At 40.3% G+C, this 121,896-nt stretch overlaps 1 protein-coding gene across 4 annotated transcripts; it reads right to left on the bottom strand.

Moving 5' to 3' along the window:
* Positions 1-336: 336 nt before the first annotated feature.
* Positions 337-70,018, bottom strand: PCGF5 (polycomb group ring finger 5). Of its 4 annotated transcripts, none has more exons than XM_061348942.1 (10): positions 69,603-70,018; positions 28,362-28,671; positions 17,267-17,363; positions 12,570-12,625; positions 12,387-12,446; positions 8,404-8,552; positions 7,064-7,162; positions 5,371-5,460; positions 3,363-3,422; positions 337-1,203 (listed from the first exon to the last, which is right to left on the bottom strand). In XM_061348942.1, the coding sequence occupies exons 2-10, from the start codon at positions 28,471-28,473 to the stop codon at positions 1,156-1,158; spliced, it is 771 nt and encodes a 256-aa protein (XP_061204926.1). In that variant the 5' UTR covers positions 28,474-28,671; positions 69,603-70,018; the 3' UTR covers positions 337-1,155. The 4 variants fall into 4 exon arrangements, with proteins under 4 accessions (XP_061204926.1, XP_061204927.1, XP_061204928.1 ...); XM_061348943.1 differs by lacking the exon at positions 69,603-70,018 and adding an exon at positions 29,087-29,203; XM_061348944.1 differs by lacking the exon at positions 69,603-70,018 and adding an exon at positions 29,057-29,174.
* Positions 70,019-121,896: the final 51,878 nt, after the last annotated feature.

Genomic DNA, 121,896 nt, shown 5'->3' with positions numbered 1-121,896 from the left:
TTATCCAGCACTAACAGGTCTTAGAAAAAGAATGACCTGAACAATTATTTTGGTCAGACTGCTTATCTTCAGTATTGCATTACCTCTAATTTCATGGAAATATTTTATGATGTGACTTTAACTAATGAAAAATTCTGTAATGAATTCTAATCTCCAGGTAGTCACAAAAGATATATAATGTAATTAAAGCTATATGTTATTCCTGTCTTATACACCTCCAACTAATCTTAAAAGGAACTGCTTACTATGAAAGGCAATAATTATGTAAAATTTTGCCTTTGTTGTGGTCTTCTAGTGAACTTTATTTGTTTCGTAGACATCTACATTATTTTTAACTTCATTTTTTAGGGAGGGTTTATTAGAAGAAATGTAATCTGACCAGAAGATATTTTCCTAAATTAGCTAGTATCCCAAATTCCAGTCTTTAGGGAAACCATAGAAAAGTGCAATCACAAAGGCTGCGATGCTTTTAAGCAAAATTAGCAGAATCTACTTAGAAGATTTTAAATTACCATTTTGAATCACCATGTTCTACATCTCTTGTTAAGGTAATCAATCTTCATTCACTGCAAAAGGACTGTTGCACACTCATGAGTGAGCTATACCTGGACCCATGAGAAACTTACCGAGAAAAAAGTAGTGGCCCAATCACCACTTTTCTAAATATATTTTCTATACAAAATATTTTCAAGGTATAATCCTTAGTTATTTGTACAGTACTCTATGGTTTAAACAACAATATCCAGTAAAATAGTTAAGTGTGTGAAACTGCAACACCACATGGAATGAGCACTCTGCCATTTTGCTAGTGTAATCAATATTAGGACCAGAAAAATTTTCTAACACGCAAGCAAAAAATATGTCATAGTTTTTGAATCTCGACTGTACACTTCATGATTTTGGCTATGATCTGCAGCACACTCGTAAGATACACAAATATCTTATGCACATTTCAGTAGCAGAATGGCACTTGGCTTGCTCTAATAAAAACAACAGAGATGCAACTGACAATTTTAAGAAAGACAATGTCCTTATTTGCATGCTGAAAATCTGGTTGTGTCCCCCCCTAATCCAGGCACATCCATTCATTGTGCAATCTGTCGATGGGTAAACAAATAGTGCAGGATTCATCTCAGTGGGATCTGGCCCTTTGGTCTAACCGAAGTCAATTCTAGGTCGATACTGAAGTACCATAGGATAAGACTGAAAACAAAAGCAAGAGAAAAACAACAACACACACAGACAAGAAAAAATGAAGACATAATTCATAAAAAATAGTAAAATGCAGTTAAAGATTGCCTTAAGAATAGCCAGAGATTACCACTGTGTATGACAATCAGTTTTATTTATATAAACTAACTGTATATATTTCAACAGTTAAATTCCTACCCATAGTTCATAATCCATAATCCATAATCAATCTCTAAGTCGGTTAGTTGTAGTTATTTGTCATTAATATAAAACTCCTGTATATGCTTTTATATATTTCATGATTATGCTTTTATATATTTCGTGATTATGTTTTGACACACGTACTTAGAGGGCTCAAACAACTGCTCTTCTTTCTGTGTTGCTGTGTTTGAGAAAAAGCAATCTTGAAATTTTATACTTTCTAAACCAAAGTCTATTAACAGATGATGTACCTGGTTTGATTTTTATAGATACACAGATTCATTGCTATACTAGTAGTCAGCACTAGTTAACCTGAGCCAGTATTAAAAAGAAAGATAAGAAAAGAAAGGTCAAATAGCCGTCAGCTGATTTTCTGAGAGCTGAGGCTAACTTCTCCCACAATCCAAATCCTCAACTTCAGATCTATTGATATATTTTTATTAGTTCTTACCAGAAAAAAAAGAAAACAAATGGGGGGGGGGGGCAAATAAACTGCTTGGATCCCTGAACTGGACAAAACTGTTGTAGAAGGGGAGGCAAGAATAGGTGGGCTTCCAGAAAATGCTCTGGGCAGTTGTTGCTGCAAAGTCCTTTACTAAATGTCTTATTTTTTCAGTCTGCTAGCATTTTACATAAATCTGCTGTTTTCCTATTAACTTCATTAGGACACTGAATGTTTTCTATAGCATAAACCCCAGGAAAATCTTACTGTCTCAGCCACGAGGCAGAGGAACATAGCTGTTTGCTTGCTGGGGATTTACAAAATGGAGTGTAGAGAAATCACAACATAAATCCAGAGGTATTCATAATAGCAGGAGCATTTAGGAGAGAAGACAGGGAGCACCACGTGCATTTGCAGTTAACAAACATATGATACTACAAATGTAGTATCATACTACATACAAATACTACGTATCATACTACATACAAATGTAGTATCATAAACTACTTGATCTCTGTTCTTATGGCATTGAATGTGAAAACCACATCACTTAAATGCTATTTCACATGTTTTTCATTGTGGTTATATAAAGTCTAAAAAGTACTAAATATATATATGAAGTCTCTAAAAGTACTCACATTAACTGGAAGTGCACACAGGCACAGTCACCTCAGTGAAATTGCCATGCAAACCAGTGAGGCTCAGTGGTTTTGCACACAAAATTACAAAGCAACTATACAAATAAAATGCTCCATGCTGGACAATTCTACTCATTGAAGCATGCATGACTGCAGCAGGTCATTCCCACCCATAGTGGGAAGTGACTCTCCATCATTAACTTCAGCTTTTGGCTCAAGCAAAAATATTATTTCAAACTTCCAAAGTAACTTTTAGAAATTAGTTCAAATCAAAATTCTCAATGAGGAAACTGAAATATTCTTTCATGTGGGTATGAACCAGACTGATCAATGAAATTTAGAAATCAACGTCAGTTTGCAAGTTCTGAAGGTTTTGGTTTTGTTACGTTCTAGAGATAAGGCGTTATTCATTTCTAATTTTAAAAGATGCGAAAGGAATACAGTATTAGAAAAATATAACATTTCTTCACTCTATTAAAAAGAACATATGAATTGCCATAAAGAGATGAAATCAGCGTAGTCTCTTTCAACCCACACTCTTTAGTTTGTCCCTTGTCAGTGCTGCCCAATGCTACTGGTAAGAAGGATGAAATAGAAGAGGTAGATAAACCTTCCAGGCTGATGGGGATACCGGTCTACAGAATGACATCTCTCTAATAAACAGATAAACAGCATTATGTAAAGTAAAAGAAATCCCTAAACCTTCTGAATGGGTTCTATTTATTAATTCAATAAAGCTTTCTCTGAAGGAACAAAAATGCTCAGGCCTTGTTCACAGAGTTTTAGCACTTTCTAGTAAGGAATTATAAAAACTCCACAACTTGGATTACAATTGAAGTGCTGACAGGACCTTAATGACTGTAGTATGTACAGTCGTGAGTGCCTCTTACCTGATAAAAAGTGCCATCCTGTGAGCAGACTTGCGAAGATGAGCAGTTCTGACACCGAAACTGCGAAGGAGATGATTTTCTGATCAGATAAGAGGCATCCACAGCTGGACATACACATTCACCATTTAATGCTTTTTCTTTTTTTAAGTTTGCAAATGTAAAGCTTGAAATTAATTTACTCATTTAAAAAAGGAAAGACCTCTCTAATGTATATGTGGATATTCTCCCTTTGCTACGCCTCCTCATGTAAAGTCCACAGGTACATCTCATGGTGCAAGCTCATGGTGAATAGTACCAAAGATGGATATAATGGATTTACTTGATCTTCAGCCAAAAGAAAAGATTGTTAATCAATTTACAACTTCTGTTTTGTAACAAGACCCAACACCGTTAAGGAAAACAAAATCACAGAAGCCCAGATGTTACTGGATTTATTACCAGTACAATGTAATTTGTACAGGTTTTATTCTGTCTTCTCTTGATTTCAGGGGAGTGACTTAATGCTGAAAGGAAAAGGTGTACACATAACCTGGCTATACTATGTGTATGTAAACACATCTTATGAATTTTATCAAGAGTTGTCAACTTTTATATTCAAATTCTGTTAGAAACGATAATTCTGAGAATTTTTAAATAATTAACTAGCACGAATAACATCCTTTTTGTCAAAATGATAGTTACAGTTGCTTCCAAACCCATGCAACTGTCTGAAGTCCATTTGTAGGCAGAGGTGGCAGTATTACATGTCATGAAAGAATTCCATGATCACTAAAGTTGTTGCGTCAACACTTCCCAACAGTACAGCCAATGCTAGCTAAAATATAAGAGGGCAAGCCAAACAAATACCCACTGGTTTCAAGGCAGCACTGGAAAAAAATACTACTTCAAGCTCATCATTGGTACAGTACTGGGGTTTCAGCAATCATCAAATTTCAGTGCAGTATTCCTTTCAGATTTAATGAATACTTGCCTATATATATTAACTCCCCTAATTCCTATCAAAATCTATCTGTCCTCCTCCAGATTAAAGTAAAACTTTAAGAAACTTGTGAATTGTTAACTCTACAATGTGCTCAGTCCTCTGTCTTTTCTGTCTGTGCCCCAATGCTTTTTATTCTGAGTACTAGGAAGCTTAAAAAAAAATAAATCCAGAAAGTCTGGAATTTTCTACAGATATATATGTTAAGTGCTCAACTGAAGCTGCACTCCAATACAACCTCCACGGTAGAGATAGACAACAAATGTGCATCTACTTCAAAGCAATAAACACAAACAAATGTATAAAACAAAGAAAACAAATGGGGATATGACTTCTAAAAAAAAAAAAAAAAAATTTACAAGGCATTATAAGGGCCACTAAATCACATGGAATATCAGACCTGAAAGAAATGTCTCTTACTAAAGGAAATATTCTAAAATATACACATGGAGCAAGGAAAACCCATTCAGCTGTGTTATCTGTATGTTAGTGTTACACAGCGTATCTAAAAAAATGAGTATTAACAGAAATAGTAGCAAAAATTAGATTTCACCAATAACATTTCAGTGTCATTTTCAGTTTACTGGCTGAATAAAAGAGATTCTTAATAAAGAACTGCTGGATACAGATTCCCCAACTACTGGGGATTAGTATTCCCCAACCTCAAAAGGTCACTAAAAGCAAATTCAAATGCAGAAAAAGAACAAGTGCTTGAGTTTTCAGACACCTGACCTAAAACTCTGAGCATAACTTCCATGTAAACCTGATCCCTTGTATAGTGTATAGAGTATATATAGTATATATCCCATGTATAGTGCTATTTTTAAGTTTCAGAATCCACACAATATATGTGCTGCAGGGTTCACTTGTAGGGTTTAACACAAGAAATCCAGAAAACATGCAAAACGCATTTTTAAATAAGGATTTTTTGAAGGATGACAGAATATATTTTGGAACAAGCTGTGAAAGCATGTATACTTTCTATAATAAATATACCAAAACATCATTTAATAATGTAACAGCATTTACGTTTTCGCCTCTTAGTCTCCATCTTGTCATGTAGATGAATTCCATAGTATGATCCTTTCCCATGATTTCTCCATTGCATAGTACATCCAGCTTAAAATACAACAGAACAAACAGTAAGACACAGGGACACAAAATGTTAATGCCTAAATGAACTCCTAAGTGAGCATCATTATACAATAATTCCATCAAAAATGCACATCAACCCTGGAGAACTACAACATACTGACAATATGCTACTTTGTACACTAGTATTCCATTTTATTTTCACTTCTAAGTTTTCAATTATAGTGTCAATAGAAGAAAGTCTGCTAAACTACATAGTAAATCAGTAGTAGATAAAACACTCCCTATATTTAGCAATACTACACAGTATCTGTTTGTAGAGAAAGCCTTGTGCTGTATTTTGAAGGCCTTCTTGATATGTCAACACTTTCATAACCAAAGATCTACAGAATTACTGTAATTTTCATTTAAGAAAAGGCAATTTAAAGAAGTAATTTAAAAATAACTATAAATGACAAAGAAAATACACTTCTGAGTATACAAACATTACTCTTCATTAACTGAAGGCAAAAGGAAAATAAAAGTAGGGATCTTACTGTGGAAAATAAGTTTGACCTGTATTATAACATCTTACTTTTACCCTCCACTGAAAATATTTTACAGTTCTTTCATTACTGCAGCCATAATGCTTTTCTGTTTTTTAGAGGGGAAAAAAAAAAAAAGGGTCAAAATGTTGAAGTAAGCAGATACTACATAACACCATAGCCATTAAGGTGCCAAAGGTGGATTAAATTAATATAATTAACAAAACCAAATAACAGCAAAATGGCTGATCAGCATGTCATGAATCTGACGGACTCCTGCATATAGCCCTCCAATAACCTGTGCACCTGACCCAACTCAGCCCTACCTCTGACCAAAGCTGGGAGGCTGCCATTTGTGCTAAAGGCAGCCTGCAGTTTCTACAGTCGTTGTCTCCTGTAAAAGAACTGGCTGAAGAAATTGTGCTGAGGTCAAAATTCCTGTATCCCTGCAGAGGCAGGAGTCACACACTTCCCAGCTTCACCATGCATTACACCTTCAACCATGTTAAGACATCCCCACAGGGAACAGCCTTGGCCAAAATCAAATCACTCATGCAGCAAAGTGCACGATTCTCTCCTCATCAAATTCCAGTTACTTCCAGAGAAGGTGCAAAAAAGTATCTGCATTTAGAAAAATTCAAATGCTGTTATTCCTCATTTCTTTGTAATTGTTGGATAGTTTCTTATACCTAAAGATAAACTGCAGAGTAGTTTGGTGCATGTCTTAATTGAGCTCTCCTTTACCCCAACAGCTACTAGCCCAAAGCTGTATTAAATGACTTTTTCATTACCCACATGGAAAGAGAAGGCATTTATTTTTTGCAGAAAAATATCAAAACCTAATGTATGTGTCCCTTACAGGTAAGCAACAAACTGAATTTACGAGAACTGTATGAGTTCACTAACTAGAAACTTCAGTCACTGTGATAAAATGATTACTTCTCATTTAAGGGCAGAAAATGTAACTTGGAATATTGAACAGTACTTAGTGATTGGGCTAAAATAAATATTTCTCAATATACTCAAGTTCAAATATGATAAAGTTTCATAAAACCTTAATACTTTGCAGGGAAATAAAAATACAAGCATCATTCTTTCAAATGTACCTCATAAGAACTTGGAAGTTTTAATTTTAAGCTGAGAAACTTTTTGATAGTTCCCACAGTCACTCGAGTGGAACAGCGGATAAATTTCTTCATTAAACCCTAAAGCAACAGCAATGAAACAGAAAAACATGTTAGAATTTGTACTGCAAGAACAGCTGTAATTGATATTTTCTTCAACCAGTAACCAATTTTACTGCACTCTCCTCTAATTCATATTGGCACCAGAGGTTCATTTTTTTCACTTTTTAGCAAAATGGACAAGATGACAAGTTCATTTGACCCATCCAAAAAATACAGAAGGGAGGAAAAAAAACCCAACAAACCACCCCACCAAAACCACCAAAAGGAAGAATTTAAATAATCTGTTTGTGTTAGTAACACTGGGGGTCAAACAGATGTGACATTTCTTAGAATTTCTTCAGTCCTTGAGAGAAAAAGGAAGTAAAAACATCCTCAAATAATCTAGGTGAAATACAAAGAAGCTACAATTCTGCCAGAGCCTAGCAGTTTTGATTCAACAGGAGAGCTGGAAACCTGAGAGTCCTACATGGCAATGGAGATACAGATTTCTTACTATTTAGAATAAACACGGTGATAACATATATGTATATTTTCTTGCTGAATCAAAACTTTCTTACTAAGAACTTTCGAAATTACACATGTAACACGGCACACAGAAAATGTAAGTAGTGCTTTATTAGACAAATTTTAAATATCTTTTATAATTCTTGCCTTTGTAATTTAATAATATTAAATCAAAATCTAAGAGGATTTCTGAACACTTTCTTGTAGATTTGATAGCATTAGGTAATCTTCCCTTCATGAATAGAGACCAAATACCCCTAATTCTTAAAACAGCAGTTAGCAGGTATTACTTTACACATTTTACAGATGGAAGTGACCTGCCCAAGGGCACAAAAGATCCAGATCCCAGTCATTCAGGACACAACATATATGAAAAGCAGCTTCACGCTGGCATGGGAAGAGAGCAGTCCTGAAAGTGTGAGGCAGCTCCTCTACAGCTAGCTTTTTAAGTACACCTGTGGTATGCTGTAATCAGTTGTGCAATGCAGTTATATACCATCAAGGCTGTAGAATACAAAACTATACTTCATATAAAGACAAAATAATCCATGGTCACCAATGGATTTCTGTATGGAACTGTATTTTTTGCAAAATTCCAAGATGCACTGAAATGCTTCAAACAAAAGAACTAAATAAGTGAGGAGGTGGAGACAGATCACCACATTAAGGTGTCTTATTAAAGGTTATAAAATTATTTGGTTCCTGCAAGATGCTATTCTGCAACAACAGCAGCACATATTATCTTTACCACTCACTTTGACAACATTATCTCCTGATTGCCCATTGTTTCGTAAACAGTCAAGGCAGATAGCAATCTGTGGGTCACTCCTGTGGTAGTCTTTATCTTCTTCATTTTCATCACACTCCTCATCTACTTTGGGTTTATCAGCTTTTGGGCTTTCATCTGTAAAATATTAAGATCATATTATTTAAGTGTAAGACAATGAAAAGTGACAGTAGCAATAAACATATTTAAAGCGATACTTCATTTTCAAGTGCATATTTTTTTCTTCAAATTAACTCCATACAATTTTAATTCAGTGCATTCTTAAATCTACCAATTCACAGATATCTGAAAACAGTTTTAGTATTGGAATTAATAGAATATGAAACAACAGATTTCTATGTGACAGAAAATTATTAGGCTCACGGACCACTAATGGTTATGGCTGTCTACTTCTGTTTGTGTTCAGTGATTAAAATCCCACAACTGAGCATGCATCAAGATCATTCAACCTACTTTATGGCAAAGCAGTTCACTGCCAAAAAATAATGCTTTTAAATATATAGCGGAATAACTAATCCTGACTCTTATATATCAAAATAACATGGGCAATCAATTCATATTTACTGTCTGCCACAATAACCCAGCAGAGACTGAAATGTTAAGTAAGCTAAAGAAGACAAAACTTAAATTTCATCCACTTTTGATCCCATCTAGGTAATGTCTTTGTAAGAACTCCAAGTGTCCCTCTCCAGAAGGGTTTTATAACTAAATAGCCATACACATACTTATTCCCCTTTATAAACAAAAATAAGAGGAATGGTCTCCATGTTTTTCAGCAGGGCACACACAGCCTATATAATCACATATATATACCATGTTATCTCTTCACTGATGCTGTTATGTTCTCTATTGATTCCTGGTTTAGAAATTTAACTCTTTAGTAAAATGTAATCTCCTATGGTTTTCAAAGGTTTAGCACAGTTGAACACCTGAATGCTGAGACTAGGTCATACAGCTAGATAAGGCTTCAATGTATGTTAAGTAATAACCATAAAATTAGCCATAAAATGGAGTAATTTTTACAATTTGGAATTCAGCATACAATAACCCTATTTAATACATTTGTGGTTTTCTGTATCCCCAACTTATTTATCTTGATTTAATACAGAAGCTGCTCTCCGTTGGAATAAAACATTATCACAAGTAACTTGAATAAGCTACTTTTGCATTCCCTGAAAACCTTCCAGATCAAATTCTGCTGGGTTTTTTTACATTTACCATAAACTTTTAAAGTTATTTAGAAGAGTTAGAATGAGAAGATAGAATGAAAACTTTAACAAATACCAAGCCATGGCTAAGTTCCTAGACACAGCAATTAGTTCATTTTGTTCAGTTTACATATTCAAGATGAGATTTAAGCTACGTTTATTACTTTCCTTGCATACAATTTTGAAGTATTTTATAATTAGAAAAGATTTGTTCACATGTCCCTACTAGCTATTGACAGATGAATATGTATCATACAGATATTTTGTTCCTATCATCTTGTTATGAACAGAATTTACAGTATCGAACTATAGACACATTCTTTTTTCTTTTTGTGAGAGTCCAGAAACTTTTAATCAAGCAGGCAGTCTACCTGCCACAAGCAGCATTTGTCTTGGGAGTCTGCCTATGATTCACAGATCCTTCGGCAATGCAAACACATCCACAACTTTAAATAGTTATCATTGCTGAGTAACAGAGGAAGATTTAGTTACGCACTTTAAAATGTCTTAAAAGGCAAAGCAACTACAGAAAGTTGTAGAAAAAGCAGAAAACTAGGGAAATTAGCAAATATTCGACTACAAAATCATTCCAGACACAGGCATGCTCACAAAAAAGATCTCATCTTTCAAAGTATTCTAACAGAAAGTCAAATGCTCTTCCAAGTAAATGGCACCAGCCTATTTACTAAAAAAATCCTTGTAGATATTAGAATGAATGATGTTTGTACAGGCAGCCTCCAGGAATCAATGTGATGGTCTTTCAGAGGCATGTTATTAGAATTCAATATGATTTAAAAGAAAAAAACACAAACAAACAAACAAACACCAAGAAAATGAGAAGTTTGGATCTCACCAAAATGGACTTGGTGATTTCCAAGTCAAAAACATCAAGCCAAGAACAGAAGGCAGAACAAAACAAACACCCACCCCCTCTTTCTGTAAGGAGTAAACTGGTGTCTCATTTTTTAATCTCACCTTTCTTGCAAACCTTGGAAATTGTCTATTTTCTGTTCTTTTCCTCAAAATTGAATATAAAACTGATTGCCAGAGAGTGACTCAATGTAAAGCTGTTTGCCCTCTTCCTTTTCCAGTTCAGACTGGAGAGGCCCAATAGAGATTTTTCTTCTCTGAATCACAGTATGTTTCCTGTCATCACCCATCAATTCTCTCTGGTAACCAATACCCTAGTGGAGTCACCAATGCCTGAGATATGCTGTTGTCTGAGGGTTTTTTTCTTTTGAGATGTGAAAATTCTATGCTCTGCAATTTTTTTACAGATCCTGGATGCTAAGGTTGGGAACTGTGTTGTGACCTGCAGATTCTTTTGAATTAACTGACCATATGATTGCAGTATTCAGTATTGATAAATGAAACAGTCCCGTCTTACTGAAATTATTCTCTCCAAATAATCTATTCTCAGGCAAGATTCTAAATGCTTGATTATGGCAGAAAATAGTTTAAATGCTCATAATTTGTCTCATGACTTTTGAATGGTTTGCAGAGTCAAATTTCCATAGCCCAAGGATACAGTCACTAACAGAGCTGGATACATCTGTAGCTATTTAAAAGTGTATTCTCAGAGTTAGAGCCGCCTTCTGATTCACCAAGGAATCCAATCACACATTACACTTAGTAACTGATTTCCATTAGGTTTGCCATTAAATTATGGGAGAAAGTTAACAACAAGAAGAATAAAGAAGTCACATTCTACAAATTTGAAAATTATGTATTTTTCTATTTATATATATAGCAGAAACACTTTTATAAACAGTCAAAAATGTCTATTTTATAAAAATATTTTCTAAGTATTAAAAAAAAATGAATAGCTATACACTATATGCTATGTAAACTAAAAAGATATCATATAAACTGTCCTGAAGTTCTTCATTTAATTATGAAACAGAGAAAAGAACCTTGTCCCTTATAATGGATGCCAAATGCAAATCAACAGAACTAGTGAGAAAGAAAATTAAAAGTTATTAAGTTGAAAAGAAGGTAGTATAAACAATTGAGTGCAGAAGAGTACTGCAAGACATTTACTTGACAGTGATCCTTTACTAAAAATAACTATTTCTTTAGCTTAGCAGAGCCTTTCAAAAGTTCTTTAAAACGTCTAAACCAAACAGACTATGGTTTCAAAATCCTAATGTCAAATTAAACAGGCATAAAACCAGTTAAGTGTAGTCCTCACTTAGCACCTTGATAATCAGCTCCGAAAGTGCATAGGTGAACTACCCAAAAAAATAAGAAAACATAAAAAAAAAGGAAAAAAAGATTTAAAAAAACCCCACAACATTTTGGAATCTATATAAAACAATTGTTTAGCATGTGTGGAAAGCTGTTTTGCTACTTGTCATAACTAATTCTTGACAACCTCCTACTTAACAGCTGGTCAAAGTCAGTAACAGAAAATAATCTGTAAAAACCTCAAGTAGTTCTCCATCTTGATGCATTAAGAAAATTAAGAATTCAAGTGGAAAATCTTATGAGTGTGGAAAGTGAGATCTTAGGGAAATGCAATTAAAATTATGGTAAAACAGGTAATGTTTGTAAAACAAGGGGTTAATAGCTAAGCAGCAGTACATGAAGGCCCAAGCTACATTTATGCAGATTTGTTACAAGTTTCTGTAGTTACCTTTTGAATTTAGTAAAAACAATGCACATGTGTAACTATTTAAAGAAAAAGGGCTTAATCATCAATGTCACTTAACACACAGATGAGAGAGAAAAAAAAAATCATCACCTTGTCCATTTTCTTGAGGTTTATTTTTCTTCCAAAATTCGATCTCCCGCTGCAGTTCCTCTAGTTAACATCAGAGAACAGTCATGTGAATTTTTAAATCAATACTACAGGTATATCACTAGAATCGACCATATGTCCTCCATCAACCCAAACAGGTCGCCCAAAACCAAACGAAAAACTTACGTTCCCGAAGTCCAGGCACCAGCTTAAATATAATTTCCTCTAAGGTGTTATCCAGCCTTTCAAAGGGAAAAAATACATGTCACATTAAGTAGAAACTAGCATTTTATATATTTTCAGCCGTTAAATAACAAAAACTTTTGAATAATAAAAGAGATTGCATATTTCTTATGAATAACGTATCCTGAAAAAATCAGCTGATTTTAGCTTGAGAGACAACATCTCAACCACTTATCTCAGCCACATCCTGAATGGATTTGTTTTAGAATTAACCAAGGAATTTATTTTTTCATGTATAAAGACAAAAAAAACAACCCTCCCCCAAAACATTATACTCTAAAGTTTTCATTATTTTAATTTTTGTTACATGCAAACAATTGTGTTACTAAAAGGAACAAACTTGGAAAAAAGTATGTAATTTTAAGGTCCAGATCATGAGTAATAAGCATGAAACCTGTAAACTCCATGATCATACTAAGTGTTCAAGTGCTTTGGTAGTAAGGCTGTTATGAAAAACTGAACAGACTATTTCCTACTCATTACGACACAGACAAACCAGCCTTGGCAGGAGAAAGAAGACCACAGAGCATCCATGCTGCTCTGGCTAGACAGTTCTCAGTGCCCAACATAATTAATTTAAACTATTTAAATCTGCCATGAATTTGTCTACCAGACGACAGTACGCAGCACAGGCATGTCCTCTGTTACCCTGATATTAGTGCCAGAAACAGCTATTACAGTCCCTTCCAGAGGACATGGTGCATTTTCTTTTGCTGCTGAAGCTAAAATATTTTGCTTCCCTTTTCTCTGAATTTTACCTAGTTTCCTATCCTTTTATCACCCGCTTTCTAGTTCCACTTCCTTTCCTTGCCTCACTTATCATCTGGTTTCCTCTGTCTTACTCTTTTTCATTTCTCTCCTCTGCCCTCTTGTGAACAGTAACTCCCACTGTCCACAGCCTAAACAAAAACCCAGGACAAAACCAAGTACTAAGCAATATGGCCAGAGAAATTAAGTATTCTGACACACAGTCAGAAGCTACAATACAATAATTGACTTTGTTATATTTGATTCCCTTAACTTTTAATCTCAGCAATGAGATACCTATGCACATGTTTGCACATAAACAGATATGTATGTGTACATGTTATTAATAATATACTATTTGCCTGTTAAAAAACCTATGACTGTTCTCTAGCTTTTGTTCACTGGCAGTGGCAAAATAGGAAGACTGAATGATTTTATTGTTGAGGAATGCCTAAAAGCCATTTTAGTAGACAACAGTTCTCTTCTTAATACCAAATATACAAGCAGTCCAGGTTCTCCTTCTTTACAGAATTTCCTTTTGTAATTGAAAATTTACAATCAGACCTATTGCCCAGTTACCTTGTTCTGAGAGTAGTTTCCTGTGTTATCTGTTAGTTCATAAAGACAGTCATACCATAAGAATATTAATGCTTAAGCTACAAACACAATGCATTTCTAATTGCTTCTTCTTATAAATACCCCCAAAATAAAAAGAATCTTTGGCAAGTGAAACAGGCCTCCCCTAAAACAAAGAAGCATAGAGAGTAATTTCTCACAGGTAAGAAGGGAACTAAAACCATGGGATGTCTGCGCACTCAGTTTCTGCTAGACAACAATATAGGTCTAGCTTTCCAAATGGTATGTTATCTCTTCTAGAACCTTTTATCAATATCATAGAATCACAGAATAGTTAGGGTTGGAAAGGACTTTAAGATCATCTAGTTCCAATCCCCCTGCCATGGGCAGGGACACCTCACACTAAACCATGTCACCCAAGGCTCTGTCCAACCTGGCCTTGAACACCGCCATGGATAGAGCATTTACCACTTCCCTGGGCAACCCATTCCAGTGCCTCACCACCCTAATAGTAAAGGATTTCCTCCTTATATCCAATCTAAACTTCCCCTGTTTAACTTTGAACCCAACCCATTACCCCTTGTCCTATCACTACAGTCCCTAGCGAAGAGTCTCTCTTCAGCATGTAATGCAACTAGAGGGTTCTGCTTTCTATGAAGTTCCTGCAGTAGAGCACTGGGAACCTGGGAACCTGTCTTGGAAATGGGATTGATTTCACACTGTAAGAAAGCTCTAATCTTCATTACTTACTCATTAAGAGAAAAGAAATAAGAAGGGAACAACACTAATTTAATTAAAAATCCCACTAACTATTCCTCAAGATGGAATAATACATGCTGGGTTTTCTACATTTATTTTTAAAATTCCCTTTTAGCACTTCCTAATTTGTCTTCAATGGCCCAAACCAAAAGTCTCTAGTAATGCTAACATAGCAAGAAAACCACTATACTTAACAAATCTACAATGCTAGCAGCAAGAACTAGCTTGATGTGCCATAGTCAATAACTTCATTTTCTTTCAAAAATAAACAAAAATAGCTATTTATCCTTATGAGACAATACTACTAATCGATACTTTAAAAACTTAGGAAAAAACCCCACTTATCTGATTTTTAAGTACAGGAAAACTCAAAGGATAAGGGAAAATAATAGGAAATTATAAAAAGATTCTTAATTTTATATACATCTTACAGTGTTCCTATTATCCACTCCTATAAGGACTCTAAACAAAAGATTCATATTTCTGTGACTTGCATTAAACCCATTCCAAAATGAAACTACTTGACATAACTCCAAACACGGTCTCAGTCATTTAGTATGATACTTCCTGTTAATGCCGAAACAGGAGCATTATCAGTTTAGACATGCTTCTTTGCACACTCACATCTTCCAACCTCTAAACCTCTCTTATTCACCCCTTCTATAATACTGAATGAGTTATAACATCAAAGCCATTCCCTGATAACTGTTAATTATCTGAAGTGAAGCAAATGAAGACTATCACTCAAGAGAACTTGCTTTCCAAGAAGCATGCTATCGAGAAAAAAAGCAGCCTACCTTCATGGCAGACCACTGCAGACCCTAGTGAATATTCATGATTCAGAATTCTGCTAAATCAGGAAGGGGAATTCTAGAATTCAGCACTCTTCCTAGACTTTTATTTTGGAGCTCAATTTTGGATTTTAGAGTTTGGCTTATTGCTTCAACTGTCCTAATTGCTGCCAACTGAAAGATACATTTAAAAACCTCACATAGTTATGAAGTTATTCAGAACTGAGTTTATAAAGTGGTTTATACAGTTTATCTGAAAGATCTCAGTTAAAAATACTATCTAGAGTGTTCAACGCCATTTCTCAGAAAATGACTGCATTCTTGAGCAATGATGGGCTGGCCTCTACAGTCAGAGGGTAAGACATATTAAGTTAGGCAGGCAACATCCAAAAAAGATAATTCCATTACACTGTTCATGTGCTTTTCTGATTATTACTTTAGCAAATGTTGAAAACAGTTTCATTAAATACAACCAAACTCCTTGCTATATGCAGTTTGTTGGCAAATAAACACGGTGACTCTAAAAGGAGTTTCAGGAAATAACTGCAGAGAAAATAGCTCTTCCCACATTTCTGGCTTGTGGTCTCAACTTTTCTCACCCTTCTATCATTTCCTGCTTCGAGCGTAGTATTAATTTAGTAAACATCTATTAGAGGCTTCAGAAAATGCATTTTTTAGATCCTATGAAATGGTCCTATCAGAATAAAAGAAATATTTCTAAAATGCTTTTGTTTTCAGCACTCTATGCAGAATCTTCTATTACAACTGACCCAGCACCTCAGACACTGACAGATCAGAATAATACTTAGGGTAAACATCTACCCTTTTAGCCCTGCCCTTTAAAAAAAAACATTCAGATGATAAAGACGTATGGGAACTGCCATGCACACATGCATCAGTCAAAAAGCAAAATATGATAATTTGTAGCAAACACAGTATGTAAATATTTATTGCGACACTGATGTAAGAATATTTCTTCCTAAGCTCCCAACAGTATTACAAACTAATAAAATTGGGGAAGGGGGAGGGACTGTTGGGACTGAGGGCAGGGAGAGGCTTCATCATTTTAGGAAAACATCTAGTTCTTCCACTTATTATGACATTTCTCAGTTTCTCTGTACTATACTTGTAGCAAGGTTATCACCTTTGTTTCAATATAAAATGGCAAAAAGAGAATACAGAATTTCAAGAAAAATAATTGTTTAAAAAATGTGTATTATTGTGACATAAAAAATGCAAACTCTCAAGAAAAGGTACTTTTGGTGTCAGAATTTTCTTTCACGAGTGTCTTTTCATTTATCTGACAGCAGATTTCAATTCAGATTGGTAGGTCTACACCCTGGAAAGCATTCAGTTATTTCTATGATTCATTTTCTATATTGTTCTATGAATTACAAAAAGCTGCACACAGTTTGGAATGCCCTAAAGTACTTGAAAAAGAAATTCTAGAACTTGATTTCATGTAAAGAATAAAAGGTATCTGGTTTATTTGCTTGAGGCATTAAATAATTCAATAATAAAATAAAATTAAACTTGTACAGTCTTTCTGCATTATTCCATTATCTTTCCTCCTTTTATTATATCTGAAAAGTTGATTTACCTTTTACTGGGAGATAAGAAATTGATAGTTTCAATGGCCAAGAACAGTTGATTTATGTATTATACAAAGAACCAAAAAAAAAAATAATTATTTCCTTTCAGGATAAAAATATTAAGATTAATTTTTTGTTCTTCCATTTCAGCAAATGCTGTCCAATGTCATCTTACCTTAACATTTCTAGTGGATTAGTCTCGTGCACTTGGTTGCCACACCTGGGGCAGTCATTGCTGTCTTCAAAGTGTTGAACAATGCAAGTCTTACAAACTGAGAGACGGAAGAAAAAAAAAGGCAAAACCAACTTAGTCTAAGATCTGAATAATATTGCTTGAGCACGACCTAATGATACCAGCTAACTACTTCATGCATCAGAGTATTATTTTAAAGCAAATAAGGAATGTATTCTATCTACTTCTTCCTCAAAGCTGTAGCTACTTCTGCTTGGCCAACACACTGAGTTCAGCAGCACAGATTAAACAAGTGCTGCTTCAAAGTATGCAAGATTTTTACTACTTAAAATTCTCCCAGCATCATAAAATGCAAACCCCATACCATACAGAACATGTAAAAGAGCAGGTTCTGAGAAAGTGCATGCTGGGTTGCTCTAGCCCAGCAAGGCCAACCATCACTTCAGATGATTTCAGAATGACTTACGCACATTATTTTCTTTCCAGCAGTGTTGCTGGCAGCTAAAAATACTGTTGTAAATACTCACTGTAAGATAAAGGTTGACGGAAATTGTACACAGGTTCAATGTAGCTATGTTTCCCTTTTGACATAGTGCCTTCAAAAGCTCTGACAGAACTTACAGGGAACACTTAATAATTGAATCTTGCAATGAAAAATCAGGATCATAACCATGGCGGGTATAAACAAACCCAAAACAACAACAGTGTGAATTTAAAATCCAATAAACTGGAATTAAACCAAACAAGGTGCTACAATTCTGTTGTTTCTAAATGATTAACTGCAGACTGACGACTTTACTGCCATTAATAAGAAAATAGAAGCCAAGCTGATGACAACAAATATGCCTGCTATTATTATTGCATTACAACATTCTGCATGGAGATAAACTCCGTCCTCTGTTTATTATTACTTCACCTAAACTGAAATGAGAACTGCAAATTCATCAGTAAATGGACTGAAAAAATAAATGGACTGCTGCAATTACAATATGCTTTCTGCTGAAACACTGTAATTTCTTTCATCAATTACCTAATGAACTAAGAGTACCTCTAAACAAGCTGGTAAATCCTGATTATATGAAAATCTTTAAGGAATCTTGAAATTCCTTTAACAAATGTCACCTAAGAAGCAAAGTGTGCATTTATCTTTTCTCAGAAGAGCTACTGCAACTCAGCTGACACTGATAATACACATACATTAAACCTGTGCAGATGTTTTTTCCAACTGCTTTAGAACATGAACTTAAGGATGTTAACTTCATAGGTTTGGCTGAAATCACATGAACTTTTCCCTTTAAGTTAGACAGACAGATTTCAGAGCTCTCTGGCTGGCTCTTGGCACCTTCCCCAACCTAAATGGTTCTAGTAGAGCTAGATGCACGGCAGATTTCCGATGATCTGGTAAAACAAGCTCAGGAAGCTCCTGAGTCCTGCCAAATAATCCCAGTAAGTGGGGCGCACTGTGGTCCTCTGCACATAGGGCCTCCAGAACAGCTGAAGATGCTGATGCTGTGAGAGTGCTATTCAACCCTCAGGACAAGAGTTAATTTTTTTCTTAACCTAAAGTTGTGAGGTATTTAGCACTGTCACACAGATGCAAGAACCTGTAATTACAAAACTCTTCTTATGTCACAGATCTTTTATAATTTGTTAAAATACTAGACTTAACTGATTTTTGCACATGCATTCCCTAACACTTCCACAGGGTAAGAAGCAAATATGATGTTCCGCACCTACACAATTTCTTCCTTTTTCCATATACTTTTTATAACTAATACTCCTAAAACTGAATTTTGCTACTACACTTACAGAACATAAAGAACTTCATCACCCATAGAGAAGCCCTCATGCCAACCCAAAGAAGCACTTCAGAACATGCTTAAATTAAAGCACAAGTCCAAATAACTTAAAAAAAATGTAGTAAAGATTTCTATAATCTCTCCTCACTAATATGATCGTGAGTTTCCTCTATAACTGAAAATAATGTAAGTTATCCTTGAAATTGAAAATATATGAAGATTCTCAGCTCAGAGTTTTCCTGAAGATGTAGCATTTGCACATGTTTAACCCAGGGGCAAACATCACAAGGAGGAATTATTTAGCTGATCAGTAGCTCCTCAGCCGTCCCAGCTCCCGTAACTATCTGAACTATCTTTCCTTCTTTCACCTACTTGAAATACAAAGAAGCATAGGGAGCAACTGAAGGCATAGCTCAGTCCCGTGACTGATCAAACACCAGCCACACACATGCAATGATAAAGCCAACCGTATCCTGGGCTGCATCAAAAGGACCGTGACCAGCAGGTCGAAGGATGAGATCCTGTTCCTTTGCTTTCATGAGACCTCACTTGGAGTGTTGTGTGCAGTTCTGGTGTCCTCAACATAAAAAGGACATGGAACTGTTGGAACAAGTCCAGAAGAGGGCCACGAGGATGATCAGGGGACTGGAGCACCTCCCATATGAAGATAGGCTGAGAAAGTTGCGGCTGTTCAGCCTGGAGAAAAGAAGGCTGCGTGGGGACCTCATAGCAGCCTTCCAGTATCTGAAGGGGGCCTATAGGGGTGCTGGGGAGGGACTCTTCATTAGGGACTGTAGTGATAGGACAAGGGGTAACAGGTTAAAACTTAAACAGGGGAAGTTTAGATTGGATATAAGGAAGAAGTTCTTTCCTGTGAGGGTGGTGAGGCACTGGAATGGGTTGCTCAAGGAACTTGTGAATGCTCCATCCGTGGTGGTGTTCAAGGAAGGAGTTGTTCTTTAATTTTTTTCTGTTGTTGTAAACATCTTGTCTGGTATAAACAGCAGCATCTTTATTAGGTCAGTCTTTCTAATCTGACACCAATTTTAATAGAATTATAAAAATAAAAGAAATGGAAAAATGGCATAAATGCAATTGGCATTGGTCAATATAAATTTTGGAACTGATAAGCCTAACTACTAATCTTAGTTGGGAAATTTTTAGCAATGGAGACTCTGAGACGATTAGCACAAAATTTGTTCAAAAGGATTACCAGTAGCTTCATATCAGTACCAGAGAGGTTTCCTTCTGTAGGCAATCAGTACTAGCCGCCTTCCAAAAGCACCTCCCTGTGTTTTAAGGAAGCTATGCCTAAAATTCTTGGAAGAGAATTTAATTCCCTTTACTTGCTCTTGGGATCTCTGTTCCATACACAGAAGTTCTCGCAGACTGTGATAATGAGATGACACTGATCAGACTGCTTTGAAAAGGACTAAATTGCATGGTACACGTATTTAAAATTTGGCTTTGCTAGGCTTTTTGTTTTTCAAAGTAAAGACAAAGAGGACCTTACTGAGCTATGGCTTTAATTTACTGTATGAAATTTGAAACTGTTACTATTCAGAAGAACCCTACGCCACAGGACAGATAACAGACACACTTATTTGAAGTCAGATGACTGACTCCCCAGAACCTCCCAAATACTAATTGCTGCCAAACATAAAGCCTGCTAAAATCCATTGTAATGTTACCTGAAGAAATATTTCTAACTACTATTTCTAATTAATATTTCTAATATTAAATAAATTCTACTATAAACCAATCTATGGAAATAAACTGAATTCCTCAGTCTGAATACATTTACATGCTCTCCTTATAACTCTTTTTGAAAAAAGATGGCACCCTTGGAAGCCATGCATGGTTTAAGAAAGTGACTAATAATTAATGAAGAGCTTAACCTCTAGTTAAGAGAGGTCTTTAAGTAGAATATATACAGACAAAACATCATAAGGAAGCTAGAGTCCTCAGCCAGTCCTACATGGATATATTCCCTACCCGGCAAACTTACAGATAGGTAACAAGTCTTCGTGCAGCCAGCTCAAAGGATTAGATCATCTTATACAGTGAAAAAACCTTGAAACTGTTAGATCAGTAACGCAGCAATCTAAAACAACTGTTGCTTTTTCTCATGTAAAGCGATGGTGCTATGACGATTTGCCTGTCAAAACTAAATGTGATTTACTGATAGCAATGTGAAAGTAAAAAATACACAAAAATTCTAGCACCCAAGAATAATGAACTGATACATAATACTCCTAGTAGGAGTATGATCATCAATCAGTATTTTCAGATATGATAGGTATAATCATCCTCTGTCATTCTCAATATAAAATACTGAACATTTTTCAAAGCCTTACCACTGAAGTTTCAGAGAATGGGATGAGGTCCAAGTATTGGGTGAAAAGGGTAGGGAAAAAGGGAGTCTTTAAATACAATTTAACTACAGATACTTTTAATTCACCACCTATGGGGGAAAAAAACCCCAACAACAACAACAAAGCGATCCAAACCCCAAACAAACAACAAAATAAACCAAACAAAACCCAAACAAACAAACAAACCAACAGAAACACACTTCTGGTGAAGGTTAACAAAATGACATGGTTTCACTTGCTTTACAGTAGGTCATGCTGTGGTAGCAAATAGGCAAAAGAACCAAAATGTACACAGTTTGCAGAATGTTGAGGTATGTGCTACACATGCCAGTGAAATAAGGACCTGGATTTCATGGTTGCACTATGACACTTCAGATGAGTCACAATAAAAGTTAAACTCACATATAAGGTGATTTACTACAGCTGATAAGAGTACTTGCATGACATATGCTAATTGGCTGGCAACCATAGCATAGTTCACAATACTGCTTTTGCCAGTACATAGATACCTGGCTCACACAATCTTTTAGACCTTTTTAATCAGCTGTGCTATCTGTCATCTCGTGCAAACAAAAAAAAAAAAAACAACCTATCTTATGTCCATTTACACACATATTGCTCAATGAGAAAAACTTCATATTACACTTCATTCATAAAAATTCCTATTGCATTTTTAAACCAAAATATTTTACATGAGAAAGTTTAATTAGTTAATTGTGGCACAAATTCTTTGTTAGAATTCATCCTTTGATTTCTTTCAAGGATCCCGTCTCTCAAAGTCACTCTTTAATCCAGTGAGCAGAGGGGCACAGGATACGCACAGGTACTGGAACATCAAACCCATCTCAGTGATGGAACACATATTTTCTATGTTTAATGAAGTATTTAATTAGCTACTTTAACTGCTTAAAAGCACTTGCTTTTAGGGAAAGAGTCTGCACCAAAACAGGACAGAAAACTTTTAATATACTTAACCACCCTTTTCAGAAAATATACATGTGCGACTACTCACTCCTCTATTAATTACAATTACCAGAGAAAGTCAGACTGGATTCCCTTCTGTTAAAAAGGAGAGATAATTTCAGTACGTGGTGATCAAAAAACACTTTCTGGGTTGAAATTTTCAGTTTCAGAATGAGACATATCTGCTAACCTTTAAGATCGGTAACAAGCCATTGACTGAAGCTTCTGCAGGGGGAGGAGTATGAAAGCAGATCAGTTTGCCTGTCTGAGGGTGGGAAGTTTTGCTGCACTATATCTCTTTTGAGATCTTTTGGTGAGAGCGTAAGTTTTTTTAGCAAAACCTGAAAAAATTCTGTTTGTTTGATTATTGGTTTGATATTGAAGATTACACCTCTGGTAATTTTCCTGCATGGAATGACATTTCTCAAAGTTCCTAGACTGCATCAGTTGATGATTTCTTAAGGCAAATACCAGAGAAACTAACTAGGAGTAATGTAACACTTGATCTGCTCTTCATAAACAGGGAAAAACTGGTGATGAATACAGCTGCAGATGGCAGCTTGCCTTTCAGTGACAGGAAGTTCTGACAAAATGTGGGTCTGGTAATGAATGAGGGGAAAAACTTAGGAATAGGTTATATAGGAAGGTGGATGTATTCATACTATAAGCCAGGTAGGATTTACTAAGCTGAAAGTTTATCACGGTAATTATGATGATCATAGGAGGTGTCTGATGACCGGAAAAGGGTAGTGTGTTAGGCACACCTTTAAGAAAGATGGGAAGGATGACCAGATAACTATAGCTAAACAGTCTCCCCTAGCTCCCTGGAAAGATGACCGATCACATGATGTCCCTTGGAATCAATTTCCAATCACATGAGAGACAAAAACGTAATCAGGAATAGGCAAGATCAATTTATCAAAAGCAAACCGTGGTTGAGGCTAGTAGGTAAACTAACCACAACTTATACCACTTGAACAGCAGTCACAGAAGTGACAGAGCCCAGCTCTCCTTGGTAGTGGCAAATAGTACCACAAGGAGCAACGGTGACAAGTTGTTTGGTAGGACATTCAGAACTTCTCCACTGGGTAAACAGTGTAGCACTGGAAATGGTTGCTGAGAGAGGCTGCGAAGTCTCCACATTTGGAAACTGACAGCTATACAGAGCCATGGCTTTACCTGGCACAGTGTTGTGTAGTGTTGGCAACTAACCTGCCTCATGCATGAAGCTGGCGCAGACAACCTCCAGATGTCCCTTCCAACCAACACTTCTAAGACTGTGTAAACAGTCTGATATTTTTTAGGACACTAAAGAACATTCCTGAGGAAAGTTTATTTTCCAAGTAAGTGCACACTGCCCTAAACAATGGAGTGACTCAGGAGACAGGATGGGACATACCCTTTAGCTCACATCTAGCCTGCTTCAACCAGTAGTTCTTCAACATCCTTGACAACTGTGTAACAGACTAGGAAGAAAGGTCTTGGGCCTTAAGACAAAGCCATTCTGTTGCAAATGGGAAACAAGAAACAAACTGCTGAATTTGCAGAATAATTAATTATTTTGCTGTAATACAAGCACTTCCTTCATAACAGAGACAGGAAAATTTGTAATGGTGATTCCCAGGTTGCGCTTATTCTCCCCAGTAAATAAATGGTGGACTTGTCTGTCCAACATTTCCAAAAAAGCCAACAGAAACATCTCTTATTAAAAAGGAACATATTCCTCAGAGCAGAACTTCGCTACTTAACATTTTTCAGCAAAACATATTATGTGAATTAATCACTGATTTAGTTACTACTGATCATACTAGTTCCTGTACAGCTGCTGGACAACATCTAGGTCAATACTTCAAGGCTTTTCATCTTGTCAAGAGAAATATGTTGTACTCACAATATCGAATGAATTCATGCTGCTTCTTAAACTGTTAATATCTGCAGATTTTGGTCATCTGTGCAACACTGTTTTTTGAATTACCACAATTAGCAGTACAAGACAAATACCAAAGGACTGTTAAAATCATTGCACTTTTTGGTACCTATCTGGATATGACTGAAGGACCATACCTGTACATAAAAAAACCCCAACCAACCAACCAACCAACCAACCAACCAACCAACCAACCAAAAAAACCTCCAACCAACCAAAAAAGCTTAAATACTTTCTACAAGCCAAAGTGTAAAGTAATTTGTCAAAGTATCTTCCTGAATACTGCCACATACAGATCACCTTTTACTCTACAAACTAAGACTTCCGTATCACCACTTTAAGTTTTTCATTTTCCTTTCCATCTTTGTAAGCTTTGTATTTTGGTAACTTAACTTTGCTTTAAAGAAACTTCACCTCCTTTCCTGTAGTTCTACTTAATGACCAAAACATGTAGCATCTTTTCTGTGAGGAGACCTGTGCAACTATATGGCAGCTCTGTAAAATTCGCATGTGCTAATCTGGGGAGTAGGCAGTAGCAGAGCTGTTTCAGTGAAGAGCTCACGATCTACAAGTGAACAAAAGAAACAGATGCTGCTGACAAAAAAAAAAAAGCTCCTCCTGACACTGTTTTATAATGGCAGCCAAAGTAAATACACATATAAATTATCTAAACAGAAAGATACCATAATAAAACCTATTTTTTACTAAGTGTGAGCTAATTTCTAATGCAGCTCTTTTCGTCTCACCCCAACCTTTTAAAAGTTACTACTGTTCCAACCATAGAAAAATAGCAAGTGCTCGAATTTTTCCATTTTCTTTAAAGGGAAAGATAATTCAATAATAGGTAATATACCTCTCTCCCTCCTGTTTTATTTCAAGTTCTTATAAAGACACTTTGCTTAACTTCTCCAGAACTTTTTTTTTTTTTTTTTTACCAAGTAACTCAAAACAGAAGAATAATACTATGAAACATAGTAATACTTAGCTATACTATTTGTGATAAGGGCCAGGATGCTGTTGGCCCTTCTTGGCCACCTGGGCACACTGCCGGCTCATATTCAGCTGGCTGACAACCAGCACCTGGCAGGACCTGGCACTGAGCCCACATAGAATTAGCCTCAGACCATTGATCCAGCCTGTCCAGATCCTTCTGTAGAACTTTCTTACCTTCCAGCAGAACAACACTCCTGGCTCAACCTGGTGTCACATGCTAACTTTCTGAGGATGCACTTGGTGCCCTCATCCAGATCATTGATAAAGATACTAAACAGAACTGGCCTCAATACAGAGCCCTAGGGAACATCACTTGAGACCTGGAACCAATTGGATGCAGGTCCACCACTCTTTGGACTTGGCAATCCAGACAGTTTTTTACCCAGTGAAGAGTACACCCATCCAAGCCATGAGCACACAGTTTCTCCAAGAGAATGCTGTGGGAAATGTTGCCAAAGACTTTACCAAAATCTAGTTAGAAAACATGCACAGCCTTTCCCTCATCCACTAAGGAGGCCACCTTAGTCCCAGAAGGAAATCAGCTTGGTCAGGCAGGACCTGCCTTTCATAAACCCATGTTGACCGGGCCTGATCACTTGGTTGTCCTATAATGTGCCATGTGATGGCACTCAAGATGATCTGCCCCACAACCTCCCCTGGCACCAAGGTCAGACTGATAGGCCTGCAGTTCTCCAGATCCTCCTTTCAACTGTTCTTGTAGATGGGCATCACATTTGCTAACTTCAGTCAGCTGGGACCTCCCCAGTTAGCCAAGGCTGCTGATAAATGGAAATGGAACGGTAAGCACTTCTGCCAGCTCCCTCAGTACCCTTGGGTGGATACGATCCAGCCTCATGGACATGTGTGTGTCTAAAAGGTGTAGCAGGTCACTCACCTTTTCCCCTTGGATTATGGAGGTTTCATTCTGCTCCCCATTCCTGTCTGCCAGCTCAGGGGCTGGCTACCTGAAGAACAACTGGTCTTACTGTTAAAGATTGAGGCAAAGAAAGCATTAAGCACCTCAGCCTTTTCCTCACCCTTTGTTGCATGCTTCCCACTGCAGCAAATAAAGAACGGAGATTGTCCTTAGCCCTCCTTTTGTTGCCATTGTATTTATAGATACATTTTTTGTCTTTTACAGAGGTAGCCAAATTAAATTCTAGTTGGGTGGGGCCTTCTAATTTGCAACCTGAATAACCTCACAACATCCTCACTGTTGTCCTGACTTGCCTGCCCCTTCTTCCAAAGGTCATAAACTCTCCTTTTTTTCCTGAGTTCCAGGCAAAGCTCTCTGTTCAGCCAGCCCAGTCTTCTTCCCCACCAGTTTGACTTATGGCACATGGGGACAGCCTTCTCCTGTGTCTTTAAGATTTCCTTCTTGAAGAATGTCCAGGAAGCCTTCCCAGACTCCTTTCCCCTTCAGGTCTGCTTCTCAAAGGACTCTGTCAACCAGGCTCCTAAACAGGCCAAAGTCCGCCTGCTGGAAGTCAAAATTAGCAGTTGTGCTACCTTGACATTCTAAGAATCGAAAACTCTATCGTGATTGCTATGCCCAAGATGACCTCCAACCACTACATCACCCACAAGTCTTCTTCCGTTCACAAAGAGGTCCAGTGGATGCCTTCCCTAGCTGGCTCACGCACCAGCTGGGTCAGGAAGTTATCTTCCACACCCTTCAGGAACCTCCTAGACTGTTTACTCTCTGCTGTACTGCATTTCCAATAGACATCTGCAAAGCTGAAGTCCTTCATGAGACCAAGAGACAGCTATTGTGAGACTTCTCCCAACTTCACTGAGAATATTTCATCTGCCTCTTCATCCAGGTTGGGTGACCTATAACAGGCTCTCACCACGATATCTGCCTTGTTGGACTTCTCCCTGATTCTTACCCCTAAACACTCAACCCTATTGTCACCATCATTAAGCTCTCGACAATCAAAATGCTCCCTAACACACAGGCTTCCCCACCTCTCTTCCTTTCCTATCTCTTCTGAAGAGTTTATAGCCATCCATTGCAGCACCCCAGTTGTGCAAGTCATCCCACCATGTTTCCAGGATGGCACCTATGTCATTTTCCTGCTGCACAATGGCTTTGACAGTTTTAATTTTCTAGCACTTGACATACTAAGGACAGGACACCATAATGTAAAATTTAACAGTGAAGACAGTAACAACTGCAAGAACAACACTGCACAGGACAGGAAATGCTAACACAAGGCTTTCAACTGGTATTTATTGAAGGCTTAAGAATGGGAAAGCTACCAGAAAACATATAGCACCCCTTATTCTTCTTTTAGAATAATTTAAATTTTATTTGGAAAGATGACAAATTCTCAAGAGGTCCAAGCAAACTATCTTCTATTCGAGAATGAATGTTAAAAAAAAAACCAGTAAAATGATTTAGCTTGCATAAGACTGTCATAGAGCATTCATGTTTAATATGTCATACACATCAATGTTTTAGAAGTACGAGGAACGTAAGACAACCTATTTTTTCCCAAGTCAGTTTCACTCAAAGAGATCTACTCCCTAAATAAACATTTTGCCAACTTTCAAGTATTTCTATGCATTGTGCCATGAACACACTACAGAGAGATGTGAGCCAGTACTGACTGAACTGGTGTATCCATCATGCACACTGCCAACAGACACATAGCTCTAGTTTCAAAAGCCTAGTTACATTATCAAAATACCACACCTAACCTAATGATCTTACTTGGGATAAGCCAGGCCACAACGATACGTATTTCCTTCTAGAGCCACCATAATCACCACTAGCTTGGGGGAAAGAAAAGGGGTGTTCTTATTCTGCAAGGTGTTAAGCAGAGTTGACATACCCTCAAGATGACCCAGATGGCAGATCAGCATCTGGAAAGGATGATCTGGAAACCCAATCAGAAACTACATGGCATTTCATGCAACGCTTCAGAAGGAAACAAAAACGGGCATAGAGAGCATATTAAACGCTTCAAGGAAGCATCACTTATGAAGGAGGGAATGTTTTGCAAAGTACTACTTACAGGTATGGAGGCACTCGGTTACTGTAGTTGGCTTGATGAGATAGCCTTTACAGATATAGCAGGTGATATGAGGATTGAAATCTTTCACCAAGTGCTTCCTCTGGGTAGCCATTCGTGGAGCAGGAAATGCTGGCAGAGCGCTCGGGACCAGAGGAGCAAGTCTGAGAGATGACGATGCCCACGGTTCACAAGAGCTGTGGTGCTGCTCTGTGCAACTGGACTTCTCCAGGCATTTGCTCTTAATTCTGGACGTCTCACAGGGACATGGCTCATAACTCCTGCTCCTGTGCCAGGCGAGTCATCTTCCTACCTGTAACACACGTGGAAATACAGAGGTGCGTGAACCCGGCAGCACAGCGACGATGCCCCAGAGGACACGAGTCACCATGAACTTGGCAGGGGCACGCAGCCCGGCTGTTATTTACATAACAGCAGCGGGGTGCCCGGCAGCCGAGCTCCCGGCAGCGCCCTACCCGCACCAGGCTCCGGCCAGCGGCGGGACAAGCAGCCTCGCTGACAGGTGCAGGAGCCACGGGCCAGCTCCGCCGGGCCCCGCCGAGCTCCGCAGGCCTCGAAGGGCCCCGGTGGGGCGGGGCCCTCACCCCCCACACCCCGCCCCAGCGCCGCGGGAGCCCGCCGGCAGCAAACGGCGGCGGCCGTGCTCTGCCTCGGCTCCTGTCCCCCGCTCCCCGTACCTGCGGCGCCTCCCGTCCCCCCCCCAGTACCTGGCGCAGCCCCGCGGCCGCCCAGCGAAAGAGAAAGGGAAACGGCGTGCACCTCCCGCCCCCTCCGAGCCCTCCCTCCTGCCCTCCCCGCTAGGCTGCCGCGGCCGGTCCCAGGGCGGGACGGGCGCGCAGGCGCTGCTCCCCGGCCGAGCCCTGCTGCGCCACGGCCCGCAGCGCCGCTCCGGGGCAAGAGCCACCGGCAGCCCCTCAGCGGCACCTGGGCGGGCGGAGGGGTTGGGTGCGAGGGGAGAGCAGGCAGAAGCGGGAGTGGAGCTGCGGCCGGTCATAGGTAAAGCGGCGGAGCGGCCGCCGCGCAGCCCTCGCCTGGCCACACATCACCGCTTGAAGATAACTTCAGCTCCTGCCCCTAAAGGGTGAAACTTACACCCATTTCCATCCCTCCAGAGGAAATACCAAACCCCTGGACTAAGTTAGGCCTAAATCCTGTAAACAGTTACACACGTTACATATGTGCTTCCCTCTAGCCGGGACCGCCTAACCAGAGAGTTATGAAGCACGAGTTGATGCTGCCTCCGTAGTTCAGCGCATCTGCTACTTGCTCCCCTGTTATCAGAAATGCACCATATTACCGGGAAATTATCCGTAAAACTAAAGCTGCCTTAATGATATTTTTCAATTGCACTATTTCTAGAAAATTTCTTCTACACTCATTTTAATAATAAGAACATAAGGACGCATTTCCTGTATTGGCTGCAGTACCCTCACATTACCTGTGACTGTGTTAGGTCTTTGCTTTTCCATTCTGCATTTGAAACAAATACTCATTTTGCCTTAGCCCTCCAGTACAGTCTCCCTTTCATCCTCGGGTATGTGCTGCAACACCAGAAGGCTTTTGTAACTTAGGCCTGCTCCAGCATCCATTCCTACTTCTGGCATATTTACCCTCCAGTAGATCTCCAGTTACATCAGGTCAACTGCAGGGCTGAGTCGTGCATTATAAACTGACAATTAAAGATACCGTGCAGTGGTGAATGCGTGATAAACCTGACATAGAGTAACTCAACAGAACATGCATAATATTACCTGATAGAATGTTCAGCTTGGATGAGATTATTTCTCCACAACAGCAACAGAAGTCTATAAAGTTCTTTCAAAGTCACATTAGGGACTGTAGTGATAGGACAAGAGGTAATGGGTTAAAACTTAAACAGGGGAAGTTTAGATTGGATATAAGGAGGAAATGCTTTCCTGTTAGGGTAGTGAGGCACTAGAATAGGTTGTCCAGGGAGGTTGTGAATGCTTCATCCCTGGCAGTGTTCAAGGATAGGTTGGACGAGGCCTTGGGTAATACAGTTTAGAGCGAGGTGTCCCTGCCCATGGCAGGGGCGTTGGAACTTGATCTTAAAGTCCTTTCCAACCCTAACTATTCTATGATTCTATGTGATACAGTTTGACAGAAACTTGTGTTTTGAGGGTTTTGGTCTGCTGTTATTAACCATTATTTGCATTATTATACCATAAAGCACACACTGCTGACTCAAAGGTTAGAGAACACTAACAGAAAGTAGACATCACAGACTATACGTATCTCTCTTGGGCATATTTTAATTAGCAGTCATATTCTGTCAGTTTAGCAGAAGTTGACATTTTTCAGAAGGAGCATGAAAGCAGCCCCGCTTGAATGTAGACCAAGCATGACACAGTGTTATTATTTAAAACAAGCAACTGCTGATGCTCTCCTGGCTGTTTCAGAATGACTGTGTATGGTAAGATTTGTTTTAAAAATAAACTGGGTGCTAAGTGAGATTTCAAAGCAGAGTTTATCAAGTGTCCATACTGGGGAAAAAAAATATCTCTAAACAAATTTATCAGCTAGCTCATGTTTACACAGTAATGGATACACAATGTTCTATTCAAGCACATTAAAAATGCAGAGTTACAACATTTATTATGCTGTGTAGTCCATACAGTAATAGCTGCACAGCAGTTGTGACACTTCAGACATACACCACTGGTACAGATTCCCAAAAGCCATACTGAAGTCCTTCTTTTAAGGACTACTACTAAGTAACAGGTTACGTGACAAATTCATGCCTCATCTCTTCACAGTGTCAGAGCTTAGTCCTGCTGGCATCAAGCTGTATTTATAAGATGCTGAGTGCCCTTCACTCTCACTGAACATGATGAAAGTTAAGGCATTTGGCACTTCTCAAGAACACAACACAGAGAACAAACAAGAAGCCGTACAGAAGCTCTCAATTCATTATCAGAGGAAAATAGTGGAATAAACTTTCTTAAATAAAATACTTGCTCCTAACTTTATATCATAAGGAAGTATATTATGTTAATAGACATGAATTATTATTTCAGAGGTAGTTAACTCCTAGCATACGATAGTGTTGTTCAGGGTTTAATATAGGACTGTTAAGTGATGTGATTATTTTGATCTACTTGCAGCAGTTAAAAGGTACAGAGGAATAGTGTTTGAATCAAACAAGGCAGTGATTTTCATATTATGAGAGAAACAGAATTAGCATAATAAACTGAGCTAGTCAGAATAAATATATATAACGTATAAGAGACAGCAAACATGGTATGACAGGGTGATTGCCTTGACTTGACTCAGTGATGAAAATACAGCTGCTCCTATTTCTCCGTATTTCTTAAACTTCGACTTTCCTACAGACTGACTTGTACTCAGCAGTTCTCTGTGTCCTTACTTGCACAGTACTTACTTTTCCAAAAAACTAAGTCCTTTTGTACATACATGAGCTCACCTAACACATAGCAACTAAAGACTGCTTTCTAAGCATTATCAAAGAAAAGTAGTTTCTTGCAATCCCCCAAGAACTACTGGATCATCCTAATGTGAAACAGAGTAATTATTTACATTTAATAGGAATAAAATGTTTCTTTTTAAAGGAACAGCCAGAACACGTAAGAACGTCTCAACTCCAGGCATTTCACTAATTTTACTCATTAATGCAGCTCCAACCTTTTTGAAAATACCAATGTTTTATGTCAGTTCTCAAGTAAATTCCAGAGAGAAGATAACCATTGATCAATACAGCCAAGTTCTCAGTAACATTTGAAATACGTAATTCTAATTCTGCAAGTAGATCCACAAGTAGAACCTTACATCCCTAGAGAACTACACCAGAGTCTGTTCATACGCAAGTCTCCAACTACCTTCCAGTCCTCCAAAGAGTTACTTGTATTTTGTAGATGGAAAAATTACTAGGACACATATGGATTGGGAAAATAATGGAAAAAAAAAAAACCAAACAAACCAACAACAACAAAACCACCCAACCAAGAAACCAGGCATCAAAACAAACCAACAAACAACAAAACAATCACTAGTTTTCTTAATAGGCATTATGAAGCAATCTGGATGATATTTAGTGGGAAGCCATAGCATTCACCTTTACTGAATACTGAGTATCTACACATCTGATGGAAATGCCATTTTGTGACTTCTAAAATCTTGAAAACTTCACAGAATTGCTTAGGTTGGAAGAGACCCCTGGAGACCATCTAAACCAACCCCTCTGCTCAAGCAGGGTCAGCTAGAGCAGGTTGTCCAGGACTGTGTCCAGCTGAGTTTAGCATATGTCAACAGATGGGGACTGCACCACTTCTCAGGACAACCCGTTCCAGTTTTGACCACCTTCATAATAAAAAAAAAAGTCTTCTTGTGATCAGGTGGGATTTCATGTGTTTCAATTCACAGCCATTAGCCCTTGTCCTGCAGTAGGCACTACTAAGAACAGTCTGACTTCACCTTCATTCTCTCCCGTCAAGAATTTACATGCTGGTTAAGATTCCTCTGAGCCTTCTTTTCTCCAGCTGAGCAGTCCCCCCACTCTCAGTCTCTTCTCAAATGAAGGATGCTCTAGCCCCTTAATCTTCTCTGCAGCCCTGTCCTGGACTTTCTTTCTCATACGGAGAAGTCCAGAACTGGACACAGCACTCCAGATGTGACCTTATCCATGCTGAACAGAGAGGAGGATAACTCCCTCAAACTGCTGTCAACTTACCTGAAATTACTGCATATTTATTCAGGTATGAAAAATAGACCAAATATAATCTTTGAATTCCACTGTTAAATTCCCTATACACTAGAACAGTATCTGGGCTAGAACCATATACTAATTGGGTCAGAGAGACATTTGGACACCATCTGGTCCAATGCCCCTTCCCAAAGCAGGTCTAACATTAAGGTTAAATCAGATTGTTTAGGGCTTTACCCAAATAAAGTCTGTATATATCCAAGGATGGCAGTTCTACAGCCCCTCTGGACAATCTGTCTCAACCTTTGGCAATACTCATTGTGGATTTTTTCCCTGAGGTCTAGTTGGAATTTTCCTTGCTGACTCTTGTGTACTTGCCCATATATGTGAATAATTTACCAGCAGCAAGTAAACTTAACTGTTGCTGTCATTATCACTGTCTTTGGCATTATCTTGGGATCATGCATCATATTTCTTTGCTTTTTAGGAAGAGCAGTAACATTTTTTATCATATAAACAATATTACTATGCTCAGTGTGAAGACTGTATTTCATTTTATAGGAAATGATAGGAATTAGGTTATTCTTATCCCCATCTCCTGTTTGTAAAAATGACATTTTGCGTTTCTGTTATGAGGGCTTTTCTTCATCCCTGCTGAGCTCTATATAAGATGCTGTATATTAGCACATAATAGTTCTTCTGGGATATACACAGCATTTCTTTCTTTATGCTTACTCTTTTTTTATATCCTAAAGTAAATTAGCAAGGCAGGTAGCAAAATGCTAACATCTGTGTAATTACACCACTGACAAATAAGTAAAAAAGACAAATGCACGCAAGACACATTTCAAGAGTAAGTTAAAACTGTTTCACAAAGTGTTCCAAATTTGTTGAACTAATTCCAAGCAAATTTTAAAAAGTAAGAGAAATTGTAAAATAAGCTCCTACAAGTTTTCTAGTAATTGGTTGCTCGAAAAAGAGAGGAAATTAAACCATTGACTCTTTCCCTCTACCAAGGGAAAGATAAGCAGATCTGTATTGTTAAACATTTCCCTGGCACACTGAAATACTGATTAGGCATAGCACAGATTGTCTCTTTCCAGCTTAGAGAAAGACAGAAAACAAGTAACGGACAAGGCCGTAGCAGTGGGAAAGGGAGATTGCTATCCCAGGGAGGTCTGTCAAGTTGGTCACAAGATGCTTCCTTAGCACATTTAACGGCCAACTAATAATATGGTCTATACTTTTTTTCACTTCAACCTCTGTATTTAAGTGGATGAAGTTAAGACTGCCTCCTTCATGCTTGTGACATTTTCTACTCAATTTTATTTCAGAGTTGTGATGTTGATTTTTTTTCTTGCAGTGGCAATCTCCCTCTTCCACTACTCTCGTGCTGTCCTTCTGTTGTCTTGATCACTATTCTGTATTTTTCTTTGGAAGAACACTTTTAATATTTTGCATCTATTCTGCATCAGACACAAAAATCTACACATCTACAGAAACTTCCCAGAGAAAGTGAGATAAACTTCTCAAATACACATAGAATCATATAATAGGGTTGGAAAGGACCTTAAGATCATCTACTTCCAACCCCCCTGCCATGGGCAGGGACACCTCACACTAAACCATCTCACCCAAAACCCTGTCCAACCTGGCCTTGAACACTGCCACAGATGGAGCATTCAGAACTTCCCTGGGCAACCCATTCCAGTGCCTCACCACCCTCACAGGAAAGAACTTCCTCCTTATATCCAATCTAAACTTCCCCTGTTTAAGTTTTAACCCATTACCCCTTGTCCTATCACTACAGTCCCTAATGAAGAGTCCCTCCCCAGCATCCCTATAGGCCCCCTTCAGATACTGGAAGGCTGCTATGAGGTCTCCACGCAGCCTTCTCTTCTCCAGGCTGAACAGCCCCAACTTTCTCAGCCTATCTTCATATGGGAGGTGCTCCAGTCCCCTGATCATCCTTGTGGCCCTCCTCTGGACTTGTTCCAACAGATCCATGTCCTTTTTATGTTGAGGACACCAGAACTGCACACAATACTCCAAGTGAGGTCTCATGAGAGCAGAGTAGAGGGGCAGGATCACCTCCTTTGACCTGCTGGTCACGCTCCTTTTGATGCAGCCCAGGATACGGTTGGCTTTCTGGGCTGCGAGCGCAAACTGAAGCTGGCTCGTGTTCATTTTCTCATCGACCAACACCCCCAAGTCCTTCTCTGCAGGGCTGCTCTGAATCTCTTCTCTGCCCAGCCTGTAGCTGTGCCTGGGATTGCTCTGACCCTGGTATAGGACCTTGCACTGGGCATGGTTAAACTTCATGAGGTTGGCATCAGCCCACCTCACAAGCGTGCCAAGGTCTCTCTGGATGGCATTCCTTCCCTCCAGTGTATCAACCGAACCACACAGCTTGGTGTCATCGGCAAACTTGCTGAGGGCGCACTCAATCCCACTGTCTGTGTCAGTGACAAAGATGTTGAACAAGACTGGTCCCAACATCGATCCCTGAGGGACATCACTCATTACTGGTCTCCAGCTGGACACTGAGTCATTGACCACAACTCTTTGTGTGCGGCCATCCAGCCAGTTCTTTATCCACCGAGTGGTCCATTCATCAAATTGATGCCTCTCCAATTTAGAGACAAGGAGGTCATGGGGGACAGTACTGAATGCTTTGCACAAGTCCAGGCAGATGACATCAACTGCTCTACCCCTGTCCATCAGTTCCATAGCCCCATCATAGGAGTTCACCAAACTGGTCAGGCAGGATTTCCCCTTAGTGAAGCCATGCTGGCTGTCACCAAGCACCTTGTTGTTTTTCATGTGCCTTAGCATGCCTCCCAGAAGAATCTGCTCCAGGATTTTGCCAGGCACAGAGGTGAGACTGACTGGTCTGTAATTCCCTGGGTCATCCATTTTCCCCTTCTTGAAAATGGGGGTTATATTTCCCTTTTTCCAGTCATTGGAAACTTCACCTGACTGCTATGATTTTTCAAATATGACGGACAGTGGCTTAGCAACTTCATCTGCCAGCTCCTTCAGGACCTGCAGATGGATTTCATCAGATCCCACGGACTTGTGTACATTCAGGTTCTTGAGATGGTCTCGAACGAGATCCTCTCCTACAGTGGGCCTAGGGTCTTCGTTCTCACAGTCCCTGCATCTGCCTTCCAAGACTTGGGTGGTGCGGTCAAAGCCTTTGCCAGTGAAGACCCAAGGGAAAAAAGTCATTCAGAACCTCAGCCTTCTCCAAATCTAGGGTAGCCAGTTCTCCTGATAGCTTCTGGAGAGGGCCAGTATTGTTCCTACTCTGTCTTTTATTTGCTATGTACCTATAGAATCCCTTCCTGTTATCCTTAACATCCCTACCCAACTTTAATTCTAACTGGGCCTCAGCTTTCCTAACCTGGTCTCTAGCTTCCCGGACAACATTCCTGTATTCTTCCCAGGCCACCTGTCCTTGCTTTCACTTTTTATAAGCCTCTTTTTTCCCTTCAGTTTCCTCAGCAGCTCCTTATCCATCCAAGGAGCTATCCTGGCTCTCCTGCTGCACTTCCTTCTAATTGGGATGCAACACTCCTGAGCTTTTAGTAGGTGATCCTTGAATATCAACCAGCAGTCTTGGGCCCCCTGCCCTTTAGTACTAAGCAGGTTCCTGAAGAGGCCAGAGTCTGCTCTCTAGAAGTCCAGGGCAGTGAGCTTGCTGCACGCTCTTCTCACTGCTCTGATGATCTCAAATTCGACCATCTCGTGATCGCTGCACCCAAGGCTGCCCTGGAGCGTCACATTTCCAACCAGCCCTTCCCTGCTGGTGAGCACGAGATCAAGCATGACACCTCTCCTTGCCAGCTCCTCTATTACTTGCAGAAGGAAGTTGAGGAACCTCCTGGATTGCTTGTGCTGGGCCGTACCGTCGCTCCAACAGATATCAGGGTGGTTGAAGTCCCACATGAGAACAAGTGCCTGCAAGCGTGAGGCTTTTCCTATCTGTCTATAGAGTGCTTTATCCACAGAGTCCTCTTGATCAGGTGGTCTGTAACAGATCCCCACAGTAATGTCTCCCATCGCTGTTCTTTAACCCTGATCCACAAATTCTCTGTTAACTGCTCAGCTGTCCCCAGACACAGTTCCATACTCTCCAGCCTATCCCTAACATAAACAGGAAGTCCCCCTCCCTGCCTTCCAGGCCTGTCTTTTCTGAAGAGCCTGTAACCTTCCATTCCAACACTCCAGTCATAGGAGCCATCCCGCCATGTTTCTGCAATGTCTATTATATCATACCCCCGCAGATGTGCACACATCTCTAATTCCTCTTGTTTGTTCCCCATTCTGCAGGCATTTGTACAGAGGCATCTGAACCGAGCTCCAAATGAAGCCAGCTCATTGGCTGGAGCAGCCGGAATATCTCTGCATTGCTCCGAGCATTTATTATAGGTGCTGGCAACTGACTGGGAGTGATGGGATGGAATGATGCCCCCCTCCCCCAACACATTTAAAGCTTTCTTGACCAGCCTGGCAAGCCTTCTACCAAAACTGCTCTTCCCCTTCGTTGTCAGACCAGCTCCATCAGCCCCCAGTAGACCTGACCTCCTAAACTGAGTCCCGTGTTCCAGACACCTAAGCCCCTGACTATGGCACCACCCTTCTAATTGTTTATTAACCTGGCCAATCCTCCTATCCTTTTTTGGGTCCTCCCCTGTATCCTGGAGAATTGATGAAAAGACTTATTTGGGCTCCAGAGCCCCTAACCATCTCTCCCAGGGTGCTGTAGTCCTTCTTTATGTTTCCCGGGCTACTTCTATCTATATCACTAGCACCCACATGGATCACCAGAAGTGGGTAATAGTCAGTGGGACTTACTAGAGCAGGCAGCCTCTCTGCAACATCCCTGATCCGTGCCCCCAGCAGGCAACACACCTCCCTTGAGACTGGGTCAGGCCAACAGATGGGTGCCTCTGTTCCTTTCAAAGTAGAATCCCCTACTACTATGACCCACTGCTTTTTCCTTGCAGCACCAGTAGTGATCTTCTTTACCAGTGTGTCAGCCGGTTGTTCCATGGTGTTTCTTCGTTAGTCCCCTGCAGGACATCAGATTTAGGAGGAAGCTCCTTACTTTTAATTGTCCTCTTCCTCCTTTTTTGTTGTTATTTTTCTGTTACTATTTCCCAGCTTCCTGGGTTAACGGCCTCTTTCTTTCCTCCATGAACTACAATGGACGCTTGAGGCCCCTGCACAGTGTGGGCCTGGAGCAAGTATTCCTGCTTCCTCTCAGCTTCCCTGACATCTTTCAGCCTATTGACAGCATCCCGCAGCTCAGCCCCTGCTGCAGGAGGACGTCCACCAGGAAGCACCGAGTGCAGCCCTGCGCATTGCGCACCCTCCCCTCACCAGACCAGTGCAGGCACTCTCTACACTCCGAGCTCTGCACTGCAGCCTCCCCTCTCATCGGCTCTGGGTGCCTACGTCGGCCAGCACCGGGGCAGCCAGAGCAGAGCTCCCAGAGCGGGCCATGGTCCTCAGGGAAGTGCTCACCATCCCGCTCTCCTGCCCGCGCAAACCGCCTCGTCGCGCTCCCTGGGACCGGTTTTTACCCAGTCAGGGCTGGTGCCGTCCCTCCTGGCTCCGCTCCCTGTGAGTCCCTGCTCGCGTCAGCTGAGCTGCCGGCTCTGGCTAAGTCTTCTCGAGGACTTGAGGCTCCCTCAGTGGCTCTCGCCGCTCTGACTTGAGGCTCCTGGACGCTGAGCTTCCCCCCGCTCGGGTGTTGAAGGCGTCCGTTCTTGAGCTACTCACCTCGGCTATTCATTAGTAGCAAAATTCTCTCTTCAGTGATTCTAGAGTTTGTTTGGGGGTTTTTGTTTGCTTATATTTGGGGTGGTTTTTTTTTTTTTTTTTTTTTTTTTTGCACAGTAAGGGTATAGTACAAGCTGCTGTGTAGGCAAGCTGATTCTTCATGTGAGAATGACCTAAGTGACATTATTTTGGCTTCAAAGGCAGAAGCTCTCCCTTGTGGTATAGCAGTTGTGCCACAACAATTGTTTTTCTTTTCTTCATATGTAATTAATTTTGGTGACATGGTGAAGAGGGGTTTGCCTGTGAACCATCAGAAATTGCTCACAGGGAGTGATGCAACAGCAGGAAGTACAGAAGATGTGCAATCAAGAGGCTTCTGTGCCCCTGTTCGCCTGTGTACTTGGTTTCAAAACAATGATCTGCACTGAAGTTAGGATCTGTAGGGAACTAAAATGCTGGTGGTATCCCCAGTCTCTCCTGGTTTTGACTTAATGGCACACTGTAGTTTCCATGTGCATTGGTCTCCTGTACTATATTGCCTTTAGTTTTTCATAGGGTATTTTAAAAAATGTTTTGTGGTTCGTGGTATGTTCTGTAGGCTGAAATGGAGTAGGCATTATTTCACAGTTGCCTGCAATTGTGGAGAACCACAGAGAATGACCAAAGTAGTTGTTTACAGTCCTACATTTTATACAAATTTACAGCCATTCTGTGTAAGTACTTAGAGCAGGTAATGGTCACACATTTTGGTAACAGCTTAAAGAAGATGCATAATTTGAAACAACCCACTTTGGTTCTAAATTAGCTGCTATCCATGTACCACAAAGCTCTTGCATCTTCAGAATTACTCTTTTGTCTCTGGCCTGTTATTTCACTTCCACTGCATAGGTTGTTACACTTTCTCTGAACTCATGGAAATCACACCTGTGTTGCCATTTCTTTTATTATATAATCTCTAACCCTTCTTAACTACTTCACCTGTATTGCTATCTCATCATATGCTTCTGCCACTTCAGTTTCCTTTTACTCTGCTCTCTACAATAGTATTACCTTCTTATTCTGTGGCTTTTCCAGAGAGAATCTACTCAGGAATTAATGCTACCTCAAGTCTTCCTGCTACTGCAGAATGGGGATAGAAAAAAATAAATAAAATCAATCAGGAACAATCAGAGCCACATTATCAGAAAACTTCCACATACACAGGCCAGCCTGAATACAGCTGTTGTCTGCATGGCAAAGGCTATGTCTTCTTCACATACTTCCAGGATCTGTTGGTCATGGGGCAAACACTTTGCTAACTCTATGTGTGTATCCTTCCAGGAAAAAGTACCTCTATACCACTGTAATCATAGGTTTCAAGTATTCTGATCAGGTCTCAATGAAGTCTCTGCTTTTCCACAAGACACCTTAATGGATATTTGCTATAGTTCAGTGACCCTTTTTTTTTCTTTTAACCCTTGCCTCTGTCAGCATTCTATTGCTTCCTGCATTCTACAGTGCATTTTATATATATTAAAATGCGTATTTTACATATTGTGTTTTTTTCATTATTCTTCCCTGAAAATATCAAAGCCACTTATATCAACATACACTGCTCGGCTAAACAATAGTGTGAAGTGTTCAAACAGTTTTATAAGAGTGCCATCTTTCCATTTCCGGGAAATGGAAAACAAACTGGAAGAAGCCTCCAATGACTCCCACTAAAATTGTTACTAACAGATTTTGTTTCTTACAGTTGAAAACTGGCACAAATGCAAATCAAATTGTATCACACATGTCAAACAGCTTCACAATTACGCAATCAACTTGCACTGCAAATTAAAAACAAGACTTGCTACTAGATCTTAAGTCAAAACAAATTTAAAACTCCAATAAGCTCAGCAAAAGCAATCCTCGAGAAACCTACTCATGCCCATTATGATGGCAGAACCAGCAAATAAAGAGGCTTGAAAGGAAATAGAAAAGTAGCAACCAAATTGCCTCATCTTTTACAAGACAAATTAATGCCATTCACAATGTCTTAGGGAGTTAACTACCCTACTTCAATCAATTTTCAAAAGCAGTTCTGCTTCCAGCTTTCTCAAGAATAAAACCTTTAATTTAATAACACAATGTTGGATGGACTCCATTTCATTTGAACTGCATGGGAAGACCTTCATTCATTGGAACCATCATTTTGCTAATTAACAGTAGGCTTCATTGGAGAGTATCTTGTGAAGGTACTCAAGAATTTCATTTTTAACTTTTACCTTCACATCCTCATCATTTTTTGATGGCAACTTAGCATATAAAGAGTCAAACTCTGTGCAACAAATGTGTTCCATGTGATCCAGCCCATCCAATCATATGACCACAGTTACAGCTGAATTTGGCTTCATGAGTTAGATACATGATCTCTGCCTTTCCCTAAGAATAAGCAAATAAAGTTCTTCATGTAACTTGGACATTGTAACAGTTCACACTAACAAATAACATTCTACTGAGAGCATTATCTCAAAATACTAATAATTTTTATCCAGTATCATAATGGAAAAAGCTTAAGCAAAACTGATACTTTCAATTAATTCTTCATGTGAATAATACACTATTTTTAGGGAGAGATAAGCTCAGGATTCTAGCTAGAAGCTATTCTCAAGTGAACAATCACTCCTCAGCCCCTAACTTGGCATCACATGCCAGTTCTGCAGTCACATTAGCCTAGGAGGTTGACACTGCTGGTTTCCCAACTGCAGTCCTATGACTTCAGTAAATCAGAAAAGTTTGTATAAATGGTGCCTCTGTCTGACATTAGCACCACAGAGTCTTCTAAAGGAAAGATGTATAAAATAATTCTCAAGTATGCAAAAGAAAGTTTGAATTTCTTTTGTAATTACAAAATTATTGCCTTCAGACTCTGCATGCAAACAGCATATTCTGGGTTGATGTGCACTTAATCAGATTAAGCACAAAATCAACCAAAACCTGTGCGACTCTATTTACCATCCCTGCATCTTGAGCTTCTGTTTTGTAATGCCTGGAAATCTGGGTTCAGCACCCTGCTAATGAGATCACGTGGCTTTTAGCCAAGTAGGTTATGTCAGTTTGGACTCTCTTTGGGCTCTGGACAGAGCAGGGCTGAGTCTCTCCCAGAATACAAACAATATACAGAATCCTGCTTTTAAAAACCTGTATTGTCTGCAGAATTTCATTCTCACATTACTAACTTGTCCAGTCTCATCAGCTAGACAGGATCATGAACTACTTTTGGTATAAAATTCTGCAGGAAGAAAACAATGCTAAGAAATGCAGGTAACACATCAGGAGATCACATGCACTTGAGTCTAAGAAATCAGTTTTTAAGCACACTAGTACAGGGAAACCCCTTCTACAGATACAGTTGTTTGAATATAACAAAGTGATGTCTGGTTTGGTCCTTAAATATCTAATGGCATTTACTGAAAAAGTCTGACAAATTTGTAAATTAGATCATTCTATTAAGATTCTTGCTTTATATTTAGAAAAAACATTCCCTCCTTAAAAATCTGTCACTTACCAAGAATCACATTCTTGCTGAATTCACTACATTCTCTTGCAGGTATATCTATACCTAAACGGCAGATGAATTCTGTTTATATTTCATACTCAGGTCCTGATTCTATAAACACTACTATTTATGCTTCACTATGCATGCCTATAATCCATGCAAGTCTACTATCCAGCTCATTAAAGTGAGTGACTACTTACTTGCATCAAGCTTAGTACCTAAGTCCATGCAGCAGTGTACCTACATATTTAACAGTCATCTCCTTATATTTTATAAAGGCGTATAAAATTAGCAGAGAGCATGCATCATTCTTTACTATTGTTTCATACCCCACTGCTATTTCTGATCTCTACTGCAAGAGTTCCAAATCCTACAGTCACTGACAAACACTACAAGATTCTAAGAAATGCGATTCATCTAAGATATAATACCTCAGCTTCAGGTTGCCAGCTGCATTATTTTATTTACAGTATCAACACATTAAAAACAAACAAACAAAAAAAAACAAAACCTAAACCCCAAAATAAAACAAGCCCAAAACTTTTTCACTTTCAAAAATTTTCACAATTGGTAATGAACTGAGCTGCCTCTTAAATACATTTCAAGATTGTTTTTATAAGGTAAAATATAACCTATGCTAAAGATTTCATACAGTACCTGGCCATTCTATACTATTACAACATCTATACATTTTGCCAAAGTTTTTTAGAAGTGACTGTTTTCTTCAGTGCTGTGATACATTTAGGTTCCAGAGGCTTAGAGCTATAAGGCAGCACCTACCAATTTACATGGCAAATCTTACTCCATTCCCTAATCTAATACCCTTGGTAGGGTTTAAAGAATAAAAGGCAAAATACTCTTAAAATTATTTCCTTTTATCACAAATCCATAGATGGGAATATGAATTTCTGACAAGGTATTTGGTTTACGAGAACCTGTTGATACATATAACACATAGCCTGCTCCTGTCATCATCATGCTATTTAATAATTCACATTTAAATACAAAACCTTAAGTTGCCACAGCTCAGGAGGAATAAAATTAAGGAGATTTACATTTTCCTGCTGAGAAATCTGGAATGCTGTCTAGTGTTTTATTCTTGTCTCCTAAACTTGTCAGAAACACTGGTGCCATCATAACCCTCCATCAGTCAGGGACTAAAATATGTATTTCAGAGCTATGTCTTCCACTAAGCAGCAACTTACCGAAATCATGAGAGAAACCGCTGTTACAAAATACATCAAAAAGAGATACTTTCAGACACAAACTGCCAATTTACACTTTTATCCTCTGTATTTTAAGTCTGTAGTACAAATTTCTTCACTGCATTAGTTGGTCTCTGCATTTCTACCAGTGAAGCAATTCCCCCCTCCTTTAATAAAAAGAGGGTAGTGTAAAATATGCAGGAACACCTGAAAACCCTCAAGGTGAGGTATTGAAACTGCTTCCTAATAGTCCTATTTTATGTTAGTGTCCCTCATTCAATAAGAACAAGCTAATGAATTTTAGCACAGAGAGATTCAATAATATTCCTGAAAACAACAATTTTTGGTACAATTATTGTGGTGTTAACAAAACCACATAACAAATAGTTTTATAAAGAAGAGTACACTGGCAAATATACTGGATTGCTGTAGATGGATTGCAGAGGGTCACCTTTCTGATGAAGGAAAAAGTAGCCCTTAAGTTTGTCTGGAGTCTAAGACCACCTATCTGACTCTTTAGAAACATACATTTTACTTACTCGTAAGATCAGTATTATTAATTTTAGGGCAAACATCCTCACTATGAATGTGACCTCTCAATAAAGTTATTGTCCAAACCACTGGCACTGGTAAACAGGAGCCAACTTAAATGGTACTTAATGACCAAAAAATAATAAGCTTGTAACCACTTACAAGAATACTGTAAATAATTTATTTAGCATAGACAAAAGATTATGAAGATCCCTACTTCTTTAATTAATGTCTCTTCTTAAAGCCACAGTAATATTAATCAGACAAGATGCAAATACTGACAATAGTGAAAGGTAACTGCTACTCTACCACATTATTTTCTCCCTCAGTTTACAATTTTATCACACAAAGTGCTTGAAGGTTATGATCAGCAACAAAGTCCAGCTGGAGGTCAGTCACTATTGGAGTACCCCAAGGGTACTGATAGCAGGGCTTAACATTATTATTAGTGACCTGGTGATGGGGCAGAATGCATACTTAGCAATTTTTCAGATGATGCAAAACTGAGAGGAGTAGTTAATATACCAGATGGTTATGTCACAACTCAGAGAGACCACAAAAGGCTTGAGAAATCGGCTTACAGGAGTCTTACAAAGTTCAACAAAGGGAAATGCAAAGTCTCGTACTTGCAAGGAATAGCTTCCACAAGAGTACATGCTGGGGACAGGCTTGAAAGCAGGTCTGCAGAAGAGGACTTATGTGTTCTGGTGTGTATGAAGAAACATGAGCCAGCAATGCACCCCTGCAAAGAAAGCAAACAGTCACCTCAGCTGCATTTTGAGGAGTATTACCAGCAGGTCAAGAGAGGTGGCGTGACACATCTGGAATGCTGTTTCCAGTTGTCGATTCTCAGTAAAAGAGACATGGACATACTGGAATGACTTTAGTGAAGAGCCACAGAGATCGCTGGGGAGACTGATGTCTAACACATGAGGACTATAAATTCCTGATGGAGGATGCAGGGAAGAGTAAAGAACACTGGACAAGAGTCTTCTCACTGGTGCTCAGAAAAGGACAAGAGACACTGAACACATACTGAAACACAGGAAATGTTTTACTGGTTTTACTGGGAGGTTGGCTGAACACCAGAATTGTTTGCCCAGAGAAACTGAGGAGTCTCCATCCTTGGTGATTTTCAAAGGTTCTGAGTGTCCTGCTCTAGCTGAGCCTGTTTTAAGCAGAGGCAGTGGAATAGATGACATCCAGAGATCCTCAGTCATTCTGGGATTCTGTGAAATACTAACCATAATAGGTTTTGAATACGCTCACTACATGCAGTTCTAGGCTACTTGTGAATGGAAAGTGCTAGTAATTCCAGTTGATTCTGAGCTGTATCAGAGATATATGCTATGGTAAATGCTGGGGTCTTGTCTCAGAGATCAGTCCCTCGTGAGTGTGTAGCATGCATACTAGGGGTACACCCAAGCATGCATTTGCTCTGCCAACTCCATATCTTCATTATCCTATGGGATCCACTGTGGTGAGCACCATAATGTAAACTAAACAAAAGCTACAGTGTTTTCCTAAAAATCATTACAGATCAGTATCACTATAATGCACAGCAGCTCAGTGTCCATTCCCATTTTCTCCATGACATGTTTAAAAACTTTAAATTATGAAGAAGCTACTGTACAGGCTGAATAATGTAAAGACAGATTTATCATTATAGTCATCTTCATGGAATAGTGCATAACAGCAAAATACAGTCTTGTTAAACCAAGTTAATAGCTGCTTCACATGTCCCAGCTTCCCTCTTCTTTCCCTTCATTCAGGCTTTTCCATTTCTCTTGTCCCTTCTACATTCCTCTGCTTCTATGGGTTGCTACATTTCTTAGAGACACCAAATTTTAACTCAAAATCTGATGACCAAATTGACCTGTTAGCTTCCAGAAAAATAACTGCTTTCAAATATTATAGCTTTGGGGTAGATGTGTTACTCCATGTTACGTATGTAACAGGAGCCTGTATCCTTCCTGAAGACGTAAACTCAACAATCTCAATCTGTAGAATATGTCCTTCCACAGTACACAACTCCATTCAAGTTTTATATTCAGTGCACTATCTGGCCTTCGAACACTTACAGCCTGCTTGTCATAGAGGAGAATGTAATTTCAGAAGTGGGTAACTCGTGCAGGAAATGGGCTCTTTGTTAGAGGTGGTTGAGGATAAAAATAAGAACAACTACGTTTAGAGCCTGGGCTATGTATTACTACTACCTAGCTGTGGAGAAAGTTGTACAAATCTGTATTTACTCAAGCTTTAATCATGTTTATTTCTTGCTTTTCTTAAAGCACCAAGGAAATCATACTTCTTGGGAATTCTGGGGAAACCAGTATTCCCCAGCAAAACAGCTTTGCTGAACAAAGCAGCCACAGAGGCATGCCTTCTAGTCTTCTGTGGGTAAGAAAAGAACCTGTATTATGAAGCAAAGGGGGCCTCATAATTCCTCCATTCCTCCTCCAGGAAGATGGAGGATGGGAAAAGCTTGCTTCTACAGCAGAATAAATCAGAAAAAAATCTAAAGGTTGACTGCAGAATTTAGTAAAGAAGTAAACTAAAAGCTGATAAAAAAACAGTTCTTTTCACAGGGAAAAGCAGATATACTCTTTAATTTAGCTAACTCCAGTAATTATGGAAGTGAACATACAGAATGTACATCAGCATAACCTAGCCACACAAGAGTCTAGGGCAAGCTGGGTCGCATTTACTGAAAGACCTTGATGTAGAGTAAGAATTGAGTTGACCATGTTGATAACAGTGTCTAGCTGATTAGCAACATCACTCAGAAGAACAAGACTTTGTATAACCAATACATTCCTTACTATCTCAATCTTGGAGGAACAGCTAAAGGACTGATAAAAGAAGAACATTTGCACCACAACGTGCTGAAGACAAAATAAGTAATAGAAAAACAAGTAGTCAACAAGAAACAGCAGTAACTGAGTGAAAGGTAAAGGTGTCAGGGGCAGATCATGACAGCTGACTCAATTCAGGATCGAAAAAGCCTGCCCCCCTCCACAACTGTCAAAGAGCATGTGCACTGATCTACGTGGCAAGCGAGGACAATTCCCCTAACAGAAGATGGAGTACTAATTAATCATACATTTGGTAACTTTTGACCAATGAAAAGTAATTTCTTCATTCTCTGAAAGTTATGTAAACTGATGTACAAAAAAACTAAGGCATACTAGCTTTGTGGAGCTTCCATCTAGCTCCCTATTTTGTAAAACAGCTGAAAATAAAATACCTTAATTGGCGTTCTGCACACAGGGTAATGATCCCACTTTTGTGACAACAACCTCACACTATTTTTATTGCTATTTAACAAAGATGACTAGATTACACTTAGTGCAAATACATCCATTCAGCTAATACACCTTCAGCTGCAGTGGAAACATACCCTTTTGAGAGACCATCTGGTCTAAGAAGTCCCCAGTCTAAACTTTGTGAAGAAATGGATGCATTACTAAGCCTATTTTTCACAGAGTAAAATATTTCTAAGCTGGTTTCCTAATAAATTTCTAATGTCAGCCAAACAGATAGATATGACTGCCTAGGCATTAAAGTTCCAACTCCCAAATTCCAATAGAATGTGTTAATCACAGCACTGTTTTTCATCTGAATGTTCATTTGACATACATTTAAACCAGACACCTAGTCTTTGAGGTGAGAAAAGTTATTTTGAAAAAAAAAATAATAAAAAAAGTAGCCATATTGAGCACTTAACCTACATGTTGTCTCATGTTGCTATCGATCCTAGATCCTGAAAATAAGATAATCTGCAGTTTGTCTTAGAACAGGACTGGTAGGGAATTAAATGCTAAGTTTCAAATTTTCAGCATATGGAGGCAAGTATAACATTTTGCAAGCTAAAATATTTGAAGATAAAAAGCTGGATTCTTCACAATTTCATCCCTTATATAATGTGTCTGTGCATTTATAGATATACAATTTCACCCACTTGCAGAATGGGAGTGAAACAGAACATTGTGTTTTAATTGCATTTTTGCATTCAGTTTTCAGCAAGAGTAAACATTCACTTAAGATGACAAAGAATCAGACCCATCAACCCATCTTTCTTTTTCATGTTAACAAACAACTCATGAATGTGAACATCGGTGTTTACACAGCCTAATCCCCTACAATACCTTTGTGATTTCCTGAAACAAGTTCTTTTTATGTCTCTATGATGTAATGAAATATACTTTTACTTCTGTGATGTGATGAAGAGGTTGTTGGTTAATACACATCTAGTATAGTGTTTTACAGCTACACATCCATTATTAAAAAGGAAATAAAAATGCACAGTTGCATTCATTTCCAAAGCAGCAGTTAATATTAACAATTGCTGAAACAGAAATACCGTCTCATTTTATATCTGTAATTAACTAAAGGTATTTTCAGTTGCAAGTAAAAAGAATGTTATTACCAATTCAAGCATACACATATATTGTACTCTGCAGCAAGGTTTAAAGATAGTATCTCCTTCATGGCACCCATTGCAGCATGGTTAGAAACAAACTACTCTTGGCTACATCTAACTCATGGTTTAGATTAAACTACTCTTATTCGACACATGCGCAAGTACCACAATCTCCCCATAACTAGGAGAGAAGATGTCAAATAAAGAATACCACTGTGGTCCACAGTGTGTTAATAACTCTGGGAGAACACAGTGTCACTCCTAACTCCTATAAGCATTTCTATGTGAGAAAATTCCAGCACTACATTACCTATTAAGAAACACGCTGGAAGCACGTGGACGCTATTTAGAAGTGTTCATCTGAGCAATATTACACCTCTTAGTCCTGAAGTCACAAAGTTTGCTTTATAATCCCACAGATGTTTTGTTATTTTTGGTTAGGTTGTGAGGACCACTGCACAGGCAGAAACTGCTCATATGAGAATGTCAAATTTCCATTCTTTTTTCTAGCCTTTTCCTCACACCTCCCAAACCCAGGATGATTATATACTCTAACAACCTTCTACTCTGTCTAAAGTACTCCCATATTTCATAAGCATTCAAGTGAACTCTTTTACTTTCGCAGTACAGTACAGTGACTCATTTCACTAATGATGTCAGCAGAGATAAGGAAAGAGTAAGGTTTTCACGTAATATTCAAATGTTGTTACAGAATGAAAACTGCTCACATGAGGAAAGCTAGACTGCTTACATCCCTACAGACTCCATGTCAACAAAAATAACAACAACCTTTTTGCTCTATTCCCAAAACATCAATGCCAGCTAGTAAACCTGCAAAACTCTCAGTAGACTAATGCCAAATATGATCTTTCAGATCTCATTTCTCTATAAAAGGAATATATTATGTTAGACAGGAGTAGGTGGAAACATAAGACATTTAGGCAAAACATCCAAAAGACTCCTGCACAGGAAAATAAACACTCTAGTTTGAGAAAGTTGAGCATTATGCAATGCACACAACTGTGTAAGTAGCCTGTTTTCTGCAGTAAAAGGAATGAAACAGAACACTTACTGACCTAAGTACAAATTTATTTTCAAGACAAACCTAAATTCCAAGTTTGCCAATTCATTCAAGTCCTAGGCAACTTCAGTGCGACACACTTCTTAAACATGTACCTTGAATATCACTGTGGTGTGGATTTCCTTCTCAGTCTGAGTTAGAAACACTCATTATCTCCTCCATCATAAGAACTCTAAAATCTATTCAGAAGCACTAAGGATATATAGAAAAGACTCTCTTCTTCCTTCCTGGCAAATATTTTGTTATTCTGGTGCTACTTAAAGGTTTTTATAGTTTAAGTCTTAAACATTTCCTAGGTTATCCTTCTAAATAACTGGGCCTGGCTAGGATAGAGTTAACTTTCTTCATAGTGGCTCATACGGTGCTGTGCTTTAGATTTGTGACCAAAACAAGGCTGAAAACACAGTAATGTTCTAGCTATTGCTGAACATTGTTTGCACAGCATCAAGGCCTACTCCCTTTCTCACTAGTCACCACAATGAAGACTGTGAAGTGTGCAATAGGCTGAGACGACACAAACAGGCAGATGACCAGAACTAACCAAAGAGATATTCCAGGCCACATAACACTATGTTAGAATCACAGAATAGAACAGGGTTGGAAAGGGCCTTAAGATCATCCAGTTCCAACCCCCCTGCCATGGGCAGGGACACCTCACACTAAACCATCTCACCCAAAACCCTGTCCAACCTGGCCTTGAACACTGCCACAGATGGAGCATTCAGAACTTCCCTGGGCAACCCATTCCAGTGCCTCACCACCCTTAAAGAACTTTCACCTTATATCCAGTCTAAACTTCCCCTGTTTAAGTTTTAACCCATTACCCCCTGTACTATCACTACAGTCCCTAAAGAAGAGTCCCTTCCCAGCATCCTTATAAGCCCCCTTCAGATACTGGAAGGCTGCTATGAGGTCTCCACGCAGCCTTCTCTTCTCCAGGCTGAACAGCCTGAACTTGCTCAGCCTGTCTTCATATGGGAGGTGCTCCAGTCCCCTGATCATCCTTGCGGCCCTCCTCTGGACTTGTTCCAACAGTTCCATGTCCTTTTTATGTTGAGGACACCAAAACTGCACACAATACTCAGGTGAGGTCTCACGAGAGCAGAGGGGCAGGATCACCTCCTTCGACCTGCTGGTCACACTCCTTTGATGCAGCCCAGGATACGGTTGGCTTTCTGGGCTGCAAGCGGAAACTGAAGCTGGCTCATGCTCATTTTCTCAACGACCAACACTCCCAAGTCCTTCTCTGCAGGGCTGCTCTGAATCTCTTCTCTGCCCAACCTGTACCTGTGCCTGGGATTGCTCCGACCCAGGTGTAGGACCTTGCACTGGGCATGGTTAAACTTCATAAGGTTGGCATCAGCCCACCTCACAAGCGTGCCAAGGTCTCTCTGGATGCCATTCCTTCCCTCCGGCGTATCAACCTGCCCTGGGTTCAGCAGTAGCAGTCATTTTTCTCCTTCTTAGTAGCTGATGCAGTGCTGTGTTTTTGACTTTCAGCCTGGGAACAGCGCTGATAACACCGATGGTTTTAGTTGCTGCTCAGTTGTTTACTCTGACCAAGGACTTTCTGAGTCTCAAGCTCTGCCAGGCAGTAGGGGAACCCAGGAGGAAGCAAAGACAGGACACCTGACCCAAACTAGCCAAAGAGGTATTCCATACCACAGCACATCATGCCCACTATATAGGCTGGGGGCAGTTACCCAGCAGGGTGAGCTCACTGCTACTGTACGGCTGGGTATCGGTCAGCAGGTGGTGAGCAGCTGTATTCTCTTCCCTTGTTATTTCCCTTATCATTGTTATTATTGGTGGCAGCAGTAGCGGTTTTGTGTTATACCTTAGTTACTGGAGTGTTCTTATCTCAACCCATGGGAGTTACATTCTTTTGATTCTCCTTCCCATCCCTCTGGGAGTATGGGGGGAGGAAGTGAGAGAGCAGCTGCGTGGTTCTGAGTTACTGGCTGGGCTTAAACCATGACACAACCGAACCACACAGCTTGGTGTCATTGGTAAACTTGCTGAGGGCACAATCAATCCCACTGTCCATGTCACCAACAAAGATGTTGAACAAGACCAGTCCCAACACTGACTCCTGAGGGACACCTCTCGTTACTCATTAATGTTTAGCCATAAAAAGGGAAAAGAGGGGCATTTAGGGAGGTTAGCTGTCTTTTGTTTGGGAGCTAGCTGGTCATCTTGTCTTCCACTTATTAAACAAGTTATTTCTTTTTTCTTTTTTTTTTTTTTTGTAACTCAGCTGACAAGTTTTCTTGCTTTTAACTCTTCCTTTATTCTCTCCCATCCTATTGGGGGTCAAGGGTGAGTGAGCAAGCAGCTTGTAGTGCTTAGATACCTACCAGGGTCAACCCACATTATCAATCAATTAGTAGCATCCAACCTTTTTCTTGTGCTGTTCGGTGATGTGTGAGTAGGTATTGAGGATTTATGCACACTTGTGACATGACTAAGCCTGTATCTGTGTTACAACCAGATGTGTGCTGTCCCAGTTTCTCCATAGCCAGATACAGATGTGCATTGTAGGACACACCCAGCACCTCTGAGCAATGGAAAGAAAGTGGAAGTGGGCTGGGTGCCAGGCAGTACCCAGCTCAGTCTGCACTTTGCCTATACATCAGTTACCTATAGGCAACTGTCCTGTAAGTAGAGAAGGTCAGTTCTTTACATATGAACTTTGTAGAGCTTAAAGAGAATAATTTTGTGTAACACTATACATTCATTATGTGTTGCTAACATAAATGCTTTCAACATACTTGCCCCCAAATAAACAAAAAAGTCCTCCAAAATATGGCCAACTACTGTACATGCTTCTCTCCTTGGGGAGAGGATGAGTTAGTTAAAAGCATGTGGCAGATGCTAGGCCCACTGTTTAGTACACTGCTGGAAAATGTTTCATTTTTGTGGCAATAAGAAGCCATACAGACTAATGACATCTCATAACAGGTAGATATTTATATCAAGATATTGACCTTTTTATGTTTTAGAATGGGAATACACTAGATAAAATTGATAGTACTTTTGGGTGCCCCCTCAGTAATACTTGTTGCTTTTACTGCATTCATAGTAAAGCACCATTTGTATCACTTAACTTCCTCTCACTGAGCAAAAAATGCTATATTACATCAAAAATTAAAAACCCCTTAGCAGTAGATTTTCATACAGAAATTTTATGGGTAAAATAAAAATCAAAATTTAGAAGATGTTGCAAGCAATGTTCCCTATTCACTTTAGGGGTATCTGAACCTGTGGCTTCAGTTTCTGGCTTCTGACTCTAAAAATAAACCCTGAATCACTGTTTCACGTATGAAAAATGCTGTGAACATTTAAGTGTCTGCAGAACTAGTGTAATCTACTTGTTACAGTAAACTGAGTATCTCTTAGACAGGTTTAAAGATTACAGTACATCTGAGACAAAGCTCTTTCTTGCACATCGCTGGAATACAGTACAGTACAGATTACTTAAAGAAGTTATTAAAAAGGCTGGTTATCAGTTATAACAAAATATTTATTTACCAGCAGTGGTACGAAAAAAAATTGCCAAGAAGAAGAGAATAAGCCTGAAAGATAGGAATCCTGACTTCTTAGGGTATGTAAGCATCTTTTAGTTCTATTCACTCAACAGCCACTCTTGTGTTACCTTAGGGAAGCAAAGGCATACACTTCCACAGAATATTTATTTTCTCTAACCTTATTATTTGCGAAATAAATATGAGACATTCACTCAAGTCTGGCTTTCTTCTTTGTGAAAGAACTCGTCTGGAATGCTGATCTTGGTACATTCTGCACCTTAGCTAGTTTGCTTTTATCAGTTATTAAAACTACACATCATTTTCATGTTTATTTTTAAGGAACATAAAAATATAAATGGAGAAGTATTTAATACAGAACAAATAGGAAACAGTATTTTTGCAGAAAAACAGATGGCCAAGCGAAAAAATCTAACCTACTTTGAGACCAACATGTTATGCAAATACAGGATATAGCTCTCCCTTGTATGCAAGGGCTATCTTTTACAGGGCTAGCTGCTGCTTTACTTTCCATATACTTTTTGAATACTACAAAATACTAATCATGTATTTTACAAAGGACCCTGCCATGCCTTTATGAAGTGCTGAAAAAACACACTAGATATTCTGTTCTTCAAAACATCTCATCTAATAGCATCCTACTGCCTTCTCAAAATATATATCCTTCTACTCTGCTTTTATTGATTTAGCAATCTGAAATCTGAAGAATTTCAGCTAATTGAATGCAGAATATTTTCTGCCAGGGCTGTGTATAATTAAACACCCAAATGCTACAGTAAAGACTGACTGCACCACCTTTACTATAATACATATTTTGTAAAAAAAAAAAAAAAAAGTCAGTGTGATCATCTCGTCTGATCTGCATTTAATAAAAACCACCAACCACAGGACTTGTATCAATTCCCGCCTGAAGTTTAACAGATTACTTTGACTAAATCATCCTTCTTATTTTCAGATTACCAGCACTGAGGAATCTACCTGAATCATTAGTAGTTCCAAACAGTAACATAAAAAATGCTTAACTGTAGTCTGAATTAGTCTGAATTTATTACCAGATTTGCTAAACTACAGTAATTTGGTTTTCTTTTAATCTGCAAGACTGAACAATCTGGTTTTGGATATCAGTTACTTTATATCAGATGTTTCCATTTAGTTTACCAAATATAATGTTAAGGGATAGCTTGATTAATGGCTGGAAGTGCCATCATTGCTTTACTTTTACTAAGCTGTGTCCCAGTCTTTCACGATAATGCATGTGTCCCAAGTCCCATATCATTCTTTAAGCCTCCTATATACCCTTTTCAGTTTTTCTGCATCCTCCTTGAAGTGCGATTGCCACATCCAAGTTCAGGGTTTGAGTAGTGATCACAGCATTAACAACCACAGAAGCAATGTAATTCGACAACTGCTTGATATTCCCCTTGCCCATTCATCCAAGACTACATTCTTTTGTCTCCCCTTGACACTGGAAGCTGATTATACCATGACCCTTCAAAACTCTTTCAGAAGTCTGTGCTTTGTGAGCGAAGAATAAGGCACTCAGTAAATAGAACCTACAAATAGTTTTTACATAGTGATTTCTCTTTTGCTGCATATCCTATTCTTCTATTTTATTACCTCAGACCTTAGAGAGATCTGGAATATGCCTGTGGAAGTGAATGAGACTTCTATTCGAACTCATCTAATGTTAGGCAGATTAACTACATTTATATAGAATATACTGATTTTAGAATTTACCACCATGGGGTTTTTTTCTGCTGTTTTCCTCATGAACACCTAAACACTGTATACTTATTTCTGTGGTTTCAAGGGAGGACAGTGGATATGAATGCCTAGCCCTTCTATATTCATTCTTTGGCTTCTATCTCCTCTGCGATGCCTTTTTGATTTGCAGTTAAACAGTATTCTAGTCTAACATTTTAATCAAATGTCTGTTGTAGGGAAATCACAATTGTATTACCTTAAGAATATTGCCAGATTATATCTACATTTAATTTCTGCTGAGGCACTAGTCCGTACTCAAGGTTTTGTGTCATCTAGTTAAAATACTTTTGTAATGAGTTTCTCCTCTGCTCCCTGACCTTTTTTCTGGTAGCCCTGACAATAGAAATAACAAACTTCTAGCTGCAGCATTCTACACCAGTTGAAGTCAGTACTCAGCAACAGTGAGATCAGAACTTGAATTTTAGTTCAACATACAATAAATTGATGGTTTTTAGATAACAGCACCTAGGATATTGGCCTAGAAAACATATGGCAACCTTCCAGTCTTCTGTCTTGCACTTACAAAGAGAAAGCTTTTGAAATTGTATCAGTAAGTCCATCTACATTAGAATAAAAATAATCAAGCCATTTCTCTAGGATTAGGTGACTGATTTCCACCAGTCAACTTGTAATGCCAGTATACCTGGTTTTAGCCTGACAAGCTTCTACATAGCCAAATTCTGGAAATAATTACTAGTTTAAACAAAATGCAAATATAATGCTACAGAAGTAGAAATGGAGCAATTAAGGTATTCTAAATTTAAATAAGCTTTCTTGGGTTTTAAACAATCTGATTTCAAGGGAAAAACCTTTTCTTTCTTGCTTCACACAAATTCACAGATTCTAATTCAGAATTTCCACAATAAATATAAACAATTTGGCCCCTTAAATTAGCAGCTTGCCAGTGCCTTCAGTGGAAATATGGAGTCAGAAATAGATCAAGGTATTCTCCAGGTGAATACTGATACAGCATTACTGAAACGCATGAAAGATTTCAACATCTTCAGTATTAAGATAATAAATTGCCTTTTGACTTCATATTGTGGAGATGGAAGACTACCTGTCAAGTATTTACATATGATTTTCCTTCTGATATCTTAAGGAGAAAAAGAATCACACTCAAAACGTTTCTAACAGTGGCAAAAAAAAAAAATAAATCTAGTACTAGAAACATGTCCTGACTGTGGTTAGTTTTCATGTAACCAAATTTTCTTACATATTAGACACTTCAACATTTGGATAAAGCATGAAAAATATCTGAGTGGCCACCATATACAACAGAGTAGGAACTATGATAGTCTGAACCCATTTAAACATAGTTTTTCTGGTAAGAAGTAATCTTTGTCTGTCCAGCACAGACTTAGTGGAACTATTTTACATGCTATACTCCATGCTAAGTGAAGTTTGTCAACCAGAGCAGACAGTGACCTGAATTCCAAGGAAAATATTTAGAATTTCATACCAGAACTTGTAGTCTAGATTCTTTTCCACAGCCCTTCTGTGATTTCTTTTCAGTGTACACAAGTTCCTTCTTATTCTGAAATGAGTATGAAACCTTGCTAACTCAGAAACAGAAGTGCTGCAGAGAAAAGTGAAAGTGTAAGACCTAAAACCCAAAAGCCCCTAAACATATGTTTACATAGACACCAACTCCAGCCCCACAAACTGAAAATATTTAGCACCTTACTTGCTCACAGGAAAGCAACTCTCTTAGCAGCTAAACCCAGCAGGATCTTGGGCACAGATACAGGTAATAGACACACATTACAGGTAATTGCAATGCAATTTGCTCCTGCAGGGACCTCCTAAGTACTTCAGACTGGTATTCCCCACCGAGCTGATCTACTGCCTTTCCTCTAGAGAAGGAAAACAGCCCAAGTATCTCCCGCATCTGTGCACGATGAAAACAAAATAAACACAAACAAACACCCTCAAAACAAACAAGAACACAAAAAACAAACAAAACCAAACAACAACAAAAAAAAAAAAAACACACCACCACCCCCAAAAAGTACAAACAGGAACAGGTAATGCAACTATTCTGTCATGGAGTTTTCTTTCTAGGTTAGTAGTAGCGCTCAAAAAAAGTTATAGAGCTCCTGCTCTATGCTCTGTTTCTGAGTAAAATACACTGATTGATTTTGGTACATAGTGAGACAAAGGCAGCATCTGCATAGTCAGCAGTTGCATCTTCTTCATTTAGCTATATAGCTTATACGGAATCACTGCTTTCCTGTGTTTGGTATAGGTCCAGGGGTTGATGAATGCAGAGCTAGTGACTTCCAAGTGGATGTTGCTTATGGCAACATGATAAAATGCGCAACGGTGGCTTATCAGGTTTTTCAGCCACTATTTAAAACCTGTGCAACCCACAGGATTCACAGAAATGAGTGGTTAAAAATGAAAGTTACTACAGTTTAGCACATACATTAACACATGGGACACAATGTACCACTTCATGTAACACTCCACTCAGATATCTGATGGAATAGTCACAATCATTAATGCCAGCATTTTACTACTCACTTTTACAGCAACAGCACACTAATTTGTCTGATTTATTTTGACAAAGACCTCAGGTGGCACAACTCCTGAGACATCAATACAGGATGATCAGCAACATTTATGCTTTTCTTATTGGTAGGAAAGTACATGAATCCAAATTCAATTGTCAGTCACCACTTTCAAAGAATGTTTAGGTTTATGGCTGTGACCAAGGTAAATCTCACCCATTCCAATAAGCAGGATCAATAACATCTCACTCTATGAGGTATAAAAGAAGAAAAGGTTTTGCATTATCCATGTTTAAGTATCGTGGGCTTCTTTCTATAACTTTCTGTTACTCTGCACTAGTTCTTTCCTAAACTCTGCATGTCTTCTCCCACAAACGCATATTCAGAACTTATCCATAAGATCACTGTCACAGCTTCCTAAAAACCAGTTTTGGTTGTTGTGGGGGTTTTTCTTAATAGAATATTTTTCATTATATTTCTTATGTTAATGACAATAAAAGTTGCAAACTGTGTCTACTAGCAGTGAGATATGTCTGTATTGCAGACTGACTAGAAACTGTATTCTGGTGTTACCATGGCACTGAGCAACAGGTAATATTCTCTGTCTCGACATTACACTAACCATAGGCAGGTATCTTCCCAGTTTCTTCAAGCTCAGGCAGCAGGAGCTTCCATCTGCTAAAAAACACACAGAGGTGCCCCAATCCATATTTAAGGATTGATTAATGGCTGGACACCGCCCCTGTACCTCCAAGCAACACACCCAAGTATGTTATGGGGAACTATACCTGACTAGTGCCTTTCACTGAACACAAATTGTTTATTACATTCCCTTGTCTAAATATACAACCTTTGGGCAAAACCAACCTCTTATATACCTCCATGACATGTAACTCAACAGAACTCTGTATCTAGATAGAATCATAGAATAGTTAGGGTTGGAAAGGACCTTAAGATCATCAAGTTCCAACCCCCCTGCCATGGGCAGGGACACCTCACACTAAACCATGTCACCCAAGGCCTCGTCCAACCTGGTCTTGAACACCTCCAGGGATGGAGCATTCACAACCTCCCTGGGCAACCTATTCCAGTGCCTCACCACCCTAACAGGAAAGAATTTCTTCATTTCCAATCTAAACTTCCCCTGTTTGAGTTTGAACCCATTACCCCTTGTCCTATCACTACAGTCCCTAATGAAGAGTTCCTCCCCAGCATCCCTCTAGGCCCCAATGAGGACTTCCAAGATTAGTGTAACTTCAGCAAAATTTAGACTCCAAAAAAGTTGAAGAAAAAAATCTGTGCCTTTGCATACATGAACTGTAGCAGTAAGTTTTCAGGTTCAATTTTTCACGACCCTCAGGACTGTTAACAGCTGAGTTTCACACGATTTTAGCTGTATTGGTGATGTCAGAACACTGGCAAATTTTGATATGTGTGTCCTACAAATGTTTAAAATGTTAAAAAATGAATGGCCATCTGTGAACCCCTGTGACCTATATTACCTACTCAGGATAAACCAGTCATTTAGATTGGATACAAGGAGGAAATTGTTTCCTGTTAGGGTGGTGAGGCACTGGAACGGGTTGCCCAGGGAGGTTGTGAATGCTCCATCCCTGGCAGTGTTCAGTACCAGGTTGGACGAGGCCTTGGGTGATATGGTTTAGTGTGAGGTGTCCCTGCCCATGGCAGGGGGGCTGGAACTTGCTGATCTTAAGGTCCTTTCCAACCCTAACTATTCTATGATTCTGTGATTTGGCATCCAAGATGGGCAGAAACTAGTCCTCCAAAGCAGCATGCAACTTCCCTAGGCTGAGACCATTCTTCATCTTTCTGCATTCCTCTGCACCCATTCTACACTACTGCAGGCAACTCCTACTGATAAATCCCTAAACACTCTACAACTGTGAAGTGAATAAGGGGGTACTGGGGAGAAAACTCTTTCAGAACAGAACTGGAGAGCATTACAGTGAGTAAACTATGGTCACACCAACAGCTTAAGAAATGTCCTGACAGTTTAGACCTTTAGCCTTAAAACATCTATATTAGAACACTCTAATTTTTATACTTAACCATGCCAAAAATACAGGAGTCCTATTGCAGAGTCAGTATGACTCCATGCAGTGAAGTTGTCAGCAGTCTGACTCCTGCACCCGCCTAACAGACCTCACATGTATGATTAAACAGAATCAATACCAAACCAGCAAGCACTGAAGGGAAAATAATGTTCTTCGCCTGTTGTTCTCTCTGCTACTTGCTGACAGCAGAGGAAAGAAAAGGTTTAGGAAGCATGCTCTCTACTTGTTTTAGAATGAGCATTGTCTCCTGAGCGGGTGACCCTTCCAGATCACTCTATGTCCATTGCCACATTTCCCTAGACTCTCCTAATGGTTTTGTAACTTCTTTACCCTTTGACACTTGCAAACAGAAGCCACTTGCAATTGTCACTCCTCTGCAAAGCAGTCACCTCTTCTTTCCCCTTCATGATGTCCCTGCCTCTAACAGCCTAAGCAGTGCTAGTCTCCTTTTTAATACTTCCAACTGGAGTCCACACTGGGATTGAGGGAGGAACAATGGCAAGGAAAGTTCCACTCAACTACTTGGCTGCAGATCCTGTCTTTGGAAAACGCAGCTGGCAAACTTTGATCAGACTCTTCTAAGAATATATATAAACTTAGATTTTTTTTTCAAAGGCTTATACTTAGATCAAACACGGTTCAAGAACATGAAAAAACACATTCACAATACAAGGACAATAATTAAGCCATATCTGAGGTCCTGGTTTAATGAAAACGTTACAAAAATTTGTTTAAATGGGAAAAATGACAACTTTCCCCTAATCTTGTTCTTGGAATTATTTAATAACTGACAATTTTATAATTCAAAGCAAGGTCTATGGTAACTTTATGGCAAGTACAAGAAGTACTTGTGTTAGGCTTTCCTCTATCTACAGGCATGTTCAATACTGGCATAAAGTCAAATGGATGAACTGAAGTTTAAGTTACAGCAGATTTAATCAGCTAGACTAAATTTCTAAATTATCTGTATTTTTACGGATTCTACCCTGGATTCATGAGACTCAAGACACTGCCTTTGAAAATATGCAGTAAAAATAACATGGTAATTGCCTCCCCAAAAAGATGAAAACTATAAATCCAAAGGCCAAATGTTCAGCAAATCTTTGCAAATATTCTTTATATATTAGAGGTGTTTGAGAAATCTAGGTATAGGACAGCTAGATGGGGGAAGCGGGGAGGGTTTTCCACTGTCGAGAAAGAAGTCAGAGTTTGCACCTAGTAGTCCCAAAACACTGAACTTCCTCCAATAACTCTTGTCCATGTGACCCAAACCCACTTCTAGTGCAAAAGCCTAGCAAGTATCCAAAAAAGCAAGACCAGCAATTACCTTAAATATTAAAGAGCTGTTTTCTTAATGCACACTGTTCTATTAAAGCTGTTCTTCTGTCAGTGTAATTACACACATATTAGTAGACCTCTAGGTGCCAGAATGAATTCCATTAGAACACTTTTCATTAGAAAATTCCATCTCCCACTTCTCAATCCTAATCACCAAGTCAAGGCTGGAAACAAAAATTCACAGATCTTCTAGCATCAAAAATTATACGACTTACTGGAAATACTGCCTCTACCGCACAACCATATTCCAGCTAAAACCTTCAGTGTTCTGGTGGTAATGACCCATTTTCTTCCTGCCCATGATGGAGCACTATCTCACAACTTTTCCCTATGCTAATATCCCCTTTGTTTTACAGATGATAACCATACTTTTCCTTCAAATTAGCTACTTGATTGCTGTAATTAAAACAAACTCAACAAATTCCCAACTTGCCCTCGATCCACAGTTAACAGCAGACCTGACCTAGTGGACCAGTTGTACCGAAACAGAGAAGCACCACTCTGGAGCTTGTTAATCCATCTGCAAGTCCATTTAACACACTAGCACGTAAGAAAATTTGAGCTTATTAGTTCCTCGCTGGGTTAAACTTTTGGGGGTTCAGTGACTGCCAAGGCTCAGACAGAGTAAGAGATGGCAGCAGCTCTTCCCTCATTCAATAGGAGTGCCTATAGATGTCTTCTAAAACTGTACGCTTAGCTCAAACTTTGCTGCAATTGTTTTGAAACCTGAAGAAGGGCTTGTGTGCCCAACAGTTTGCATGGATTTCCCTGTTGTATTAGTTAATGTAATAAGAGCTATTATATCTTGAGAAGTCAGATGTCACAGAAAAGCTCCTCTGTTACAGACTGGTTACAGGTTTCATCCAGCTTCACACTGAATTCACCAGAAAAGCTTCTCTGCAATTAATAGAAATTTTGAGTTGCAGACCAATCCCCTGTAAATTTACATTCTAAATTTTCAGCAATTAATAAATAAGAGTTATGCATAAATAGCAGATTTTAAACACTTCACTGTGTGAGACACCAACTGCCCCTGAGTACATTATTTCAAATAAATCCATTTGAATCCTTTGATTACTGTCCGTACAAATACTTGCAAATTTTGGTAAATATGTATTTGGAATGAAAGTATGAAAGTTTACATTATCTATGATGTATCAAAAGAGTTAAGATGGAAAGCTGAAAAATATTGATTAAGCAGCTCTTCAAAATCAGTTTGTATGCAGAGAATTTCTACAGCCAGAATCAACCAAGAGTACTTACTCAAAATATCATTTATAGCATATAAAGGATCTTCTGCCTCTGCAGCTAGTACTGATGATTCTTCAAAAAAGTAAATAACAGTTTTACAAAACCATGAAAGAAAGAAACATCTTTAACTTCATTCAGTCCACACACTGGCTACTTAAGACCTGATCTTCCATCTGAAGCAAGAACTGTGTTTTCATTATAAAATTAATCAAGAGCCTGGTGTCTTACACATTCCATTCTTCTTGAGGGAGGAAATAAATGTAATTGTGCTTGCTTTAATAAGTGGTGATGCTTCTTTAAGAATCACTGAAGACTTTTATCTCAAGATCAGTTAACTTCTTTGTGGCAGAGAGAATTTATCTGTCTGTCAGAGCTGATGAGTAGTAACTAGCACTGAAATTTATCCTCAGAATATTTAAGTTTTGGATTCTTTTATTTGAATGTGCTTTTTTAGTACACAAACACTCTAAGAGATGCAACGCGATACATAATATGATCTTAAAAATTCTAGGAAAGTCAGATAGACTCACAGAATCATAAAGTAGCTTCAGCGGGAAGGGACCTTCAAAGGTCATCTAGTCCAAACCCTCTGCAATGAGCAGGGACATCTCAGAACTACATCCAGCCTGCCCTTGAATGTGATCAGGAATGGTGGATCCATCACCTCTCTGGGCAATCTGTGTCAGTATTTTACCACATAATTCTTTCCTCACATCCAGCCTGAATCTCTCCTCTTTCAGTTTAAAACCAGAACCCCTTGTCCTGTCACAACAGGCCCTGCTAATAAGTCTTTCAAACAGATAAACACAGCACATTTTACATCCCAAAGAAAAGTGATAATTTCTCTTTCCAATCCAAATTAATTTAAAAAGGTGACAATATTTTACCAGTACTGTTAAAAAGAAGAACCAGAACTAGGAAGTACAATGTGAAGACTTCTGCTACTGAAAGGAACTCCAGTGCTTTTCCTTTCTTCTACGTAGAGCTTCAGATTCAGGAAATTAATTTCGTGTTATAGGTCATGTCATCAGTTTTACATTGTATTATTATGTCAGCAACTGCTAAAGAGACTCAGTGTTAAGTTTTGGAGAGCTGCTTTTATCAGTCAAGCCCTGCTACTGATCAAGGCCTGCAAGCACTATCACTGTACTGACAAAGCTAAAATAGGAATTATGGCCATACAAGTAATTTCAATCTGCAGGTACTTCCTTTCTGCATCATAAATTCACAGACTATGAAAAATGCAGCAATTAGGAGAATGCCAAGACTGGAAACTGAGACTGTTCTTTAATAGGAACCTTTTCATGGGTTAGGATGCTCAGTGAGAGCACAATACATGCTACAGCCTATGCTCTTGTCTTACACTTGGGGGGATGGGGTGTCTTAAGCTCTTATTTACATAAATTATCCTCATTTTAAAATGATTGAAAACAAAAAAGAAACTTCTATACGTGGTAAAAATGTAAGAATTAATCCAAGTGCACTTTCATACATCTACACTATCTGTATGAGTATGTATTAAAATACTTCGACTTCTTACATGATGGTAGAAAATCTTAAAAAATGTAAATGTTAATGCATATTGAAATGTTTCATTTTCTAGTTTTAAAGAGAAATCTCATATATTCTACTTCTGCAAATTACTTAGCTGCAACCACTAAGAAATATCTGTTACTGTCTCATTAAGTCATAAAACCATATATATGATCACACAACTACTAATTCACAGTTGTTGTAAACTTAGTTTTGTTTAGTGAAATGGAATTCACTAGTACTGACTGAAACTGCTACAGAAAAATTATACTAGTCCTGAAAAAGTAATCCATGAACATGAGTAATTTTAAAGACCACTACAAAGAGAAAGTAGTGTAAATGTATCGAGTAATGCTACATTGAAAATCCATATATTTCCTATACTCTTGATATGTGCCAATGTGAAATCACCCTTGTAATTACAAGGTGAAGATAAAGCACCTCTCTGTCATTAAGCTGTAACCACAGCATTTGGTTCCTCATGGAAGAAGTCAGTTGTAGCAATTTCATCTGTCTATAATCAGTGTAAGCAATCTCTAACTCCACATCTCTGCGAAGTGAACCGGGACAGCTCAGGTACCAAAAGAACGATGCGATTCCAAGCCCACAACAGAATAAACCTCTATTATGGGTACCACAGGGTGTTTTGGCTAGGCAAGAAAATCACAAATAGATTGGGGTTTGGGTTTGGGTTTTTTGTTGGTGGTGGTTTTTGATTGTTTAGTTGTTTTTTTAAGAAGGACCAGAAGACACTATGAAAATTACAACCAATCTGCCCCTTACAGAAGTTCATCACATTTGAGAATTCCTGTGAGATTTTTCCTGCTGAACTATGTTAAAACAAAACTTAAGTCTTATTTTTCTTAGGGCTTAATTTTGCTCTTGGTAGTATTCATTGTCTATTCATGGTCTCCCTCACTGGAACATCACATGAGTCACAAAAATGTGAATTTAGATTTGTTGTTCTCTTTCATTCATACTGATGTATATTTGGAGTCATATTTTACTTACAGTGTTGATCTTTGGACAAATCTTCTATAAAAAGTGCAGAAGAATTGTTTTGTTTTTATTTGCACTGAGATAGAAGCACAGTAAAGACATCTAAAATGAAAGCTATTATTTATTACCTATTTCCATAGAGACCGGAAGCCAAATCAGCCAGGATACTAAAGTGCTGCAGAATTTACAAACACAGAATGAATGACAAAGTGTTCCCTACAAGCTCCTAATACAAAACCTAAGCTGTAACAGGTGAACTAAACAAGTATTCAGGGTGGAGTCTGGAAGATGGAAACAATAAACTGGATGAAAGCAATTTTACAGCAATTACAAACTATGACCCTCCCTGCTGGTATCAGATGGTACTCACTGATTCAGCTGTCTGCTATCCATAATCACAAAGCCATAGATCTTCTGAGGAAGCAAAAAAATGTCATAAAGTTGCCAGAAACAATATATCTTTGTCAGAAAATAATTTTGTAATGCTGCCATCAATAATATGCATAGAATGAATCATACCCATGAATCAGGAAAAAAAACACAGCTTCACCATTTAGGTCCCAACACTATTTCTCAGTACATCTCCACTAGTCATTTAGTGTGTAGGCATAGGCTTTTTTTGACAAGAATTTGCTTTGAGCAGGAGTGATATGACTACAAAGTGGCCTTCCTCCAAAGAACCAATATTGACACTGTGCACAGTGGGTCACCGAAGGCACCCCATCTGCAGCGTGGATCACCTGGTTCTTCAGCAGTCAATGCTCAATGGAGAGTGATACAATCTCCAAAACAGCTAGCACAAACTCAACTGTCAGTGGAGAGTCAATGCTGGAAAGCAGTTCCTGAACCATCACAGAATCTAGAGACATGAAGCCTAGTGCCTACCTCTTTGCAATGTATCAGTTGGTAATAGAACAGTATCTTAAGTAAAGATCCTCCCAGTAACTTTTAGTCTCATCTTTAGCCTATTCTGAGAAAGTAAGTCTTCTCAGTTTTTCCTACTTAGGTCTTTTATAAAAATAGGACTATAGTAGCAAATTATCAAGCTATTTTTTCATTTCAGCCAAACCTCAAAACACATATAAAACAATGACAAAGGAAGAAAATTATTCCGTAACATAAAAAAATGACCAATACACAGTAGCAAATAAACAGTTTAGACAGATGTTAGGAAAACTGCTGAGACATGCATGAATTCAACTATTAATAATGGGATATATGGTTTCGGTTTTATGTAACCAGTCGAAGTTATTTGTTTCACATGTAAAAAGTAATAGTGGCAGCTGTTGAGACTGTTGTGCTCAAGTAACACTATATATCTTTCATTCCAGAATTGTCCTACGCTTGGCGGTGAACAATCTTTATTTTATAAGCAATAATTAAGATAGAGATGGTAACACTGCTATTTCCCATTTGCACACATACAGCTAGATAGACACAGTCTGGTCAGAGCATGGTGGAGCTTGCTGCCAGTGCTATACCTCCTCTGTTCATTACGGATTTCAGTCTCAAAGTTTGTCAAGCTGTTACTTTTCACAGCAGTACATTTACTGGAAATCACCTTGGTATAGTACCCACTTTTTGTAACTTCTTAAAAAAAAAAATTAGACTAGTAATAGAAATTAACTTCCTCACAGGCAACTGCAGTAAATGTTTTTAACTGAGGATCTGGGGAGCAAATGGCTCCCAGGCGAATGTGCACTTAGCACAAAGTTTACAATAGTTATAGAAAAGATTCTCTTTTTCAGCACCAGCATTGTGCCTTTCTACAGGAATAGTACACAACTTTGCCTGGGACTGCTGCATCTCTCTAGAATGGGTCTTTAAAGCAAAAACTGCAAAAAACAATCTTGCTTTCCTTTTCCTTTCTTTCCCCCCTTCCATTGGAATGTTAACTTTCAGTTGAGATAGCTGGGAGGCCATATGAAGGTGCTGTCAGCACTAGTCCTTCAGAGCACAGAATCTCCAAAGTAGGTGATAACTTGAACTATTTTTTTTGTCAAAGTAATATTTATTCCAAATGAAGATTATAACTTATTATACAATCATAGAATGGTCTGGGTTGGAAGGAACCTTAAAGATCATCTAATTCCAGGCCCCCTGTCATAGGCAGGTACACCTCCCAGTAGACCATGTTATTGAAAGCCCCATCCAACCTGGCTAAAACTGCTCAACATCATCTCTTCTTGTGGGTTTTTGGGGGAGGGTTGGTTTTGGTGGTGTTTTTTTTTTTTGTTTGTTTTGGTTTTGGTTTGGTTTTTATGTATATATATATATGAAAGGCAGTGTAAGTTTTTATATATATTCATGAATGTATCATGCTAAGAACAAAACCTATGTATCCCAACATAGCAAAATCCAAGATACAAAGTTCAGACACTCCACTTTTATCTGCATTGCCCTCTTCCGTTCTCAAAGTTCTGCTCTGAATCCTACAGTAACCTGCTTAACAGTCCTAAAAATGGTTGCACAGAAGCAACCTTAAACCAGTCAATTTTATCTCACTTTATTTTGCACATTCTGCAGGCTTAAAAGTGAAACCTAGAATTTTTCACTGCTACTTTGAAGCCTAGAGTGCATATAGAGCAGGAGGAAACAGCTGGAGCAGAGTGGTGAGTCCACTTTGCAGTATTACTTGCTGTACTGCTTTCAGCTGAGATATGGCCACATAGAATGCCATACACACTATAAGTTTCTATCTTCTTGTAGGGAAATTAATGAATGCTATTTGACCGTTGATTTAAATGCACAAATACAACAGTATTTTTCCTGTTATCCTGACCACCCAATATACCTAACTTACGAGGATCTCTATTACAGTGTGTTGACAGTCATGTGCAGTCTTTAATTGGTTATCTTTAGAATCTTCTGGTAGTGAGGTGTTAAAAGGCACACAATGAACCTTAAGTACTACAGTTTTCACACACTTAGGTGCTCCATTCCTGTAATTATGCTATAAAATTGTTTCTGAAGTGGCAGCTAACTCAAACAAAACTAGTCAAACAAAAACTAGTCAAACACAAACGCTAACACACCCTTTTCCCCCCAGTAGTAACAAATACCCACACCAAGCCCTTCCATGACCAAGGCATCCATCCATTCCTGTTTGGAGAACGACTTGAGATACATAACACAGCGAGATAAAGGATACCCAATGCCAAAGGAGACACAACGGTTTACCAGCAAGTCATACAAAGCTGTTCAGATACTTTTATACTGTAAAACCAAGTGCTGGTATTTGTAAAGCAGTACCTCACTAATAAAGCAACTTTATTTCTGGACAGTGGCAGGTATGCCGAGAAAAAAACAGGAATTAATCTTGTAAAATTCATAATTCTGTCCCTGTACAGAGAGAGGCAGACATGTCAAGAAAACATGAAAGATGGAAATTCCACTTTAGAACCAAGTTGAAATTGAAGGAAAAATTCTATATAGGTCCCAGCCTCAATCCCATTTAAGACAGCAACAGGCAAGAGGATCAGGTACGGAAGCCTACCTAGGTACAACTCCAACGTGTTTATTAAATAAAGTGGCTTGTTTTCCAAATATGAATTTATAAATTTTCAATCTAACAGAAACAAACTATTTTTGCTTAACAAAACTAAGCAAAACAAAACCCAGTTTAAAAGCATCTGGGATCTGCCTCTGGCTTCAGGGTACGGACATAGTGCGGTAACATTTGGGGGGGTGGTGGTGTTTAAATTTTATTTAAGAAACAAATACACTCTGAATAACATAGTTACTTTAATCTGACCATTAGCATCTCCCGTTTTGAGAATTTAAGCTAAAATAAAGGGCAGCAAGCAGATACAGAAAGAGGTTACTATTCAACCACGGAGCCAGGAAAACTGCAATGGAGTGTTGCAAAACTTTCACAGTTCACAGACTAGCCCTGGGAATCCTGCTGGGTTTCTGAGCAGTCTATACTTCTTACAACCCACCACTTATCAGAAACTGACACTAACCTTTCCCTGTCTACAGTAACAACTATGTTCCCTCGCAATTGTGTGTATGAGAGATGATTCACTTGCTTCTATTCCATGGAACTGATGATTCATTCAATCGTCTCCACATCATGTTAACATATTAATCATAATGGCAGCAGAAATCAAGTTCTTAAACTTTGTTATGCTCAAATGTTTATTTTTTTTGAGAGAGCGCAGAAGAAACCCAACATGCGGAGAGGAACCAGGACAGGTTATGTTTCAACTCCAAGACAAGGTTTGGGAAACACACCCAACCCACGTGTAAAACGAGCTTGCCGTATTCCACCGGCGGGCTGCGAGGTTCGCTCCGTTCCTCTCCCTGCCCGGGCCGCGCCGCCCGCCCCGGGACAGGGCTGTTCCCTCTGCCCCGGTACCTGCTGCGGGATGGCGCGGCGGACCGGGGTGTACCGCGTGTCCCCCCCGCCACGCAGAGGGCTTGTGCCTCTCCTCCTCCGGTGACAGCTTATATAATAAGCCAAGCTAATCACGACGGAAGCGAGCCAAACTGCCACGGAGCATTAGGCAGGGATAATTACCCACAGGAACAGATGCTTTGGACCAGAACCTACTCCTCGCTAACTAGCCGCCCAGGCGCCTTGCTAGAAAAATCCTCGCAGGGGTGGATCGGCTCCCGCCGCAGCCAGCCGCGGAGCGCTCGTCACCCTCATCACCCAACCGCGCTGCGCGCCGTCCCCTCAGGAACACACGAGCATCGCGATCGGCACCAGCCTCCCGCGGGCGCGCTCCGCGGTCCCCGCCGGCCGGCGCCCTGCACCGCCGCCCTGCCCGCGCAGCTGCTAGCTCCCTCCTCGGCGGCGAATTGGAGGAGAAAGTTACTCGTCGGCCCCTGCCGCAGCGCGGTTCAAGAGCAATGTCACGTTCAACAACTTGTTATGACACATGATCCCCCCCCACACGCATCCACACCCCGCCGCTGCCCTCCTGCCCGGCGGCCCCCACCCGCCCCTGCCGCCGGCCGCCTTACCTTCCCCCTCGAGAGGCCGCGGGCACCCGCGGGCGTGTGCGGGAGTGGGGTGCGTGTGGCAGCGCGGGCGGCGCCGGCTGGGCGGGGGGAGGGGAGGGCGGTTGAGGCGGTTGGGCGGCGGGAACGCGCGCCTCGCCGGACTTGTTGGCGGGCGGCGGGGGAGGCTGCGGGGCGGCGCGGGGAGCGTACGCGGAGGGGAAGAGCGGGGGGCGGAGGAGTTTCCCGGGGCTTGTTTACGCATTGCCGCCCCGCTCGGTGCACGCACTTCACTCTCTGATTGGACACAAACTGGGGCACAGCCTGGCTCGGGCCCTGCCGGCACGGCAGCGCGGCGGCCCTCGGCGCCACTCGGCCGCCGCTGGAGCCCATGCTGGGGAGCGCCACGGCGAGGCACGGGAAGCTTCACTGCCCGCCCGCTGCCCCACGAGCTCCACCAGCACCCGCCACCGGCAGTCAACCCTCCTCAGCCGCTGCGCGGCCGCCGGCACTGCGCATGCTCCGCTCGCCGGCGGGGGGTGCAGAAAGCGCATGCGCCCTAGTGTCTGCGCATGCCCATTGAGCCGGGGAGGTCGGTGCCGAGCCGCTGCCCAGTCTGTGCCCTCAGCTCCCGGGAGGGACTGGTGGAGGGGGCTGTGGGAATAGAGCGGATCAGCTGTGCGGGGGGGCTGGGGCTGCGACGGCGTTGTTCGCCTTCTCTGAGGCGGGAAACTGGTGACTGAGCGGGGGCCGGTGGAGCTGTCAGCTCCCGTGTAGGCGTTATGTAACCCGCGTCCCTCTGAGGGCCCGGGCCGGCCAACGGCTGGGGGTAACCGCTTCAGCTTTGCTCGAGCTGCGGCGGAGAGGGCCGCCTTCGGTAGTGCCACCGCTTCTGCCGGCGGTAATGTCTGGGAAGGGGCTTCCCCTCGGGGCTGCTCTGCATGTTTATGTGAGTACGTTTCCCTACCGGGGACGTGGATATGCTCTCTCATGCTCCAGCCGGAGGAGCTGCCCCCCGTGTAGCGGGAGCGGCCGGGGAACGCCGCTGCCGTCTTCCTGTTGCTACGCTGCAGGTGCGTCCCGCCCCGGCGGCGCAGTTACTGACAGGAGCACACCATTGCCAACGGGATAGGAAAAGGACTCCTCCTCGTTCCCTTAGCGCATAGGATCAGGAAAACTTCACACGGCGGTACGCGGGCGCAGCGGGCGTCTGCAGGCAGCAGGGTTTACCGTTATGTGAGCAACCTCCGCGCCAGGAACACCGTATTGTTACGTTTGTGGAGGCAAAAGGCCATTGCACCAAAGGGTATTTTCTCCTTAGTTGATTTCTGCTGTGTTCATTGTGACTCATATCTCATCCATGGTAATTTCCAGCGAAAGAAATAATTTAAACCAAGGAATTAATGAGAACATAACTCGATTGAATTACATGACTCATGTATTCATTAATTCTAATTAAGTAACCCTTTACCGTCCCTTTTACTCCCACCCTACAGTTAACAATGGCAATAAATATAATATCAAAAAGTATGCCATGAGAGCCCTTTGCAATAGGAATCCCCAGTTTGCACACTCAGTATGCACCACAGGAATTTCCCTGACTCATTTGCTGATGAGTAAGCTGCTCACTCAAGTTTTCCTGAGATTTAACAGTAAAGCATTCAACTTCCTCATGCTGGTAAAAGAATCAGTATTCCCTGTAACCTCTGTCACGTCTCTTGCATGAAGTTTGGGATAAGACTACTTGCTAGAACCACTTTCCTGCAAGCCAGCAGAGCAGTTGGCCAGCTGTGGCATTCACCTGCAAGTTAGTACCTTTCATGAGTTCAACTTTCATTCTTAGATGGAAAGTCAAAGAACAGTTTTGAGGGGTTCGCTTTAATCTGTGATACCTACCAAGTGCCACTGCATTAAAAAAAAACAAACTACCTAGAGTTTTCTTGCACCTACTTTTTTCCTCTTAGCCACCTCAAGCCTTCCTGAGAGCACTTACCAGGACATCTAAGATGCTTCAGCAACATCTGACCAGGTTGCAGTATCACATGTATTTAGACATCAATGTGCGCTGTCAGGAAGTGGGTATTCTGAGACTTTGCTGGTCAGGCTAGTACTGATAATGACTGTCAGGTCATCTGCTGGTTATAATTGGGTTTGTGATAATCACTCAGATTTGTGGTATCAGTGCATTCAGCGCTTTTGAGTTTATACTCAATGGGGGTCACACTGTGCACAGAGTATATTTAGAGATTTAAAGAAACTTCACTGAAAATAAATTGGACTATCTATACTAGCTGTTGGATCAGGTTCATTGAAAACTCTGGCATATCTGAATAGTTTTACCTGGGTCCTATCCTTAAAGGCTTGGGGTGGGTTATTTAGTTTTGTTTTGCGAGGCTTGTGTGAGGCTGCGGTAACTAAAACTTCTGACTATAGTCAGAAGCTTTCATTTGGAGAAAGTAAACAGAGAAATTTATTTTATTTGTTTAGAAATTTATTTAGAGAGTAAATAGAGAAATTCTGGATCATGAAAGAACAGTTTCCAAGAGAGACAGTAGTTCCTCTTGTGGTCTTTGCTCATCTGAAAAAGGGTGGAAACAGAAAAAAATCCCTTCCTAGTCCTTCTTGTATATGAAGATTCTTGAGCATTGAGTGATTTTAGTGGAAAATCTATCTAGTCTGGGTCTGCCATCTTTCATCATAAAACCATTCCCCCTTGTCCTGTCACTACTTGCTCTTGTAAAAAGTCCTGCTCCAGCTGCCCTATAGGCCCTCTTTACATACCGGAAGGATGCTCTAAGGTCTCCCTGGAGCCTTCTCTTCTTCAGGCTGAACAATCCCAGCCCTCTCAGCCTGTCCTTATAGGAGAGGTGCTCCAGCCCTCTGATCATCTTCGTCTCCCTCCTTTGTACTTTCCTCAACAGCTCCACATCCTTCCTATGTTGCGGTCCCTAGAGCTGAATGTAGTACTGCAGGTAGGGTCTCATGACAGCAGAGTAGAGAGGCAGAATCACTTCCTTTGATGCCACCTTGGTGCAGCCCAGCATACAGTTGGCTTTCTGGGCTGCAAGTGCACACTGCTTGGTCATGTTGAGCTTTTCATTGACCAACATCTTTAAGTTCTCTTCAATGCATTCTCTGCCCAGCCTGTGTTTGTGCTTGGGATTGCAGTAACCCATATGCACTTGGCCGTATTGAACTTCGTGAGATTTGCATGGGCCCACCTCTCAAGCCTATCAAGATCCTTCTGGACGGCATCCCTTACCTCCAGCATGTTGACTGCACCATACAGCTTTGTGTCATCAGCAAACTTGCTGAGAGTGCACTTGATCCCACTGTCCATGTTGCTGACAAAGATGTTAAACAGTGCTGGTCCCAGTACCCAATGCAAAACATGATTTAGTACTAAGACATCTCACCAAATGTTTTCTGTCTACCTAAATAATGGATGTGGGTTTCCCCTTTAAAGATTTTTGTTCAAAGCCAAGAGGGCCACATATTTAAACATAAGTCCATACATATAATTTGTAAATTTAGATTAAAGTTTATCTTCTCACATATTTTCTCATCTCCTAGGAGACACCAAATAGCAAGAGACTAATAATCAAAGCACAAGAGTTGGCACCACTCACTCATATTTGTTGCAATGTAAGACATAAAGTTCTAAATCCATTAAGTGGCTGTGAAAACCTCAACTGCAGATTCCAGTTTTGTTTTGTATCTTAGATGATACTGAATTCTTAGTGTAAACAGCTTTTATAGCTTCACAGAAGAAGAGGGTTTGTCTGGTTCAAGACTCAGTTTTCTAACTATATTTCTTCCACTTCCTCTGTTGATTTTATTTCTACTACAGTGGGGAGACTTAAACCACTCCCTCTGTCTTTCTTTTTGATCTCAACTTTTTAACATGTACGTGTTTCCTCAAGATGATGGCTTTTAAAAATTCAGTTAATTGTGATTAGAGCAACAGCCACATCTGGATCTCCTCTTATGATGATCGAACTTGGGAGAACTGGTATGAATGTAGTTCTAAACCATAACACATGTGGTTGGGAAATACTTTTCTTTCTAACTAAAAATAAGCAAAATCAAAGTGTTTAAGTTGGTTCTCAGCCTTTGCTACATTTAGGGTTGTAAGATAACTTCCAAGTCATTAGCAAATCTCTAACAAGCCCATATAATTTCCACTGAAGGACAAGCCATAACTTTTTGGTATCTGTTTATCTTTCAGATCTCTGGCTGTCAATTTCTGACTTAATATATGTAATTATCAGTGAGTGCCCTTCTTACCTCTTCAGGAATATTGCCAGGGTGCCTTTTTCCTTTTCCAAAGCTTACACAGGAATTATGGCTTTAAAACTTCTAGCAGTTAATTAGGCAGCTTTCTTATGAGCTAGGACTTCTTGCCAGCTCTCTCCCTTTCATCCAGAATATGACTACTAAGCTGTCTTGTTTAGCAGAGTACTAGGGCACTCCATGACTACTTCCATTTGAAAAGAGAGCATCACAACTCCTATATTTAGAACCACTCTGCTGTTTTAATTACTATTTTACCCTATGATTTTTCATTTCAGGCATTTCAGTTTCATTCATTGTATACGTTACCATGTCATATGCAGTTGGCTCTCCAAGCCAAGTTACCAGTTGTTTACTGGTCAGCTATAGACACCCTTGGGTTTTAGTTTTACTGAGCACAGCTTAGTAGTACTTTTGATTCTAGAGTATCTCATACCAATGGAGAGATTAAATTGTGAATTCTGCTTTTTGGTGGATATTTTCAACTTGAGCATTGTTTTATTTCTATTGTATTAAGTGCCAAAACATACTGACATATTAGTTACACATTGGAAAATAAGTGCTCTCTGGCCTTTCAACTAGACTGAGTTTTGACTCAGTTGCAAAGGAGAAGGAAAAGGTGCTTAGCATGGCTTCAGTTCCAGCAGGAGGAGGAGTTGCCAGATGATCTCTCTATCTTCTGTCAGCTAGAATAACTGCCTAATTGCAAAGCTGCTACAGAGCCTACCACAAGATAGTATCAGTTTCGTTTCTGCCCAGGACAAAGCTGTTGAGATCAGCAGGTGAAAAGCATGTAACCTATTGTCACATTGTAAATATGTAAATAAATGACAAACATCTTTGAGCTACCAGCCAGAATCTGGTATTAAAGACAAACAAACATCTCCAGTGTTGGAGCAGATCATTAAGCTCAGCTACACCCACAACAAGGCTAGACTCTCAGCAGGCACTCTACACTCCTGCAAAGGCAGCAGGAGTCTCCACAGACCTCCTCTAGTGCTTTGAGGCAACTGGATCTCATGTCTAGCTGCAGTACTGCAGAAGCTGTCTACTTCCTTACATTTCACTAATGTTTGGGGGTTTTTTGTTTTTTGGTGGTGGGTTTTTTGCTTGTTTTTTTTTAAGCTCAACCATGTTCTGTAGCTTAGTATTGTGAAGCATTTCAGTTTTAATGTCAGAGAAAGGTGTTTTTCAGCAGTAGTTTGAATTTCATCATTTTACACAATATGAACTAAGGTATAATTACATTATATAAGAGGCTATTATAACATGTCACTTTGTAGGCAGGATAAAATGCTTGTGAATGACTATGGGCAATCTCCCTCTTGGAAAAGGGTATACAGACAGGTTGTCTCCTAGTATTGGGCTGTATTGTTTCACACTGGGGAGTTCTGCTCATAGAGAACTCAGAGAGGATTTTGATAGACTAAACTATTAATGTTCTGTTTGAGGGGGTTGGCAGGACAAGGCTAATACCTGTGCTCAGTAATGACAGCAGCTGCTTCTGAGGAAGTCTCCCTCCTGTCAGTAAGATAATCCTTTATCAAGAGATTCAGAGTATAATTACTGAATAGAGTCAATCCTTGAGCAGCCCAGAGATGATGCCAGGCAGTCACTTTTACTCTGCCAAGCAGAATGAATGAAGGAAAGCAGGATGGCAGAGCAAAATCTCCAGGAACACTTTTCCTCTTCATTTACGGACAGGGACATAACTGATCTCGTACGCTTCCCTTCTGTAGCTTGTGGTGTGCAAAACAGCTCACAAATCAATCGAGAGAAGTAGCTGCTCAGGAGGAGGAGGTGAAGCTACATGTCTCGATTCAGATGATGTGCATACCCTACCATGTAAACATTTTTGGACTAGCCTAAAGAAAAATATATCCTGCATTGAGTCTTGTTTGTTTGTTAGCTTTTTATAATGTTGATCTGAGCCAATGTTGAATTAAAAGAAAGTAGGACTAGGGTATTTATAGATATATGTATATATGATACCCAGAAATCAGTTTTTTTAAAATTTATAGAGTTTCTACTAGAACACCTCCAGTGGGTCTTACTGGCAACACAAACAGTAAGATAAATTACAACCAGTCAAATTCATGTATCACACCAATTTCTAGATTAGCATTCAAAATCCTTACAATCATAAATGTTTCATCTGGTATGTTTTGTGTCAGTCCTTGCTGGAGCATCTGAACATGTTAGTGCTAAAAGGGCAAATATATTTTTGAGTCTTATTTGTATGTCAGCCAAAATGTTGGAATAAAGATTTTTAAAGGTAGAGAGAAAAAGTTCTACTTACACAGTATTTATTTTCAGTCTAGCCTGTGGACCTTGTTGAAAACAAGCAAGTTGTAAGGGGTTTATAAATTTAGGGTGGAGTAATGGAGGTCTCCATGTAGACAACTAGAGCTGTAGATACTGGAGATTTCCTTTACAGTGGGATACACCAGTACAAGGAGAAAAGGAAAAAGAAAGAGGTGTGTGGCAAATCCATCCCACAGATCAGAGATCTTCCCTGAGTTTCTTTAAAAAGAAGCAGTCGCTAAGAGCACTTCCCACAGGATAGAGCACAGATGGATTGAAAAGTTCCTTTATGAAAAGGAGCTTTTCTAATTATTAAAGCTCCACCTGTTCCCTAGTGAATACTTAGGATGACACAGCAAGCACAATACTGTGTTAAAAAATATGTTTTCTAGCACATACTAAAATGTGCAGTACAAAACTGCATTTTTTCTGCCTCATAGCATGAACATATTTTATACATGCTTTAAACCCCTCTGCATGTGCCTGATGGCATCATCACTTGGAACACAGTAACATTCCTTATAGACTTCCTCCCAGGCAGCAGGGATCCTGTAGTTTTTAATCCAGATTCATTGTCAAAACTGTTAGAAAAACATATGTGAGTAGCCCAAACAATTACTATTGAACACTTAAATTATTATTAGGCAATATATGTATTTTGAAAGTGAGTCAGTGAAATATTTACTTACCAAGCAGTAGCATGCTACTGTATTTTCTTGGCAAACATAGAAAAGTTTTTAAATGAATAGATGAGGAAGGAGAATTTGACAGACTGCTCTTTATACTTCTAATCAGAATAGTTACCAAGATATTTTGGTTCATTAAATGCATAAAAACTCTCCCACTATGTGAAAATTTTCACTCATTAAAACATAAAGGGTTTATAGCTGCAAATCCATGCAGAAAAAATACAGTGCTTTCATAATTTGTCATATTCAAAACTAAGTACTGCGTAGTTCCTTAATGGTCTACTGAGCATTATTTATTTTCATCTCATTTTATTTAATGAGGTGTACGGTTTCTTTATGTTTGAGTTCTGCTGTTTATGGATGAATTTATAGCAATCTGAAAATGTTTCAGCTACATGTCCAATGGTTATTTCTCCTGAATTCACTCTGCTAGGCAGAGCTACCCACATCTTGGCAGCGGGACTGCAGCTTCATGGTAGGCAATGAAGGTTGTCACAGGTGACTTTTATTTGTTCAAGGCAGACATGTCAGCACCTTGGACTGTTACATAGAATAGTTCACAGAAGACCTTAAATATCCTGTTATTTCAATTAATATTTAACCTTGCACACGAAAAGCTGGCATAAGCATGACTGCTGGGGAACACGGGGACACCCTAACGTTCCTCAGAAAACTGCTCACAGGCAATTGCTTGTAGGGTACTCAGAGAGACCACAGAATTGCAGAAACACTCTGTCCATCAGATTAATGAAGTTTCTTGCCAGAGGAGCACGCCTGAAACAACCATCTCTCAGGTCTGGATAATTAGTCAGGAAAGACTAAGAGAGGAAGGCCACGTAAAAGTACATCTCTCATCACATACCCTCTTCCTCCTACCGCGTTCAGCTCTGGGGCTCCCAACATAAAAAGAACATGGGTCTGTTCGAGCAAGGCCAGAGGAGGGCCATGAAGATAATCAGAGGGCTGGAGCACCTCTTCTATGAAGACAGGCTGAGAAAGTTGGGGTTGTTCATCCTGGAGAAGAGAAGTTTCCAGGGAGACTATAACAGTGTTCCAGTACCTAAAGGGGGCCTAGAAGAAATCTGGACAGGGACTTTTTAGAAAAGCAAGTAGCGATAGGACTAGGGGGAATGGCTTTAAAATTAAAGAGGGGAGATTTTCCCACTTTTCCCAGTGCTCCCAGATGCTCATTTCCCCCTCAAGCCACAGCACCCAAAGCATCACCCACTGCCCCTCTGCATCCCTTACAGCCCTCCTTGGAGCTAAACATATCAGGGACTAGCTGGACTAGCTGCTGTTAATTGGAGTGGCATTAATCAGGGTTGTACTCTGACTAGTTGCTGGTTGTGGTTTAACCCCAGCTGTTAACTGAGTACCACACAGCCACTTGCTGTGGGGAGGAGAGTTGGGAAAAGAAAGGTAAAACTTGTGAGTCAAGAGCAGTTTAAGAATTGAAATAAAGTAATAGTAATGAAAAGGGGAGGAAAGAGAAATAAAACTCAAGGAAAAAACCTAAGTAAGTGATGCACAATACAATTGCTCACCACCCACTGACCGATGCCTAGCCCAACCCAAGCAGCGATTTGCCCCTCCCAGCCAACTCCCCTCCCCGTTTCTATGCCAAGCATGACATGCTGTGGTATGGAATACCCCTTTGGATAGTTTGAGTCAGGTGTCTGCTGCCTCCCAGCTTCGTGTGCCCCTCCTCACTTGCAGAGCATGGGAAACTGAAAATAACTTGATTTGGGTAAGCAACATCAGTGTGTTACCACCATTATTCTCAGACTAAAGCCAAAACATAGCACTGCACCAGCTACTGAGAATGAAAAAAAACCAAAAAACAACAAAAACACAAAAAAAAACCCACAAAAAACAAACAAGCAAAAAACCAGCCAAACAAACAAACAAAAAACAAAACACCCAAAACCCCCACTATCCCAGCTGAAACCAGGACACTGTTTTTCATGAAGCTTTCAGGAGCCTTGTGTTCTCAGTGTCTTTCTGTCTGTAAAATATAGCTGGAACTTGTCAGTAAATTCAAACATCTTTAGGGAAGGGAAGCCAACAGATGGACAAACTGTAGGACTGTAGGTCTTATTTTCTTCAAACACCCAGCTGATCTCCAGTTAGAGCTAGCTTTCAGAAGTCCTCTTAATAGTAACCAAACAATTTTCTATAATGCTGGTTAAAAGCCCAAATTATGTTTTCAGTAACCTTATGGTATGCATATTGGTGTTTTTAATTGAAATTCAGATTTTTGAGAAAGCTTTAAGTAATCAGATTTACAGACACTCTTAGTGGTAAACCAATGGAAACAAGTAGACATCTAAAATTAATATTGAATCTATTTTCACACAGCCAAATCTGTAAATAGGAAGAATCTATAAGATGAATTGGTGAAACTGAAATACTTCATGCCCCCAAATTTTGTGCAATGGAACCTTCAAGATCTCATCTAAATTACTGCTGAATTCAGGATCCATATGCACTGCTATGGAATTAATTTGAATTCTGAATTTAAGGTGTTACTTCTTCACTGGTATATAGCATGTTCTATAAAGACAGATTCATAGTTGGAGAGACGAAATGAGAAAGAGCAGCAGAGCGTGAGGAAACAAAGACGAGAGTAGAGAAGAAAGAGGATGCATGCCAGGTGCCTGTATAATTTAAGTTCTGAGCCCTCTGCCCATTGGAGAGCTAGCTGGAGGTACAGTGGCAGCAGCAGGCTTTTTCATGCTGTTAGGGGAAAGAAAATCAGTGCTACTTTTTTCATCTGATTGCCCACAAAATCATGTGAATGAAATATGCCAGTGATGCTGAACGGCTCGCCAGGCTGGCTGACTAATTACTGCAATTTCCTTCTTCCTCCCTCAGTGTTTAGCTTGTATTTTTTCTGCTACATTCTGTCCAGCCCCACATATCCTTAGTTACTGATAGGAGTCACTAATGTTAAACATACTAATTAAAGTACATTATAGTACATACATCATGTAGACCAACCAGAGGGAAAGAGAAGCCTTTATAATTACTTAGATATAGACATTGGTGGAAGAGTAAATAAAAACAGGGATGCACAGGCCATCTGGTGAGCTGCACGGGTAGGTTCTGCCTAAGCTTCAGGTAGTTTTACTAATATTTTAAGATTTGCTTTGACATATGGAGATGAGTAAATTTAATTTTGCTGTGACTGTAGCACTTTAGACTTCAGGTCTCAAAAGCCCAAACATAACTAGCTGGATTCTCATGGAAAATCCTGCATGATACAGTCAAATTTTAGTTTCTATTTAAATTAATTCTTTTAGTTGCTGAATAAGGACAACTGAAACACCACAGCAAGGGACTAGGAAAGTCTGGAAGACTTTGAATGTAAAATACACCTTCTTTCTTATAAAAAACAATTAACGATCTTCTGTTTGCTTTGACTCAGGAGGGACTGCAAAACCGCTTAAGAGTGGCAACTGGAGCTAGGTGTGTCCTTTCTGCAGTATCACAGCTGCCTTGCTCAGTGAGGTGGAGAAAGGCATATTGATGTGACAGGATACACTTACACTGGCATTAGCTATGCTAAGCCTGTCTGATACATAGAAGACTTCTGTCTCCAGAACAGATTTTATGCACGTTTCATCAGCCCAAGTTTAATCCCTCCTGACAGCATGCCTACTTTAATACCATCTTTCTTTTCGGAAAATTTCACCCATTTTCCCTCAACAGCTTTTACCACAGAGTTCCTAGGTAAGTAGGCCTCGGGGCATGAAGGGTGCTGGCTTGTTAGCAAGAGAGGTCAGATTCCTTTATCCAATAGATTTGATGCAAGTCCCACAGGACATTCAGCTAAAGGAGGGGCTTCATGACTATTGTGATTAGATGATGCAGTTCATACATGCTTCATGCTTAGCCAGACTCTTGAGGCTGATAGAAACTTCCTGTAGCCATTACTGATATTTTATCTTATGAGAACATCCATCAGGCTTTTCCCAGTTGCAAGAGAGACACCAAATGATGATTGTTTTTTCCTTCCTATTACCAGTATAGTCCACATAGCTGACAGCTTAGAGTTGGGTTTTTTTTATGGCTTACATAATAGCTCTGGCAATTTCAGTAAGCTCCAGCATCTTGCTTCCTTCTCCCACAGTCTCCGGTAAGCATCACTACAGCACACACTGCTGGTAGCCCACACCTCTCCTATTCAGTCTCTGCAGCAGCTTCTGATTTGTTCATCTTTACTCTCTGCAGGGAAAGTACCTTAGCTGCCTTGCATTCATTCTTCGCTCAGCAAAATGTGGAACAAATGTTCAGTGACAGCCTGTTGCACACCAGTTTAATAGTGCATAAACCAGAAAGGCTAATGATAGCAGCTTTTGGAAATTCAGCATTTTGTATTTAAATCTGTTCATCTTTACAGTAATGCGATGGTTCATTCTGCAGCTAGATTTCCAGAGACGTGTGGCTTTATGTAAAGCAGTACTACTGCATTTTTAGACACTTTTGGATTTCCAGTAGAGTCCTTTATAAACTCCTAAAAAGTTTGTTCCAGATATTACAGTAGGAGGGGTTAATAATGCAAATGTCCCACTAAGCGCAACAAAGTACTTCTGCTCCATGTTCTCCAAGAAATCACTAAGATATTTTTGAAGATGCAAAAAACTCCACATCAATTTAAATCAATAATAATAATACATTTATCTGGCGGATATGTGTTACCACCTAATAGAAAATTGTAAATGATGTTTAAGTATTTCATTACCAGACCATATATATTCTGACTACTAGTGAAACTGTGTTGCTGCATTAAGAAAAGAGGTGTTTGTGTTAGGGGGCTAAACCACAACCAGTTTTTCAGACTTCAAGTGCAGACTTGGAGATATGTTGTCCCAGATTTCCTTCTGTCTTCCCAGCCTTTCCCTCAGCTCCCTGTTCAATTTCCTTTTTAGGACTCTAATCGGCCCCATTTTTATTTTTTTTTTCAGATTTCTCTCTCCTCAACACAGGTTTTATTTCACTGTCAGTTACTTCCTCTGTATTTCTGTTGTCCTGCCATACCTTGGAGGGGTTATATGTTTTCCTTCTATAGCACCCATAGTGGCCACATGGAGGAAATCCTTCCATCTCTTCCTGTGTGACTGCTGAGTAGCTCAGTGTGTGATGAAGAGCAGTCGAATCTCCTTTCCTATGAGGGTGTTTGGTGTCCCCATGCCTGAGTTTGTGCCCTGGCTGCTGTAAACAGGCTGTGGGGTACCCCACATAGCCACATGTTCTGCCTGCTACGTTAAAGACCTCCATGTGTTGCTGTGTTTGAAGACAGCCTATCAGTTTCTCTTGAAATGCCTTCATAAATATTTTGGCTTGGGGTTTTTTTCCCCTATCACAGGATAGCTGCTTTCCCAGCAGACTGTGCTGAAGGCTGCAGAATACAGGCCATTCTCCCTGCTTAAGAAGCATCCTTGGAATTGCAAGAGAACAAATTGGATCTTTCCAGTTGTTCTCCCTCCAGTTGCACTAATATTCCCATTGACAGCCAGCTGTTCTGAGCCCAGTCAGGAAAAATTCCTGTAAACAGAACAGAAGGTAAAGAGCTACAAAAGCCAAGAGCATCCTTTTACACATAGTACTTAGTTTTATAAGAGCATTTGGGAGTTAGGCATCATTCCCTGCCTGTATCCAATTCCTGAGAAAGTTTTTAAGCATATTTGAAGACAGCTCTTAGCAGAGCCTTCCTTTTCAAACTGTACATTAAACATAAGAGATAACATTTAAAGAAATACTTTCTATGCATGGTTAGCCTCTGATCTTCTAAGAATAAGCCAATCAGATGCAAATCTATTTCCCAACAGCATATGTCATCTTAATAGAGACATCTTTCTAGGCAGTGTGGTTTCCCTAATAGCAAAAAATAGAAAACTGCCCTCATGGAGAGGGGTGGAAATAATGCAACATTGAGGAAGTAACCCTATTGCAAGACAGTCAAGAAGTCTTAAGACTGTAACTTGCCACTGAATCCTGATTGTCACCTGCAGCTGGCAGCAAAGCTAATAGTACTTATCTCTGAAAAGTGGCCTGCTTCGTTGGCTCATCTCTGTTTACCTCTGGTGCACTGTGGGTTGTAAGTTTTGACATTTGCAGACCTTTGTGAACACAAAGTAACTATACACAGAACAAAATCCAGTCTCAGCTAAACTTTCATCCATGCCCAGAGACTGAGGTGAAGCAAGAGACAGGAGACAGATCGTTAAAGAGACACCACTTGATGAAGTAAAACAGAAGAACCTAAGTGACAGCTAGCTCAGTGTTCTTACCATCCATCAGTAGTGTAACTGGGAGGTGAGCAACATGAAAGGAAAATGTTTTCTGTGTGCAAGCTTTCTTTCAGTGGCAGGTGAGAAGATCAGTTTTGTTTCAGGTATAAAAAATGGTAAGTATAGAAGTATGTTCTCTGTTTTCCCCTTTAAGACTTTCCCTCAACAAGGAAGTAATACTAGAAACACTAGTTTTGTCTATAGAAAGTAATAGGAAAACTTCACAATAATTAGCTAACACTAAGACATTAAACAATGTTATATGAGAAATACCATCTTTTGCCTTGATTTGTCATGAACATATATTTAACATATCTGGAAAATAAAACCCAGTAGCTCAACAAAAGATATCTGATGGATCACTGTGGCTGGTTTTCTTCACAACTATTGGAGTGCTGAACAACAGAATGAGAATTCAAACAGCAAGAACGTGCCAAAAGGATGATTTCATTCACAGTTCCATTTATGCAAAAGTGAAACAACAAATGACCCCCATCAAGAGAAAACCCATGCATGGAGTGTAGGAAGGAGTCTGTATTTCTGCCTTTGCTCATGCAAGGGAAGGTTTGTAAAGTGCATTCTGGTCTGTCAGAAGCACTTACTTAAAAACATTTGAATCACCACAATGCTTGAGACCTGGAACCCTTATTATGCTGATTAAACTTCATCAAAGATGAAAAAGCTGCACAGTGTTGCAAGGGAGGGGAGATGGAGGCACTAACAGGCCACTTCCCAAACAGATTTCACAGAAACAGAGCAGCTAATAAAGGGCCGTAGAAATGGTTTTTTGTTCGCTCCCATTTGCTGTGTCACGAAGTGTCAACTAAAAGCTTAATGAATCATGAAATGCAGCATTTTTATGATTATTTCTTCACGTCTAAGCCAGATATGTCTAAATACACTGTGCAATAATAATGTACAGCAGCATTTGGATCTAGCTTCCCCTTGACCAAGGTCACATATACAAAACAAATGGTTCTGTGAGCAGAGGAGTTAACAGAGCCTGTTTCCTAGGGAGCTGAGTTCACTGGTAGCAGATGGGTGTGAATTTTAAGTTTTTCCTGAATTTAGGATATTCATAACATATCTCCTCTTGTGCTGAATCTCTGGTGTCCTACACAAACCGAGTCCTCAGGAGGAAGGCTTTCCCTTGTGAGGGGCACTCTTACAGTGCCTTTCTCTCCCCTGTGTAACTGGCTCTTGATTGTCATAAATTTGTGAGAATACAAATTGCACGGAGACTGCTGCTTCTCTCTAATTTGGTTAAAATTTGTTAGTGGGTTATAAAGCTGCCACAGCAGGTCAGCTGTCCAAATCACATGGTCGCAAAAGCCTTGTTTCCTTAGAAAACCAGACCAATAATTCCCAGACCTGCAAAAAGGAAATTGAAGAGAAAGGAAAGAGCAATTTAAAGAATATATTGACAACAGCTAAAAAGGACCTCCTCTTTCTATCCACAGCAGATCTGCACAGATGAAAGAAAGTTCTTGAGGCAGATACTGTTCCCAGATTATAAATATCTTAATGGCTTTCATCTACCACAATAGTTTTACTTTTTCATCCAGCAAACACAGCTGAGCTTCACTAAACTACCAAAGGACATGCTTCATTACCACAATATCAATAAGGCAATATATTGAATTAAAGGAATTTTATCTAGTGAATGACATTTCTTATTGCAGAAGCAAAAAAACATCAATACATGTCTATCATAATGTCTATGGGAAGGAACTATGTCAGAAAAAAGTACTTCTCTTCAGATTAATAGGAGAATAAGGATTCAGTCTCTTTAAAGACTTTTTTTTTTTTTGTTATGTTGTAAGCCATACATGGTTTTCTTTTAAATAGCATTTTTCACTAGAAGCAGGGTCAAAGTAAACTTCCAGAAAACACCTCCTCGGTCCTGCAGAAGTTCTGCTTTGGAAAATATCTCCTTTGATTCTCTTACTTCTCCCTCCCTGTGGCTATTTTCAGAACTTCCAATAAGTTGCTAGCCATAACAAGTTACTGAACCTGCAGGGTATATATTTCTACAATGAAGCAGAAACAAATCATGAGGTTCTCTCCAGATAACCTCATCATATGAATGACATGGGAATCATACCACCCTGGGTATACTGGTGCATATTTTGAACCAATAATTTGTCCACATTTTTAAACAAATACATATTTCTGATGAAAACTCTAAATGGGTCTCTCCTCCACAAGAGAAATTGGCTCTATTCTAGGAACATTTACACGCGTGATAGAGGACAGGGTTATATGGCCCCAGGAAAGCATGTCTGCCCTAAATTAAGATCTGTAATGCTAATTATAGCATGACAGCAAAACTTGTACTCCTCTCCCAGTTTTACACACATCTCCCATCCTTTTTGTCTTTCCTCATAGCTGTAGTTCTTGCTTGGGCTTCCCCCCTGCCCCTTTTTTTTCCCTCTTTCTCAGCCACTATTGTGGAGTAGAGTGATAACGCAGACACTAGCAGCGAGCATTCAGATTGCCCAGCAACTGGTGCAGATGCTCTGTCATCCCCACACTGGAACAGCAGCGCTGCGCAGCGTAGCGTGATCTGAACTACTGTGTATCTGCAGAAAGAGTGACATGTATCTGCAGAAAGAGTGACACTCGACATTTGCGTATGTGCCAGGATTTTTCATAGACTGAAAAAAGCTCACTGTTGTTTCCACTGGAGTGAGCTTAGGTGGGTAATGCTCAAGGTAAAACAGCCTTGAGCTGTGGAGCCCATCCCAACCAGCTTTTACAGCCTTTTCCACTGCAGCTGCTGACATGAATGTCTGCACTGCACAAGCATCGTTCACCTCGGTGCAGCACTACTTGAGGGGCTCAGTTTAGGGTGGCTATGCTAAGCACTGGTGCATCTGAAGAAGGCAGTGCATTTGTGAATACTGAGGATAGTAGGTAGATTAGATCTGATACTGGGAGAAGAGACTCTAAAACCCAAAGGTTAAGACTGCCTGTATTGTCACTCAAAGGAGCAAATTACATTATTATTTCCTTGCTTCCAAATTAGCTGCAATCTCATTATTAATACCAGGTTGGAAGGGACCTCAAAGATCATCTGGTTCAACCTTTCTTGGCAAAAGCACTGTCTAGATAAGATGTCTGAGCACCCTCTTCAGCTGAATCTTTAAAGTATCCAGCACTGGGGAATCCACTGCTTTCCTGAGGAGATTATTCCAATGGGTGATTGTTTTCATTGTGAAAAACTTTCCTCTTTTGTCTAATCAGAATCTCCCCGGAATTAACTTATATCCATTAGCCCTCATCTTTTCCATGTGACTCCTTGTAGAAATGGAGCTCTATCTTCTTGGTAGCTTCTTGGTAGCCACCTTGGCTTCTTGGTAGCCAGCCTTTACATACTGGAACATGGTGATAAGGGCTCCTTGAAACTTTTTTTCCCTCAAGTCAGAACAAAATGAGTTCTTTTATAGGGCAGACTTCCCAGTTCTTTGATTATGTTTTGTGGTCTTTCTCTGGACGCTGTACAGCCTGTCATGTTGTTTTGGTATACCAGGGACCTAAACTGAACACAGTATTCCAGTTGTGGCCTGACAAGTGCTGAGTAGTGGGATAATGACATCTGTATCTCTGCTGGTAATGTCCTTGTTGAGGTACCCCCAAAACTTGTTGCCTGTTTTTGCCACAGCAGCACACTGTTCACTCATATTGGGCTTGTTGTGCACCAGGACCCCCAGGTACCTTTCCACAGAGCTGCTCCCAGCCAGGTAGATCCCAGCCTGTGCTGCACTCCAGGATTATATTTTCCCAGGTGCAAGACCTTGCACTTGTTGAACTTCATGAGGTTTTTGCTAAACCACTCTTCCAGCCTAACCGCATCTTCCTGCAGGGTGGCTCGTCTTTTCAGTGTCCATTTCCCCACTCAGTTTGGTACCAGCAGCAAACTTGGTCAGGATACACCTGATCTGCATCCAGATCACTTACAAAGACATTGAAAGCATTAATCCCAAATAAACAATATCGATCCATGAGGGATCCCAGCAGTGACAGGTCACCAGCTGAAAAAGGAGCTATTTACCACCACCCTCTGGGTGCAGCTGGTCAGCCAGCTCCCCACCCTCCGCACAGACCACTTGTCTGGTCCATAATGTATTGGTTTCTGCAGAAGGAGGTGATGTGAAACCATATTGAAAACCTGGGAGAAATCCAGATAGACAATGTCCACTGCTCGCCCCACATCAACTAAGCAGATTATGTTGTCATAGAAGACACCAGGTTTGTCAGGTGTAATTTGCCCTTGATGAATCTGTGCTGGCTTTTCCCAGTCACATGATTCATTTGACTTGTGATAGCCCCCAGGAGGATTCATTCCATAATTCTCCTGGGGACTGGGAAAAGTTTCTCTTAAAGTTCTCGTAAGGTTCGCTCCTTGCAATATATGCTGGTTAAATTCAAGTCATGTCACTGGGTTTTTAGGTTGTTTTTTTTGTCTGCTTGATAGAACACTGTTTGCCTTACAAGCAATACAGACATCCTCTAACAAACATATCTGGATTCTTGTTTTTTCCAACGGGGGACAGTACAGCAAAGTTTTTCTTACCAACTGTCCAGGTGTGTATTAATAGTCCATTGTGAGGTTTGTGTGTTCAGAGGAGAGCTAATGGAGTGCCAGGTTCCAGGACTAACGTAACTGCTCATTATAGAGGTAACATTTCTCACAACAATCATGCTTTGTCTGTTTAGCAGATGGGCTGTACTATCTGCTACGGGTTTGTTTTTCTGATGGCCTCCTCTCCCTGGGAAACAAAATCCCCAGCAAGCAGCTGTGACTGCTGTAATTGCTGAGAGCAGAAATAAACGCACACCGAGGACTGATCTACCAATAACCTTTACCCTCCTTGCTCCCAGCCCAGCCCATTATCTGTGTTTTGCACCACTTACATGGAAGCCTAAAACTAACCAGACAATTCTGAAACTGGAGCAGCAGAAACTGCTGCAGTCCCTCCCCACAAACCAGGAGCTTGAGCTGTCTCTGGCAATTACAGTACTGATAAAACCCAAACTTTGTCATTCAACTGAACATGTACATTTTTCAGAATACACACACTGGGCTTGGAGTAACCGAGAAGTAGCAAGGTATTAATGCAGACAAGAATTTCGCTGCTCTCACATGCAGGGCGTTTGTAACTTTCTTACCACATTTGAATTATTATTTTCTCATCTCTAAATGGCAGTCTGCCAGTTGATTGTCTCTTGAACTGCTCCTTTGTATGCTAGATCCAATACAAGCATCAGCATACATTAATATTTCTATTTTTGCACAGAACGCCAGCTTGTAAAATGACAAATATGATAGCACAAACACAGAATTTAATAGAGGTTGCTGATGATAAGAATCATATTTTTTTTTCTGGTTAAAAGCGAAAAGATTTTGGTGAGATCTAAATGAAGTCAAGTTTTTTGTCATGTGCAGCTTTGGGGATTCAGATGAGCACTGACTGGAATTTGCCCCTTTTTAATTTCCTTAATATTAAATATCTCTGCTCAGGACTCATCTTGTTTTCTTGCTAGAAGAGTAAATGCTCTCGAGAGACTTGGTACATTCCAACCTCCCTGTCCTCCCACTTGTGGTTTTATCTCAAGTTCACATACAAACAATTGTCTACCATTATTCTACAATGAAACAATATTTGGCACTTGGGTCTCGTTCAAGATGGGAGGATACAAATCCACATATTTTAAAAATAGAAAAAGCCTCTGTAATTTATAGTTTGAACACTTCCTAGTGCAAAGGGCTTATTTCTAACTCAAGATCCTACCCTGGAAAAATTTTTTCCCTGCACAACATTTTTCTGTTTCCATTCAGCCACAAGAAGCTAGGATTCAAATCCTTCCTTTATCCATTTTTCTTCCTTGATTTTACAGCAGCAGAGCTCACAGTATAATCTGCGTCAAGTGTTCCTCTTGTTTCTGCCTTCATAAAGAGGCCTTTTAAGAGATGTGGAAGAAAATATAGTTTATACTGCCTACTGTAATGGAGCTAAGAGGATGATAGGCAAGGGAAGCTGCAACCATACAAAGCACTGCATCCTCTATTTCATTCTTGGGGGTCGCTGGCATATCGTCGAAACTGGTCAGGTATGCAATTGCATTTTGAGACAGCTAAGCCTAACTTCTAATCATAAGAAGTTAATGTTTCAGCCATTTATTTTAAACCAGCATCAGAACAGCTAAGATGTCAATATTAATTCCTGCTGCTGTCACTAAAAGCTGAGATTGTCACACAGGACTGACGAGCTCTTTAATTAACAGTGGCATTAGCTCTCTTTGGAAAGATCCACCCAGTGAACAAACTCAAACCTAAAAAGGCATGTCCAATTTAACTCCCAAATGTAGCCCCAGAAGTTATACAGTTATATACTTAAATATTAAGATTAAAAATACATATATAAAGACATACACATATAAAAGGATAGTTAAAACAGCCTTGCGCTTCTCCATGTCCTTATTTAGCTGTCCTTATCAAAAATACTGTGAGAAAGGAGCTGGTATTTAGCATATGTACAGCACAACTTTGGATAGCCTGTGTTTGTCTTTAGTCTAGATTTCAGTGTCCCAAATACCTTGCTCAGATTTGGTTCTTGCTGCTTCTCACCTTTCAGACAGCCTTTGCCCATATCAGAGTTCCTACTTTTCCTTTTGGAGGTGACTTCAGGAAGGCAGTTTCTTGGCTGGTGTTAGGCAGGCAGTCATACGATCTGCTGTAAGTCCTAAAGCAGAACTCCAAGAAAATATTTCTTACTACAGCAAGAGCTGTAACTTCACCACTTTTCAGACAGCAAACAGCATCACTTTTGGAGGTGTCCCATGTCAAGACATGTACCACTGCCACCTGCAGGAATACCAAGGTGTGATTCAGCTACCATGTCAACTTTCTCTGTAAGTACAAAGACACGGTCACACTGTTTCTCCTTACTAAGATTTCATGTGGCCCTGATTTCAAGGTAATGCCAGAAAATTTTGTTACCACTCAAGAACTGCAGCCACAATTACACTAGAAAGAAGAGTCAGTTTTAAGAGTCAGTGTTCATAAGGCCATTTACTTGCCATGTATCTCGGATAATTTTCTGCTCAGTAAGGAAATACCCTCTCTGTGAAGCGAGGATAACCAAATCACTGCAGAAATCATTTGTTGACATCATACGAGAAGTCTGCTACCAAAGCAACTTTTCTGATTCCCAGAGAGTTCCTTTATTCCTCAGTAAGACCATTCTCCTTTCTTTTCCATTACAACTGGTCAATCTGGTGAGTTTGGTTTATGGTCAGTTCATAACCTGAAGCTCCTGCTGACTTCAGTGGGAGTTAGGCCAATATTGATGCTTTCCAAAACTGATGTCTGAAAAGCACCTCAAATTTTTATTTGTTTTTTTAAAAAAGGAAGTTTTCAAAGTAAGGCAAATGAGAACACAACCGTATCAGTTTCTATTAGAAGGCTCAAACAGAGCCTTGAAGCATACTTCAGTTATGATTTGGCTTGTTTTGTAGTCTTTAGCTTACTGAATGAGTCCTCTCTTCACTTAATAGTTCCAAATCTGAGATCTGTACGGAATCTTATGCTCACTTCAGGATTTTAGTTGCCTTCTTATAATCTGATATTGGGTTGAGGAAGGAACCCAGACTGACCTTTGAAATTTTGGGGGGGGAACCAGAAAGTGCTGAACTTGCTGATCAATATTGTTTAAAAAGCTTTTCACTGTTGTCATAATGAGTAGAAACAAACTTTCACTGAGACTTAACAGAGTGGAAGTAAAACTCCAAGTAAGTTGAGGAGAAAGACAGTCAACTCAGGTAATCCTTCTTCAGGTTCGAAAGAGAAGAGACTGAAAAAGGCTTTGACTCACCTGTCATTTATGCTACCCTCATATACATGGGCTACAGAACTCCTTCTGAGAGCAGACTCAGATAAAGAGGAATTCTCAAAGCTCATTATACGGTACTTGCAAATGAGTTGAAGTGCCAAGTCTTTGATTTCTGGAGTTGCCAAACACTGGCTCAAGTCCCGACCCCCTAGCACACAGCCTGCATAAGTAGGACGTACTCTGAGGAGATCAACAGGAGAAATTTATTTTTCTCCTTAAGAGTTCAGAGCAATAACAGAACCACTTCACACTTAACTTTTCACACTTAACCATTCAGTAACTGCATCTCTTAATAAATCTCAGACATACCTTTTCTGCACTGCAATAGCAAGCATGGTTGTGTATTGTCATCTGAACATGGAAAATTAAATCCTCTGCTAACATAGACTGACATGAATCAATTGCCTTAAAGCATTGTAGCTGCATTAGATTTGGCCCAGAGCTTCTTCAGTCTTCTTTTGGTCATTAGATAATGTATCATTAGTTACTTTTGGCATTACTGGGACTCCTTCATTTCATTCCCAGGAGGCAAAAACTGATAGTTACATGACTGAATAGGCATCCTCCATGTGATTTACTTTGTGATCACGGACCACTTGGTGTATGAGCTCTGTCTTTTTGTTTTCTTTGTCAGATTGAGCTGCCATAAAACTCAATAGCTGAGTCAGATTTTATAGCTAGAAACTGAAATGCAGAGGGAAACCTTCCACAGTCTCAACAGGAAAGAGTCTAAGGTAATAGCTTTGGTATTTTCCTTAAAAACTCAACTACACAGTTCTACTCGGGTTCAATTGTTTTTCTTCCGATCACTAAGCTGAGAGCATAGTAGATGGAAAAAGGTTTGTGCATCTCAAAATACCCCAGAGGAAGTGGCAATTTACAGCCCAGGGGGGCAGAAATCATCCTTTTAGTAAAGCTCTGCAGTGGATTCTGTAGACACTACATAGGATATCCGTTACCAAAGGGTTTCCAAGAGGAGAGAGAAGGAGAGTACGAGCACCAGCAAGCATATTGTCAGTACAGTTTAAAAAAGTACTTTCTCCTGCTTTGTGGAGGAATAATGGTCTAGATTCCCTGTGATCCTTTCTGTCTTAGTTGTTTGGGGTGTTTTTTAGGATAAGAGATAATTTATTCCTTTAATCCACAGCTGAGGAGCTACAGGCTCCCTAAAGGTAAATCGCAGTTCATTCTGTGGCCATTTTCTGGATTAGTAATTACATGTGGAAGAAAAAATACAAGTCTCTCATGAATTATACATAGTTACTGGTTTGATTTCAAAGCTCTTGACATTGAGGGTATAAGTAATCTAATTAGTCTTTTGTCCAACAAACCTTTTCTTTCTTCTAGCGAGGATAGTGCATATTAATTATTATTGTGTTACCAAACCAGGCCACAAATTTAAGTAAAACTTGATGCAGTTGGTTGGTAACATTAACGTGGTATTTCCATTTAGCGTTAACACATTAACTGTTGAGTTTGGGGAACAAGTTCTGCATGCTCTTTTACAATTTCTGCCTCCTCTTCCACAGCCAGAGCTATGAAGAGAAGTGCCTTTCTGTTAAGCAGGGCAGGAACCATCCAGGGGACCTCATGTACTTACAGGATGTCTTTACAAGCTTTTCTTCAAAGGACCTTACTTCTGTAGTACCCTAGAGGGAAAATAATGGTGACGTATCAGGCTGATCTTCGTGATTCTAGTCATCTGTCTTTCCTGCCTGTGAAGAAGGATATATACCACCAGATAGCATTGTAGTCACAAAGAGAAGCTGGTAACATCTCACTGACCCTTAACTATAGTTCTTGCATTCTTTTGTTAGTAATTTACTATACCAGTTGGTTGCTAGGTTTTTCCTCCTTTAAATATACAGTGGAACAACAAAAAAAAACACCTTCCCCTTTTCTTTACAGTTAATACTTTTGGGGAATCTCTTATTTTAATTGAGGTATAACTTATTAATAGTCTAAAAATACACATTTTATTTCTCCTGCCTACATCAGAGAATGCATCTTGTGTCATCCTCAGCCTTGTAACTCCCTTGTGTCCCACCAAGTACAGAGCAACTTCAGTTTTGCTCCTACTACTAAGTAGAATGGAAAATAAATTGGTTCGCAATCATTTATAACAGAACTTTCTCATAAGAGGAGTCCAGGGACTATTATTTAATACAATTAGGAAGCTGTGAAGATAAGGGCTGAACTAGCAAGAGACAAGATTTGTACCATGGGTTTACAACTCTTAACTACAGGTTTCAAAGCCTCTTGCTGAGTCCTGAATTTTAAAAGACCTTAAGCAGTTTGGCACAGTCCAGAGTGCTTGGGAAAACTTGCACTTCAGGTGCTTTCAACCTAAATGAACAAAGGAGAGGGGGTCAAACTGAAGGAAGAAGCTATGTTTGAGGTTTGGTGGATCAGGAAGACGCTGGAGGCAGAAGCAAAGCAGGCAGAGGAGATCACAGCTTTGCATACAGCTGGATATTTTGTGAATGGGTAGCAGGTAACCTAAGGACAGAGCTGATGATGTAATCATAGTTTAAGTTACCCAGAACAGTGAATTTATGTTCTTTGACTGTGCATGCTGCTTTGCAGCAGTTCCGTATGGCAGCTTAGCATTCACCCTCCCTTTAACATCAATTGTAAGCTGCTGCTGATGGCCTTTCACATAACACTGAGTACATTTTAGAACTTCAAAAGATCAATCTAAACAAACAGGAAATCCTCATGCAAAGTTTTTCATTTTGGGCTTTATAGAACAGAAGATCTGTTCAAAAGTTGCATCTTTCTTCTTTACCATTTTTTTTAAGTGCTAAAATATTCTGATGTGATAATTCATAGTATTCCTGACTAAAATTCTGCGTCAGCCCAACTTGTGATGTTTAACCTTCCTCCTGAACAGGCAAGTCTAAGAATTAAGCGTTTTAATTAATCTATTCAGTCAAATATTCCACATCTACAATTCAATATTGAAAGAAGTCTGTCGTTTTCTCGCATTATCTTGTTTCACAGTAATTATCAGAACAGAAGAAGAATTATTGAATCACTCAGTTTACAAATTTGGCAGCCACACCAATGAATGCATAAAGCCTTGTCGCTAAATAGAAGTTAGCACTGATTAAAGCAAACAACCCTTTTCACCACTGAAAACTACATATGCATGAACTGTTACACACACTTCCCTGTTGTCCTAAAAGCACTGTGAGAAGAACGCTTTAGGAAGCACATAGCAAGAGAGGTGGGCCTTCTTTAAGGTTTGCACAGATGTGCAAGCTGGGAACTAAGGCTGTGTACTTCCATGAGATATCAAACACTACTGTGTATACCGCTGTATAAAACTGCAATAAACTACAGCTTGGATTCCCATGCACAAGAACTTTAAGGAAACAACACTTGACCTGAATGCAGTACCTGGGCGACATCTCTGGCCAGAATCAGAATAGGGCTTAATATGCATGATCCTCCTACTCCCCAGATCCAAAATGGGTGCCCATACAAACCACAAAGAAATCAGGTTTATTTGATTAGTGTCTCTGTGGGCAGTCATCCTAACACACTGGCAGAAAGAAGATGTTTGAATTTCTGACCTCTCCCATCTTCCAGGGCCCCACAGACATTGGAAAGCTGGTTCTGCACCACAGTCAGCACCAATGCTGCACACAACTGTTTGTGAGTTTATTTTTCCCCATCTAACCAGCTCTTGTTCAGCTTTCCTACACAACAGAATGGCTTGATCTGCTAACAGCAATAGGCATAAAGGTTGCAAAGAGAACAGGGAGATGTGCTGTCCTGCCCTTAGCAGAATAGCACAGTCAGCCTCCACTGCCCACTGGAAGTTTCAAACAGGCATTTCTATCTTTGCCATTCTGCCCTGCAGGCTTGAGGGGAGATGGTTTTGCCAGTGTATACAGAGAGCTCCTCATCCCCCTTTGAATCCTCTCTTCAAGCCCTTCTCTTGCTTTAGCACCAACACAAAGCTGACAGTTGTTTGGCACCTGGATGTCACTGCCAATGCTCCCCATGCTGTGGTTGCTGCCCTGGCTTCTTATATTTCTCACCATTACCTATATGCATACCTGGAGAGGTAATTCCACCTCCCTGCTGCAGCAGGGACCAGCTTTATCCTCTGGACCTGGGTAGCACCTGGTGCAACAGGACCCTAGGCAGCAACACTAGCTATGGGAACAGTAATGTCAGCCCCATCTGAGGGAAATCAGAGCCTCTCATGGACCAGGCTATTAATGTACAGAAAAAGAGCCATCTAAATGTTTAATCAAGCAGGTCACTGGAGGTTGTTTGAATTCATCTTCCTGTGGACAAAGATTTCAATGCCCAACCTGTTCAAAGGCCACAAAACCTACTTCTGACAGGAGTTCTGCAACTGCAGTTATAAGCACACTTCAGAAAATATTTTGTTGAAAAATTCCTCCTTTGGGAAGAGGAAGTAGGTAGAGAATGCTTTCATGAATTCAGTTCAGATTTAGCATGTAATGGTAACCAAAGAGGAAAAAAGGAAAAAGCTATATACTTTGACATTTAGCTGACATTTGTTTTGAAAATTGTCAAATGGATGCTAAAGCAAAGCAAACTTTCTGCTTTTGAGTCAAGTGAAACAGTTGCAGGTAAGGAGGTCTCTTCCTTATTTTACAGGGAAAACAAAACCAAGAGAATTTCACTTTGAGTCAACACAACATTTTCCTGAATATTGCAGCCCATTCTGATCCAAAGCCCCTGCTTATTTTAGGCAGCTCTAATTTCAACCAACTCCCTCAGCTTGTTCCTAGAAGCAGAGCTCTGAGGAGGTTTTTGATGAAGCTCAAAGGGGAATGTTTCATAAGGCTCAATTACAGGAGAAACTGCATTGGTTAAAGCAAAGAAAACAAAACAAAAAAAAACCCCAACCCTAAAAACCAACCAACCAAAAACCCCACCTCGTTTGCAGTTTAAGAATGTAAATTTAACTTATTAAGTCATCTTCATTGTAGAACCTCCTTAAGCTACATGGGCCTTCAGGAGACCAGGTATTCCTCCGCTGCCAATGACATTTGTAGAGCTGAATGAGGATCAAATGTTTGAATACTCATTTATCAACAAAAGAAGAACTTTCCAAGCAGTGTTGATACTTTTCTTGCACAAAATGTCATCTTTCTATAAATGGTGAAAAGGGGGGTAAGTCATTGTTTCCACAACCCAAATTTGATTGGCAGAAACAATTTTTACGAAGGAATTGTACAAAAGCCATATCCTTGAATGCCATCTTTTCAGAAATAAGATGCTAATTTAATCAAACTTCAAAACTTATTGGTTTGTCTGAATTTTACCCTGCTATCTTAATGAAGTCTATTTGTATAAAACATGCACTTGTTCAAATGTAAGGCTACAAGAACAATTCTGGAATACCAAAAGCTGCCTAACGTTGAAAAGAAGTTTGAAGACCAAGAGAATTTATCAGTCACCATGAGAAGAAATGCTGCCATGCATCACTGAGGCTTTTTACTGCAAATTAAATTAGGATGAGTGGTAATTATTCTGACTTCATAAAACAAAAAAGATGCTTTTAACAGATGATTCAGTTTCTGTTGTCACTCAGACTTGTAGGACTAGCATGGGTTTGACAGTAACTCAATAATCCTATACAGACACCTGTTGAATTGGTAGTTTTCTTGCAATTTCTGTGTCTTCTGACCCTAATCCCTGGTGGGTTTCGTCACCACTGGTAAGCAGATACAGTAATTAGCACCAATAAAGAGAAGTTCACCTTTGACTGTTGGGCCAACAGCCACTAAATGCAGTGACTATATGGCAATTTTCAGACAAATAAAAAACCACCCTTGGAATGGATAAATCAACTCTTTTCTTTCTATTTCTACCTCCTACAAAATACTTTTACTTGTCTGTCTAGTGCTGGATTGGGTGGAAGAATGAAAGAAATTTTGCTTTGGGGAAAAAAAACCCCAACAACCCAAAATCGAAGAAATGCTGTCAAAAGCTCAGATCTAAAAACAGAGTAACCATTACTGAGGTTTCCTATTTAAATCTTCCCCCTCCTAACACAGGAATTCACATCACACACACTTGTGCCCTGTAGCTCTTGTAGTCTCAGCTGGTGCTTGGGAGAGCAAACCTGTTATTTTGAGGTGGCAGCTTTCCTGATTTCTGCTGAAGTTAGCATGGTTTGAAAGCATACTCTTTCTCTCTGCAGCCTTTGGCTTTGGTTTCAGGGGATGAGGAGGAAGGGGATGTCAGTTGGGCTGCTGTAAATTGATTTAAGATGCTACCTGAAGCATTGCTCTTTGCCCCTCCCCTTCCACTTTTTTTTTGCCTCAGGTTTAAACATAGCATAAAAAAAATAGAGGACACATGACAACACAAGCTATATTTTGTATTAGCTATTACCGACAGATGAACTCCCAGCTGTCACAAACAAGTAACACTTAGCATCATCTTTCCCAATGACGCTACTCATGATTACAGTTTTAGTATTTGTTTTCTAACCGCATTCCAAAATATTTATTTCAGAGTCAGATTTGGTGACCATTCCTGGCATTAAGTGCAGACGCAAGGATAGGCACATTAAAACAAGAACAATGTATTGTATTTGCACAGTAGTGAGTTTTAGAAGTGAAATGACTGGTCACAGAAGCCTGCTTTGCATCTTCCCTCTCGCTTCAGTTTCACAGGGTGTCAACACAAGCCTGCAATGCCAGGATGTACTTTAGAATGGGTTTACAGCCATGTTATTTTTAGGGAATTGCTGCTGGGTATTAAGTGAAGGCCCTCACTCCAGCCAGTACCAATCACTTTATGTAAGAGAAGAGGCTGCTGTGAGCTTCAGTTCCAGTTCTCTGCCTGTGCTGTCCCACTTGCACCCACAATTGCTGCTTTTGTGGTACAGCCTGCAACTGGTTTATAAATTTGAGATCTACCCAATTATTCCGAACTACAATAAGAAGTTTGCATACCTGTCACAGCAGGTGCAGGGAAAAGAGGCTTGGAATGGAAATACAGAATGAGACATGGAGATGGTGCTGGAGGACACACTAAGGGTTTTTTTGCAAGGACAGCATGGAAAAAACAGCAACTCTTTTGTATTATTTTTTTTTTTGCTAGCATGAGGACTGTCTCCTTCGAATACCTACACATGCCACGCATGAAGTTTTGTCTTACATGGGACTGGAAGAGAAACTGCTTCTTTACTGTCAGCATGGGCCATCACCCTGCAAACATGTAAGTACTCATACTCCCAGAGCACCCAGTGCAGATGAAGCTAGACAAAGCTATGGTCCTTCCATGACAACCTAGCATTCCCATGGCTCCACTTTCCTGGCAAAAATCAGCAGTTTTTTTTCTGTCAGCCTTTATATTACAACCATCACAGGTACAAAGCAGAATAAACTCTACCTTCTGAGCAGCCTGCTAACCAGCATTCAGGGGATATAATGAAAACACAAACCTGTTGCTTGCTTGGAGGCCAATGTTGCCTGCAGGTAGCTACATTATTATCATTATTACTTTGAGACTGTTGCAATGACTGTCCTTTGTTCACTGGAAGACAGTTATTTCCGTTAACAAAGGGTGTCTTTTCTCTCCTCCTTTAGCACACTGTGAAGTTAGCATGTGAGAACAGTAAGCAACAGAGATCATCAGCACAAATCCATTAGAACAAGTTTACATCTATAATTTTATGCTTTATTACTTGTTGACTTACTGGTAGGGCTGACTGCTAAAACAGTACACAGATCACCAAGATGAAATTTCGTTACTTATTTGTAGGATTTTAGTACCTGGAAGCCTCAGCCAAGAATACCTGTTGCAGTGTCCAAGGCCTTATTTGAGACACCCAGCTGTCAGCTAAGTATTATTCCTTAGTGAAGGCAGGCATGGGTATTACGTGCAGCAGGTTCAAGTGAGAGCGAATTCCACAGTTTGTGGCTATGTGTGGCTACGGATGCGTTAATGAATTGATGCAGCAGAAGATTGTGAGATCACATGGGAAAAAAGTGTTTACAGGGAAGCAAAGCGTAGAGTCCAGGGAGTCATCACAGCAGTGAGATGAGATCTAGTTACTTTGGCAAGGCATGCGGTTTAGGTTGTTTCTTAGTTTATGCTCCCTCACCCATAATAAGGAATGAGGTAGATGTATGGTGCAGTCATGGCAGGAGAAGGTGTAGAAAAAAATATTTTATTTTCAGGACTATGTCAAACTCCTCATTTTTAGTTGTCTCTTTTCATTTTCTACTGTGACCATTTTCATTCCTGCCTGCTTATCTCTGCAAGTTCATAAAGTATCCTAAGTGGAACATCTGCTTATCACTCATCTTACTGCTCATTTATTCAGGGTTTTGATGGAAGAAAGGCTCAAAACAGAAAAAAAGCAAGTTTTTTCCATTGTAGTTTTTGAAAGGAGTATCCCCAGCTGGGAACATCTCACTTTCCTAAGAAGGGATCACTTTGGAGCACACCACATCAGCAGATAGCCAAGCATGCATCAGTGGAGTTAACTACCTTCCTCATAGTTATCTGTACTTGCTGGAATTTTGTATTAGCACTTAAAGAATTAATGCCAAGCATCACATGTAAATGACACTAAATGCTTTACATTTCTTGTCTTACCTCTTCACAAGTACTTATAATTGATAGAGGTAAACCCAATTGTTCATATTTTTGTATTTTGTTTACTACAATACTTTTTCTTGGCAGGAAAGCAACTGTTGTTTGCACAGAAAGACAAAGGTAATAGAAGCATTTTATCCGCATGAACACTTGTCTAGGTATTTGTATGGCCCCTGGCTATATGAATGTGTTCTTATACAATAAAATTTAGTAATCTGCAAACATAAAGTGCCAACCAAGAGCTCCCTAAGCAAACCTCCACACATCACAATTCAAATATTTGATTCAAAAATAGAAACTCAGTATAAGGTTAATAGAGATTTTTAGGGGGGAAGGGAAGATTCCTCTGTTTCTCTGTTTTGTTATATAAACCCCTGAAAAGTGAAGGAACAGATGAAACTAATTGATAAATGGGCATACAGTTTCTATCCTGGAATAACTCAGTGACTTAAGAAGTCACCTGAGGCACCACATACCCAGGTTCACAATCTTACCAGGTCCTATTCTGACAAGAGCTTTGAACCTGTTTCTCTTTGGTCAGGGAGAATGTCAATGTCGTAACCAGCTGCTGTTTGCTGCCCTGCTTTTGCATTCTGGTAGTGGCAAGGATTTAAGGAAAAGATGAGATGAGTCTGTTCTGGTGAATCAATGTTTTTGTATGCGAAGCTGGCAGATAAAGGAAAAAACCCAGCCCTCCTTATCAGTTCTACTCCTAATGACACTACCGGACTTCGGCGCCAGGGTGAGCAGACGGAGACTCTGCTTTGCTCACATTCTGCTGCAGCCCGAGGCCAGCAATGCAGCCCCCTCCTGCAGGAGGTCTCTGCTTTGCAGAAAGCCCCTGACAGAGGATGTCTGAGTGACTGCAGGTCCAGCTTAGAGCCAGTGTCAGGAGCAAGCCCAAAGAAAACTCCTCAGGAAGATCTAAAGAGAAAACCAGCATGAAAACACAGCAGGTAGTAACAATCCATGTAGGGGATATTTAAGATCTGAGGGACTGCAGGAGAGGAAGAGTACCTAGTTCTTTACTTGTAGGTAATAGACCCAGGGTACTGAGATTCTGCAATTTGGATTTAGGTTTGAGAGAAACCGGGCTAGAGAGAAGGTGACATTGATCCTCTGAATTGTAGCAGAGCAAGGATCAAAAAGGGATTAACAGCTGTGTGGCTGCTATATAAAATTTACTGTAGGCAGAGGGGAAAATGGAAAGCAATCAAAGTGGAATTGCCACACATGGCAGCAGAACCTAAAGCATGAGCAATAGAGGCACAAGGAGAAGAATAAGCTTATGTTGGGTGAAGTTGGAGTTATTGGGAAGCTAGAGTCTTCAGGGAAGGTTTAGCCTCAAGTTCTTAAAATGAGAGTGGATTAAAATGAAAAATTATTTGGAATAGGAGAAAAATTGCAGCACCTTCTCACCTACCCAAGGAAGTTACTTATACATTTACATTAATGATAAAGTTGTCTCTAAAGAAAATAAGATCACCAGGATAACATCAACAGGATAAGAGCAGCCTGCAGATCATTTTCAGTGAAGATCTTAAGACCTGACATGACTTCTCACTCTTTACTTTGGACAAAAGATGGTTCCCATGCCTGCCCTGAATTGGACATTTTGATAGCTCCATGTTATTACCATAAAAATTACTTTTCACTTGACCTGAAAACAAATAGGACTGTCTTTTACGGTAACACGAAGTACTGGGATGGGTCTTGCCTCAAAGACTGGCTGAGAGTTTTACTGCATCTTAACTCAGGGGCCAGCAACTTGGGACAAGCGTATAAAAGCTTTTATCATCACCCTGATGAGTGTCACCATTTTAACACCACAGCTCATTCACATGATATTAGCAAGGGAGCTTTACAAGATCACCAACAATTACTTTTGGAGTCAGAAGGGGACCACAATCCACACAGTAGTGCACGCTTTAAACCTGTTGCTGGCTGCTGTATACTCAGCAGTAATTGAACTCCACTGAATTGAAGGAGTTAGGCGGCCACATCAGTACAGCTTGCTGAAAAAGGATAAGCTGAAGCTAAAGCAATGAGACTTGTCCAAGGGGATACTGACTATTAAGCTGAGAAAATACAACATGGAATCATGGTACAAATGTAAATGTAAGCTAATGATTACTGCATTCTCAGCCAGCTACAGAAAGATTGTAGGCACCCAGACAAAAGCAACGGCACAAGGATTGCACCATGATGTGAACTCTCTGAGCACTAAGTAGCTGTGCACCACCCTTGTGTTTTTCATCATAACTCGAAACATTTCTTTTCCTTGTTCATTATATGGCAAGTATAAATGCACAGATTTGGTTCATTATGGGATGTCTCTGATACAAATAATTCCAAAACATTATCTTCTAGAATAAGTTGCCAGGATATTTTCCACATTGCAAATCCTTGGATCCTCCAAGCTCTGAAGTCTGTCTCTTGAAAATGAGAAAAATTCCCAGGAAAGCTTGTCCCAAGACAGATCAGATACCAGCATGTGAAGTTTGAGCCCAAGCAGTTGTTATAGTTTTCTTAAAATTCATTTTAAGAGGTACCTCGTGACTGCCATCTCCCCACTTTGCAAGCCAGTTTGCACAAGCTCAACACTTTCTCATCATACCTCTACCATCCACAGAGAATAAATCAGTGTGATTCCTGTTTCTCCTACCTATCACATCTGGTCTATGCCAGGTTACCAAAACCCCCGTAATATCATGAGATTAAAGAATGAAAGGAACAAGATGAGTTGTTCTGACTCAAGAAACAGGACAGGCCATACCTGTGAAGATGACTCTAAGGTAAATATTTTCATAGCTGGTTGCTCGCTGTTTCAGATGACTCATCCTTAAGAAGATGAATCACTACAAACAGGTTGAGGGGAACCTAAAAACCAATTTCTGTGTCATGAGTAGCAAGCTGTCTTCTCTGATAGCTGCTGTGCCCCCTTCTCTCCTTCCCTCCCTCCCATTTTAGACACCTGCTTCATAGGTGAGTTTTCTCCTCTCTACTTTTTCCTCTTTTGCCACACTCAAACCTCATTTAAAGAATCATGGGTGAGTGCTTTCTTTCAGGAAACACCACCACATAGCAGAACACATGGCTAATCCTGAGGTAATGCTTGGAGGTGTGCTTTGTACAGCTGACACATTTGACCCAGACCCTCTCCATGTCCATCCAGGAAGATGAAGACACAGCTGAGAAACCTCATTTAACTTCCAACAGCAATTTCAGAGATGGATCAACTCTCATATTCTTTTTTATTATTAAATTTCTAAGAGGACTGAAGCAGCCTGCTTAATGCCCTGGTAACCAAAGCACATTGATCCATGAAAATCTCCTCAGTGCTGTTCTGTCTAGGTTCCTACATCCAGCTTATCAGCTGAGTGCCTTCCAGCCTGGCATAAGAAAACACAGCTCAGGTCTGTCACATGCTGTTTGTTTTCTCTCCCCCCACCTCCCATATATGCAGTTTACTGTATGCCTTGTTTTGGTAGGTTTTATTCCCTGGGAATATACATACTGGTGTATGTGTGTATTATAGGCTGGAGGCTGCATGTTTTGTTCTTGGTATTTGTTTTGTTGAAAGCTGCAGAGGTCCTTAGCTTGCGGAAGAGCATGCTTCACTGTCTAGGAGGCTGTCCCAGGGAGTTCCATCTCCTCTGCAAACTTGCATGTGAAAAAACACTATTGACCATGAGAGACCTGGAGGTGCTATGGGTGCAGCTGCTCTGCTGCAAGACACGGGAGCTACACTGTGCCAACTTGGCTGGTGCCTCCATTACTGTGGGAGAGCACAGATTCATAGACCCAGGTGAGCTTCACAACAGAAGCAACATCCATGAAGAGCAGTGCCCACACCAGCTGCTTGCAGCCCTCCTAACACCACCACTGCATTTGGAGTCCAGGGGAATAGTCATGCTGCACATAGCTGCCCCGTGTGAAGGCCAGAGCAGTCAGGGATAGCTGAGTATGTGTGTGTAGGGTTAGCTGTACACTCTGTTGCATGAAGCAGCCAGACCCTTTGAAGACAAAATAAGGGTATCTTCATTTTTTCCCCATCATAAAACATGACTCCCATTCAATTTCTGAAACACAGAGGAGGAACTACTGACTAGGAGTTTTGCATGTTAAAGATGAGGGTCTAACAGAAGCTTATAGAAGCACTATCATGTCATGTGGGTGCAGCAAGAGGATTGCTCCCACCCTGAGAGCTGGTGTTGAGAGGTCTCACTTGCTGTGTAGTACATTGAGGTATTTTGTTCACAACAAGGGACCCATTTAATAGTGTTGTTGCTGTACCAGATGCCAAGGTTAAATAACTTCTCATCCCCGAGGTTGCTAACCAAGCTCTGTTACAGTTTAATGCTGCTCTGGGAAAACCTGAGACATTTTCTTTAGCAGGCTATTAGCAGAAATTCCTCTCATTCTTTCACTGCTCGTTGGGATGCAGGGCCCAAAAAGCTTCCCAAAAAAGCCCTGCAGAGCTGAGTAGGGGCAGAATTTCATATTTTCTGCCCCAGGAAGCTAACACCAGCAGACCTCACCCTCTCCCGAGCGCTGAGAAACAAGAGCATTTCCAGCATAACAGCCAAAATGTTGTGCTGAAGTGTTGAAATTGCTTTCAGCATCTTTTCCTTGCAGTGACCTAATAAGAAAGTTTTCACTTGCCAAAGAGTTTAACTGAATTGGTTTCCCCCTCCCAAAGCCGTCCATGACATCTTTCTACACACCACAGGACACCAGTTCAACTCTCAACCAGCTCTTCTGAGACACACTTTAAGGCATCTCCCTTAGAGGAGATCCTGCAGACGATTGAATCTGAACTCCAGATGTCTGCAGGCACAATCTACAGCAGCAGATAATTAAACTACCAAGCAATATTGTATGGGTTTGTGTATGGACCTGCAGGATGTCCTGGCCTAAAGCCAAAGCTGTGTAGGCCCTGCCAAAATGAAAGCAGAGGTTTATGCACTCAGTGGTCAAAGCTGAGGGTGGATTTAGAGACTGACTAAAAAGTAAAAATTCAGTTTCTGGTAAAGTAACAAAAAATAAGGAATACCACCACAATGTTGCCATGAAATGAGCATGCCCACTAGGCATAATCAACAGGTGAGTACCTACACAGACCACTAAGAATCAGTCCCATAACCCTTCAGCTATCCCTTTCAGCAGCAAGGTTACCAATACACTCTCTACAAGCCTCCAAGATGTACAACCAGTTGTACCAAGAGCTGCTCCCTTCCCCAGAACGTCTAGGCAAATGTACTTCACAAGTAAAAGAAGAGCAGAGCCCCTTCCCTCTCTTCCTCTTGTCCTGGCTATTACATTTGACATGGAGCCACAAAAGTTTCTCAGACTTCTTTTCACCGCAAACGCTGAAAGCAGGCAGTGACCTTGATAAAGTCCCACCAGGACCCAGAACTACAGCTGAGCTACCGAAGATGCTATGCATGATATAAGTTTCAGTATATGACAGTGGTTTGCCTTCAGGAAGATAGACCCTAAAGGACTGTAGGCAGGCAGAAAGATGCTCATTTCAGAAGGCCATGCTCGTTTCTCAAACCACCTTCCTCAGAGTGCCTCAGCTGGCATGAGCTTCTGTCATCCTGCACAAGAAATGAATCCCTAGAGCAAGATTTGTTGTCCATCCCTGCAGAGATTTTCTGCCTCTCATTATTCACATCCCTGACCAGCTACATTATTATTTCTGCAGCTTCTCACATTCATTTCTCCCTCATCATCTTTCCCTTCACACTCTACCATTATGGAAACACTGGACTTTCTTGCCTAACTCACAAACGCTTCTGGTTCAATGCCCTGGTCATTTTGCTCCATCTACTCCAGCACCTTGCAAATGGCTTTTTGCTTGCATGCTTTCAGTAAGCAGATCACAAGATCATTTTCGTAGAAGCTGCTACAGATATGGCACATTTGGAGATGATGGAGAAGCAGCTGAATGAGAATGAGATGAGGGGGGCTGTATTTCCTGATGCCATTTATGTTACAGTGTTTGATAGCCCACTTTGCTACAGAGCTTTTCATGGCAAGACCTCAAAGCAGTGATTTTGACTTAGAAACAACTGTGAGAGGCAAGAACTCAGTTAAGGTAACAGGGACCCCCATCCTCCCATTTCTGCCACAGCCTCACTCTATGGCCTCTAACAAGACTCTGAACTTTCTTTAGTTTGCTTGTTCAGCTCAGCTTTACATATGCCTCCCCAGAAAGATGGCAGAGAGGTAGTATTTGCAGCAGAAGATGCTTGCTTTTCATGGTACATGTTTAGCATGAGCCTTAGAGCAGTAAAGGCAGATCCTCCTCCTCACTCTTATTTCAAGAGCCAATACCTCATCGATCCAAGGCTGTATTTAATGCATGTTTTTCCTCTAATAAAAAAATTCTAAAGCAATCTACCACTTGTGAACAAGTGCTGCCAAGCTGAGTCATTTTTATTACTATCTTAAAGGGTAGGTGGAAGATTGTATAGATCTTTACTGCTTCAGGAAAAGGAATCTTATTACAAGCTGCCGTTGCCTTCTTATTCTCTGTTCAGCATATGTGGCAATGCCATCTGAAGTATTCACAATTAACTTATTCATTTCTCAAAAAGAAGTATTTTATTTTATAGACTTGAAAGAGACACATTCCCACGAGGGAAACGGACATATGGGATAAAACAAAGCAGCTTCCAGAACAGGTCTTCTGAAAACATTGATGTTAATTGGAACTCATTTACACAGAGCAGGAGGAGATCTCCATCCTGGAACCACACATGCTCTTCCTCCACAACGTTTGCCGGGCAGGCACTGAAATGCAGGTCCACAGCTTCCATATCTAAGACCTGCCAGGAGAGCTGGCATGTGAGCAGAGTAGATGCAGCTGGTGGGACTGCAGAATAAATAAAGAGAAGTTGTACTTTCTTTGCAGAGAAGGAAGAGTATGAGCCACCTTATGCCTTGCTTTACGACTCCCCTGCTCCCAGTGTGAAACTAATTGCTTACACCAATCTAGTCCTGGCTGCCATCCCACCCTGGTTCATACTCTCAATCTCCTTCGCTTTGCCACAGATCAGCCTGAAACAAGCAACCCTATGAACAAGGACACCCTCAGATAGTCATTCTGTGTTAGGTGTTACATGTCTCTATATGACCAAGTCATGCACAGAAAAAAAGAACGGCAGATGATAAAAGGAGGAAAAGATCCCTGGGGAGGGAGTTGGCATTGAATGGTTCCTGCCCAGTTCTCTTCAGAGAGGAACGTATCCCTCAGTACAATGCTTACTGCATGCACTGATATATTCCAGCTCATCTTTTGCCTTCTTTTACTTCAAATTAGCAGGTAAATACATGCTTACATGACAAACAACCCAATCCCAGACTAAAGCAGCCTGTGTTAGGGCTGGATTCAGCCACACCACACCTGCCAAGCTGCCCTCAGAGCCATCCTCCTCACATGCCAGCATCAAGGGGGTAAGGATGCCTGGGGCAGACAGGGTAGTCTAGACTTTCCTGCCCTAGGGTACGTGCAGCCCTGCCAAGACCATGCTGAGACTGTTTAATCCTATTAAAGCACAAGCTGGGAGTACATGATACTCATTAAGAGAGAATAGCTTGCTTTGTTTCCAAGATCTAAACCCCACAACAGCAGACACTGTGGGATAACCCACCATTATTGATCTCCACAGGCAGGGCTTAACATACCCAGGTTTCATGGCCTGAAGAAATCCCACAGCCCTGCTCTTTGCTCCCATACGAAGACACAGGTCTAGGATCCCTATTCAGCACAAAGGGGTTTTGCAAATGAGGGCACAGCTAGTCCTCCATCTGCTGCTTTACAGGCAGACCTCTGTTCACAGAGCCCATACAGAGTCAACAGCCAGTTGCCACCGATCTTCTTGCTGTCAAAGTACCTAACTGACTAAAATGGGAATGTCACCTTTTCCACCCACTCTGGATGTTTCTAAACCTCTCACTATGGCTGCTAACTTTGCATGCACACGTGAAAGTTACAGGGTGCAACCTTCAGGCTGTGGAGGAAGAAAAGAATTAGCTGGTTGTGTAAGCCAGCACATAAATCTTGTCAGGAACAGTAATAATTTTTCAGAAGCTGAGGAAAAAGGTCTAGGAAGATGGGCTGTGCAAACTCAGCCAGATTTCTTTGTGTGGGGAAGGTGCAGGTATTCTATAGTACATGAAGGTCTTTTGCAGCATCTATCTCAAGCACAGGATTCAATATTTCCAGTGGTTCTAGCTGTCCCCAATATTAAGAGGTCTAAAACATTAAAATAAATACCTGAAACATGAAGAAGTTTTCCCCTTCCAAAACTGCTTATTTTTGAGATACTTGTGCTGCAGTGCAGCACACCATAGTTGATTAGGTAGCGCCTTACTAAGGAAGTGATGAAATCAGCATTGTTACTTTTATTCATTCCACCTATAATGAGCTGAAGCAATTCCTCCCACTCTCATGCCATTCAGAAAGGCACAGCCGTGTGTATCCAGGTAACCACTGCTGGCACCACAGAGCTCACTGCAGATGTGTGCCCAGGGACGCGTCTCCCTGGAGCTCATGGAAGGGCCAAGAAGGAAGGGGTCAATCCTCTTGAAGTGGTAACACACCTGAGCCTACCAAAGACAACATTCTTATCCACCCATCTTCCCCTGAGAATCCTGGTGAGGGTGTCCAGGTACGGGACTGCTTTGTGTATACATAGAGCTATGCAACGAAGAAAACTAAATAAGAGAAGCAGGAGGACAACAGCAGCAAGGGGAAGACAAACTTACGCACGTAACCAAAAAAATTAAGTGGTTTTCTTCCTTTATGCATATTTCCTGTGTTTTCTCTGCATCCCCGAGTACTAAAGCATTGCTGCCCTATCGTCTGATAGCAAAAACCTGCCCCCCCGTAATAACCATAAACCCTGTTTTTTAAAGAGACTACCAGCTGATCCTGCTTCCCTCCCCCCTCAGTCAACTGAGCTGTCATCTTCCCCTTGATGCTTGCCTCAGGTAACTCCCCTTTAGATCTCCACTAAGTATTAATTCACTGTGCTGCTGAAGAATCAGCACAGATCTTTCCATGCTGTTTGCATCCGCTAACAGTTAGCATAAAGCAGAAGTCCCCATTCTCTATACCCAGGAACTTGTTTTTTAAAAAGTGGTAGTGTTTAAAACAAAACATGAACATAATGTGGTTTTTTTTGCCACTAAAAATTAACGTTACACAACGCTTCCTCCACATATCCAATTGTGGGTTTTTTCAGAGCCTGTGTAGTCAGTTCTTTCTTAAGAAGGTACTTTATATGCTCTCTGAGGCAGTATTCATACTATGCCACATATCCTTGCTGTTGCTATGGAAATCATCCCTCCATAAGCCGATGTGCAAATGCAGGTCTCATTGCCGAGTACAGAGGCTAAAGGTGTGCATGAGTCAAACTACTTTTCTGTGCATTATTCCTCTGCAGCCTCACTGCTGCTGGGGCACAGGGGGAAGGAACAATTAGTGTCTTTAACAAGAGCACCTATAACAAGGAGCTCTGAAAGGAGTTAGCAGGGTATTAGCTATACTGGATAGTCACAGGAAGGCTCTGGCTGAGAACTGCAGCCAAGCATGATTTAGTCATCCAGCTCACCTGCTCTGGGTGCCGCAAAGTGACAGGACTCAGGCACAGGAGGTATAAAGCATCATTTGTGGCATTTTTAAACAATTGAGGGGGAAGTAAATCATGATGCATCATCATGGATACAAGGCAGACAGTATCCCACCCCCTCTGCAGGCCTGTAGCCACTCAGAAAGGTCAATGATAAAATTATGCTTTTGACAAGGACCTGCTGTTGGCTATAGAGAGCCAGACTACAGAGCTTCCTGAGAGCCATCTGACTCGGGCAAAGCAGCAAGACCAAAAGGGAAAGACACCTACAAAAATCAACCTTCTTCACACCTGCCATGTTTGGTACCTCTTCTAATCATGATTCTTGTGCTCCTTGAGACCAGCAAGCACTAATATGGATATTGGAGCGCTCCTGATCAGACCACAGCTTGATGTAAGCAAGCACTTTTCAGTAACAACCTCTGCCCTCTCACAGTCTAACATGAACAGAGGAACCTGCTGCCTCCAGGACTCAGCAACTCTTCACCATCAGTGGAAATGAAGCCCTTAGAGCAGAGGCCATGTACAGTTAGCTACAGAACTCCTCCGTGCCCACTGCAGCCAGACATGAGCATCTGTGTATGGGCGTTTATGAACATTTCTGTTTCTAGAGCAGACAAGAACCACCCTACACACTTCTTTCCCCCTGCACTAGAACACTTGGTAGTAATTTCCATAGAGCAGTTCCTCTGCCTTGGTGGTTTTCTAGTTCAGTGTCCTTCATTGCTTCTGTAGCCTGGGGGGAGACTGGGATCAGGGAGGAAATAAGGGGGATAAGGAATTCAGATTTATATTAGGGTTTTCAAGGCAGGGATGTTTGGCTTTAATTTGACAAACATAGTGCCCATCTGAGGGCTTAGGATTGTTTGGGTTGAGGTTTTTCTGTTTGTTTTCCCTTCAAATGAGGAATTAGAAGGCCATAGCAGAGAAAGGCAGATTAATCAAGAAAACAAACATGAATTTCCCCCCCCCCTCCACTCCATTGAAAAAACTGCTCCTGCAGAAGACCAGCAAGTGCTCCATCAATCACACAAAGTAAAGGTTTCTATTCACATCTTATACCCTTTCTCACGGCTCTGCAAGAAACACAGGTATCATATCCATCTTCTTAATTATCTTCTGCCCTAAACATCAGGGAACTCTTAAAAGCACAGCAAATACCTTAGAGTTAGGCACCGAAGTTCATGGAGTTTTGAGTGACTTTTTTCTGTTTCACCAGTTACCCTGGGGAAAGGCAGCCAGATGAAGCACAGATCCCAAATATCCAAACAAAATCTAAACATCTACACGACAGCTCAGATCACACAGGCAATAATCTCAAAGCACAACTCCTTTGAGGCAGCATTATACATGAAAATTAAACACAAACACAGTAAACAGGCTAGGGCATATTACTGTAAACAAGACAAGCAGATCTTCCTCAATCATAGCCCAAAACAAAGGTAGGACTTCAGGGCTAGAAAGGAAATTGCTATCACCCAAAGTTGCACCAGCTTACATTCCCAGATGGGGCTCGTCTGGTTTTCTCTCATCTCCTCTTGTTAACTGCCTTCCAGGAGCTCAGCTGGTCAGTGGTCCTTGGTAGAAACACTTGCCAGCTCTGCACAGCTTTGTTAGCAGAGTGCAGGGATGGCTGGGATTTAAATAAAAGAATACAGTTAATGATTCTTCATAGAATCTGTTGTAATTCTAACTATCCGTGAGCTGCAATGGGCATTTTTATATTACCTTTCAAGCTAAAACCAGCTGCATTCAGACTTGATCAATACCATCCTAGTATTCTAACAAACTGTTACACCATTTTGTGAAAATACAATAACAAGCAAATAGCAGTATTTCCAATTGCTTTAAGAAGATATGATATGAATGTGAATTAAATCATGCTGTCATAAAGAAGTATCTTGTGACTTGTAAGTACCTACCTTATGCAAATTAGTACCACACAGTTCTGCAGCACTGTGGATGCATGTCTTTTGTGTCATGGTATGAACACATATTATGCCTCAAAAGCTTTCAAACGTGTGGGTGGGAGCTGGAGAATACAAATGACACAAGAAACTAAGGGGTTTAATTCAGGAACAGTTTAGTATGCTAGAATATAGTATCAGAGATTAGAGGTCATGGATTAGAGAGTTGCTTTCACTGTCCTGTTAGAAAGGGTGTAAAATGGTGAAGGAATAGCAGAGGAAGAGATGTATGTAAATATATAAATTTGTATTTATTATAATTAACAACCATTACTTTTATTTTTAGTATAATGGTGTTCATGATTAATCATATTCTGAGTGTAAATTTAAGAAATGTAATTGTGAATAGATTTGGTATGATCTGTTTATGACATTCATAAGCTCAGACACAATGCCACTGTCAGAAGAATGGGAAGGATTTTTTGCATGTATATGAAAGCCAAAACCCCAGATCCTCTATAAATTCAAACTCTGAACAAGTTCCTGAATTTGATAATCCATTAGGATTATTTCTTCTTTCCCAACTGCATCATTTCATGTAAGCTGCTTTTTTTCTCAGCATCCAGTTCAGAGGGGCAGTTTGAGCTAAAGCAATCCTTAAAAATATTTGATACTCTCCTATAAAAGGTGTAAGTGAATTCAGAAATCCAGATCAGTCAAGTGACAGATTGGCTTTAATAGTTTTCTATGATGGTTTCTTCAACAGAAACCCAAACCAAAGCTCAAGTAAAATTCAGATGAGATTTTTGCAAATGTTAAGAAACCTTACCCTTTGCAGTGACTGCTTCATTATGAAATGAAAGATTAAATTAATACATGAGAAAAGGATGCACATCAGAGCGAAGAGGCATTACTGACTCAAAGTTGTGCTAACCTTTAGTTCTCACCTGGGACAGATGCTATTTTTTGCTTTGCCTCAGAAATTACTCAAAAAGGACTTTTACATCTCATCTCTCCATAACAATTGCACCTTAATTTCTGTGTATGATGACAAAAGGGGACACAAAATACACATGCCAGTGCCAAATTCTAGAATTAAACTGCAGGCAGGAAAGAGCTTGTCAGCATTTGAGAAGCTGGATACCATACATTACCCTCTGCGTGAGGTTCACCCTCAGCTAACAAAAGCTCTCGGCTGTGATTAAGTTCCATGGGAGACTAGTGGCTCAGCACCAGGCAAGTGATCTCAATGCATTTCAGGATGAGGCCATTTCCCTACTTGATGACAACCATTGCAGTGCCTTTTTATACTGATTCTGCACACATAAATACACACTAGTAAATCTCATCATCAGCACATCACACCAAAACTGGTGTTCTCTTGGCTGAACATTATGCAACTTGGCTTAACTTGACCAGCAACACACCCTGAGATACCAATATAGGAAGGATATTTTCATCTGACTAGACTGTTACTGGGACCAAATGCTATTCATCTTTCCCTGCCACTCCCCTTTGTTGCTGGATTTAATTTGTGAGAACATTTGTCCTGTAGACAAGAAAGAAATAATGGGGTTGTTCTTGTCATTTTAAAAATAATCCCAGAACCTTCTAAGGGTTTATAGCATTTAATGCAATGTCTTGTCACGTCATTTCACAGGACCAGAACTGGGCTCTAGTATTCTTTTCTGTTACAAAGCAGAGAAAGAAAGTGATGTTTCCTTCTCTTCAGTATGAGCCTTTGGCCCTGAGTTCAAATCTCCATCCATCAGCTCTAGATTTAGAGCTGGAGAAAGGCAGACAACCATCTATGTTTATAAGATGCATCGGTTCTACTGATTTGGGATAGCAATATGCATCTTACCACTTCAAAGAGAAACCTCCCAGTTACTTGGCTGCTGAACATCAGGAAATCCCAGCGAAGCTGTTGCTGTGCACACAATGGAGTTGTTCCAAATACTTCCATTAAGTCCAGCATATTCAGGATGTGTCTGAACATGATACATGATGAGGTCATTTGTGCCACCCTCTTGTGTTTGGACTGAAGTGACCTGAAGGTGCTGGGGCCCACATGGCGCTGGTGCAGTGTGTGACCCTAACAGGTCCCATGAGTAGGATACATTGCACTTTCTGGTCACTGGCTTGCACTGGCATTCCTACACAGTGTAGTAGTTTCTCTGTGTGCTTTACAGCTTATGAGGCTGTTTGTGGCATCTCATTGTATCTTAACAAAACTATTTCTAACAAAAAGCAGATTTTTGTAAGATTGCAAAATTCTGGGGGTTGAAAAATTGGTTAATTATGGAAATATTCTTTCAGATTAGTTCTGTACTATAAATCAGTAGGAAGGCATGTTCTTCCCAGAAGACTGATTTAGGATTATTTGAAGAAAGGCATTTCAGAGCAATCCAGCATAAACTTCACTTCGTCCAGCAGCAGCTCAGCTGTCTTCATTCATCAGCAAAATAAATCCCTGTGTTTTCTCCTAAAGACGCTAAATATCAATGTGCTTCCTTAGGAAGAACAGACTGGCAGTGACTCTGGAATGGGATGTGCATGTCCTTTGTCCTGCTGTAAACTGGAATCAAACCTGGTTTAAATGCAAGTCATAGACAAGGCTAGGAAGCTACCTGGTTCTGGTACAGCTATAATGTTAGAAAAGAGTAACTTGGTACAAAGAAGGCATCACCTACAGTCAGAACTTACATTCAGTAGCAGCAGCTCCTGGTCTGGGAGTATGGCTCTAGATGATGTTAGGATGATGGCTTGGTATTCCAACCACAGTGGAGAATACACACTTGTCCCAATGTGACATTTAAAATGACAGTGTCCACAGCACAGCACTGTTTTAGCCATTAGGCATTTGTTATGAATACCTAGCAGCTGAAGCTGGGAATAGTTTCTAGTGTGAAGGGCTTGCATTCCCTGTATAGACAGAGTAGGAGGGAGAGTCAGCAGCTGCTGAGGTTATTAGTCCTCAGCCAAAGCTCTGCAAGCTTCTGACCTCACATGTTTTTGCTGGACTGAATGGCTCCACAAACATGCAGCTGCAGAGGCTGCAAAGGCTGCAGAGGCTGCAGAGGCTGCAGAGGCTGCAGAGGCTGCAGAGGCTGCAGAGGTGGTGTTGCACTTGCTCTGGTAGGGAAGTGTGTTTGCAGCTCCACCATGTTCAGCTCCTCAGAGCAGCTGAGTTTGTCCACTTCTGACTGATGCTTCTAACATGCTTTGCTCCTCTTTCTCACTTGGGACTAGTATGACTAATAAATACCTCATGGCATTTTTTTAAACATACTATTAGCAGCTATTCCCTTTCACCCCTCATGCTCAAGCCATCTTAATGAGGTAGGAAGTATGCTAAGCTCAAAGAGTTCACTACACCAGATCAGCCTAGCAATATTCTCACAGATGAATGTCCTTGTGATTGGGAAGAGATGATTATGGAAACTCATCTATGAGCTAGCAGCACTTGGTGAATTTTTCAGAGAAGCTGTTTCCATTTCTCTCCTGTGAGCAGAACTGGTATTACGAAGTAGTTCCTGTCAGCTGGGAAGTCTTGTGTTTGAGTTTTTGTGTTTAGTTGACTTTGTACAAATATTGCCCTGAAAGAGAGGTGAAAAGGCTTAGACACAGAGACAATCCATGCACTGCAACATGGTGATGTTTGTGGTAATTTATTGCATGTAGCAATGCCTTCCATAAGGATTCTCTGCTTCAGCGACAGTACTTCATGAGCTGTCTCACTGGCTGACAGCACACAGCCAGCAGGATATAAGTGAGGCAAATTTACTGTGTGCTGGTGAAAGAGAGGGTAAATGGTTGGTTGTCATCTTAAGTGAACTAGGGCTACCAGGGTCAAGTCCAGTGTAACTACGGCACAACCTTCTCCAATGATGCTGAAGGTAGCAATGGAATAGCTCAGAGACTTCTGTTAGCATCCTTTCTGTTTTGTATAGATTAGCTTCAGCCATCTGGTTTTTAGCCAGCCTAAGGTAAGAGCTGATTATGGGGGAAGCTTCAAACTCATCTGTGGCACCTCAGGAGACTATGGATCTTAGGCACTAGTTTAGTTATGAACTGAAAAGCTTACTACCTGGAAAGAGAAATAGAAAGAACATCCTCAAATACAGATAATCCATAAGTAAAAATTACCAGTTTATTCCAAAACCTTTGAACTATTTGCTTGAATGAAATACTTGAACTATAACAATTTAAAATGAGTTGAAATTTCCAATCAAATATGTTTGTAAATTCTGGGTTTGAAGTAACTTTTAAACACAATGGTTTTGACTACTCTGACAAGTACAGAATTATAGCTCCTTCTAACAGGTCTAGAGCCATTAGATACATGGTATCTATAGCATAGTAATGCAAAATAAAAGACAGGTTATGCCTGGGATAACACTTCACAGTGAATAGATCATTAGGTCTTGTTATGTTTCAATAATGTATATCCTATTAATTCACTTACATTTTATAGACTCTATACATAGACGAAATTTATGTAATTTGTGCTTGTGGCTATTTCTGTCAAGATGAAATTGGCAGGTCCTTACACACTGTGATTAGCGATCTGCATTTCGAATGTCTGTCAGCATGTGGTCAAAACTGTCAGCTCATAAAGGAATGGGTCTGCCTCTATTACTGACTCCTGCACAAGGACATGACTTGTGATTTGCAATACAAAAGTCATTATAACGATAGAAACAAAGCAATTCCTATGTGCAGAGTAGGTTTTCCCCTACCTAACTCTCTCAGATAGTGGCAAGCATGAATGTCCTATCCTTATGTATTCTTGAGGCCTCCCCGGGTATGTTCACACTGCCCACTTGGTGCAGCAAGCATGGGGAAGCAGTGGGGTACAATTTGCTGCAATGTGTTATGGCTCTGGGGCTGTACAACAGCATCACACCTTTAACAGCAAAAAGGCTTCCTGCCTTAAGCTCACATCATGCATAGCTAGTGCAGTGATTACTGGGGGACCCTGCATCCACACAGGCAGCAAACCTGTTTCCAGGGCACACTGGGGTGTGACTTGACTTTGATGCCACCAAGGGAGGGAATGCAGGACTCCAAGTATAGCTGCAGGGGAAATTTCTAAAAAGAAGCTCTCCAGTGCAATAAATAACTCATGTAAACAAACCCTAACAGAGGCACGCTGTGATCTGTTGGGAAGGATGATTGTAAAGAAAGACTACAAAAGAATTAGGAACTGGCACCTGACAAGACAACAAACTTTCAGCAGGAATTGTTTAAAAAAACCTAAACATCTCTCAAAATAGATTTTAGTCCTTAGCAATTCTGGGGGAGAATGTGAGTCCAGAGTTGAGTCTGGAAGTAAACACTGATCATTTAATGTGCACCGTGCATGTTCTCAGATCAAAAGTCAACAGAACTTAGTATGAACTTGTATTAGTCCCCAGTTTAGTGATAAGAAATGCTGTGATTACTGAAGTAACTGCTGTAAACTAGAGGAAAAATTTTCACAATAAGAACAAGCAGCCCCTGGAATAATCTCCCCATGGAAGTGGTGAATTCACCAGTGTTGGACACTTTTAAGATTCAGCTGGACAGGGTGCTGGGACATCTAGTCTATGTCATGCTTTGCCAAGTAAGGTCAGACCAGATGATCCTTGATGTCCCTTCCAACCTGGTATGATTAAAGAAATCCATGCCTAAGAGAAAATATTAATTAAATTATTCATTATTGTTTTGTTTTTTTCAATGTAAGATTATTTCTGCTGAGGTCAGATCTTCCATCTGCTACCTCGCTGTATTTTCTCAAGCTCTATTTTCTTGTCAGCTGTCACCCACATTACCTGCTTTCACATGTATGGAAAAATCAGGTGGTCGTGCTCACTGATTGGCCTGTTTCTTCCTCAGACAAGTGCCTGTGTTGAAAGAGCAGGATGAGGTTGATAATCCAGAATATGTGAAGTAACACTTGGATTTGCAATTCAAAAGAGGCCGTCTCTAACACAAAGGAAATGGGAGGTGACCTTTCTGCAAGACTTGAAGTATACCTCTTCCTCTGGCTCTTAAATTGCTGTTGTGATCTGAAGCCACAAAGATCACAGTGCCTTCCATGTAGAAACCACCTGAAGAAAAAGCAAGTAATCAAGGTGAGTCATCTCTTCTCATGGTTCCAGCCTTGACCAAGCCTCCACTCTCTAGCACTGATAAGAAACAGGAACAATCACGTGAGAGAAAAGTGCCAAAGAAAGATACAGAAGTTCAGATGCTACTTTTATACAAGTTTTTATTGTTTCATCTGCAATGATGTGGTAACAGTTGAAGTAAGAAAAACTCCTGCATAGCAATGCTTCCTTAAGACAAGCCAGCATGCACATCTTTGTATGCTGATTCACTATGGGGACCTGAGGAGCAAGGATAGGTCACAGTCCAAAACAACACATCTGTCTGCCTAACACTGGTGTCCTAGAAATAGCTATGACCATCATGACTAGGCTAACATGGTGCAGTCATTTAGCTTAGTTGTAGAATTGCTTGAGTATTCATGTGATCTGTTAGTATCTGTAGGTTTACACTTAAATATCTATAGACACCACATAGACAGATTCCACCCAAGTGTTACTTTGTTATAACCATGGAGGTGCATTCAGTCTAAGAACCTGCAAGTTACCTGATTCTGTTTCCAGGTTGGCACCTAAGTCTGTCATGATTTTTGATGGCTAAGCAATTGCTACGATCCACTGTGCTTGGTTTTTATTTCAGTAAGAAATGGGTACATCAGCCTCTGAATGTATTACATTTCAGAAAGGTACTGTTTTCAGGAGTGTATGGAGTGTATATTTCACTGGAGTACTTCTGTGTCAAGTCAATGCTTTTGGGACAGTCCAAAAATGAGAAACGCCTTACATTTGTAAAGCAGACCAGCATTTCACTGCAAGTATGGAACAACGATGGGATTGCTTCAGAATTGGCCAGGCCACTTACCTTGATATTTACAGGTAGAAGAGGCTATACCATTTTCAAGCTCTTAGTCTGAGGTTCAAAACTTTCCCTTTAAACCTTTATATATAAATAAATAAATAAATATATATATATAAATGCCATATAGATGTCAATGAAACACTCTGTGAAAGCTGCTACCACGTGTCCCTGCCATTACTCTTAGACAGTAACAAGCAAGAAAATGTTTTTGCTCCATGTTTTGGAGGCTCCATTAATATAGACAGCTGAGATCTTTCTGAGTCTCAAATAATCATATTAATTAATGAACATGTGAAACAAAATAAAAAGAAAACATACAGCTGAAGGGACTATTCATGTGTATGCAAGTGCATGTAATTCCAGTGGAGACAAATGGGAGATGCACATACAACCAAAGGGAGAATACATTCACCATGCTGGCCAGCCTGAAACAGAGTAGAATGCATACAGGGATTTAAAGTGGGATTACAGAAACCTGTGGCAACTGCTGTCAATAAATTATAGATAGAGCAAGGAAAACCAGAATGTTTTGATAAGAGATTAACAAGTTCTGCTCTCAAAGGTACAGTTGTAATTTAAAAAAATATGACATTTTAACCCCTTCCTCAAGGTAGTGTGGTTTTCTTCTACTTATGAATGACGTCAGGCACCCAGGGCTAAAGACAGCTTTTTCAAAGTCTTCATTCATAAACACACAATCATTATTTTTATGCATGTACCGAGTTCTGATACATGACAATGGCTTGGAGAGGTGGTGTCAGTTTTAGAAAGACTAGGTGACATGCTCCAGCAAAATGGTAAAGAGATAGTAAGACAGCAAGGCTGCTGCTTTCCTTGAGTTGCTAGCTAAGTACTTACCAACTTGTAATGAAGAATAGAAAAGCAAAATTGGATTTGCCTTAATCTATTTTCTAGCACCATTTCTTGGCCTAGAACATAATGAACACATACACATTGGTGCTTGCATAGGTCAGTAAAAAAAAGTAGTTCATTGAAAGATCAGTGGAAAATTAAGCAGTAAAGTCACAAGTTATTATAAATGCAAATTTAAAAAATCCATCATCTTATATGAAATATGAAAGTTGCTGCTTTTTTATTGATAACTTACAGCTAGCATGGGAAAATGTGTTCTGACAGCTCCCTTTCAGCATCAGGAAAGCAGGAAACCCAACATGCATTCTTCAGTGACTGGGACAGCAGAAGTATTTGCAGGTGCTTGTTGCTAACCTTAGAGCAGAAAGGGTAGGACTTCTCCAGCCCTGAGCATTTTAATAGCTGTCTAGAAATTCTGTCTTTGGAAAAATCACTTTCACATGACTATTCCTCATTTCTGCAAAAATTGTTCAGGCAGTAAAAGTCAAATTGGCACTACAGCCTTATGATTTCATATCTGGGAACTGCTTCATCTACACATTTTTCATCTGAAGGTAGTCTCTACCATTTTCTCCCAGTAGTTCCTGCTTGTCCAGATCATAAGTAGAAACTCCTCTGCACCTGCAAAGTGCATTTAGTAGCTGACTTGACTTTCTCACTCGGCTGGCACTGACGGATCTAATACTTTGAATTAATTCATTTGGTTCAACAGACAAAGTCTGTGTCACAGCTATATGTGTTCCATGAATGATACTGTAATGCCTTGCGAGCTCATTCTACCACACATACATTTCTGATGAGAAGATACTTTCAACCTCTCATCAGCAATTTATGGTTGATATAGAATGTGATGCTCTTGCTCCCTTAAAAATCCCTAGTGAAAGCAACATCATTTCCAACTCTTCAACACTAAGCTATACAATTTTCTACTAAATGTGAGGCATTAAAGTGAGGGAAGCATGGATGCTTGCTCTTAATTTCTTCAAGTTTAGCTAGAGGTGGTATCACAAATTCAGTGTGTGAAGTCCCTGTGTTTGTGCTTCTGGGATAAAGGCTGCACATGGCAGTAGCCTCAAAAATTAAGTAACCATTGTAGGATGTAAAATACACTAATAGTGTTCTTATTGGTGGGTAGATGTTCAAAGCAGATGTAAGTGTTTTATTTCAGCTGGGTTTGGAATATATTTTTCTCTTGTTTCATATTTGTTGACTGACTGACTTTCAATCAAAGAAACAATTCTTATATCTTGGCAGGTCTCTAGGTCACTTAGCAGGGATTTCTGACAGGAGGTGACAAATGGCACATATATACCTCTCAGGTGAATTTTATTTCCTGTTAAAAGAGAAGTAAAAAATTTCCCTTGATTTCTACGATCAAACACTAAAAGAGGGAACCCCATAGGAAACTGCAAGGAAAACCACAAATTCCTCTGTACCTGGCTAAAAGCTCAGCAGTCTGGCATACCAAGCTAGCATGTGCAAACAGAAGAGTCTGACTGTTACTGTGAGTTTGACCTTGGACAAATAACACTCAGTAACATTGAAAAGTAAAGAAAAAATGGTTTTCTAGATCTATTTGGGCTGGAAATCAGAAAATGTTCTCAGAGATGTCCTTTACTTCCTCACTTCAGGAAAGCTGGGAGTTGAGTGGAATTTAGATGGACAAAATGCTTCAATATTTCTCTTCCACTTTCTGCCAAAACTAAGAATTGAAGAGACACTTTATGAAGAAAAGAAAATGATTAGCCAAACCTGTGCTATGTTTCACAAACTTCAGTTTCTTGGCAAAGACCCTGGTGATATCTTGTTTCCTCCACACCAGTTCTCCCACTCATACTGCTAAGCAGGACAGCAATGCCCTTTCCCCTCCTCATCATGCAAAGTGTTGCTAAAGCTTAAGGCTACTCAACAGAATTGAACGGTCACACACTTGAAAGAAAGACAATACAGTGGTTTGAATCACTGTCAGAGAAGGCAGCAGCCTCTTTGTTCCGTTCAGATGGGAACATTACTGAATGTATTCACTTTTGCAGTCACCTAGTGAGAACTCTTGGCCATCTGAAAAGTTGGGCAAATGAGAATGCCCTTCAGTACTCTCAGTTTCTTGATTTTTTTCTTGCATCTATCAGAAAAAGGAAAGTATTTGTCTATTTTTACGTTTCTGCACCATGAAATGTTTCATTTGGATTAATGTCCTCTGTCCTCCCCCTTGATGTCCTGGGGGCATCAAGGCTCTCGCTGGTGTTTCTATCATGTTACAGTGAGAACAGCCTACCCATACACTGGCTTTGCCACATGTTTAGGAAGACATGAAAACCAAAGCAAAGCTCATGGAAAATTTCATACAGGGTATGTGAGTTAGATATGGGCAGAGCATGGGCTTAGTACAGCCTCAGCAAGAACTGGCTAGTCACAGCATAGTCATCTTTCTATCTCCTAAACTTGGATAATAACAGATGTTTTTGGGAAAAGGCCTACCCCATGGTCTCCTTATCCAACTGGCTCTGGTATGAAGATGCCTTTGCTGAGAGAAAATAGCGATGGGAGAATTTTTTGGTATTTTCTCTTGTGAAATAACAACTTACTAAAAATAACACCTGCAGATGAATATGTTGCAGTTTGCAGGCCCAGAGAAACCAATTTAGATCATTCACTCCTCTTCCCTCCTTTTCTCATGCATTCCCTACATTTTCTCCTGAAATTAAACAGAAGACAGAAATCCCATACCAAAGTGTGGTAACAGACTCTGTGTGTTACAGAAGGGCACAAGGTTTCTTCCAAGTTCATCTTCTGACATAAATTTGCCTCTGATTGGGATACTTTAGAGGAAAAGGTGGGTTTAGGTTTTGTTTTTTGTTTGGTTTT

This window comes from Neopsephotus bourkii, unplaced genomic scaffold (genome assembly GCF_033783945.1).
Source record: "Neopsephotus bourkii isolate Nb327-2 ecotype Australia unplaced genomic scaffold, CSIRO-AGI_Nbou_v1 NB_379, whole genome shotgun sequence".
NCBI lineage: Eukaryota > Metazoa > Chordata > Aves > Psittaciformes > Psittacidae > Neopsephotus > Neopsephotus bourkii.
This window is presented reverse-complemented; position numbering and strand designations above follow the sequence as displayed.

Excerpts from the sequence above, each read along its gene's own strand:
- PCGF5 (XM_061348942.1), bottom strand. The coding sequence starts at position 28,473 with ATGGCTACCCAGAGGAAGCACTTGGTGAAAGATTTCAATCCTCATATC. Across the intron at positions 12,447-12,569 it reads GGTGCCTGGACTTCGGGAAC|AGGAACTGCAGCGGGAGATC; the intron begins GTAAGTTTTTCG and ends GATGTTAACTAG. Across the intron at positions 3,423-5,370 it reads GGAGACTAAGAGGCGAAAAC|TTTCGGTGTCAGAACTGCTC; the intron begins GTAAATGCTGTT and ends TCTCCTTCGCAG.